The sequence below is a fragment of the Canis lupus genome, chromosome 10 (genome assembly GCF_048164855.1).
Source record: "Canis lupus baileyi chromosome 10, mCanLup2.hap1, whole genome shotgun sequence".
Lineage (NCBI taxonomy): Eukaryota > Metazoa > Chordata > Mammalia > Carnivora > Canidae > Canis > Canis lupus.
In genome coordinates this window covers 23,225,466-23,368,451 of record NC_132847.1, presented here as the reverse complement: position 1 = coordinate 23,368,451, position 142,986 = coordinate 23,225,466, and the positions used below count along the sequence as shown (strand labels likewise).

Here is a 142,986-nt window from a genome sequence, read left to right as displayed (position 1 = left end):
GATTCTGTTATCTATTTGGAAACTTCTGAGCTCCTGGAGAACCAAATCAAGTGCTTTAGTCCCTAGCAAGGGAAGGCAGGCTTAGAAGATTTACAACTCTGTGAACATCATTATTGATGTCTGTTGTGTTTTGCAAACAACTTTCCTGTGAAATAAGTACTTATGATGAGGCCACAGGCACTTTTTTTTTTTGATAAGTCACCCTGAAATAATGACTACTAGGACCCATAAATCCCCTCTGGTAATCAACAGGCCAGGAAGGTATCTGGCAATGATCCCACCCCACCCCCACTCTAGCTGCATGTGGGAACCCTGCCAAGGCCCTCAGCAACCTTCTGGTCATTTACCAAGAGCAGCTAAAGTGATCACTACCACTGTCACCACCACCACCACCACCACCGTAGCCACAGATGTAGAGCACTTTACAGCTGATGGAAGCATTCATAGGCCTTATCTCGCCTCAGGAGATGTGGGACCTGAGGTCCAGAGAGGTCAGCCAGGAGTGAGGGCAGGAACTAGGGTAGAACTTGGGCATCCTGACTTGCTCTTACTGTCTTTACTCTTTATACTGGGGTGGTTAAGTTTATGAGTCAGCTTGACTGGGCCATGGGTGTCCAGATATTGGGTCAAACATTACTGTGGGTTTCTGTGAGGGTATATTTAGATAAGAGAAACATTTAAATCGGTGGACTGAGTAAAGCAGAATGCCCTCCCTAATGTAGATGGGCCTCATCCAATCCTTTGCAGGTCTGATTGGAGCAAAGCCCAGCCCTCCAATGAGTAAGAGAATTCTCTGGCCTGATGACCTTTGAACTGGGACATCAGCTCTACAGATTTTGGATTTGCCAGACTCCATACTCATGTAAGCCAATTCCTTACCATAAATCTCCATATATATATCTATCATATATACATATACCTTCTATTGATTCTGTTTCTCTGGAGAATTCTAATATGACTACTTCCTCCTCATGGAGTGATATAACGTGCCCTGACTGCTGGTCCTTGAGCCGGAGCACAGGCCTGAGCTTGGGGATATGAAAAGGTTAAAACTGGTTGTGACAGTAAAGGTGTAAAAGAATTATTTTTAATTGTGACAGAATGCATATAACATAGAATTTACCATCTTGACCATTTCTGAGTGTACAGTTTATCAGTGCCAACTATGCTCACAGTATTGCATAAAGTTCTCATTAAAATTGGGCTAGATAGAACTTTTTAGTACCCAAAGATGAGATCATCCTTACCGCGAGCAGTGACCCTCACAACTTCTGGATTTGCCCGAGACGGCTCCGAGCGACAGGGAAGGAGAGCCAATAGAATGTGTTTGCAAGCAGGAGTGAGAGAAAAATTAAAAATCAAGCTACTGCCCATTTGTCTCTGTGGAGCAGGGGCCTTTCTTTAAGCCAGGATCAGAGCCAGTTGCAAGGCTGTGACAGCATCAAGGGGAGGAGGAGGCAGAAACAAAAGGGAAGCTTGGAGGAAGGGGGGAAGGGTGCATCTGAGCCGAATGTGGAAGAGTGGCAGGATTTGAACACTTGAAGATGGGTGGGGATGAGGGGGACTCAAGGCAGAGAGCTGTGTGACTGAGGGCCAGTATCAGCATGTACACCTGCGTCCCTGCAGTCATGTGTCCTTGGGCCACAACCCTTTCAGTGCCACGTTCCCACCAGGCTCTGCGCCCTGAGCCTGGGGCCCCTAGAGGCTCTGCCGTTCTGGAGGAGCCCCACCCCAACCCCAATTCCCCTCGAGCTTCTAATCCACAACCAAGAAGCAGCATTTTATAAATAGCCGTGTTGACAAAACTTAAATATAGCACCCCTGGGAACTTAATTACCCAGTGGCAGTGCTATAAGGACCATCCGGGCTGTGACTGGTGGTACTGGCGGTGCAGGGAGGGGCAGGGGGTCTGAAGTGTGGCCAGTCAGCCCTGCCTCCAGGTCCTCTGCCCCCCACAACCTGAGCATTTCTACCAGGACTGGCCTGAAGGGGTGGGGTGGGACCTCACTAGGAGCAGGCCTAGCTAGACACCCATCCCTCGTCTGATCAGAGAGACACCTTGGGGTTCTCTGTCCTGGCAGACTTCTTCTCAGAGACTGCAAGATAGCAGAGGCCACCACTGGGGCCATCTGGGGAGCAGCCAGCTTCCAGGCTTAGGCCTGGGACCTGCCCAGAGGACTCACCCGAGCAGCTCAGTCCCAGGAAGTGGACTGCATCTCAGGCCTGGGGGGTCTGGCTCCAGCCTGTTCGCAGAGCCCCTACTCCCTACTGTGCTTTCCACACTGTGGCCACAGGTGCCTTCTTCGGGGACCCCACAAGCAGCAAGCCCAGACTCCACACAGCACCCATCTCCCTGCCCAGAGCCCTCTCCTCTTCTTGCTTTCTCCATGTTCCAACATAAATTCTTTCCCTGAGCAGTGCTCCCTTGTCCTGGCTAAGGGTGCGACCCCTGATGTATGCTCGTGAGGCACTATGTTTGTCCTGGGTACCTAAGATTCCAGTAGTTACTAAGCACTCAGTGCACTGTTGGCTGAATATTTGCCACCTTTGTGAGACTGCAAGCTCGCAAGGATGTGGCTTGTTCCTCCCTGTACTCCCAGCTCCTAGCACGGGGCTTGGCACTCAAGGGGTATGCAGTGAATGTGCAATAAATGGCAGATAGAATATTTAGCAGAGCTCACACTTCTCTAGAACCAGAAGCAGCCACATCCCAACAGCTGAGACCTCTCTCCACCTCCCTGGAAACATCTGGTCACCTCAACAGCTGAGTCCAGCTGAAGTCAATGGGAGAGCCATCTGGATCTCCCTGAGGCCAGCAAGTACTGAAGACATAGATCTGGGAATGCTGGGGTGAGGTCTTGGCCAGCAAGGGGTGTGGTGGCAGCAGGGCAGTGGATGCATCATTGGTACATGCCATTGTGTGTGTCACCCAAGTGTTCCGGAGGGGACAGGGAGGTTGCCTGGTCAAGGCAGGCTGTGTATGGAGGTGGGGAGAGGGGAGGCTGTCTAGACTTCAGGAGGGGATGCTTGAAGCTCTGGGGTACATCAGGAGATGCAGAGTTGAGGCCACAGGGAAGACACAGAGATGGACTTGAGTTCTCACACGTGGAGCCTTTCCAGATAAGGCCAGGCTCTGCTGACCACACTGGCAGCTCCGTGACATGGTAATGTAGACCAGCTGCTGGAGAGGTGGACGTCTGGCACACCTGGGCAGGCCATGACCCAGCAAATCCTGGGGGCAAGGAAGAGGATTAGCCAGCAGGGAACAGTGGGTCCCCCCAGGGCCGGAAGTCTCCGCAGCTTACAGGGCTGCGATGTTGGAGAAGAGGAGGGCAGAGGGGAGAAGGACATGGGTGAGAGACACCCTGACCTCATGGCGACAGGGACAGGCCCTGGTCAGGGACACGCAGCCCCAGAACCACTCCTGGCGAGGCAGGACTCAGCCTGGTGCCAGGGCAGGGAGCCCCCTGGCCTAAACTTCACATTCATGATCACCTCTTCACATTTAGACTTCAGGAATTATTCCAAGTGAGGTTTTAATGTTAAAAGAAGTAATTTGTTAAATGTAAGCATTTAAAACATGCCAGAGGTTTTATAGCTGTATCTTGGCATGTCTTTGGTCTTTAATCTACCAAAGGCCTAGAAAAGTGGAAGTGGTCCAGACAGACCTGCTGGCTGTGGGCGGCCTGGCTGAGACACAGGGACACAGCCCTGGCTGGGGGAGCCCCAGACCCCGTCCTGCCCTGCACACAGTTACTTGGTGTCTCCCCTTTTGGATATAGCTCTACCCAGGCCACCAGCTTTCCCCTTGAGAGAACCCAGGATGTTTTCATTGCCTCTTATTCACCCCATTGGTGACAGAGGGGTTCCCACCCTACAACGATGGCCACACACACAGCATCTGATACTGGACAGCAATTTGTCATATAGACACAAAGCCTGGGGAAGGAAGACATAGCACACCATGCAGGGCCACATGGGGATTGAGTACATGGGGACATGAAAACAGAGTACACAACCAGAGTTTGAGAGAGGCAGGCTTTATAGTATCCAGAGGATGAGGTGGCCCCCTTCCTGGGGGAGGATGTGATTGTCTTGTATGTAGTAGTACGCCTGAATTCTAGCTCCTGCCTCGAGTGCATGGTGAGGGACACAGGCCAAGACTGAACAGACAGCAGTGTGTTCAGGGAGCTCAGTGGGAGCTTGGGAGGGGTTTGTGGGAGGCTGTGTGGGCCCAGGAGGTCACCCAAGAGTTCACCCAGGAAGACAAATGAAAGTTCTCCTCTTGCTGACATATTCCTGTGGTACTTCTTGAAGCTGCCCCTGCTGTGTTTAAACCAAGTCAGATTTGTTTCCAGAATGGGATGGCCGCATTTTTCTGGCCCGATGGAGAAAGCACATATGTTGGGGTATCCTTGGGTCAGGGGTCTTAAGGCTAGAAGCCCAGCCACTAGGAGGTCAGCTGACTCTGGTAGGTATAGACTCAGGCTCCTGAGAGGCAGGAAGCCCCACAGAGTGTTCTCTGTTCCCCTCTGCTTCTCCCGCCCTGAAGTTCTTGATCCAGGCTCACAGGATGGCCCTGGGGACCCGTGGGCCAGATGGAGACGTGTAACCCCAGGGTCACACATTCCATGTGTCCACCATTTTGCCTTGTGATCAGGATTGTTGTGTCCACTTTTGACTCTGACAAGTCAGCTCCTCCCAGTGGACCATCACTCCAGCAGTCTCCATACATCGCACCCCAGGCCTCCCTGCTCGTTCATGCCCTCTGCCAGATGCAAAGACTCACCCTTGCTTCCTGGAACTCACACTAACACTCTTCTGTCCTCCATAGACCTATAAATTCCTTATACTTTCCTGAATTGTGTGTGTGTGTGGTGTTTTTCCTGAATTGTGTTTAAAAACACATGATGCAGTTTCTTAGGATATGAATCTTGCTGAAAAAAACTTCACTGATTTTGCTCTCACTGAAAAACTTGAGGCACTTTTTTTTATTGTTATAAGTTTTATTTTGCAGAGATTGAGGTATCTTGACCATTTGCTCGAAACGGAAAAAGAAAATCCTAAAACTCATTGGCATTGCTTTTTCAACAGACCAGGGACTACTGGACTATGAGGTTATGGTCAAGTCTCCTATGGAGGCACTTCTTTTATTTTTTTTAAGATTTTGTTTATTTGAGAGAGAGAGACAGGAAGCATGAGAGAGAGGGAGGGAGAGAGAGAGAGAGCACAAGCAGGGAGGAGAGGGAGAAGGAGAGGGAAAGGCAGATTCCCCGCTGAGCACAGAGCCTGACACTGGACTAGAGGCTAATCCATATAATCTTGCATCCATTTCTTTTGGGGACTCTGGTCTATCCTCCAGGCATCTATGTCCACCACAGAATTTGGTTACTTGGAGTATGCCCAGTCTCAGTTCCAGTTCTACTTCCAGCAGAAAGGACAGCTGAGTGGTTTCCATCCCTCATTCTGACTCTCCAGCCCCCAACTCCTCAGATTGCTCCTGGAGCCTCCAGGGCAGGACCTTGGAGGGAGGGGCAAAGAGCAGGAGGCTCTGGGGTTGGGGCTGAGCCCTGGAGTGAGCCTGGGGTTGAAGGCTGGGCAGGGACTTGGTGGGATAGAATCCCTGGGCTGTGTACCTTAAGAGAACAAACAAGCTGCTTCCTTCAAAAAAAAAAGTCAGGGACACCTGGGTGGCTCAGCGGTTGAGCATCTGCCTTTGGCTCAGGGTGTGACCCTGGAGTCCTGGGATGGAGTCCCATGTCGGGCTCCCTGGATGGAGCCTGCTTCTCCCTCTGCCTGTGTCTCTGCCTCTCTCTCTCTTTCTCTCATTCTCTCCCCATGTGAATAGATAAATAAAACCTTTAAAAAACAAAAACAAAACAAAAGGCAGCTGCCCAACCGAATAAGCCATGGAGGTGCCTTGGGGCACTTCTAAACGTGGGAAGGGGCAGATTTGCAGGTTTCACAAGCAACAGAGACCAGTGTCCCAGGCCTAGATGGTCCGGAAGAACTGGGGGACCCCAGGGAGAATGGCTGATTGGTTTGGCAGAGGTCCACCCTCGATGCCAAATTGGAATGGCCAGGCAAGACTGAAATGATAGGATCCTTCTTGAATATTCTACTCTGTACAGGACCCCCACCCCCACCCCAAAGAATATTGCATGACTCTAGGAAGGGAAAGAGACCTTCCTAAAATCTAACAGATACTGGGTTTCCCATCAACTTAGGGGAGTGGCCTGTTCACTTTTTTTTAAAGAAGTAATTTGCCTTAGAAAATTTGGAAACTGTGGAAAAGTACAAAGACAACCAGCCTTACCCAGAACTGCAGCGCCTGGCGGTAAGTGCTGTTGCCATTTCGGCGCCGTTCCTCCCAGTCGTATTTCCTACCCTTTTAGATGTGGGTATGTCCAGTTCTCAGGACAGGGATTCCATGGGGAGAATTTCACTTGCTTCTTTTGATTTAACAGCTGCACGATACTCTACTCTGTGGATCTCTAATCATATAACCACTTCTCCTATTTTGGGTTTTTTGGGTTCTTTCCAGGTTTTTTGTTTTTGTTTTTTGTTTTTTTTTGCTATTATTAGTAATGCTGCAGTAAATATCCTGGCATGTAAATCTTTATGTATGTCATTGATCAATTGATTTGTCAAGTGTCACCCTGCAAAGACCCCTGCTTGGGAGTAAAGGAGGGTCTCCTGATCTAGAGGTCCAAAGCCAGAGGCACATGCCCATTTCCAGAAACCTTCCCCCTAACTTTTTTAAAAAAATTTTTAGCGGCCAAAAGGTCCTTTATTGGGGCTCATGTGGCAAGCAGGAATCCGTCTTGTCCTATAACCTCTCTTCATCCCACTTCAGTAACTCCTAGGTCACTAGACTGGAAGCTAGCTATGCCTAATCTGGGCAGAGCTCTGGAGACTTTGAAGGGAGAGGGGACAGGAGACAGAAATGGAGGGTGAATGGAAAACCATTCTGGTAGCATTCCCTAGCCTCTCCCACAGACTTGCAAGATAGACCATTTTCTTGCCTCCAGTTGACAGATGAGGAGACTGAGGCACGGATAGAGACAGATTAATTGCCCGAGGCCACTGAGTAGATGGCATTGCTGGAACCTAAAGACAAGACAAACCGAGTACCCCTCCCCCGTCCACCCATGCCGTGCAGAGAGGGGCTCTGATGTGAATGCAGATGGATGGTCTCTAGCGGGCGGCTCCCGCGCCCACCCAGCCCCGCCTCCTTCATTTTCTCCGCCTTGTTTCACACACCCCGTCTTTCCAGTGGGTGTTCAGAAAGCTCCCAATTCAGGACTGTTGCGCCTGACACTTCCTCTGCATTCGTTTAGCTCAAAGCTGCTGTCCACCTCCACCTACCACATCAGAAACTGTGAGGAGGAAACTTGAGAATGCCACTGGAGCAGGAACGTCACGCTTTCCAGTGGGGGACCTGCTGTGACTCACCATTGGGCTGTGGGCCTCTGGAAACATTCCTCGGGGTGAGGGGGTCAGTGTGGCCAGAGAAGCTTTGGGAGCCCAAGGCCCTGTCTGAGCCACTCCTGGAAGAGAGGACACCCTAGGCCTCCACGGCCTCCTCTGCGGATGCTCAGAGGGAAGAGATCCAGACTGCCTGCAGCCCCCGCAAGTCCTCAGGTGCCATCACACACCCTGGGCTCTCCCCAACCCCAGGATCCTGCCAAGCTCCAGGGCCACCTTTCCAGAATGTTCTTCCTGCCAAAGCCCAAGGCACTGATGAAGAAAAAGCAATGTGCATGGAGAATGTTGTGCTCCCCCCTCAAAGGATAAGTTAAAGTCCTAATCGCTGGTGCTTCAGAATGTGATGTTATTTGGAAATACTCAGCAGATGTAATTAGTTAAGATGGATTAAGGCGGGCCCTCAAGCCAAAGACTGTGTCCTTATAAGAAGGCTGTGTGGAGACACACAGAGAAAATGTCCGTGTGACAAGGGAGACCAGAGGATGGAGTGATGTAGCTGTGAACCAAGGGAATGCCAAGGATTTGTGGTAACGGTCAGAAGCTAGAGCGAGGGAGGAAGGATCCTCCCCTAAGGATTTTAGACTGAGTGAGACCCTGTCAACACCTCGATTTTGGACGTCTAACCTTCAGAAGAGAGAGAGAACAAACTCCTGTTGTTTTAAGCCATCCTATTCATGGTCATTGGTCATGGCAGCTCTAGGACACTGACTAGAGGGTGAGTTGGGGTGCTGGCCCCCCTGAAGCACTCCCATTCCTAGAGGCTGAGAAGGCATCCATAAGAGAGGAAGTAAGTGTTTTCAGAGCATGGCTCCTGAACTCGCCCTCTTGGCAAACTTACTGTTCTCTCCTGGGGCTCTCCCCAGCTCTTCAGAGTTTCTGACGCACCTGGGGCCTAGTGGTGCACATCTGACATCCAAGGACTGGTCTGGCAGGGAAGTTTTGTTTGTGAGGGGATCCATCCTGAGACTGGACTTTGTATGTCCAAACCTGAGACTATAAAGAAAGTTTCTTTAAATCACCTTAAAAAGTTTCTGACTAAAGGGGTGCCTGGGTGGCTCACTTGGTTAAGCATCTGATCTTGGTTTCCAATCAGGTCATGATCTCAGCATTGTGGGATCAAGCCCTGCCTTCGGCTCCCTGCTCAGCACAGAGTCCACTTAAGACCCTCTCTCTGCGTCTCCACCCACCCCTAAAATAAATAAATAAGTCTTTTTTTTTTTTTAAAAAGAAAGTTCCTGACTAGAATTTTAAGTCTTTTTTTATCAGTACAAGGGACCCTATATCGCTCTCTACTGTCCCTACCCCTCACCTTTTTGTCTTTTAGCCAGAAGGTAAAAGTAGTTAGCTCATGGTCACTGCTGCATGGAGGAGCTACCTGATTCTCCCATTGTCTCTCCTCACTCTCAACGGGAACTGCTGGCTGGGGAGGGAAGCCCTGGTCATTTGTACTGACGGGAAGCAAACCTGAGCCAAGAGCAGCCGTGCCCAGAATGAGCGTTAAGGCAAATGTGACGCGGGCAGAAGTTTCCCTTTCCTGAAGCCAGCCACCAACGTGGATGGTGTGACAGGGGGGGTAATAGCTCTCATCTTCCCCTCCTTTCTTTTGTGATTTGTCATTGCTTGAAGGTCCTTCATCCCCTCCCTCCTTAGAGTTCAGATGTTATTGGCACCGATCCCCCATTTACATACGTGGATGGTTGTTTATCACGTCTGGCTGCTCTGAACTCTAGGTTCCAGGAGGGCAGGCTGTCCCCAGGCCTAGAGCTTGTCCAGCACATAGAGGGTGCTCAGAAGAACTTTATTGAAACAATAAGTAAGTTAGAAGAAGAGTATTGTTTTACAGAGACACATACTAACTGTGAGCTCAAATCCATGTGGAAGGGGGACAGGGAGGGCACAAACCCTTTTCTTCAAATGAAAAGAACAATAACTGATACCGTATACTTATAGTGCCTTTAACTTCCTCAAAGCACTGTAATATGGTATATAATGTATATATAATATATATATAATGTGGGTAGAGAGGGTGTTATGATCACCGTGTCACTAATGGGCAAAGTGAAGTCTGTGTGGGGTGAAATGACTGGGTTGGGCAGGACGGGGCAGGAACCCAGCTCTCCCTCCTGGGAGTCTGTGCCTGGTAGCTGGGAGCCGTGAGGAGGGTTAAAACAGTACTTACTAATTTTGACATTGAAACAGAAAACAGCTGGCTCATCTAGTATTTTCTAAAATATGTCCTAAGAACGTGAGGCCCTCCAGAGGCTTTGTGAATCTGCAAACTCTGGTCGGATTCACAGAGGATGTAAGGGAGTATGTCACACACATCTCTTAGAAGCTCTGGTAAGTCCTGCGCTAAAGGGCCCATTTAACCTCCAACACTGTGTTTCCCTATGATTTTGGGCCGTAGAAGCCTCCCTCACTCCCTCTTCTTTCCTTTCCTTTCTAGTAGTAAATAACATCCTGCCGCGGATACCTTGTACACTGTCAATTCTTTGGTTTTTCCTTAGAAGAAGTGCCCTTTTCAGAGGATCACATGAAGGGGAGGAGGGCACGGGGCAGAAACCTCATGTCTAGAGCCCCAGACAAGGCCAGTCCTCCTGGGCTCTTGTACCTGGGGATCCTCTTGGGAAGGGCTGTCCTGGGGAGGGCGGGGACTTGGGGCGGAGCTGCGATCCTGGGCAGCAGAGGAAAGAGCGGACTCCTGTGGTGGCAGCTGCCTTCCTGAAGTCGAGTGGAGCAGTCTGTGGTTAATTATTTGCTTCTCCTGAGGAGCACTGCGTACCCCAACCTGTGGCTCCCTGGGCCTGATTGCATGACTCCTCTCCATGCAGATTCATCTCAAACTTGTTTGATGCTTCTCCAAAGAGCTCCATCTAGTTCCCACACCATTTCTGACAGGTGGCTAACACGGCTCTTTGAAGCCCCCAGAACACCAGGAAGTGTCTTCCGCAGAACCGACTTGGCTTTTATGTCACTTTTCTGTCTCCCTGTTGTGTATTTGCCAGGACCATAGACATTTGTATGAAAATGGAGTCCATGTTTGTAAGGACTCGTCTGCTCAGCCTGCAGGGCGAGGAGGCGCTGGGGGGCAATCTGCCCAGCCCAGCACCTACCCACATGGCTCTGTTCCTCCCTATGTGAGACTTCTCTGGGCTCTGAGAGAGGGGGACGCCATCCAGCCCGGATTTATGGCCTGAGTGGGCCTTCCTGGGCCACAGGAGCATCTGCTTCAACATGGAAACAACATCACTCCGTCTCCAAGCATATGTCCAGACTTGGGCCTCATGGGCTGTGGACTGCGGGCTGCATTGTAAAGTGCTTGGCTGGATGGTGGGGCCAGCCTGCGGGGCCAGGAAAGGCCAGTGGGGAGTCTGAGGGGTGAATGACTATCAACAGGCTGCTATGGTTAGAGAGAGCCACTGACAGCACATTAAGAGAGTATCAGGGCCTGGGTGGGGGCCAGCACATGACCTAGCCTGATGGAAGCAAACACCGAGCACATCTCTTCTGCCATCCTTGTGAGCCTGGAACGTTAGCATTTTCAAAGCACCTTCACCACCATTTGGTGTTTTCATGATGGATGTTATGGACCAAATGTTTATGTTTCCCCCAAACTCATATATTGAAGCCCTACTCCGCAATGCGATGGTATTTGGAGCTGGGGCCTTTGGGAGGTAATTAGGTTTAGATGAAGCCATGAGGGTGGGGCCCCCACAAGAAGATTGGTGCCCTTCTAAGAAGAGGAAGAGACAGCAGAGCTTCCTCGTCCACCATATGAGGACAGAGTGATAAGGAGGCCATCTGTAAACCAGGAAGCAGCCTTCACCAGACCCTGACCATGATGGCATCCTGATCTCAGACTTTTAGCCTCCAGAATGGTGAGAAATGTCTAGTACTTAAGCCACCCAGTCTGTGGTATTCTGGAACAGCAGTCTGAGCTGTCTGAAGTGACTGGGAAGTATAGCTGGCTGATGGAGAAGGTCTATCTGCTGCAGGTTCCACAGTCCTGGTTTTTCAGGGAGATGCAGCTCTGATGACATCACTTCTGTGCTGGATCCAGCCATGTCTGACAACCCTAGAGTTGTAGTTTCCTAGTTTTGCTTAAATCAGTTTGAACTGGATTCCTGTCCGTTCTGACCAAAACCAGAGTTCTGACCAAAGCAGTGGTGTACCCCTATTCTGATGCCATTCTCTTGGAGAACCAGCCCTCCCCTGACACTCTGAGGCTCCCCTTGCTGAACAAGTTGAACACCTGTTCCCTGTGGCGCTGCATCCTTTTTCCATAGGGAGATCTTACAATAATCACCCTCATGTGGCATATGGGGCTGAGGCGGGGTGGCTGAGGAGAAAGCCATGGAGAATCACTGAAGAGGATTTTTTGTTTGTTTGGTGGTTTATTATTTACTTTGGGTTTCTTTTTGTTATTTAAAAAATGTATTATTATTGTAGTATTTATTATTTACTTGTGTTTTTTCAATTCACAATGTTTATTATTTTTATTATTATTTGCTTTACTTATTTATTTATTTTTAGAAAGGCCGATTGACAGGACAATACTGATATTTTCCACCCCGAGGGTTGGGGCAGAGGTGAACTGGATGGGCTCCCAGGGCAGGTGAGCTCCTGAACTCAGGAATAGGCAGGGCGATGGATTCAAGAGAAGTAGAAATCTTCAAGAGTCATCACATATTGACTTGAAGGGTATGGCGGGGAGATGGAGTGGATAAGGACTCCTATTTTTTGGGGGTTTTGTTTTGGCTGCAGCATGTGGGTGGACAGTGGAGAGCCATTGAGTCAGAGCAAGCGTTGAAAGGGACCAGCCCCTGGGAGGGCCCAGTTCAGGCCCCAGGCCCTTGTGGCCCCCTCCCCTTGGTAATCCCTTGCTCTATCTACATGTTTACTTTTGAAGGACATTTTCTGTCTATGCTTTGAAGCCACTTAATCCATTAATTCTTCATTATTTATGTCCGGCTTCATTATGTTATAATCTTTACAGTTGTTAATTTGCATTTCATTTCCTGCAGTGACAGAAAACCCCAAAACTTTACCCATGAAAAATGTTATTGTTGTGAATATTAATACAAGTCACAAATGATCACCATCCAGAGCCCAGTGCATAGCAACGGCTCCCTTCTTTCCAAGGATGAGAAGATTGAGGTAATTACCAAAAGCAAGAGCTCTGCTTGCCCTGAGGGCTGAGCAAGGCAGAACCAGTCACGAGTCCTGCGATAATATTATAAGAGGGAGAGGGGCACCTGGGGGGGCTCAGTTGTGTCCCAGGTCATGATCCCAGGGTCTTGGGATTGAGTCCCGCATCGGCCTCCCTGCAGGGAGCCTGCTTCTCCCTCTGCCTATGTTTCTACCTCTCTCTTTGTGTCTCTCATGAATAAATAAAATCTTAAAAAAAAAAAAAAAGTGGGAGAAAAAACAGTACCTGAAGACAGCCACTGCCCACTCTTGCATCTAGCATCACTCCTGGCCCAGACTCCACAATGTCCACAGCTAAGCCTCTTGGAGGCTAAAGAGGCTAGATGGCTGTCTCCATGCCCCGAGGGGTAGGGGAGAGCTCGTGCCCGAGGGGACAGAGGAGGAGAAAAGCCAAGATGAGGTGAGGTGGCCCCGGGAGGGAAGGACAGGATGGGGTGGAGGGGAGCTGCTGCATGTGCTCTAGCTTTAAGCTCCTCAATACCTCCTTTCCTGGCCCAGGATGGGACTTGGGCTTCGTGCTTTTTAAGGAAAACCACACTGCAAGGAGGAATTTCTCTGCCTCGAGGCCAGAGATAACCAATACTCCTAAGCCCCTGAATGAGATGCCTGAACATGGAGATCTGGTAGGGAATAGCTGTCACTCCTAAAGGAGTTTTGTGGCCCTGTAAGAAGTATGGGAGCAAGCCAGGGGTGGTTGAGGCATAGCTCTGCCCACTGGGGCCCAGTTGTGTGCAGGAGGTTAAGGCTGTGAGTGAACCCCTACTGTGGGCCTGTGATCCTGGCTGTGCTCCAGAACGTATCTGGGTCCCAGCTCTAAACATTGACTGGCCTCTGCCTGCACCTGACTCCAGGATGAGCCCCAACTCTGGTTACAGACCTCTCTGGACACTACTTCTGATGAAGCCCTTATCCTGGCCCCTTTCTCCTGCTCCAGTTCTGATTCCAGACAGTCCCCAGTCCCACTCACTTTTCTCCAGTGTCACCTCAGCCTTGGAACGCATTGGTCTACACTGTCACTCACACCAAGCTCACAGGTTGGTTAGACAGAGGCACTAGCTGCTGGACATCCCACCTCTGGGATCCTTCTCCGCAGTGCTGCTAGCACCAACCCCTCTTCCTCCACAAAGCCTTCTCTTTCCAGTCCAGCTCTCACGGACTTATCCTGCCATGGGCAACCTGAGGGCTGGTTGAACTTCCTGGTTCTGTGCGGTTGTCTTGCTAATATTAATGGCAGGAGCCATTGCTACTAATTAGCAATGGCCTAATGACCTAATAGGCCCCAGCCACTGTGCTGAATTCTTCACAGGCCTCAGCCTCTAATCTTCTGGAAGAGCTCAGGAGATTGAGATTAGGTCATGCCCATTGTACAGAGGGGAAGACGGGCTCAGGGATGCAAAAGAAGTTGCTCAAAAATATGCAACAAGTAAACCACAAATCTAGGGTTTGAACCAGGTGCTCTTTTGCCTTCTTTTCTTTTAAAAAAAGTCCCCCTTCCCCACTCTTTTGGGGGAAGGTGTTAACCCCACAGAAAAGCTGGAAGAACTGGGTGTCCTCTTAACAGCTTGCCTTAACCCACTCCATTTCTCTCCCTTTATATACATACACCATTTGCTTTTGTCAAATCGTCCAGAAGTGGGCTGGGACATTTGTGACACTTGACTCCTTGGATGCATGCGTTTCTCAAAAACATGGATTTAATCCAGAGTCGAGCTGCGCATTTGGCTGCGAGATTTCTGTAGCCCTCCTCCATCGAGGGCGGTCAGAAGGTCAGCTCTCTGCAAAGTCTAGACTGATGTGGTCTGCATTAGGTCCCACATTCTGAATGTGTCCTACCTCCTCCTTCTAGCTAGATTCAAGTCAGATGTTTCCATCAAGAACACCAACCGTGTAGGTAAGTCCCTTTCACCACCCATGTGGGGCACGCAGGGGACAGAACCGCCTTGCGGAAGTGCAGCATCCGTGTTAGGGTGGTGGCTGCCCTGTCTCTGCTGTGCACTCACTGTTCTCTCCCTGGGTGAAGTGCTCCGGGCAGTCCTCTGGGGCTGTGTGACACCCGGTTCCCTGCCACAGCCTTAATCCCAATAGTTTTAGCTTCTTTTCCTGATTCTCAACTGACCCACCTTTCTTGTTCTGTTGTCTCCTCTACATTTATTAGTTGGCATTCTCTGATGAGAGATTTTTCATGTTTTCTTGTCTTTCTTCTTTCCCTGGCCCTGTCTTTTGGTGTATTACTGTGGACTCATGGATTCCCTCCCACCCCCATTAAATGTGCTAGAATCTCCACGATTATCATTCTTCTTTTTTTAGTAATCTCTATGCCCAACAGGGGGCTCAAAGTCCTGACCTCCAGATCAAAAGTTGCATGCTCTACCCACTGAGCCAGCCAAGTGCCCCATCATTATTCTTTCTGGTGCTAAATTTGGTCCAAATTTGGCCAGTGGGCTCCTTTTTAGATTGGTTCCTGTGCCTTTGAAAAATGATCCTGTTACATCTTTGATCAGTCCCTTGCTTTCTGGTCCAAGACCTTCCAGGTTCACTTTGTACTTTCCCTGCTCTAGAACTAGAATGAGCTGTTTTTCCAAGAAGTCCTAGTTTTTTCCCCCTTTGGTCTCCTCGCAGGCTTGACTTAGAGAATATACCTATTTCTTGTAGAATGGGCTTCTTGGAGAGATCTGTAATGTAGCAGTCACTATTTGAAGATGCTGTCTGTGGGGATGATGGTTGTGGCAAATGGAGGTGACATTTGGGCAGTAGCAAATCACCAATCAGAATGCTAAGGATGGGCTCAGGTGCCCACAAAGCCAAGGTACCAAGTGGGCTGAGCAGTGTACCCCAGAAGGTATGTCCCATGTTCATATTCTCTAATTTGTGAATGTGACCTTATTTGGGAAAAAGGGAACGTTGCAGATGTAACTAAGTTAAAGATTTTCTGAGGAGAGCATCTGGACTACCCAGATCCTAAATCCAGGGGCAAGAACCCTTATGAGAGAGAAGAAAGGCACATAGAGGAGAAGGCCATGTGAAGAGGGAGCCAGGGATTAGTAAGTGCAGCTGCATGCCCCAGAACAGCTGGAACCACCAGAGGCTGGAAGGGATAAGGAGTTCTCTTCTAGAGCCTTCAGAGGGAGTCTGGCCTTATCAACACCTTGATTTTGGACTTTGGGACTCCAGGATGATGAGAGAACAAATTTCCATTGTTTTAACCCATCTAGTTTGTGGTGATTTGGGAGGGCGAGCCAGGAAAGTCACACAAGCACCAAGGAAAGAATTTGCCCGAAAAAGCATCAAGGTAGTTGATATGGAAGAAATCAGAATGGTGTTAGACCACCTTACACTTCTTGTATAGTATTGTTTTTATCTGAAATTACTGCTGGGATCCTCTAAGGTCTTGACCCAGTCCTGTCCCCATGTTCCCGGTGGCTGGTGCTGTGGCCATAGCTCTGAGATGTTTGCCACGTTCTGCGGAATGGTAAACATGGCCCCCCAGATAGAGCGGTAGCCTGCCCTGAGCCCTGCACCCAGGGATTGGGGGCTGCCTCTATCAAAGGGCTGCCACCCTGGTCGGACGGCCCTCCCCAGTTCAGAAGGGTCTCTGGTGGCTGACTCACCTCCCATTTCCCTGGTCTGTGCATACAGGGCCACATAACTGGAGAGGCAACAGTGAAGGATTAGGGCCTGGGGGACATAACTAAGGTGATGCTAATGTGCTGGTCTGGAGCCACTGGGAGCAGCCCTCACAGCACAGGCTTGGGGTCCAGCCTGCAAAGCTAGGTGGGGGCTGGTGGACCAGAACGTGTCTGATGGAAAGCTGGTGTGGCAGGACATGGTGGTTCAGAGCACCTGATTTGATTTGATGAGGGGATCCTGCTGGAGGGTGTGGCACCAAAGGGTTGAAAGGACAGGCTTGTGGCTCGCCTACCCCAGTGACCGTAGTGTCTGACTCACTCCGGGGATGATGGATCCCATCACTCCTGTGAGCGCAGTGCTTCTTTCAGAATAGCTAAAGCTAATCTTGGGTCAGGCTGTGTGTGACCTCAGGCTCTGCTGACTCTTTGTTTCCATAGTGATTTGGGGTTTTTGAAAAGGTGGGTCCTCAAAGCTGAACTGGGGCAGGGCACCTATATTGGGCCTCGTGGTCTGGGCCATGGGCATGAGCGGACACCAGAGGAGAGTTTTCTGCAGAAGGCCCCCAGCCCCTCTCCCTGGGACATACAGAGCCCTGGCCTTTAGACTAGAGAAGGGCAGGGGGAAATGACCTTGCGCCCAAGCCCGGCCCTCCAGCTCCGACATAGCCACACTGCTATGACCCGCCTGATTTCCACTAACGGCCGAAGAGAACCATAAATTCCGATTAGGGAAAGACGTTGGTTGGCAATGACATACAAAAAAGTTTGTGATTAGTGAACTGTAAAAGCTAACATGACATGCTCATAATTGGGATGTATTTACTGCGTGAGAAATGCCGTGCTGCCATTGGGACAAAGTGACTTTGAGGGAACTTTCTAAAGGAGGCTGACACAACTTCTCTCTTTTGCTTACCAAACAGCAGTGGCTGTTATTGATGGCGCTTTTCACACGGCAGCTACAGAGAGCGAGAGAGGGGCTGTGATTTCTTGTCAGAACTGCTTTATGGTGTCGTATTTTCCGGGTGTTTAAGAAGCCCTGTTCATTGGCGGCATTATCCTGGGTGATTTATGGACCCTCAAAAAGCTTACTTCATTTCACTGTTTTAGACATTTTGCTTTTTTTTTTTTTTTCAACAAACCTTCCAATATAATCAATGGAGGTTTCTCCATCTGGCCTGGGAGGGGAGTGCCATGTGGGTTTATAGCAAAATCAATATGAGGATAAATGGACAGCAAAGAAAGTCCATTGTCAGGATAGAAAGAGGCTTGTAAGTCCCGTCTAAGTGGCAGAGCCATCGGCAGGGGCTGGTTCGAGGCTGGCCCTGCCAAATATGGCTACAGGGTGTTCTCCTCACTGACCAGCTTGGAAGGGTTAGGGACCATAGCCTGGTGCTGGGGAGAGGGCTCAGCCACACTGTAATTAAATAAGTTTGTTTATAAGCAGCCCCTCTGCAAGTCTCATTAATGTTTGATGCTGTTTGAATCTGTGTTTTCTAATTAAAGTAAAAAATGATTCCCAAACATATCAATGTTCGAACATTTGCTTTCCAGGGGCCGAGAAAGCAGATGAGCAGCTCACAGCTGGGTCTGATGTCTCCTGAAGGAGACCTTACCGCATCAGGGCCCCTGGAGGAGCTCTAGACGTGCTTGCTCACCCCCTGTCAATGCCAGGAAAGTCCCTGTATCTTCTCTGGAGTCGTGCAGGGGTACCACAGGCCACTGCTTCCAGGGCACCTAAGAGGTGGAGGACTGTTTGGGATACCTGGATGGGGCTGCTGTGAGTACATGAGGTCATATAAGACAAATAAGAGTTGGCTTTTATTAGAGAAGGAAAACTTACAGGCCTCTTGAGCCCTCTTGGAGGAACACAGTAAATATTGAATTAATGAGCAAACAAAGGAGAGTCAGACTGGAAATAAAATCCAGTTCCAGGCAGAGGGGATGCACATGTAAGGAATACCTCTCCCGCCTTGAGCAGCCTCGTGGGGCACATAGTTGCTCACTGTCCCACTGGCTGGACTTATATTCATTCACTCATGGATTCACTCACTGACCCCCTGGGATGGGCCAGGGCTTGTGCAGGGACCTGCAGGCACAGTGGTGCCTCGGACACGTAGGCTCTTGCTCTCTTGGAGCTCATAGTCTTGGGCAGGAGCAGGTCCTGAACAAGTGAGCACAGAAACATAGAACTACCAAAAAGAGACATCACGAAGAGCCCAGTTAGCTTCCCAGTCCTCTCGAGCACTGCTACCACCCTCTGGTCAGAGAGACCACTCCTATTCCTAGTGCTTGATGGATTTGGTTCTGGGCCCTGTCAGGCCATGCCTTCTCAGAAACTTGCTCATCTCTCCAGCCTTTTACTCACGAGGGAGAATTGTGCCCTTGCCAGAGCACGTTGCAGAAATTACCATGGTATGCTTATTTATTTTTAAACTTTATATTATAAAAATATATATACAGAAAAGTAGAGGGAATAGTATAACGGACATATATAGTATAGTGTGTGTTATAGTAGTATAACAGACACCCGTATGCCCACCACCTATCTTTAACTACTATTTACATTATGGCATTTTTGCATCTTCTCTTTCTTCTTTCTTTTTTTAAAAGATTTTATTTATTTATTCATGAGAGACACAGAGAGAGGCAGAGACACAGGCAGAGGGAGAAGCAGGCTCCCTGTGGGAAGCCCGATGTAGGACTCGATCCCAGGACTCCAGGATCATGACCTTTGCCAAAGGCAGACGCTCAACCACTGAGCCACCCAGGTGCCCCTTCTCTTTCTTATTTCTGAAGTATTTAAAAATAAAGACACTGTTACATTTCCCCCATAACTATTTCAATACGCACCTCTGGAAAAATAAGGTAATATGCATATGTAATCATAATGCCATTGTATCAGTTAGGGTTCTCCAGAGAAAAAGAACCAACAGGATGTATGTGGATACATAGAAAGAGATTTATTGTAAGGAATTGGCTCATGTAGTTATGGAGATTGAGAACCCCAAGATTTGTAGTTGGCAAATCCGGGAGAACTGATGGTATAGTTCCAGCCTAAAAGCCAGCAGGTTCCAGACCGAGGAGGAGCCAATATTTCAGTTCAATGTTCTAATCATGCAGGAAGCCTTCTGTCTTATTAGCAGGAGGGTTAGTCTTTTCAGTTTATTCAGTCCTTCAACTGACCAGACAAGGCCCACCCATGTGAGAGAGGGCAATCTGCTTTACTCTGTTCAACTGTGTGTGTGTGTTTTAAAGATTTTATTTATTTGTTCACGAGAGACACAGAGAGGGAGAGGCAGAGACATAGGCAGAGGGAGAAGGAGAAGCAGGCTCCCTGCAGGAGCCTGATGCGGGACTTGATCCCAGATCCCTGGGATCACATCCTGTACCAAAGGCAGATGCTCAACCACTGAGTCACCCAGGTGCCCTTACTCTATTCAAATGTTAATCTCATCCAAAGAACTGTCACAGACAGACTCAAAATACTATTTCAGCAAATGTCTGCCACGCATGTGGCCTTAAGTTGACACATGAAATTAACCATCACAGCCATTATTGTGCCTAAAAAAGTTAAGAGTCTCCTGATCCAATACCCTGTCTAAATTCAGATTTCCCCAAAATTCCTTCAGACTAGTATCCAATCAGAGATCAAGCATTGAACTTGATTGTCACTTGTGACCTTTTGAAAAGCCCAGTAGCCAGGGTCATTGACTCCTCCAGGTTTATGGGGGAAGATGTTGGATGTGGAATTTGGTGGTGGGTCTGAGAAGATAATTGTTTATTACTGAGAACAAGCACAAGTGAAGCATCATAACACTCAGGTCTGCATTCCCCGGTAATTTATGGGCCCCAGGCATGGAGCATTTATGTCTCTAAGTGCTTTACATCGTTAATTAGACACACCTGGGAACTCTAGCAAGGACAAGTCAGCACGACCACGGCTACCTCCAGCAAAGTTTGAGAAGCTGAGCTGTACAGGGAAGGTCACCAAGCAGGTGTGGGCCTGAGAGTGGAGCAGGGGCCCCAAGAAAAGAGTGTTGGACTCCTCTCTGAGAGTTGAAGCCAAAGCCCAGCAGCCAGCCTTGGTCCAGCATTCCCAGACCCAGGATGGATTTAGGCTCCCCCCTGGAGAGAAGGTTGGCAGGCTAGCAGCAGCGGGTATACACCCAGGGGTAGACATAGGTTCCCACTCCAGGTCAGGAGGGAAGACTCCTTCTTGGAGTGTGCTCCTGCGGGGCAAGAGGCCCTTTGGTTCTAGATGCCCTCAGGCCCCTCTCTGAAGAGCAGTTCTGAGTGCTTCTTCTTGGAATTCACAGCCAACTGCCTTTGCTCCCCCTGCCACATTATTTTTCAAAGCGATGACCCAATGAAGCAATTACTATTCCACTCGGGATGAAGATCTCTGCAGCCTGCAGCCAAGCATTGCCTCTGGAGCATCTGTTTCTTTCTCTCTTCCTCAGCCTCACCAAAGACCTCCTCCATTTGTGACTGCTCAGGTCTACAAAGGCTCCAACAATAAGACCAAGGCCCCTCTGAATGGACACTTCCTAAGAAAGGAGCTCCACGTTATCCAAGAGACTTTGTGAAGGAGTGTTTGGTTCCACTTGTGCTGTTTGCATTCTGGATGCTCTTCTCCCCTTGGAGAGCAAACTCAATTAAAATTTACATTTTATTGATAGACAAATTGTGACTACAGTCTAGAAAGTTTAATTGTGGAAGAACGGTTCCATGATGCTTGGCCAGGCACTGTTCACCTATGAAATGACTGTTTGCTGCACCATATTCTCCAGCACACGAAAAATCTGGAGCAGAAGGAAATAAAATGGAGGACTGCACAGGTTGCTTCTGCACAGGTTCTGTTTCTGCACAGTGTGTGGACGCTGTCACTGGAGGGGCAAGGGCCATCGTATGTTGGGGAGGTGGAGTCCCTGCCTGGAACTTTGGAGAATGGGGATGTCAGGCTTCCCCGCTGCAGGAAGAATATGGACCGCAGTTATGGGATCTTGTACCTGGAAGCAAGCAGGGTGGGCAGGGACCTTGATGCTCGACCTTTCTCACACGGCTTTTGGCTCTTTCCCTCATCTTTCTCCCAGAAGTGGACCTTTCAGGGGGCTCAGCTGGTTCTGGCTCCAACAGTCCCTCCTAGGCTCTCCACGTCTGGGTGGAGGAACTGGGAACAGCTATGCCAGCTGCACTGTTCTGTACAGCTTCTCCCAGGAAGGTCCAGGTCCAGAATGCTCTATGCTCTGTGACCTTGTGGCCTCAGTCATATCTAAATGCATGTGGATCAGCCAGGACATGGGGCAACAGAGTCCTTGCTCCCACTTGGCTGGGGTGTAGGTGCAGATATTCTTGAGCCTCAGAAGAGGTTCTGAATCTGTGTGCCTACCGGTCGCTTTGCTGGGGAAGGCGGTGTGTGAGGGACCACTCCCTGAGGCACTGCAGAACTCTTCCCAGCTGCCCTGCCTGGTGCTACCTGCCCCAGCTGCCTACCAAGTGGGATGCAATGGGCACCTAAACAAACTTACAGGCAACTCCAAACCGTTGCAGTTAGGATACTACCTAGCTTTCCCCTGAAGGGCTGGGCTTCGGAGCTGTCAAGACAATGAAGTGTTTTTGAATACCAGTGCTCGGGTGTTCCTGCAGGACTCAGAGCTGTGCTCTCCCAAATCAGAAGCATAGCATGCGACTGTCATCACGTTTTGTTATTCTCTGCCTGCATTTACATAACATTTCTGCAAAGTGCTTTATAATCATTTCATTAGTCATTCATTTGCTTAATTGCATAGCCCTCAATTCAGTTAGAAAATCTGATTTTAAATTCAAGTTTCTGCGACCACAAGTTTTAATTCAGAAAACTTTTTTTTTTTTTTTTTTTTTTTAAGAAGATGGAAACATTTCCAAATTTTGAGCCCCATCTTACCAGCAGTGACTGATTTTGGAGTACAGAGTGAGACATTTAAAAGTGGTGACAGTGGTCACTTGCTTCTAAGATCTAATTTAGAATGACTAAGGGGTACCTGGGTGGCTCAGTTGGTTAAGCATCTGCCTTTGGCTCAGGTCATATCCCAGGGTTCTGAGATTGAGCCCCATGTTGGGCTCCTGGCTCAGCAGGGAGTCTGCTTCTCCCTCTCCCTCTGCCCCTCCCCTTGCTTGTGCTCATGCTCTCTCTCTCTCTCTCTCTCTCTCTCTGTCAAATAAATAAATAAACTCTTAAAGAAAATGAAGAATGGCCCAGAAACCCTGCCCACCACCTTGAAACAGTGGGGATACCAGGTTGAACATGAATGTGGTAGGTCAGAAAGAGTTCTGTTGCTAAAGAAGACTCACAGGACCCCCAAGAATCTATGGCTTATTGCAGGGCCAGGATACAACACAGCAATAGCATTATAAAAAAGAAACCCCTCACTGCCAAAGGCTGCTTCACAGTGCCAGGCACCACTGTCTGGAGAGAGTCCAGGCCTGAGCTCCAGTTGTCCTCTTTGTGGAAGGCCGTTCTGGATACACTTTAGCTCTTGGACCAGGAATCTTCAACAAGGGCACAGAACACTTCTGAACTGGGAAGTCTGAAATGGAGACTTGGCCAGGGCCTCTCATGCCCAGGGCCTCTCATACCCAGTGGGCATTTTTTCTGGCTGCACTCCTGGCCTCATGGTAGAGACTTTGGTGGGGGGGGGGGGTCATGGAGAGCAGGTGCAAATCATCCGTCTTGGTGTTATCAATAAATGATGCTGTCAAGTGGAAACAAAGTACCCTTAAACTCTTATGACCCATGGTTGCAAAGCAACGCTATTAATCAGTGAGTTTTCTGTGCTGATCACGGGACCAGCGCCGTGTAGGTGTATTTCTTATTTCAGTAACTTTGCTCAGGCCAGTTCTAGGCCTGCTGGAAGCAACCCTCCCAGCAGCTCGGGGAGCATGGGTGACCAGGAGTGAAGAGGGCATAGGACTGATCCAGTGTGCTAGTGTGAGCCTGACTGTGGCCCCAGGCTGCAGACTCCCTGCCTTCCCATCCATTCTCCATTTGTTACCCAGACCTCGCGTCAGGGGTGCACATTTGGTTAAGTCCTTACTCGGTGGCCACCCTTTCAGCGAGCTCTTCTGTGCATGCCCTATTTTAAATTGCACCCCTCCCACATGCTCCCTATTCCACTTCCCGGCTGTATGTCTTTTCTTTTTTGTATAAGTAACATATCTTGCTTTTTGTCATCCATCCCAATAGAGTGTAGGCGCCATGAAGTGGGAGTTTATTATCTGCATATTCAGTGTCTCTGTCTGTGAGTCTGAGTGCCTGACATGCGCCAAGTCAGTGTCTCTGCTTGCTGCCTGAAACCCAGCTTCGTGCCTCTGGTTTTGGGTCCTCTGAAGCTGGTCCTCAAATCGCATTTTTGGTCTTTTTTTCCCATTGCTTCCTCCATCCCACCCAACACGTGCCTACCCTTTGCCAACTGCTTCCTGGTCCTTTTACACCCCTTCCTCGTTCACCTTGCACACGCTTTTCCCCTTCCTGGAATTCTCTCCCCTTGCCCTGACTCCCCATTACCTCTGGCACACCACCCCAAACCCACTCCCCCAGCTCCTGTCCATCCTTCAAGGCCCAGTTGGAATGTCACTTTCTCTCAAAGGCCCACCCTACCCTGCTTCCCCAGCACATGCCCTGTGTGCTAGCCCTGCAGCCCAGCCCTGCGGCCTGCTGTTCTGTCTGTGACCATCTGCCTAGTGGACTGAGGCATGGAGGGGGAAGGGATGAGATAGGTTTTACAGATACTGTGAAGGCCACCTCCATCAGGTGCGGGGCATTGGGCTGAGTGCTAGATGTAGATGAGCTCGTTTAATTTGCCCATCTCCCCAGGAGGCAGATATGAGACTATTCCCATTTTATGGAGGAACACACTGAGGCTCAGGGAGACCAAGAGCCTTACTGAGTATCACATAGCTGGTAAGTTGTGGGGCTGAAAGTCAGAGCCAGGTCTGACTCCAAAACACTGGATTCCTAACCACTCCTCTCCTGCACCTCATCCCCCTAGATTGTTTATGTTGTCCACTGCTGTGCTGTCGGGGGGAAACACTTCTGCACACCTCTGGTTTTTCACCTGACAGCTTCTGACCCTTCGCGCCACCCTTGCTGTACCTGGCTGACAGATTTGGGAGATGAAGTGGGCGTGCATGCCCTGCCCTGTCCCTTTTCTTGGCCCTGGGAGCCAGGCAGCCCCCGGACAGCCTGTGCTCCCATCTGTTCTCTGTGCTGTGTCTCCACCTGACTGGCTGGGAAAGCCAACCCCATTTTGAGGCAGAGATGAGAGAGCCACTTGCCTTCAGATACAAGTCATGGTCCCCAATTCAGCCTGTTTTAGAAATACAGTGACCTTTTGGTTTTCCTCTCAGTATCTCATTCATCAATTGGTTCAGGGTTCACATAGACAAGGGGGCAGTTATCTGCTGGGTCCTTAAACGTGGACACCATTAAGTATTTGCCGAATGAACTAAGGCAGGAGAAGAGCGTGTGGGGAGCAGAAGGCTCAGGAGGCGGGGGGCACTGGGCAGTGGGGAGGGTGCGTCAGCCTCTCTACAAACCTAAGGAGGGCCCTGGGACAAAGGAGACACTGCAGTAAGGTTCTGGGCTTTGCTCCTGGCCCCGAGGTGAGCCCATGCTGGGGCTCGGCGGGCGGCCATGGCAGCAGGTGGTCCTTTCAGGGCATCTTCCCACGGCTTTCTGAAGACAACCTCACGCCTCTCCCCTGGGCCTGGCGTCCGTCTGGTGAGAGTATTGCCTGTGGCCGTGGCCAGCCTGTGGCGACACGTGAGGCTGTGGCCTTGGGGGTAGGCCAAAGTGCTCTGGGCCCCGTGAGCCCGTGCTGTGCCTGCTCCAAACCCAGGCCTGGGCCTTGCTGCCTCCCGGCTGGCTCGCCGGCCCGGTGTTCCCGGCCACTCCAGCCTGTGGGGCAGCTTGGAACCCCCGTGCTAGCATCTTGCATTGTGGCCCCCTGGCCTAACCCGAGAGCAGGCTGTTTAGTCCACCTGCCTGGTGCCCATGACTGGGTTGAACTCAGAGGCTCGGAGCCTCACGGAGCCCAGAGCAGACAGCCCGAGCTGAGGATGCTTCCCTGTGCGGGCGGGCACTGCTGCTCAGAGCTGGGCACTGCAGGGCTGGGTGGCCACCTTCTCTGCCAGGTTTTCCTTCTGAGTCTGGGTGCTCTGCCCCTGGGCCTTTGCAAGTGGAAGAATGCAGAGGCTCGGGGCCCCCTCTGGCTCAGCTAGAGCCCCCAGAACCCCCCCTCCTCCCTCAAAGAATATCCTCCAACTTTTAGTAAGGCTAACGGTGTGCAAAGTGCTGTACTCGTGGCACCTGATTTCATCCCCATGTGCCCTCGTTCTCCCCGTAGGGCTGGGGCCTGAGGCCCACAGCTGGTGCTGCCCTCTGAAGCTCCCACTTCTCTCTCCCAGCCCAGAGGAGTCACAGGGTGCTGTGAACTCTGTGTGAGGACTGCTTCAGACCCACTTCACTTTCATGCTTAGCACCACTTGCAGTGAATCTACACCAGCCAAGGCAGGGGCATGGTGTGATCCAGTTTTCCAGGCTAGAATTCCCCTTGTAGAAAAAGTCAAAGCATTTTACTGACTTAACTTCTCATAGCTGTTTCACCTTTGGCATATCACTGAGTTCACCTGGCAACACCTTTAGCGGACATTGGTGCCTCTGTTTTTGTAGGTGAGGGATCCGAGACCCAGGAAGCATGCAGAACCCCTGGTGGGAGTGCAGTTTCCCAGGGCAGGGGCTTGTCCTGCCTTCTGCTGTGGGGTGATAATGCAGAGCCCAGGTGTGTCTGCCTGTGGAAAGTTGTGGCCACGGCTGGGCCTACTAGGTCTCTGTTCCTTTTTCTGAGTGATTGATGTCTGTCCCTTGTTGGATCCCTGATCTTTTATTTTTTAATTTTTATTTATTTATTTATTTTTGGATCCCTGATCTTTTAACTGTCACTCTGCACCTGTCCCTGTAGACTGCTGAGCTGGGAGAGGGGGCCAGAAGACATGGGTCCTAGCCCTTAGAGGGTACCTGGGATCTGTGGGGCAAACACTTGCTAGTGAAACAGAAAATCCTTAACATTTCAGTGGCTTAAGTGAGTAATGCCTTAAAGTTTAAAGTTTATTTCTTACCCATGCCTAGTCCAGTAGGGGAGTCCCTGGCCAGGCAGCTGATTCAGTGACTCAAGGATCCAGGCTCCCTCCCTGTCATGACCCGGCTGACTTCATTGACTCACAGTCACCAAGTAGCCATCTGCACTGCAGGCAAAAAGCAGCAGAGTGACTCTCCCATCGCTCAGGACTCAGATGCATGGCCACATCCAATCACAGGGGCAGCTGAGAAATGCCACTTTGCTGAAGGCTCAGGAGAGGTGGGGAGCACAAGTTTCGGCGAGCATATAGTGCTCTGCCAGAAGGCCTGGCTTGGCTCCATGGGAGCCACCTGCAGTCTCAGAATGCTCATGTGCTTTCCTATTGCTTCCCAGGGTGTCTTTCAGGCTGGGGGAGCCTCTGGCTGATTGCCTGGTGACTCTGCAGGATCAGGGACCCTGAACGGTAAAGGCTGGGGTTGGGCTGGGCCCTGAATGATGTACAAGTGGACTCAGGTGAGACCTAACACGCCTCATGACTCCAATACCTAATTAAATCCAGCCTGCCTGTTAGAGTTGTCAGAGGAGCAAGTAAAGGTGTCCAGAAAAGATGACAGGAGCAGGCAGTGGGAGGAGGAAAAGATGGCAGGTTATAGCTGGGCGTGGTCCACAGAAAGGCTGGGGGCACTCGGCCCCAAGGATGCCCAGGCAGCCCCTGTGCATGATTCGTTAGGCACGGCCCTGCCTGCCGTGGCCAGGCCATCCACCTTGAGCCTTCATCTATTCACTCCGTACTGTATACTGATCCTCCTGCAGGGTGGGGGGTGAGTGAGGGGGTGGTGGATCTTAACACATTAATAGCATTTGATCCAGCACCATTCTCCTCCAGTTAAAAATAAGGCTCATCAATTGAGGCCAGGCCCTAGGGGACAGCAGTGTTATAAGCTCCTCACCTGATGATGTTCAAACCTAGTTACAAAAATACACAGCACCTCTGTACCAGGGAGAGAGTGACCTACTTTAGACCTCCTGGACTGACACCAAATTGATGGGGACAACGTCTGGGCCCTCCTTCTGTTTTGAAATTCCTGATAACCCATTATCTCTGGCTAACTGCGCTTCTTAGCAGTTATCCAGAAGTCTCTAACCAGTGTGGATTTTTGTTTTGTTTAGTGCTGCAGCATGCCTAGATTTGGGTCCTCACAGCAAGAGGCTCTAGAGCACAGGGCCTCTGGGCATCTGAGCAGAATTATTGGGTTTCTACTAGTCTCCATCATCAGGGCGTTGGTCCCCTGGAGTGAGGAAGGAGATCTTCCCAGGCGTTGCATCTCCTCCCTTCCCTGTGCCCGGTGCTGGGGTCCCTGCAGGATGGGGCTCTAGCATCTGCAGGGAAGCTCTGAGACCTCCCTGCCTCACAGCCTCCCCTGGGTTCAGAGCCCGAGGACACCCAGAAATATCTGCTTGCTCTTTACACATTCCTTCACTAAGTGTTAAATATCTTTATGAACCTGTGTAGACAGGTACAGAGACAGCTAGTACACACATGACGGTGGTGCGTGCCAAGGAGGGGAGGAACATACCTGGTATGGTGTCGGGAGGGCCTACAGCAGGGAGGTTTGGCCTCATCTCTGAAGACAAGGGATAGCTTCTTGGAGGGAGTGATGAGGTTGCTGAGCTTAAAGATGAGGAGGAGGAGGCCAGGATGGGGGTAAGCATCAGGAAATGGGCTGGGCTGTGGAGCGGAGCACGGTAGTTCAGCTGGGAAATCCTGCTCTAGCCAGAGCTGCTGGTGGCTCTCCCCAGGCTGTGTAAGGACCCGGGCTCAGCAGTCCCTCTCCTGAGTCTTCTTCAGCCCCCTGCCTCCAGCAGCCTGGGCCCCACGGTGGGTGTGCAGTAAACTTTTGCTGGGTTGAATTCAAGAAGAATTCCTCTTCTTTTTTTTAAAGATTTTATTTATTTATTCATGAGACACACACACACACACACACACACAGAGAGAGAGAGAGAGAGAGAGAGAGAGGCAGAGACACAGGCAGAGGGAGAAGCAGGCTCCATGCAGGGAGCCGGACATGGGACTCGATCTCGGGTCTCCAGGATCACACCCCAGGCCAAAGGCAGGCGCTGAACCACTGGGCCACCCGGGCTGCCCAAGAATTCCTTTTCTTAGTGACTTCAAATTCTCAAAGTTTATGTTGCTTCTTTGAGGTGTAGCTCAGAAACACCTGTCTGGTTGAGGTTGGCAAAAGGGAGGCCAAATGCCCAGGTCTATCTCTACCCCCTGCATGAATTCCAAATACACTCTTCATACTAATAAGAACAAAAGACATATGTTTTCCTGCCCCCTCTCCCCCGAAGAAAAAACCCATGAGGAGGTTGTTTGCTTGCTTTGGGAATAGGGGTGCCATCCTATTGGCTTATGTAGAAGTCAGGTCTGAGAATTTGCATTTCTCCTTTCTGCTGGCTGCCTCCTGGTTGAATCGACTTCTTGCAGGTCAGTGTATGGTCAGGCAATGTCCTGTGGCCTTACTGTGGCCAGGTCTGGCCTGATGCGGTTTCAGAAGTTGGCTCGTGGGTGTTGCCTCTGGCAGAACCCTGGAGGGGGGTGGTCCTGGACGTTGTGGGTGGGGGGCAGTGACATTGGCCAAGACTGCACCAAGAACCCATGCGTCCCTCTCCAAGGCCAGCCATCAGAGCTGGAGGACCCGAAGTGCTGCTGCAGCACGGATGCCTGCTGCCCTCCCACTCCTCAGCCACCATGGCCCTCCTTAGCCAGGGAGGGGCCTGACCACGGCGCCGTCCAGGCATCCGACAGCTTCCCCACACTGGGGCTGGCCCCACCACCCCTCTTGTCATTTTCAAGGCTTCCCCCAGCCTGTTTGTGGAAACACCCAACCTTCCAAACTGGCCTTAGAGAGGTAGCCTCCCTCCCTGGAGGGAGAGGCCCTTCCAAATTCTGCCCTTGAAGGACCCTGGGACAACTTGGGACGGGGGCCTGCAGGGGTCTCTAGATGTCTAAGGGCCAACACCTGGCATTAGGGTGGTGGTTAGAGAGAGGGTTACTGATACCTACCATTTCCCTTTGGGGAACAATTGAGAGTATAGTTAGGTAAATGAATGAATTGCAGGACAGTGATTTTACCGCGTTCAATTGAAGAGCATCTTTCCAAAGAGCTTCCCCAGTTGGGCTCTCATTTACTTCCCTCTCAAATGATCCTATATGTCCTAGGATACTGTGGTGTTACTAGACACTCTGACATATAGGTATTCTGATAAGAGAAGCAGGCCGGAGAGGCTGCTTGATGAGCCCAAGTTTTCTTGTCCCTTCACGGCCGAGCTGGGAAACCCTGACGTGCTGCCCGCTGGTGCTCACATCCTCGGCTGCTGGTCTGGAGAAGCCCATCGAACATAGGGAGCTGCTTAGTCCCTTCCCTCCCTGCTCCTCATTATCAAAGTTGCAGAAGCGCTGCTCTGCTCCCTGCTCCAGTAGAACCACTTTAAGATCTCATCTGTGAGGCAGACTTTTTTTTTTTTAAGATTTTATTTATTGATTTGAGAGAGAGCGAGAGCCAGAGGAGGAGCAGAGGACTAGGGAGAGGGATAAGCAGACTCTGCATGGAGTGCAGGCTCAGTCTCACGACCCTGAGATCATGACATGAGCTGAAACCAATATTTGGACGCTCAACCAACTGGGCCACCCGGGTGCCCTGAGGCAGAATGACTTTTGAAGTTGTGTGGACTCTGTGAGCATGTGCAGACTTCCCTGGACAAGAGAAGGACTGGACTGCCTAGCAGTGAGTGTGATGGCCTCACAACCAGACACACCCCAGTGCTGATGAGGAGAAGCCCCTGTCAGGGCTCCTTGGTTCCATTGGCTCATGACCTGGGCAGGACTGAAGGGTCAGGGGGGCAGATGGAATGATCCTAGCCCAAAGTGGAAGGCAAGATTTGGGGACACCTGAAGAGAAGCAGGAACCCTGGAGGCTGAAGCAGACCCTTCCTCAAAGAGGAAAGGCAGGTCTCTTGGTGCAGACGCCTGGCAGTCCTGGCTGGCGTGCAGCCCGTCCCAGGAGGGCCCAAGGGAATGAAGCTCTCCCATCAGCGTGCTCAGGACAGTGCTCCTGCTCTCCAGCCTGCTCTGCCCAATGCATTATTAATGAGGCAGGCTTCATTTCCAGTTTTTGGGTGGCTAATTTGTTCCTACAATCATGATTTCAAATATCACATGAATAATTCAGAAAATTATTTTACTGTAGTTAGATAAGCCTGTTAGCTGTCACACATTGGAATAAATTAGTTTTTCCATCCCATGGGGCATGGAGAGGAGGTGCTGGCCATGCAGCAGGGGTCTAGCCCGGACTTGCACACTACTTAGCACTCGGCTTCTAGAGGCCAGGCAGGCCTTGGGGCTGAGCAGATACTAGGCATCATAATTTGTCACGGACAAGCGTGGTTACTTCTGAGTGAGAATGGGTCACTCACAGATGGCAATTAGTCCCCTGGACCTCCATTTGGATTAGAGATGTGCATGGTTGTTTAACAAGCCCTGGGTGGTACAGCTCTGGCCTCTCCGGCTCATAAATGCACAGCAGTGCCCATCTTCTATGTGTGAGGCCGCAGGTAGTCCGCACAGAAAAATCTCCCCACTCCCATTGCTCATAAGGCCGGACCAGATGGGAATTCACCTGAATTTTTTTTATTTGGATGAGGGGAATGGCCTGGCTCTGTCCCTTATTAAATGTGTTGTATTTGGGAATTTGCTTCTTTTCTCTGAGCCTTGGTTCCTTCATCTGTACATTGGGCACACTCTTCTGAGCATGCCTCAGCCCCTGGGTTTTTGTCAGAGATGAAAATGACACAATGGGTGTGCAAAAACTGCAAACTGCAGAAAGCAGCATGGATCTAAAGGTTACTCTGCACCTGCCTCCTTCAGGACAAGGGCTTCTCTGCATCCCTCCCCACTTACCTGAGAAAAGACAAGTCTAGCTTCTCTCTGACACCCATTCTGCTATTTGAGAACCTACCCAGTTCCCTGTCTATGGAGCCATCACCAGCCATAGGCCAGCACCTGTCTCTGACCTCTGGCCTAGCACCCCTGGTATGCCATTCTCAGCAATAGCTCTGGGTGGGACGATTTGTCTCCTGTGCCAGATGCAGCCAAGCTTCTGGCTCTGGGGACGGAACTGGCCCTGGTGTGACCATCTGTCTGAGACTCTCTGTTGGTGAAGGCAGAAGAGTAGGATGCTTTGGCCCCATTGGAGAGTGGCCTGAGCACTAGAGGCTGAAAAGAGAGGAAGGTGTGGCCTGCTGGCACTCCTGCTTGCCCCTGGGACAAGGCTGGCAACTGCAGGGGCTCACCAATGCCCTATGGAAGAATGACAAAATCCCTCAGTCCTGTTTGGGGAATTTGGGCTCCTTGCACACGTGGGTTCCAGCGAGAGTGTGGCTCAAGTGAGAGGGTCAGGGACAGCTGGCCCCAGGGCCTGGGTGGGGGAAATAGAGGTCAGTGGTTAGGGTGACCAGAGCAGCTGGCTGAGGTGAGGTTGTCTGGGGTTCCCTCGGGGGAGGGAGGGAGAGCAGCCAAGAAGAACAGGAGACAGGACAGGGGTCAGGGCTGCAGGGGCCACGTTGAGGAACAGGGAGAGTGAGGGCCGGTGGTGGTGGTGGGGAAGGGAGTGGTCAGGGTAGCATGGCCCAGAGGTTAATGTTGTAGGCTCTTGGGTCAGGACTGGTGCCACCGGGGACAAGTGCTATGGCCTTTCTAGACTTCCATTTTCTATAAGGTGGGGATGATAATGGCACCATCTCTGAGCATTGGATATTTGTTCCATGGGATAATGCCCTTAAAGCAGGTGGCACAGTGCCTGGCATATCAGGGTGCTCGATATGCCTTCACCTTGCCTTCACCTTCACTCAGCTCAGATGCCCCCAGGGGTGGGGAGACGCTGCATCCTAGGCTAAGCTAGCTGATTTAGGTCATCGACTAAAGCACCCAGTCCTGGATAAGCTGGAGGATGTCTTGGGGTGTCCTCCCTTTCAGGAGGCTCCAGGACACAGTGGGGAGATCAGACCAGCCCGGGGAAGGAGGGGTCTGCGCAGCTCTGCAGAAAGTTGGGGATGGCTCAGCTGAGATTCTGGAGGCATGCAGGGCTGCTGAACAAGCCATTTATCAAGATCTTGGCGACAGGTATTTAAAAGGAAAAACATTTGCATGTATATATTTTTTCAAAATGATTAATATTCAAATTAGTGCTGGAGATCCAAATTGCTAAAGTGTAAGTAGGCAGAAAACTTCTCTCACAGCTTATAGTTTTCCGTCCATTCCTCCATCCTCACTGCCCCCCCCCCCCCAGTTCCCAGAAATATCTCTGGGCTTCCACAGACTTGTCCTGGAGTGGCAGCAGCTCCCTGGCAACTCGCTTCCCAACTCTTACAGACCGAGCTGTGGGCAGCTGACCCTCCAGGTAGAAAGAGCAGCTTCCTAGTGACCGCCCAGAGCCCTTGAGATGCCCGCCTCCCTGCAGGCTGCCCCACCCCACTCAGGCGTCTCCTGCACACATCGCACTCCACAGGTGCCATCCTAAGGCACACCTGTAAACATCCCACTCCTTGTTCTAGCAACATCCATGTCATTCTGTTGCTTGTGGAACAAAGCCCGAATTCCTTTTTTTGGAAAATCATCACCAAGACCCAACCTAGTTTTACAGACCTCTACCCTCCCCAACCTCTGCTCGTCTGCCCCTGCCACCCACGGCGCCCTGGGCATGAGAGCACTATCTCACTCTGCACCTGTCGTTCGTGCCGTGGCGCGGGTGCAGGTGCTTTCACTGTGCTTGTGGCATCTGGAGAGCCCGCCTCCCCTCAGCCAGATGTAATCCCACTTTACAGTTTATGAGATGAACCGGGTGGAAGGTAGTGAGAGAAGCTCCTATTTCTCAGATTTAGAGCAGCTCTGACCGTGCATCCCAGCTTAGAAACTGTTCTTTATCCTGTAGGACACACATGGAGGAAGGAAGTTCGCTGCGGGCTTGGTTTGATAACCTACGACAGATCTTAGTTTCTTTTTTTTTTTTTTTTTTTTTTTTTTTTTTTTTCTCTTTGCATTATTTTTATTGGTGTTCAATTTACTAACATACAGAATAATACCCAGTGCCCGTCACCCATTCACTCCCACCCCCCGCCCTCCTCCCCTTCTACCACCCCTAGTTCGTTTCCCAGAGTTAGCAGTCTTTACGTTCTGTCTCCCTTTCTGATATTTCCCACACATTTCTTCTCCCTTCCCTTATATTCCCTTTCACTATTATTTATATTCCCCAAATGAATGAGAACATATAATGTTTGTCCTTCTCCGACTGACTTACTTCACTCAGCATAATACCCTCCAGTTCCATCCACGTTGAAGCAAATGGTGGGTATTTGTCATTTCTAATAGCTGAGTAATATTCCATTGTATACATAAACCACATCTTCTTTATCCATTCATCTTTCGTTGGACACCGAGGCTCCTTCCACAGTTTGGCTATAGTGGCCATTGCTGCTATAAACATCGGGGTGCAGGTGTCCCGGCGTTTCATTGCATTTGTATCTTTGGGGTAAATCCCCAACAGTGCAATTGCTGGGTCGTAGGGCAGGTCTATTTTTAACTGTTTGAGGAACCTCCACACAGTTTTCCAGAGTGGCTGCACCAGTTCACATTCCCACCAACAGTGTAAGAGGGTTCCCTTTTCTCCGCATCCTCTCCAACATTTGTTGTTTCCTGCCTTGTTAATGTTCCCCATTCTCACTGGTGTGAGGTGGTATCTCATTGTAGTTTTGATTTGTATTTCCCTGATGGCAAGTGATGCAGAGCATTTTCTCATATGCATGTTGGCCATGTCTATGTCTTCCTCTGTGAGATTTCTGTTCATGTCTTTGGCCCATTTCATGATTGGATTGTTTGTTTCTTTGGTGTTGAGTTTAATAAGTTCTTTATAGATCTTGGAAACTAGCCCTTTATCTGATATGTCATTTGCAAATATCTTCTCCCATTCTGTAGGTTGTCTTTGAGTTTTGTTGACTGTATCCTTTGCTGTGCAAAAGCTTCTTATCTTGATGAAGTCCCAATAGTTCATTTTTGCTTTTGTTTCTTTTGCCTTTGTGGATGTATCTTGCAAGAAGTTACTATGGCCGAGTTCAAAAAGGGTGTTGCCTGTGTTCTTCTCTAGGATTTTGATGGAATCTTGTCTCACATTTAGATCTTTCATCCATTTTGAGTTTATCTTTGTGTATGGTGCAAGAGAGTGGTCTAGTTTCATTCTTCTGCATGTGGATGTCCAATTTTCCCAGCACCATTTATTGAAGAGACTGTCTTTCTTCCAATGGATAGTCTTTCCTCCTTTATCGAATATTAGTTGCCCATAAAGTTCAGGGTCCACTTCTGGATTCTCTATTCTGTTCCACTGATCTATGTGTCTGTTTTTGTGCCAGTACCACACTGTCTTGATGACCACAGCTTTGTAGTACAACCTGAAATCTGGCATTGTGATGCCCCCAGATATGGTTTTCTTTTTTAAAATTCCCCTGGCTATTCGGGGTCTTTTCTGATTCCACACAAATCTTAAAATAATTTGTTCTAACTCTCTGAAGAAAGTCCATGGTATTTTGATAGGGATTGCATTAAACGTGTATATTGCCCTGGGTAACATTGACATTTTCACAATATTAATTCTGCCAATCCATGAGCATGGAATATTTTTCCATCTCTTTGTGTCTTCCTCAATTTCTTTCAGAAGTGTTCTATAGTTTTGAGGGTATAGATCCTTTACATCTTTGGTGAGGTTTATTCCTAGGTATCTTATGCTTTTGGGTGCAATTGTAAATGGGATTGACTCCTTAATTTCTCTTTCTTCAGACTCATTGTTAGTGTATAGAAATGCCACTGACTTCTGGGCATTGATTTTGTATCCTGCCACGCTACCGAATTGCTGTATAAGTTCTAGCAATCTTGGGGTGGAGACTTTTGGGTTTTCTATGTAGAGTATCATGTCATCGGCGAAGAGAGAGAGTTTGACTTCTTCTTTGCCAATTTGAATGCCTTTAATGTCTTTTTGTTGTCTGATTGCTGAGGCTAGGACTTCCAGTACTATGTTGAATAGCAGTGGTGAGAGTGGACATCCCTGTCTTGTTCCTGATCTTAGGGGAAAGGCTCCCAGTGCTTCCCCATTGAGAATGATATTTGCTGTGGGCTTTTCATAGATGGCTTTTAAGATGTCGAGGAATGTTCCCTCTATCCCTACACTCTGAAGAGTTTTAATCAGGAATGGATGCTGTATTTTGTCAAATGCTTTCTCTGCATCCAATGAGAGGATCATATGGTTCTTGGTTTTTCTCTTGCTGATATGATGAATCACATTGATTGTTTTACGGGTGTTGAACCAGCCTTGTGTCCCAGGGATAAATCCTACTTGGTCATGGTGAATAATTTTCTTAATGTACTGTTGGATCCTATTGGCCAGTATCTTGTTGAGAATTTTTGCATCCATGTTCATCAGGGATATTGGTCTGTAATTCTCCTTTTTGGCGGGGTCTTTGTCTGGCTTTGGAATTAAGGTGATGCTGGCTTCATAGAACGAATTTGGAAGTACTCCATCTCTTTCTATCTTTCCAAACAGCTTTAGGAGAATAGGTATGATTTCTTCTTTAAACGTTTGATAAAATTCTCCTGGGAAGCCATCTGGCCCTGGACTCTTGTGTCTTGGGAGGTTTTTGATGACTGCTTCAATTTCCTCCCTGGTTATTGGCCTGTTCAGGTTTTCTATTTCTTCCTGTTCCAGTTTTGGTAGTTTGTGGCTTTCCAGGAATGCGTCCATTTCTTCTAGATTGCCTAATTTATTGGCGTATAGCTGTTCATAATATGTTTTTAAAATCGTTTGTATTTCCTTGGTGTTGGTAGTGATCTCTCCTTTCTCATTCATGATTTTATTAATTTGAGTCTTCTCTCTCTTCTTTTTAATAAGGCTGGCTAATGGTTTATCTATCTTATTAATTCTTTCAAAGAACCAACTCCTGGTTCTGTTGATCTGTTCCACAGTTCTTCTGGTCTCGATTTCGTTGAGTTCTGCTCGAATCTTTATTAACTCCCTTCTTCTCTTGGGTGTAGGATCTATTTGCTGTTTTTTCTCTAGCTCCTTTATGTGTAAGGTTAGCTTTTGTATTTGAGTTCTTTCCAGTTTTTGAATGGATGCTTGTATTGCGATGTATTTCCCCCTTAGGACTGCTTTTGCTGCATCCCAAAGATTTTGAACAGTTGTATCTTCATTCTCATTAGTTTCCATGAATCTTTTTAATTCTTCCTTAATTTCCTGGTTGACCCTTTTATCTTTTAGCAGGATGGTCCTTAACCTCCATGTGTTTGAGGTCCTTCCAAACTTCTTGTTGTGATTTAGTTCTAATTTCAAGGCATTATGGTCCGAGAATATGCAGGGGACAATCCCAATCTTTTGGTATCGGTTCAGACCCGATTTGTGACCCAATATGTGGTCTATTCTGGAGAAAGTTCCATGTGCACTTGAGAAGAATGTGTATTCAGTTGAGTTTGGATGTAAAGTTCTGTAGATATCTGTGAAATCCATCTGGTCCAGTGTATCATTTAAAGCTCTCGTTTCTTTGGAGATGTTTTGCTTAGAAGACCTATCGAGTATAGAAAGAGCTAGATTGAAGTCACCAAGTATAAGTGTATTATTATCTAAGTATTTCTTCACTTTGCTTAATAATTGATTTATATATTTGGCAGCTCCCACATTCGGAGCATATATATTGAGGATTGTTAAGTCCTCTTGTTGAATAGATCCTTTAAGTATGATATAGTGTCCCTCTTCATCTCTCACTACAGTCTTTGGGGTAAATTTTAGTTTATCTGATATAAGGATGGCTACCCCTGCTTTCTTTTGAGGACCATTCGAATGGTAAATGGTTCTCCAACCTTTTATTTTCAGGCTGTAGGTGTCCTTCTGTCTAAAATGAGTCTCTTGTAGACAGCAAATAGATGGGTCCTGCTTTTTTATCCAGTCTGAAACCCTGCGCCTTTTGATGGGGTCATTAAGCCCGTTCACATTCAGAGTTACTATTGAGAGATATGAGTTTAGTGTCATCATGATATCTATTCAGTCTTTGTTTTTGTGGACTGTTCCACTGAACTTCTTCTTAAAGGGGAATTTTAAGAGGCCCCCTTAAAATTTCTTGCAGAGCTGGTTTGGAGGTCACATATTCTTTTAGTTGCTGCCTGTCTTGGAAGCTCTTTATCTCTCCTTCCATTTTGAATGAGAGCCTTGCTGGATAAAGTATTCTTGGCTGCATGTTCTTCTCATTTAGGACCCTGAATATATCCTGCCAGCCCTTTCTGGCCTGCCAGGTCTCTGTGGAGAGGTCTGCTGTTACCCTAATACTCCTCCCCATAAAAGTCAGGGATTTCTTGTCTCTTGCTGCTTTAAGGATCTTCTCCTTATCTTTGGAATTTGCAAGCTTCACAATTAAATGTCGAGGTGTTGAACGGTTTTTATTGATTTTAGGGGGGGATCTCTCTATTTCCTGGATCTGAATGCCTGTTTCCCTTCCCAGATTAGGAAAGTTTTCAGCTAGAATTTGTTCAAATACATATTCTGGCCCTCTGTCCCTTTCGGCGCCCTCGGGAACCCCAATTAAACGTAGGTTTTTCTTCCTCAGGCTGTCGTTTATTTCCCTTAATCTATCTTCATGGTCTTTTAATTGTTTGTCTCTTTTTTCCTCAGTTTCCCTCTTTGCTATCAACTTGTCTTCTATGTCACTCACTCGTTCTTCCACCTCGTTAACCCTCGTCGTTAGGACTTCTAGTTTGGATTGCATCTCATTCAATTGATTTTTAATTTCTGCCTGATTAGCTCTAAATTCTGCAGTCATGAAGTCTCTTGAGTCCTTTATACTTTTTTCTAGAGCCACCAGTAGCTGTATAATAGTGCTTCTGAATTGGCTTTCTGACATTGAATTGTAATCCAGATTTTGTAACTCTGTGGGAGAGAGGACTGTTTCTGATTCTTTCTTTTGAGGTGAGGTTTTCCTTCTAGTCATTTTGCTCAGTGCAGAGTGGCCAAAAGCAAGTTGTATTGGGAAAAAGAGAAAAAGAGAGGAGAGAAAGAAGGAAAGAAAAGAGAAAGAGAAAAAAAAAGAAAAAAAAAGGGGAAGAAAAAGAAAAAAAATGAAAAAAAAAAAAAAAAAAGAAAAAGAGAAAGAAAAAGAAAGGAGAAAAAAAGGGGGTGGGGGAAGGAAACAAATCAAAAAGCAAAACAAAACAAAAACAAAAACAAAAACAAAAACAAACAAACAAAAAAAGAACCACCGGGGAGTATCTTCTGATTCTGTGTACTTTAAGTCCCTTGGCTTCTCCTGGAAGTTGTCCGTCTAGCTGGTGTTCTGGGGGAGGGGCCTGTTGTGCTGATTTCCAGGTGTTAGCAGTTGGGGGAGCTGCTGTGCCCCCGCCTGGTGCAGGGCTCGGTGGGGGTTGTTTACCCCGTGAGGCCGCAGGAGGAACAGCCCCAGTGGCGGGGCAGCTCTGGAAACCTGGATTCAGCTCCGGCAGGAACTCCGTCTGCAGGGCCTGGAGGCTCCGGGGCGGGGCTGCTGATCTGCTCAGCTGGGGCAGGAGCGTCCTCGCTGTCCTGGGCCCTCCCGGCCTCTGCCTGTCCCGGGGGAGGCGGGATCCTGGGCTGTGTCCCGGCGCCCTGTGCTCCGGAGCCTGCGCTGGTGGATTCGCGCTCCCGGGCCGCGCAGCCCCCTCCGCGGAGCCGCCGCCCGAGCCCCTCCGAGCTGCTCCTGGAACCGCGCAGCCCCCTCCGCACGGAGCCTCTTCTTCTGCCCGAGCCCCTCCGAGCTGCTCCCGGGGCCGCGCAGCCCCCTCCGCAGAGCCGCCGCCCGAGCCCCTTCAGCTGCTCCGGGTCCCGCCGGGTCCCGCCGTGCGCGCTGCAGCCCTTAGGGAGCTCGGCGCACTCTCCTGGGTGCGCAGTTGCTGTTACTGTCCCCGGGAGCCCGAGGGCATCCCCGCCCTCCTGGGTCCTGCTCCAACTCCCCGCGAGCCCCTTTCCGCCGGGGAAGGTTGGTGCAGCTCCTGCTCCTCCGGGACGGGGCTCTCCTGTCCTGGGGACACTCGCCCCGGCCTCAGCCCGGCTCCTCGCGGGGCCCCTCCCCCTTGGAGGCCTTTGTTTCTTTATTTCTTTTTCCCCGTCCTCCTACCTTGATAGAAGCGCGAACTCTTCTCACTGTAGCATTCCAGCTGGTCTCTCTTTAAATCTCAGGCCGAATTCATAGATTTTCAGGATAATTTGAAGGTTTTCTAGGTGGTTTGGTGGAGACAGGTGATTTGGAGACCCTACTCTTCCGCCATCTTGCTCCTCCCCCCCAGATCTTAGTTTCCACCTATGACTGCTTTTGTCTGAGGAGGGCCCACTGAGTGTGGGCCCCATGAATCGGCTTCTGGCAGACTAGTGCTACCAGATGTTGCAAGCTCCACCCACTGGCAGTCACGTGAGTCCTTATTCTTGGCTTGTCTTTCCCTTTAGGCACCGAGCGTTCCCCCCAGGGCAGGGTTACCTGTCAATTTCCATGTCCCAGCACTTAGCATCCATACACCCATACACCCATACACCCATCCATCCATCCATCCATCCATCCATGAATCCAAGTGATATTTATTAAGCCCTTAATGAGTTTTAAGCCCTTTGCTAGGTGCTGGGAGTAGAGCAGCTATCAACCCAAATCCATTTCTTGCCCTCAAAAAGCTCCTTGTTGAGTGGCAGAGGCAGAAAGACAAGCAAGCAATAATCATACAGGGATTGTGAAAGCCACAGGAGGTGTAGATCCAGCTAGGATGGGGAAGAGGCAGAAAGGAAGGGTCAGAGAAAACTTCTAGAAGCCAGGATGTCTAGGCCAGAAGAATGGGGGTTCAAGAGAGGGGGCTCTGGGGTCAGGTGGCTCTGGATTTAAGTCCCAGTTCTTCAAGGTGAGGGACTCTTGACCAGTAAACTAACCTTTCTGAGCCTCGGTCTCCTAATCTATGAAATACAGTTTCTAAGCCAAATCCTCTTCTTCTCCCCTTCCTCCCTCATCAATTCCCAGCTAGAGAACTCAGCCTATGTAGGGTGAGGCCTACAGGGGACTTTCTCCTGCAGAGAACTACAAATTGAAAGAGAAAGACTGGTGTCAGGAGGAGAGGGAGAGGAGATCGGAGGCCTATAGAATCTGGATGGGAGAATGTTTAGGGGTGGGCACAACCGCAGGTAGGCAGGATGCTGATAGAGTGAAAGGCGGGAAAGAAGATTTTTAAGAATTTTTGCTTTGTTTTGTGAAGAATTCTCCCTTTGGAGATAAGGGTCTAGCTTGCTTTACAATTATATTTAATTTTTGGACTGGTGATTTTTTGGAAAGCAAAGTTATACCCAGACTGGCTTATGAGGCAGGCCGACTTTACATGGCTTACCTTCTAGTATACCCAGCCTGAGAGGTGGGGTATATTCATGGTCACACACATGTTCAGCCAATACTCACACCTGAGCACTCCAAACCATGTCATTTCCCCTAGAGTATGTTGAACTGTGGATGAAGTTCCATTGACCACATTCCCAATTATAGCACAAGGGGGTTAGAAATACAAAAAAGTAATCTTGGGGTGTTCCACTGAATGGTATTTTAGAAAGTTGTCTTTTTTAAAAACAGATTTTTATTTATTCATTTGACAGAGAGAGAGAATGCACAAGCAGGGGGAACAGGCTTCCCATTGAGCAGGGAGCCTGATGCAGGGCTCCATGTGGAGTTCGAGGTGGGACTCGATATGAGGCTCCTTCCCAGGACCCTGGGATCATGACCTGACTGGAAGGCAAGTGCTTAACCGACTGAGCCGTCCAGGCACCCCTAAAAAAGTTGCCTTAGGGATGCCTAAATCAACAAGAAAACCCAGAACAAAAAATGGAATAATTAAAAAAAAGCACAAACTGTCAAAACTTATGGCTGTTTCCAAAAACAGTACATTCAGAAAAATTGTATAATTCTAAATCCCTGCATCTCCAGGAAAGATTATAAAGAAAAACAAAAACCACACACATGGTGAACTGCTTCTCCACATTACAGATATCCAAGATGTAAGAAAGAAGCCAAGACAGTTCAGAAAGCAAGCAATACTAACCTGATAAACAAGACCTAAGAAATGAGTACTGATGGATAGAACCAGTAATTAGGCTTTTGAGAAAATCCATAAAGCCATTAGTCCAACTAATCAAAGAAAGAACAAATACATAAACAAATGAAACCAGAAATGAAACATAAGATGTAGCAAATAATATAAAAGAAATTTGTAAGATTTGGGGAGAGTATGGATTTTATGTATATGAATAAACAGGTATGGATATAGGTGTATATCTGCAAAAAGTTCAAGATATGGCACCTAATGCCACCAGCACACTTGCAAAGAAAATGTGTCTTCTTTGTCACTGAGTTCTGTTATGAGCTGAACTGGGTTCCCTACCCTAACCTTCATGTCCTACCCCCCCCCCCTTGCCCCAATATACTGAAGCCCTAACCCTGGTATGTGTGAATTATGACTGTATTTGGAGATAAGACCTTTGTTAATACAATCAAGGGAAAATGAGGTCGTTAGGGTGGCGTTAATCCAATATGAGTGATGGCCTTATAAGAAGAGGGGAAATATGAACAGAGGCATGCAGTGAAAGCACCCTGTGATGACCGGGGCAGAGACTAGAGGGGATGCACGTGCCAGCCAAGGAACACAGGATTGACAGCCCCATCAGAGGCTAGGGACAGGTAAGGATGGGTTCCACCCAGAGTCTCAGAGGGAACATGGCCCTGCTTTCAGACTTGTGGCCTTCAGAATTATGAGCAAATACATTTCTGTTGGAAGCGACTCAATTAAAATTTGTGGTTATGTTGTTAGGAACCCAGTCGTAGGAACCCAGCACAGTCTCCCTCCACCTGTCAGCTATTGGGTCAAGTTTGTCACGTTTCTCAGGTCTCTCATTCATTAGCTTTCTTGATCTGTCACTTAGAGAGGAGAATGTACAGTCGGGGGGATTTCTGTCCACTTCCTCGCATCTATTCTGTGGCCGTGGTGTCTGAGCCGCATACCTGTGTTGGATGGTCATTGTTGATTCATTGATAAAAAATATACTCTTGTAACTTTGTGTATCTCATAATAGTCTTTGCTACCAAATCTACTTTATCTGTTATAATGGAACTGTTGCTTGTTATTTTTATTTTTTGCATAGACTCTATAGATCAGGGCAACATTTTGGCATTCACTGCTTAGGGTTAGGGTTTGGTGAGGGTTTTGTTAGAATTTCTTTTGGTAGAACTACATGTCTATTTTGTTTTAGACTTCATTCATGAACTTTCTCAAGGGTGGCTTATCCTGCAGGTATTACTTGCGGGCACAGGATAGGCACTGGAAACACAGACATGATCCTGCATCCTTGGCTTTGCTCTCCCAGACCTCAGAGTCCAAGGAGATTCTTCCAGTGGTGGCTCTTCTTTTAGCAGAAAGGTCAGCTCAGTTGCATTTCATGTTAGAACTGATACAGGGATGGAATATTCTGGCACTGCCCATAGAGAGAGAGCCAGTAGTGGAGAAAAGCGGGACGGAAAAACACGAGAGGAGGAGAAAGGAAGAGGGACAAGAGAAAGGAAGAGCAAAGGAGGACCCGGGGCCTTTGAGGATATTTAGAGAAGTGTTTCTTCCTTCTAGCCGGAGGCTTTGCAGGTGGTGTCTCTGCCCCTGTTCTGTGCATCAGGAGTAATTTGACTGAGGTGGGATGAGTGCTGTGGGAGAGCTTGCATTCCTCTTTCCAGCATCTTCCTGTCTGAAGTCTGCTCCTATCTGTTCTGGTGTCTCTGCCCTTGGGGAGCCTAAAAGCTGCTCATTGTGAGTGAACTCCACAGTGAACTGCATCTCTGAACCTTCCCCACCTATCATAACCTGGAATTCCCTGGAAAATCGGGCTCCTTTGGAGTAAGGCGCCTGATTTCAAGAGACAGGGCCTGGTGATCTGATGTCTCTCATACCCATGCCTCTAAGAAGCTGTGGACTCTAACGGGAGAGAGAGAGAGCCCCACATCTCTTCAGGACCATCCGGTTCAGCTGGCATGGCCTGAGCTGCTTGTGACAGGGGCCTGGACAGAAAGGTCCTCTTCTGCGAACCAGGCACTGCACATTCTGCTGTCACTTTGATTTCCAGCTCCCGTCTAGTTGTTAGAGTGAATGCATCCATCACCCCTACAGCTTCTACCCTGGAGCTTTCACAATTTAAGAGGTCTTCACTAAAATATGCTCTATTAATAGAAGCCATGGGGTCCAAGTCCTTGCTTGGCCTTCTCTGGACTGGAATTTCTAACTTAGCCAAATATATTTATCCTGATCTTCATGGGCCATGAGGGGGTGGCCCTAAGAGCCCATAAACCAAACAACATGGGAAAAGGTTGAGCAGCTTGGAAATAAATCACCAAATTGGTGGCTCTGTGCTCTGGCCCTGAGGCCTGGGGACTTGGTGTGGCTCCCCTTGCATGAGTGTTTGAAGCCTGACCTGGCCAGCTCCCTGCAGAAGATGGTGGTGGGTCCAAGTTCTGGGCATGTTCTGGAAGGAGCACTGTGTGAATGGATCCTTTGGTACCAGAAAACATGGATAAAGCAGCAGCCTTCAGCACGTGAGATACATTCTTGCCCCAGGGCATGATGTTCACCCCCAAAGCAGCATGCAGCAAGCTCCACCAGCATCTCCATTCTAGCCCTGGGTTTGTCATTGGGGACAATGGAAAGGCAGAGAGCTTTCCACACAACATCTCATGGAAGACTCACAGCCACTTTACAAGCCAAATGTTGTTATTCTCATTCCCAAGATCTCATAGGGAGAAGAAGCAGAACTGGGATTTGAACCCAGGAGTCTTTGATTCCAGAGTCTGTGCTTTTAAGCATCCACTGTCCTTCATTCTGTGACTGGGGCATGGTTGGAAGGGAGGGCAAGTCTTAAATCCTTTCTGGAGTTTATATTCTTTGAGTCTCTTCTCTACAGCAGCCAGACCTATTCAGAAGGAAGAAGATGTCCATCAAGTTCATCTGGCTGTCAAGGTCAATAGTCTGGTGAATGAACAGCTTATTGGCCAGAGGTGGGGGCTGGCTCAGTGACCCTATCCCCTTCCGGCTCTGCTGTGAGCATCCCCACCCCAATAGTCTACCAGCCCTTGAATCTTAGTCCTTGCCATCCTCAGGGGCCAAACAGATTTTCCGAAGCCAGGAGGGGGTCCAGTTTGCCTGTAGTCTGACCCCCTGAGTGTCCTCTACACACAGTCCCAGAGGGCAAGTGTAAGAGTTGGCTTCCCTGACCCTTCCACGAGGCTCCTCCCCTTGCTCAGCCCACTGCGTCATGGTCCAGGACTCTTGCCACAGATTATCCAGAACAGTCACTGACCCTACCACCCCAGACATTGAAGAGTGGCTTTGGGATACACCCAGGATATCCATTGCTATTTTCTACAGCTGGTGAACACCCATGTACGTTTCCATTCATTGAATCACTGGACACTGATCAGGGCCAGAGAGACACAGAAACCAGAATGCAAGGTCAATGTTATCTCAGGTAGTTCAAAGTTGGAGAGATGCTGTCTGTGACAGCTCTGAAACTCTGGGAAAACTCTGGAAAGCTTAGAACCTCGTAGAGAATGAAAAGGGATTCCTGTGATTTAATCCGAGGCTGTCTGTGTCGGTTTCTAAACCTTCATTATTCCACTTTGACATCTCTCAGTCTCCCAAAGGACAAGGATATGACAAACACAAACTTTGGGTATTTGGGATCCCCTCATCATACTCTTCATCATGAGTGTGATACCCAGAGATTTAGAACTCTCAAATGCATTGAGTACACCTGCCCCACTGTGTCCCTAAGAGACCTCGAACCTCTGTGTGAATGTGGGGAGATGAGAAGAGGATTTGGAGGAGGCTGATGGCTGGTCCCTGAGCTCCTCAGAGAAGGTCACCTAAGAAATCTGAGCTGGGCACCCCATCTTGCTACCTGCCCCTCCCCAGCCCCAAATACAGCCCCTGAGCCTGCCTGCATGGGGAGGGGCCTGTCCCACCTCTGTTGCTGCTGCTTCCTCCACAGACTCACACATCTGCAGTCTACACCCAGCAGGGCCTGGAATGTTTGCAGTTTTGGAAATAGTCAGAATGCGCTAAAAATGCAGTGACAACAGCCGTCTTGGAGGGATATTTTTAAGGGTGATAGGATCTGAGAGTCATTAGTGCCAGAAATGTGGGTCTCATCTTATTTTTAAAAACCAAGTGCCACATCTCCAGATGCTCCAGCCTACACCTCAGGCCACGTCTTCAAACAGCCACACCCCTGGTGTCTGTTGAGTGCTGGGGACACGGTCAGACATCTTCCTCATGGGATGTCCCGGTGAGGTTTCAAGTCTTCATTATTCCAACTGGAACAGAGAATGTAGTGTGAAGAGGCAGGGCTTCCCATCTCAGCCACTTCTTCCAGCTTGGGTGCATTTCACATGAGGCTTCCTCTAGGGAATGGTGATATTTGGGGGCCCTTTGAGCATGAAGACCACACCTGGCAGAGGGAGTCCCACAGGAAGCAGGTATGTCTGACCCCTGCAGTCAGTGCCCAGGGCCTAGGCCACAAGGCACCGAGCTCTATCAGTACACACTGCCTCAGCGACACTTCCACCTTTGCTCTGCTGCGAGCCCCCTGTAATCCACCAGCACTTGAACCCCAGTCCCTGGGGTTGAGAGACTGAACAGGGGTTCCAAAGGCCAGGAGGGGGTCCAGTTTGCTGTAGTCTGGCCCCCTAAGTATCCTTCCACACAGTCCCAGAGGGCAGGTGTGGGAGTGAGCCTTCCCCAGCCCTTCCGCTTCCAGGTTCCAGAGGACTGAGCCCTCTTCCTTGCACTGATGCATAGGAAAAAGCAAGGAGTTTGGAGCTGCAGAGAAAAGGCTTGCTGACTTCTGGTCAGAACTGCTTCTCAGATGACTATTTCCTCTAGATCAGTATTGTCTTAACACAGATCTCATGTGAGACATACAGGTAATTTAAATATTTCTGGTTGTCCCACTAAAAAAGTAGAAAGAAACAGGTAACATTAATTTGAATAATACGTTTTATTTAACCCCATCTATCCAAATGCTGTCATTTCAATATGTACCTAGTGCACACAACTGGTAATGTGAAGCCTGCATTTTTTTTTTTTGTACAAAGCTTTTGAAATCTGCCATGTATTTTATACTTACACACATGGATTTGATCTAGTCATATTTGAAGTGCTCAGTAGCCAAATGGGTGTCTAGTGGTTACCATATTGGACAGCACAGGTCTAGAGCCTCTTCTTCCAGGTGGGCATATAGGAGGGCAGCAGGACAGATGGAAATAGTCTCCGGATCTGGAGGGGAAGATAACCCATCATTCCTAGTTGCCTTTTCCTAGGGGATACAGGACAGCAGGAGGTGGGGAGGGGGGAATGTTGGTGCTAGTCCTCCGCACACACTGTTTTCTCCCTAGATGGCCATGCTCCCTAGATGGCCATGTGGGTGTGGCCACAGAGCCAGGTCCTGGGGCTCCAGTGGTTCCTTGCACAGTCTGGAAAGGGTTCAGAGGCAGCCTTACTGAGCGTATGGGTCCCGTGAACAGAGAGCTGCCCTTGTGCCCCTCTTTTCTCTCCCACAATACTGTTTCTCTGTGAGACCAGGAGCAAAGTCATTCACTCTTCAACAAATACTTCAAAGCATTTGCTGCATTGCATATGAGGCCCTGCTCTAGGATCTGGGAATAAATAGAACAGTTAAAAAAAAAAAGACAAAATTCTTGCTTTTATGGATTTTACTTTTTAGTTGGGGAGAAGGTGCAGAGAGAAAGAGAGAGACCATAAAGAAATTTTATCAGTGGCAATGAATATTGTCTTAGGCTGTTTGGGCCCCTGTAACAAAATATCATAGGCTGGGTGCCATATAAACAACAGAAATTTATTTCTCACAGTTCTGGAGGCTGGAAAGATTAAGGTGCTAACTGATTCAATGTCTGCTGAGGCTGACCAGCTTCTCACTGTAACCTCATGGGGTGGAAGGGGCGAGGGAGCTTTCTGAAGGGAGCCAGGGACAGAAGCAACCTCATGGAAGTCTGGGGAGAGCCTTCCAGGCAGAGGCAAAAGCACTTGTGGAGGTCCCCCTGCAGCAGAAGTGTACCTGGTGCCTGGTGCTAACCCTAACCCTAAACCTGGTGTCTGTTGTGTGTGAAGAGCAGCAGGAGGCCAGTGAGCACAGAGGAGAGTGGGAGGAGGTGAGGTCAGACCAGTAGAGCAGGGCCCACAGCATGCCCTTTGTAAGCATGTTGTTTTTACTCTGGACCGGCTTAAAGGCTCCTGCATGCTTTTTTGTTGTTGTTGTTGTTGTTGTTGTTTCGTTTTTTGACATTAAAGCAGCTATTTTATTTTGAATAAGTGGCATAAGCAATTCTGAGTATCCCTCCACTCATATGAAAGCTCGTACCCGACAGTACTCCTTGCTTAGTTTTTGGAGAAAAGTAATCTTTTCTTTGGCCGGTCCTGTCATCTGCTATGACACCTTCTAAAGGCGGGCATGGCATCAACGGACATCTGGTTACAGTCAAAGAACCAGGTCCACACAGCAGTCTGGCACTTACATTTGGGGTGGTGACTATCATTTGGATTAAAGTTGAATGCATGCGCTAACAGGGCTGCTGACCGCTGATCTTGAATTAGGTAAAATGAATGTGATTTGTCCACATTCCTACAGTTGTGTCCATTTAAAAATCACCTTTATAAAAAAGCTCCTTTCATTAAAACATACTCTGATCAAATAATCATGCAAAGGAAAGCACCCTTAGCCCCCGAGTCTATGATATAAAGGCAGGGAGAAAGGACAGGTTCTCTGCTGTGATCGCATTCAGGACATTCACAAGGGCAAAGGGTGAGCGAGTTCCTGGGAGTGATGCTAAGTGGTCACAGCGAACATTCCACGTGCTGCCCCTGAACCTTCAAATGATCAGCTGGCCGATTGTACGCTGTCCTCCCCGCTCTCCCATGAACGGCCGCATGGCCTTCACGTAGTTCTTTTCCTCCAGCGTGAAACAGTGATAAATCCCTGCAGGAAGAGTTATCATGTCTCCTTTTTCATGAAAATGTGGACACACTCATCCTCTTTATCTCTCACATCAAGGCACTCACTGTCGTCCAAGACGGAGTAACGGATCTCATCATCCAGGTGCAAATGCTCCTCACAGAACATCTTAATCTTCATAATTTAGTTGTTTATCTTTGCATGTGGTTATTATGTCCATCCAGGAGGAGTCTCTCTCTTTCAGATCTTTTCTCATTCTGGATCATTCTCATATTTCTCAGCATCGAGCTTCGAGCGGGCACAGCTGTCCCCTGAGCCCCACCTCCACGACAACCTCTTCCTCCTCCCTCGACTCCGGCCACATTCTTCTTCCTCTTTATCAGGCTCTTCTGCCTCCTCCTCCTCCTTCTGTTTCTCCTCCCTCTTGTCCTGGCCGCAGGCTACGCTTAAGTGGGTTTGGGAGCAGCCTGTTGCGGGAGTTTGTGTGCAGGTGGCACATGGTGGCCCCAAGGTGCATGGGCCAAGTTGTGTGGGTAAGGAGGGTTGAGGACACCTGACTGCCTGTGTCAGGGAACCCTTGGTACTAAGTCTACCTTGAGGGCCTTCTGTGAGCTGAGGGACCATCTTGGAGGAAGGCCTGTGACTGTGACCTTCACAGCGCTCCTTTTGTTGGGCTGGGTGGTTAAGCAACGTCATTAAGATGAATGTGTGTTTTGGTAAAGGGTGTAAATATATGAATAGTGTCCTCTCCAGCCCCATACATCACCCAGTGTTTATTCAGTGCCTGGTGCATAAGCTAGAAGGCATGCATTGCTATTTGGGGCTGTGAGTTTTAAAGTACATTAAAGGAGTTTACTGAAAACTCTTGGCAAACAGATAAAATACAATTACTCTAATTCCCAAGGCATTGCAGACAGAATGTCCTGAAAACCTGCAGTGTAATAATTCACAGGGAGCCGTGGCAGGCAGCCTGTGAGGCATCAGAAGCGCTGCTTTTGTAAACTTCAGAGGCGGCCAAGAGCTGTCCCTTGGGAGACCCTCGACCTGTGTTTTATTAACCTCCCTGTTTCTGGCTGAGAAGCTGCAGGGAGAATCTAGCTGGCAGGGCTGGCTGCCACCCTCAGGAGCTCTACAAGGGCCACCATCGAGGGGGGGAAGGGATGGGACCCCTGTTTTCTCTGGCTGCACCCTGCCTGTCCATGTGAGCTTCAGCCTCAGGCTCTGCTAGCTGTCCTATCGCACATTGGGGGGGGGGGGGGTGGGATTCTCCCCATGAAGCAGTCAGGACTCTCAGGCCTTTCCTGGGAAATGGAGGCTTTTGGTGGGACAGCTGAAGAAGGGTCTTAGTGATTAGATGTGCCATCTTTCCAGAGAATTTGAGGTTGACTTCTAAGACGCAAGGGACCCAAGGACAATTCCTGATGCAGAGGTAGAGATGCCATCCTGTGGAGCTTGGGCAAGATTGCACGGGTGCTCTGCTCTGCCTTGCTTTTCTCTACTTGCCAGGGCAATGGGAGATGCCCCCAGAGTTTGTAGACTATAGGTGCCTCTGATCAAGGAGTCATCCTGTACCTGTGCCCAGGATGAATGCCAGTGCTGGTCTCTGGAGCCTAGGGAGAGCCTGGACCCTACTGCACAGGAGAGCTGGTGGGCAGGGGGTGACTTAGCTTCCAGGCATCTCCCTGGTGAGAGGTGGACAACAGAGAAGGGTCAGAACTTTGGGAGCTAGGACCCCAGTTTCTTGGAGAGGGGGCAAAGGATGGGCCTTCCTTGAGCAGGGCTCCTCCCTGGCTCCCAGACTTAAAGCAAGGAGCTGCTCACTACTCAAAAGCTGGGCCTGAGTCTGCTCTGCTGAAGACCATGGGCAGGCTCAGAGCATTGGTGCAGGGTGAGCAGGGGTGTCTGGGAGGTGGTCCATAGAGAGGTAGAGGCAATTGGAGGGCAGTCAGGAGGCAGCTTGCACCGCGGGGAAAGGCCTCTGCGTTGCTCCGTGATCGTGGTCAAGTTCTCAGAGCAGAATAGACCCTTGTGGGAGAAGGGCCTTCCACGAACATTGATTAAACATTGCACTGAAGAGACATCACAATAGCTAAAGCCTAGATAATTGCTTGAGCTGAAATGTTGGAGCACCTGAGGAAGAGTCAGGTAGGATGCAAGTTTAGAGGAGGTGATTTCTGGAACATACCCTCTACCTGAATCAGTAGTTCACTGGGAGACTGCCCTCTCACTTGGTAATAATGGTAATAATGAACACCTCCCCAGTGAGCAACAGCTGGGATTTACAGAGCACATGCTTCCAGGAGGCTCCAAGACCTGGTGAAGGCCCAGAGAGAGCCGGGGACCTGTGGCTATCTCGTCATGCCTCATACACTGTCTCTCGGGAGATGGCCCCAGAGCCTCCAGCCAGAGTCTGGCATTGGGGTCTCTAAACTTGGCCGGTTGTTTTCTTTATCCTTAAGGCTGCCCATGAGGCTTCCGGCCCCTAAGGAGTATTACCTGGTCCTGTCTAATTAGGTATCCGGCTCAGAGCCCAGGCAGGGCCCTGCTGGGTGTGGGAGTTGGGAACACCCCATGCGGCCCACACGGGCCTAACTGGGTCCTTATTCCAGGCCTGGAAACGGACGGCTTCGGCTGAGATTCACTTGCTCTGGTGGAACAGTATGCGGAGTCTCTCGTGGGAGATACAGAAATTAGACCCGCTTAACTCGACTGACCATAGCCTCCGTTTGAAAGCCTCCTTTCTCACCGCCAGCGAGACTCGGTAAGTGGTCGTGTTTAAAATAGTTGTTCGATGGGGCTACTTATTAATCTAGCATTAGTTACGGTAGTTAGGCTTTTAGAGATAATGAAATGTAAATGCTCCTCCAGAACAGGCCCTGTTCTCTCAAACCAAACACATTTGTGAAGAAAAATGGTTGTAGTAAGATGATGGAGAATATTAATTGTGTCGATTTACATACTGTACAGATGGCCATGCAGATGCTGAGTCCGGTCAGGAGCCAGCTCAGGCCAGCAGGAAAGGGGCCCCCGGGGCTTGCTTTACTCTTCCCTTTGGGGAGACCACTTTCACTTGTTGCTGAAGGCTTCCCGCTGGGGTTTTACAGACAAAGATTGTTGAAGAAGCCTGTCAAAGGCCACAGGGGGTCAGAGGCAGAGCTGGGCCTCGGGCCTGGGAAGCCTGACTCTGAGCTCTGGGGTTCTTGACCAGCTGCCCCCCGGTGGGCTCCCCGGCTGCCCAGTCCAACCGGCTCTCCGTGGGGGTCTCAGCAAGTCTCGCCACATCCATCCTGACCACTTCCCTTCTCCGCAATCTGCTCCTACCTAAAGGCAGAGACAGCCAGCAATGATTATTCTTTAATCAAGTGTTAATTATTGAGTGCCTCTGCACGCCAGGCACCACGCCAGGCTTCGAGGTTGCTCTCATTTGTGGAGCCGACATCTAAGCAGTCAGCAAATATCCACCAAGCAGACACGCCGTGACCAACTGTGAGACCGGCTATGCAGGCGAAGCCCAGAAGGGGATGGGAGGTAGAAAATGATGATTATGGTGACAGCTGACACTGATTTTTTTACTATGCACTCCACACGCTTCAAAACACTTTAAGCGAATGACGTCCTTTGATTCGCCTAACAATTCCGTGGATTAGCTCCATTTCACAGATGAGGAAGTGGAGGCACAGAGAGGTTAGGTAATTTGGCCGCTGTCACAAAGCTAGTCAGTGGCAGACCTGGGATTTGAATTGGGGATTCGGACTCCAGATTCTCTGCTAACTAACTGTGCTGATTGCGTCTTAAAAGTGAGAGTAAATTTGGATTACACAGGAAGTAGGGAAGACCTCTCAGAGGAAACCAAATTTAAACTGGCCCAGAAAGGTGAACTGGCCAGGTGGAGAGCCAGAGAGTGGCAAAGCCCTGGGAGAGGGAAGAGCCTCAGCCTTCTGGGAGCTGCTGGCATCCTGGGGCGAGGGGGGGATTGCTAGCCAGCCAGGGGCGGTTCAGTGACAAGGCCTCTGGGGCTGGTGAGCTGGGACTTCTGATCCTGAGAACCACAGGAATCCAGGGTTTCAAGCAGGGGAGTGGCAAGCATCAACCTTTCTTTCCCTAAATAATTGCGCTGGGATGGGCCGAGGCCCTTCTTCCCCTGGGTGGCAGGTCGCTCGGTAAGCTGGAATTTGGTTCATGAGTAGAGCATCTAAGTCAAGGGCAGACTGGGTGCAGAACAGGCATCTGTCAGCTTGGACAGGGTCCATTTCCAGACTTTGGAAATGCAGGGGAGAGCAGGATGTGTCCCACTCAAGGTAGCACAGCTGTGAGTGTGGCAGACGGCTGGGAGGGCTGTGTGTGTGACACCTTCTGAGACAGGACAGTTGGTGAGTGTGCTAGGCACCAGCATGCACATTTATGGGGAACTGCAGCCGGCTCTGTAGCTTATTTGAAAGAAACACATTGCTTATCGTTGACCTATGGTTTATGAGTCCCAGGACCCCTGCCCCTTAGAGGGAAATGATTCTATTTGTATCATGGAAGGGTCTTTACTGTGAAAAATGAAAAGGCTGCAATGCGTATCTCGGTGGCTGCCATGAACTAAACACAGGTGGAGATGGGAGTTGAGGAAGCATCCCTAAGGTGGCCTCTGTGGTGGGGATATTTCCATCATTACATCATTTTATCAAGCCCAAGGAGAAGGCCAGGGTCTGAGACAGTGACCAGAGTGGGCAGAGAGCCGGGAATGTACAACACACTTAGAAAAATTGGAAATACATCTGGGGCCTAGTTGAAGAGGTAAGAGGATGCAGACTCACCAGTGATAAGAAGATAGAAGTCTGGGAGTGCTTCCTGGAGGAGGCAGGGCTTGAGCTGGACTCTGTGACTCTCAGGACAGTGATTCTGTAAGCCCTGAAACCCTGAGCAGAGGCCTGGCCCTGGGGAAACATCCTATTTGTGCAATATCCTCATGCTGTTCCAAAAGCCAAGTTCAGATGATAGCTCTCCAGACTAAGTCCAGAGTCCTCACTCTGCCTACCAAGGTTTGGGGCAGCAACCCCCACTTGTAGGCTCTGGAGTTCCTACACAGATGGAGAGACTCAGGGGCAGGGGTCTGTGGAGGAGTAGACCAGAGATGAGCTGTGTCTGTGTGGCTCTTCACACAGAGGGAAACATGGTCAACTGTCTCGTCAAGAGTAGGGGCAATGAGGGAGCTTAGGGGGTCTTAAAGACTCCCCCAGCCACCCCTTGGCTCTGTCACTGTTCTGAGTCTGCTCTGAAGCCATTGTTGGGTGGGGGGGGTGGTTCACCAACACCGGCCCTCTTTTCTGTTCTCACATCCAAGGACACAGACCGGCAGTTTTTGAGCCACCAAAGGCTGCTCTTGACCTGGAACAACCTATATTCTTTGTTCAGATCCCAGCTAACTTATAACACCTTTTCCTGGCACTTCCCCCTCCACTCACTCTGAGCTCCACAAGTACAGGGAGTCCTGGTCTCATTCCCTTATCTGCTTGTAGCTTGCAGAACAGGGTCTGGCATGTAGTAGGTGCTTCGGGAATATTTGTGGAATGAGTTAAATGAAGCTTTCTTATTCCTCCAGCCTTGGGGCTCCCAGGACATTTTTATGACTCTCAGTTGGCATTTATTGAGTTCATTCCTATGAATGATGTTTAGAGTTGCAATGGAGACAGGCCTAGGCAAACTGGGACAGCTGGTCACCTGGCTAGCTAGCATGGTGCCTGGACTAGTTGGTTCCTGATATGTGGTGGCAGTTGTGTCTTGCATGTGGGAAGAGGACAGGTAAAGGTGGCGCGTGCAGGGATTTTGTTCAGGATGAGCTGGAGTTGGATGGGAGAGGACTGAGGAATTGGAGCCTTCGTCTCTGGGTAATAGGGAGCACAGTAGGTCTCTGAGAGCTGCAGAGTTTCTTCTGGGGAGGCCTGGGGATTTCTGTGCTGGAATCCCTGTGCGCTCCCTCTAGGCCGGCTCTTGGGACTTCTCCCACAACCTGCTGCATGCAGAGTGGGTCTCCTGCCCCTGGGTCGCAGCCAGCACCTGCTGGGCCCAGAGAGCTGCTTTCTGAAACCAAGTGCCGAAAAAGCCTGGCTTGCCCAGACACCGTTCCCCCATTTGAATATTCTGAATGGAGCTGATTGCCTAAATTGAAGGTATTATGCTGTAATGATTGTTATAATTAAAACTATTATCATCTGAAAGAGACTAGAACATGGGAAACCACTGCAAAGACTTTTAAAGCTTTTAAAGCATGTTTTTGGACCAGATAAAAAGCGCCTTTGTGTGGAGTGTTTCGAAGGGAGGGAGTCTGTGAGTGGGCACCTGTGGGCTCTGCAGGGCAGCTCTGGCTGCAGCCCGGACGGGAAGCCCGGTCCTCAGTGAGGTGGCGCGGGGAGCAACCGGGACATTCGGTCAGAGGGTGGCAGCTGCCATGCTGTCCCAGACTCCAGACGCAGCCCTTGGGCCTGCAGGCAGAGGACGAGTTGGCTCGCAGGCTCGGGCCAGGCTGGAACCTGGCAGAGGAGCCCTCTCGGGAAGACGGGGCCGTTGATGCCTCGCATTTCTCCATGCTGGGGAAGGACCGGCCAGCCCCGGTGGGAGAAAGGGGACCGTGTCTAGGCTGGGGGACAATGAGATCTTGGGGGCCTCCAGATGGCAGGAGGAGGGGACTGTGTGATGGCAGGACCTGGGCCCCCAGCAGGCTGTGGGCTTGGCAGTCTGGACCCCCCTGTACTCACAAGTGGGCTCTTGGACCCAACCCAGTGAGCAGGGAACTGGAGACACAGCCTGAGAGCAGGTGGGACTGGCACAGTGGGCAACCCCCTCTTCTGAGTCTGGTGTCCTTCCCTCTTCCCCCCCTCCCCCTCCCACAGTACAGGTATAGAGACTGAGGCTCGGAGAGGCAGGTCTGGGTGAGGGTCACCCAGCTCAGGAGTGGCAGGGCCAGGCTCTGGGCTCCAATCCAGGGTGCTGTTCCTTTTGCCTTGGGCCTCTCTGTGGTCAGCTTGGTCAGCTCTTCCTTGGGTTGCTCCTGTGTGTCTGGAGTCATGTCTTGCTGGGCCACTTTGTTACATTTTGTCCCTTCTTGGTTTGTTTTATTTATTTATTTATTTATTTATTTATTTATTTATTCATTCATTCATTTATTTATTTATTTATTTTAAATTTAAAAAAAAAATTTTTTTATTTATGATAGGCACACAGTGAGAGAGAGAGAGAGAGAGAGAGAGAGAGAGAGGCAGAGACACAGGCAGAGGGAGAAGCAGGCTCCATGCACCGGGAGCCCAACGTGGGACTCCCGGGTCTCCAGGATCGCGCCCTGGGCCAAAGGCAGGCGCTAAACCGCTGCGCCACCCAGGGATCCCCCTTCTTGGTTTTAATTCTTTTTTTCCTTTTCCTTCTTCCAAAAACAATTACACAATGAGTACATGAATTGATTCCTTGTTAAGCAAACAGTATGGATGATAATAGTGAACACACAGCACTGATCTTAGACGTGTGTGGATGTGTTTGTGTATATGTGTATATATTACTAATCCTCATGCAAAGCAATGACATAAGTCTTACTATCCTTGGTTTACGGAAGATAAGACGGAGGGCTGGGGTACGGGGGCTCCACAGCTGGACTTAGAACCAGGCAGGCTGGTCCAGAGCCTGCATAGTCGTCTCCTGTGCTTGTGGAGAAAGTAAAAGTCCCCCTGAGGACACTTCCCTCCCACTTGTGGAGTAAAGACCACAGTTACTCTGTGGTGTCTTCTTTCAGACCATCCTCGTGAATTTACACACACAGAATTTTGGTGTGTGTTTCTGAACATCAATAGTATCATTTGGTTTTTATTGTTTGCAAATTGCTTCCACCACTGAACAATACACCTTGGAGATATTTTCATGCCAACATGTGGCAACACTTTACCCTTTTAAGATGTTGCAGTGTCTTCCCTAGTTTATTATTATCAAACGCATTCCAGTGTCATAGACTAATGTTGGTGTCTCCCCAAAATTCATATGATGAAATCTAGTCCCCAAGGTGATGGCATTAGCAGGCAGGGCCTTTGGGAGATGATTAGGTCTTGAAGGTGGGGCCCTCATGAATGGGATTAGTGCCTTTATAAATGAGACCCAGAGAGCTCCCCTGGCCCTTCCACTAAGGTGGCCCATGTCCTTACTATCTATGAAACAGGAAGAAAGTCCTTGCCAGACACCAAACCTGCGGGTACCTTGATCTTGGACTTCCAGCCTCTAAAATGTGAGAGAAAAATAAATAAAAAAATAAAAAAAATAAGAGAGAAATGTCTCTTGTTTATAAGCCACATAGTCTGATAATTAATTCTGTTATAGCAGCTTGAACAGAAAAAGGCCTGATTTCAAATTTTTAAAAAATAATATTAATATAATTAGTAACTATGAAGATGTAAATTAACAAAAAGGAGATCTAGTTTTGTCACCTGGCCACTTGGCAAACATGAGAAAGATTACTATCATCAAGTGTAAGCCAGAGTAAGGGATAATTGCCCACTGCTAGTGGCAGTGCACCCTGGGTGGCCTTCTCTGAGGGCAATTGGTCAGTATCTATTAAAATTTAAACTGGTACATTTTGTCCTGGCCTCCTAGCTTCTAGATCTTTAATCTGGAGACACATGTACATACATGGCCAAGAAGGCATGCCCAGTGATGTCTATGTAGCACTGCTGGTGCTAGTGTAACACGCTGAAAACCACCTGTCCTCAGCTGGCACATAGCCTCCCAGAAGTGGGTACAGACCTGCTCAGATGCCAGGAGACAAGCAGACAATTTTTTTTTAACTTTTTTTTTTTTTTTTTTTTTTTAGAGAGAGAGCAAGTGAGGGGTGGGCAGGAGAAGAGGGAGAGAGAAATCTAAAGGGCTTCATCCAGCATTGAGCCCAACTTGGGGCTCAATCTCATGACCCTGAGATCATGGCATGAGCCAAAATCAAGAGTTGAATGCTTATCTGACTGAGCCATCCAGTAGTCCATGGCTTTTTACACTTTCTAAAATCTAGGTTTGGTGTACAAGGTTCAGAACCCAAATAGAAGTCCTGAGCTTATCAAGAATGATGGCAATGCCCTGCCCCCCTGTTCTTTGCACTTGGCTCCCAGGCTTTAGTGGTCACCCAAGTTTTTCTTCTATTGTTTTGTATTTTCTCCATATTACTATGCTAGTTGATTTAACTGTGCTTTCTTGATTTTCTAAAAAAAATTTTTTTAGATATGATCCATTGACTTTCTTTTGTGGAAGGGGCAATTTATAATTTCTGTAAGCTGTGCAGCACCCTCCCTTGCTCCCCGCCTGCCCCCCCTCCCCACCCCAGCTTCCCCTTCTCCTCTATCCCTCTGAGAATGTCAAATTTTCATTTTGGGTGAAATCAGTATTCATGTTTACATTATTATGACTGTGTAGCTACAGTTCACAGGGAGCCATATGTAGTATGAAGATGGTAGTTTCTTGTGCAACTTTGCATTTTTTTAGGATGACTGTTTCCCTTTCCCTCTTTGTTTTGTTTATATGAACCAATTACAGATGATTTTCCAAACTCCATGACAGAAATGAACATCTTGGAAATTTCCAACCTATACAGTGGTTGACTTGTTTTATTTTTGCGTGTATTTTTCAGACAGCCCTTCTGAGCCTCCAGCCTGCAGGTCTTGTCCAGACTGTTCTCTGCATATAGCATCCAGATTCACACACCATCTCCTACTTTTAGAGATCCCTTGCACCAGGATCCCACTTCATCCACTTTCTTGGGTTCTTCTCTGCTTTTCTTCAGTAACCTCTGGAGAAAGGGTGACTAGGAGGTAAGTTTTTGAAGACTTTGCTTATCTGACCATGTCTTGATTTTAGCCTCATATTTGATTGATATTGTGGCTGACTCTGGATTGGAAATCATTTCCCCTCAGAATTTTGAAAACATCGTTCCATTGTCTTCTGGCTTCCATTGTTGTTGAGACAGCAGATAGCACTCAGATCCACAGGTTTGTTTGTGACCTGCTTATTTATTTTGGAAGTTGTTAGTATTTCTCTCCATTTCTTTGTTCTACGGGTCATGATGATGTTTCTTGGAATGGTTTAAAAATTTTTTTTAAAGTTAATTTTTTAAGTTTAATTCATGGTGTCACATACTCGGAGGATCTGTTAAGTCTTGCAATCCATTCCTTCAGTTCTAGAGTAGTATCTTGTATTGTTTTTTGATAATTGAATTTTCTATTACCTTTATTTTGTTTTTCGGTAACTCTTGCTAGTTGGATGATAAACCTATTAGATTAATCCTTGAATTTTCTTATCTTATTTTCTACTTTCTTTTTTTTTAAATTTAGTTAACATATAATGTATTATTAGTTTCAGAGGTAGAATTTAGTGACTCATCAGTTGCATAAAACACCAAGTGTTCATTACATCACCTGCCCTCCTCAATGCCCATCATTCAATTACCCCATCCTCATACCCCTCCAGTAACCCTTAGTTTGTTCCCTAGAGTTAAGAGTTTCTTATGGTTTGCTTCCCTCTCTGTTTTTATATTATTTTATTTCTATTGTTTTTTTGAAAATTTTAAAAAGTAATTGCTACACTCTACGTGGGGCTTGAACCCACAACCCTGAAGTCAAGTCATATGCTTTACTGACTGAGCCATCCATGTGCTCCTGTCTTTCTGTTTTTTTAATGGAGATTTTTTCCCCTATTTTTCAAATATTCTATTGGTGAAAACGATTTCTGCTATCCTATTTTGATTTCAAAGAATTTTTTTCTGAATGCTCATTTTATGGCCCTCTTGTTCTCATTTTATGAAATGCAGTATCTTCTAATTTTTGTATGGGTATGAAAATACATACATTGTGTATATATTTTTCTTTTCTTTCCTGCCATCTCTTTGTTTTGTTTTTGTTTTTTGAAATTCTTTTATTTCCTGTTTGCTCTGATGTGACTTTCAGTTAGATAGTTTTCTGCAATGCCTTGTGCTCTTTGGCTCTCCACACATATCTAAGAGTGAGCCACCACCAGATAACCCCTGGTAGCACTTTGTGCCTGGGGGAGGCTTGATGACCAGTGGGCCTCAGTATAGGGTGACAGAGTGGGTTAACTGGGCTATTTCCTTTTTTTTTTCTCCTCATCTCCTTTTTTAAAAATTTGAAATCAGGCCTTTTTCTTTTTCTTTCTTTTTTCTTTCTTTCTTTTCTTTTCTTTTCTTTTCTTTTCTTTTCTCTTTCTTTCTTTCTTTCTTTCTTTCTTTCTTTCTTTCTTTCTTTCTTTCTTTCTTTCTTTCTTTCTTTCTTTCTTCTTTCTTTTCTCTCTTTCAGTTCAATTTGCCAACATATAGCATAACACCTAATGCTCATCCCATCAAGTGCCCCCTTCAGTGCCCATCACCCAGTTACCCCATCCCCCTGCCCACCTCCCTTTCCACCACCCCTTGTTCGTTTCTCAGTTAGGAGTATCTCATGTTCTGTCTCCCTCTCTGATATTTCCCACTCATTTTCTCTCCTTTCCCCTTTAATCCCTTTCACTATTTTTTTTATATTCCCCGAATGAATGAGACCATATAATGTTTGTCCTTCTCCGATCGACTTACTTCACTCAGCAGAATACCCTCCAGTTCCATCCACGTTGAAGCAAATGGTGGGTATTCATCTCTTCTGATGGCTGAGTAATATTCCATTGTATACATAAACCACATCTTCTTTATCCATTCATCTGTTGATGGACACCGAGGCTCCTTCCACAGTTTGGCCACTGTGGACATTGCTGCTATAAACATCGGGGTGCAGGTGTCCTGCCATTTCACTGCATCTGTATCTTTGGGGTAAATCCCCAGCAGTGCAATTGCTGGGTCTTAGGGCAGGTCTATTTTTAACTCTTTGAGGAACCTCCACACAATTTTCCAGAGTGGCTGCACCAGTTCACATTCCCACCAACAGTGTATGAGGGTTCCCTTTTCTCCACATCCTCTCCAACATTGGTTGTTTCCTGCCTTGTTAATTTTCCCCATTTTCACTGGTGTGAGGTGGTATCTCATCGTGGTTTTGATTTGTATTTCCCTGATGGCCAGTGATGCGGAGCATTTTCTCATGTGCTTGTTGGCCACGTGTATGTCTTCTTTACTGAAATTTTGGTTCATGTCTTTTGCCCATTTCATGATTGGATTGTTTGTTTCTTGGCTGTTGAGTTTAATACGTTCTTTATAGATCTTGGATATTAGCCCTTTATCTGCTAGGTCATTTTCAAATATCTTCTCCCATTCTGTAGGTTGTCTTTTAGTTTTGTTGACTGTTTCTTTTGCTGTGCAGAAGCTTTTTGTCTTGATTAACTCCCAATAACTAATTTTTGCTTTTGTTTCCCTTGCCTTCATAGATGTATCTTGCAAGAAGTTGCTGTGGCCAAGTTCAAAAAGGGTGTTGCCTGTGTTCTCCTCTAGGATTTTGGTGGATTCTTGTCTCACATTTAGATCTTTCATCCATTTTGAGTTTATCTTTGTGTATGGTGTAAGAGAATGGTCTAGTTTCATTCTTCTGCATGTGGATGTCCAATTTTCCCAGCACCATTTATTGAAGACACTGTCCTTTTTCCAGTGGATAGTCTTTCCTGCTTTGTTGAATATTAGTTGACTGTAGAGTTGAGGGCCCATTTATGGATTCTCTATTCTGTTCCATTGATCTATGTGTCTGTTTTTGTGAACTTGGCTATTTCCATATGGGATTCCCTAATAACAATATCTTTAGGTCTTTTCTCTTGGGGTGGCCATTTTCTCAAAAGAGAAATCCTCCTATTAGCTAGCTGCCTGAAGGAGGTGTATAGGTTTGTCTGAGAACTTCTAGAAGTGTTCAGTGGGAGAAGGTGGCATACATCTTTACCATTCAGTGTATAGACATCTGTATTCCCTGTTTTTAATATGGTCCCTCATCCCCATGCTCAGCTGTGTCTGCCATACCTGAGTCCAGAATCTCTTTGACCCCAAATCTCATTGAGTTGAGCAAGTTGACACCCTCCAACCCCCAATCTTGCTAGGAGGCGGGAGTAGGATTCCTAGGTCTTATGCTGATTTTCCAAGAGTCCTCCAGCATTTAGCCCCGCCTATGCCTCAGAGGTATTTGGTGCTGCTTGAATCCCTAGGCCTTTTCTGTGTTCTGAATGGGTGTCTCTTATAATCTTGGCCTCTGTTCTCCAGCTCTAAATAACCTCCCAAATTCCCACTGCCAGATCTCATCACTTTAGGGGTTAGGATTTCAACACATGAATGGGGACACAAGCATTCAGATAATAGCAAATTGTTTGAATACTTGTTACACCACTTTGCAAATCAAAAACACTTAAAAGGTATCCAATAAAAAGTCTCCCTGTAACTCCTCCTCTATCTGCTCAATAGTAGGACTTTATTCTTCCAGAATATTTTTAAAAAATATTTTATTTTTTTAAAAAAGATTTTATTTATTTATTCATGAGAGATACAGAGACACAGGCAGAGAGAGAAGCAGGCCCCATGCAGGGAGCCCGACGTGGGACTCCCAGGTCTCCAGGATCACACCCCAGGCTAAAGGCGGCACTAAACCACTAAACCACCAGGGCTGCCCCAAGATTTGATTTGATTTGATTTGATTTGATTTGATTTGATTTGATTTTATTTTATTTTATTTTATTTTATTTTATTTTATTTATTTTATTTTATTTTTTATTTTTTTTTTTATTCATGATGGGCACACAGTGAGAGAGAGAGAGGCAGAGACACAGGCAGAGGGAGAAGCAGGCTCCATGCACCGGGAGCCTGATGTGGGATTCGATCCCGGATCTCCGGGATCGCGCCCTGGGCCAAAGGCAGGTGCCAAACCGCTGCGCCACCCAGGGATCCCAGATTTCATTTTTTTAAAGTAATCTTTACACCCCCCATGTGGGACTTAAAATGAGAATTCTGAGATGGAGAGTCACACGCTCCACCAACTAAGCCAGCCAGGTGCCCTCTTCTAGAATCTTTTTATATAATGCATATTAAAGCAAATATGAATGTGTGGTTTATCTACCCCATGCCCACTTTTTTTTTTTTTTTTAACAAATGATGGCATACGTTAAGCATTTTTGGATACTGCTTTTTTTCCTTCACCTATCAAAATATTTTGATATACGAAGTACATCCATAATATTTTATAGTTGTATCATATTATGTTATATGCCTGTAATCTAATATGTTGAACCAATTGTCTCTTGATGGACAGTTTGGTTGTTTCTCATATTTGCTAACATAATACATTCTACAAATTTGTTAGGATGAATTCCCAGAATTGGAACTGCTGAGGAAAAGGGACATGTCTTTGTGACCTTGACAGATGCTGCCAGTTGCCCTCCCTGGGGGTTTGTACCAGTTTCTCCCACCAGCAACGCATAAAGGGCCCGTTTTCCATACACTGACAGAGTATGTTCTCAACTTTTTGGATTCTTGCCAATCTCATAGGTGAAAAATGGTCCTTGTCTCTCTATTTAAGAGCTAAGAAATCATTCCCAGGGGCTTCTCCAGCAGGCTTGTTCTCCTGAGCAATGTCTCCTTGATCAGAATTTTGTAATATGCCTCTTCCTAAGCTTGTCATTGGCAAAAGGAATGAAAGGACTAATTGGTTTAAGGTTAATCCAGATTAACATCCTGTGGTGGGACTGGGATAGGGGCCAGCCTTCCCGCTGCCTGGGAGCCTGGATTACACCTGCTTCTGTTAGCAAGGTGGATGGGACTGATGCTATTAGAAGGCACCCAGCAGTGTCTGGGGCCATGTCCCTGGTGCACCCTCCTGCTAGAGGGCTTGCCTGACACCTGTGCCTCCAAGGTCAGGCAAGGCTGCTTCTAGGAGTCCTCATTTTCATGTGCTCATTGTTGCTTGGCTGCCTGGGGTGGGAGGATGCTCTGTGCTTGTGGAAAGGGCCTGATCTCTGATCAGATCCAGTATACTGGTTGCATAAGCCAGGCTAGAGAAGCATCTAGGCTCTAGCATTGAAAGCCCTGGGTTCAAATGTCCCTCTACAATGTACTAGCCATGTGACCACTTAGCCTCTCTGAGCTTCAATTTTGTCTGTTATAAAACTGGGCCTGGAACTTCTATGATAGTGGCCCTAGGGTGGTAAAGAAGTATGAATATCATGTGCCCAGCCCAAAGCCTGGCCCACGGGGAGTATTCAGCAGAGGACTGTCCTTATTCAGGTCTCCTGTCTCCTAGAAGGCAGGAAAGAATATCACACCAGTTGTGGCCTTGGATCTTGAGCTTGGTTGTCCCTCTGTCCCCAGGCTCAGCACACAGCTAGAGCCTCAAAAAAGGTGCTCAATCTATGCTTGTTGAAGGAATCTGAGAACAGCAATAAATTAGTACAGAAGCCATCACTACATATCCTAATAGTATTTGGCCTTCTCAGCCATGTTGAGGCAAAATTTCCCTTGATAGGATCTGTATTGAATCATTTACACACGCCGTGCTGCCTGATGACGTGCACTGTTTATCTACAGCATCAGCTTCATATTGATTTATCAATGCCCATTTTGCATGAGGATCAATGGCTTAATTGCATCTCGGCAGACATGGGGATACAATCCGTGTGCCATTTGGAGCACAACCCCGAGTCGAGAGCCTGCTGAAGCTTCTGTTTGCTCCTTGTGAGTTTGCCTACACGTGGTGCTGCTCTAGTGGACAGTCCCCGAGGCCTGAGTGACCAGCCGTCATCGCTGCTGGCAGAGGTCAGGGAGACCAGGTGGGGTGTGTGTGAAGGTATCCAACTGGATGAAGAGGATTCACTCTTATGGGAAGGGCAGTGGGTGGGAGATGCCTGCAGCTGGTGTGGGCTCTGCTCCCATGACCCTTCCTGGGATGTGTGTTACCCCTTTTAGCCCCTCTGCTCATTTCTCCTGTAGACGGAGCACCTCAGAGCAAGGGTATGTTCTGGTTGGTCTGTCTCCCCAGGATCTGCCGCACACGTATAGGGCTCGAGGAAGTCTGGCTGAGGGCTTGAGGGTAAAGTGCACCTTTCCCTGGGTCTCCCTGCTGCGCTTCCAGGTGGTGTGGGGGCTGATGAGCGCAGGTGGCGGGGCTCGGGCAGTAGGTGGCGCTCCGTCTAAGTCTGCGATCCGGGTCTGGGAGGAAAGGCGGTCAGAGCTTCGGAATTCACCCGACTTTAAAATTAAACAGAAAATGATGATTAAGCATTTTAAACTTTTTTTAACTCTTGAAGTGATATTGAAAAGCTTTGTGTTATGAATGTCATGGAATTGCAATCAATCAACTAAGATAATGTCCACTTATTAAGCCCCTACTAAGTGCCAGATATGGTATTAGCATATTAATCCTGAAGGGAGTACTCTTCCTTGTGTAACATGTCCCCCTGACTAATCTATCTGTATTACTTACCTTTTAGAGGAATACATTGATGAATTGCTCTATTAAAAGAGAATAAAGGTATTTAAAGTCTTTAATGGGAGAGGAATCGCAAAGGAGTTTTTAAGGCTTAGAATTGTGTAGAACGTCAGCACATTATGTTAATTTTTTTCCAGAGGCTGAACAGCATAGAGGAGGGGGAAAAATCAACTTGTTATCATCTTGTTGCACAACCTGGGTAATCTTTGTCTCATCAATGCTAACAAATATACCACTAATAGCAGTTTGTGTTTGTAACAGTGAGATATGCTTCTCTGGAAAATATTATCAGCACTTAAATTATCTTACAGATCACACTCTGGCTTAACAGAGGGTCTTAGTGAAAATATGATAGCAGGTTGCAGCCAATGGGCTCTCTATTTTTGGGTGGGACTGTGGGCTGCTAAAGTCCCAGGCATCTCCTCTCCACCTGGGGGAACCTGGGGGAGCTGACGGGGTCTGTGTGAGTGGAAGTGGTGTCACCTTCTGTGGGACAGGCAGAGTGAGGGGTGGCTGTCAGCAAACTCCCGGCTTGGTCCTGCTCGATGTGTCTGTGTCTGGTCCCTGCTCTTGCCTCAATACCAGCGCAGTGCCTGGCACACCTACGGGCCTCAGCAATCCTGGAGGACCCAAGTGTTTAAAACTACAGAAGATGTGGGCAGAGAGGTGTGACTAGACAAGGTGCCATTCAGGGGCCCAGTCGGCACTTTTCTGTGTGCCTGGGCTACCTCTTGAAGCCACGGGCCGGAAGGAGCCCAGGTTCAGGCACATCTGAGGGCAGGAGAGCTCTGTGGTCTGAGGAAGCTGGTGACTGCAGTTGGTATGGTGGGGCAGGACATGAAGAGGAGGAGGACAGGCTTTCTGGCAGGAGGAGGAGGGCATAAGCAAGACTCTGAGCAACCATGAGGTTGGGGGTGTCTGGGCCAAGGGGCAGGGCAGGGCAGGGTGGGGAGGCACCTGGCTCCATGTGTCCCCAGGCTTCTAAACCCTAGGGGCACCTAGCCCAAGACCCACTTGCCATTCTTTTTGTCCTTGGAGAAGGAGTGGGGCTTTTCTGTGCCCACAGATCCTATTCCAGTTCCGAAAGAGTCATTCTCCATCTGCAGCATGAGGGGCAATATCAGGGAAATTTCAGGAACCTGCGGCCCCCCAGACGGTGATTCTGTGAGCCTGTTTTCCCTGCAGTGCTCACCTGGTCTGTGGGGGTGCTGGTCAGGCAGGGTGCTGCCCCCAGAAGCTCACAGTCCCGTGAGGAAATAATCAGCACATGGGGTATCATGGTTCACACCAGAGCCTTGGTGTCAGCATCTGTGTCCCCTGGCCAAGTGTAGAGCCTGGGCCACAGCCAGTCCTGGTCTTGGTCTGAAGAGTCCAGGGGACATTCCTGACCAAGGTTGGGGGCTGCAGCAGGGCCGTTTCATGCTTCAGGTATGAAGAGGCTGGTAAATAGGAGGGCATTGTGGGTGGATGCAGTGGCAAGTGCTCAAGGCTCAGAGGTCCTGGGTGCCCAGGCTGTCCAAAGTATGGGCTGCAGGAGAGGGGGCAGTGCCTTTGAGGCCAGATCACGAGGGCCTGGTTGCCACAGTGAGGTGCCTACAAGTGTTCGTCCTCTGCTTTCCTGCTTGGGGACCTAAGCAGGCTGTGCCCAAGTGGGGTGGGATCCTAAGGGCAGAACTACAGAGACCCCCAAGGCCACAGCGACCCCTCTCCTGGCTGGCTGGGTGGGCCTAAGAACTGTTTAGGGGGCAAGGGGCTCCTGTCTGCAGCTCAAAGCCAGGAAGAGGCCTGGCCTCTTGGCTTGCAGGCAGCAAAAGTGACTCCAAACCTATTCTGGAAGGAAGAACAATCCATGGTCTAATGTGAGTCTCCTGCAGGGCCAGGGGCTGCTTGTTGGCCCATTGTGCCCCTTGGTCTGGGCTGGCGCTGAGGCTGCTGGGGAGGAGGCTAGAATGTGGCAGCCTCTAGGCCCAGGCAGCCCTACACTGTGCTGCGGCTTCATAGATGTGCTGCATCTGCATGAGGGCTCTTACTCAGCTTCCACAGACATCCCGGAGTCGGCCACAGGAGATGTCATGAGCTCCAGGGCTGGTCGGGGTTAGGCCCTGAGAAAGGGTCCTTTGGGTGGCAGGAGGCTCCAGGCCCTGCCCAGCCCCCCTGTGTGCAGCGTCAGGTGTTCTGAGGGCAGAGGTGGGAAGGCAATGATGGAGCTCTGTTCTTGGCTTACAATGATGAGCCTGAATGCCCTGCATCTGTCCTGTGCCACCGGAGGTGGTTTTCCTCTGGGCACTGCAGTCAGAGGAATACCCAGGATGGGATGATGCCTTCAGGGAGAGGCCTGAGAAAAACAACCATTTACTATGCAAGGGAACAGGGGAGGGGCCCCAGATGAGCAAAGGGGAGAGAGCAATGGTTAGTGCTTAGCCTGAGAACAGAACTGGGAACAGCCATTTTTGTCTGAGTGACAGCATCTGAAAGTCCCCATGGGGGTACCCCAGGCCCTTCTGCTCTGGCTCTGGCCATTCTGCCCTCCTCCCCTCGCCCCCAGGTCTTCCACTGCCTCCACTCCCCTTCCCTGGCACCAAGCCCTTTGTCAGGAAATCTGTCCTGGCTCTCCAGAGCAGAGGGGCTCCGCCAGTGCCTTCTGGACTCCGGGCTCACCTTGTTCCCTGCATAGGAGGCTCTTTGCACCTGTCTCTCTGCTTCTTGCTGGTTGGGTCTCTGGGGGTTGGGACCCCACCTAAATGGGCAGTGTGGTCGCATCTTGATTCTTACCTTGGTTGCATCTGCAAAGACCTGATTTCTAAACAAGATGACATTCTGAGGTTCTGGGTAGTTGTGAATTTTGGGAGGACCCATTCAACCCATTGCAAAGAGGGGCCCTTGTTTGTTTATATTTTTCTTATTTTTAAAAGATTTTTATTCATTTATGCATGAGAGACACAGTGAGGGGCAGAGACACAGGCAGAGTGGGAAGCATGCTCCCTACAGGGAGCCCAATGAGGGACTCAATCCCAGGACCCCCGGATCACGCCCTGAGCCAAAGTCAGACAGATGCTCAACCACTGAGCCGCCCAGGTGCCCCCGTTTATATTTCTAAGTCTCTTTCTGAGGTGGTAATTATCCTATGAGCCCAGTTACCAGTGTTTTCAGAACCAGGCAGGGGAAAGGGGCTGGGATCACTTGGTAGGTAGGCTCCTACTTCATTTATTTTCATTATGGGCCTTCCACTCAACTAGGGGGCACAGAGAGAAGACCTTCAACCTGCCAGCTTTCTGCACAGTGTGCCGTGCAGTCCCTGGCTGTGTAAGCCACGCAAGGGTGGTGGTGTGGATCTTGTTGTTTTTATATAGATTTTCAGGCAGTCCTCCTGGTTTGAGTGCCACCTTCACTCCTACTCTCAGCAGTGCCTGGACCCTCAAACTCCAGGACCTATGTAGCGTTGAGGATGTGCAAATCCACTGCTTTAGGCTTTCCCTGCTGCTGGCTTAGACCTGGTTTTCTCTGGTCCTCTGTGTCACTTACCATCTGGTTTCCAGCTTCCCAAATTTTGATGCTATTTGTCTTCTATTTGGTTTATACCTTTGTGGGTATTATCCCTTTACTGTCACTCTATTAAAATCCATCAGTGGACTCTGATCACATTTAGAAGGATGCTTAGAGTCTGCCCATGGCCAGCTTCCCAGCCTGGGCTTCCTTATACATCAGACACCAGCCCTTCCGTGTTCTGAGTTCAATCTTCAGAACAACCATCCTAGAGCTCTCGCCCCTTTGTCTTTTTATCACACTCATGGACAGGAACAGGCTTCCGTGCAGGGCTCTCTGTTCAGCTGAGGAAAGCAGATACACGGCCATGAGCTCCTTTTGATGTTTCCTCTCCTCTTCTCCTACTTCTGCTAATTTCTTTTCTTTTCTCCCCTTTTCTCTTGGAGTCTGACCAACAGAGCCTGGAGCTTTCTGGAAGGTTTCCTGGGGAGACTGGGGGATGGAGCCCTCCTCACTGAGGCTTTAAAAGGAGGCCACACAACGTCTTTGAGTTCAGGTTTCTATTACGCGTGTAGAATGTAGAAGCTGGTGATCATCTATGAAAATTCAATAAACCTTGAAAACAGCATCAGAGTTGATATCTGTAATTTAAAATAATGGATACTAAGAAATTGTTTCTCATTTATCTCTACTGCTGAGATTGTGGCATGAAAGAGACTTCATTAGGCGTAGGTTTTTTTTTTTTTTTTTTTTTTGAAGAAAAAATAGTGTCATTTATCTCCATCAATGATGGATGCAGGAGGTAGCTGATGAGGCTGATAAAACCCAATCAACAAAAGCCTTGGTTCTTTCGCAGTTTGGGATAACAGAATGGAGCCACAAAAATCACAGTGGGAGAGGCATGGAAACTTAAAGTCTTGTTCTGATGTAAAAGTACCACTTTGATTTGTTAGGCAGCACACCTGGCCCGAAGCATTGTTCAGAAATTAGGGGAGGAGGAGGGGGTTGAAACATGATTTAGCCTCAGGTTGCATGTGGTCAGAACCTCTTCTTCCTCCAATGTTCCTCTTTACATTCCAGGAGCATTGAGCTGAAGCTGGAGTGCCTATGAAGGTACCAATGCTCAGCTCCCAGGGTGGGCTGTGATTGGCTGGAGAGATGCCTGAAGGGTGTGTGTAGGTATGTGCGTGTGTCTATGCATGTGTGTGCGAGCATGTGTCTGTGTCATGTGCAGGCTTCTCCCTAATGAGTCAGGAGGCAGCATTTCTCTTTTTGTAATATTTCCACTCCGAAATAAAAAATCTCAGAGTCCAGTTCCTGCAAGTGACCAACTGGCGAGAGGAAGACCATGCGTGTGAGGGGGATTGATCAATTCCCCTTTTAGGAAAAAGAGTACTCAACATGCCAACTTAAACTCTTTCACAGTCCCTGCTCGGCTGGAGGTGGAGGGCAAGGCCTGAAACTGAGTCCAAACCCACAGGGGCCCTGGAAGGGGAGGTTCCACTGAAGCCACCAAGTCTGGATTGTGTGATGGTTTGAGCAGATGCTGCTTTTGTGCTGAGTGCCAGGCATGGTGCTTCCCAGAGCCATGTGGGTGTGACAGTGATGCCAGATGATCCGGGGCACCTGTAACCCTGCGGGCACCCAACTAGCAGAGCTTCACAGAGCGGTATCCTACCTTGTGACCTCTTGCCCTCCTCCACGTTTCACTCCCACCTCCCCTTCTGTCTGGGGGCACACGCTGCTTGTACTTCTGATGTATTTTAGATGCAGGGCACGTGTGTGAGCCTCTCTTCCCCTATGTGCACATGCGCACCTGTGTGCATGCACACACATACCCACCCCCCTTCTTGAAAGAGGAAGCCTACATCCAGCTACAGAGCCAGGGACATCCTACTGTTAGGACACGGATCAAAGAATGCTAATTGATCAAATATTAAATGCCATTTAAACGCTGCACTGAATAATTTACCTTTTCTCATGTGAGCAACTTTGCAGCAACTGAAATAGGAAGCGGGAGTTTTCATGCTGATAACGGTGTTAGCAGGGGAGGGGAGGAGATGTTTGTTTTCCCGAAGTGTTGTGAAATGTGTGAGAACCAAAGTTTTCACTTATTAAATTCAGCCCTGTAGGAATATGGTGTCAAGGTTTTCCATCTCGACGTGATTTTTAAAGAATCAGGTGATGGGGATATGGAGGGTATGGAGAGGAGGAGGTGGTGAAATCCTTGCTAGGAGTGACCACTGATGCGGCCAGGGACGCTCTGCCTGGAGATGAGGAGTGCAGAGAATAAGGGGAACCCCACTGCCGTAGGTTGGAGTATAGACCCCCAAGATATCCTCGTTCTCATCCTAGGGGGGCTGGAGCACATTCTCCCACCCAGCAAGGAACATTGCGGAAGTGATTCAGGTCGTTCAAGGCAGGGAAGTTGAAGTGTATTATCCAGGTGGACCCAAGGAAATCACGAAGGTCCCTTAAGAGACAGCGGGGGGTTCAGAGTCAGAGAAGGAGGCATGCTAGTAGAAGCAGGGTTTGGGGTGATGCCACCATGAGCCAAGGAATATAGGCAGCCTCCAGGAGCTGGAGAGGGCAAGGAATGGTTGTCTAGGGCCTCCAGAAGGAGCACAGTTCTGCTAACACTTAGCTCTTAGCCTTGTGTAATCCGTTTTGCTCTTCTGACTTGCCGAAGTATAAGGTAATAAACTTGCGTTGTTTGAAGCCACTAAATTGATGGTAATTTGTTACAGCAGCAACGGGAAACTAATACATATATACCTTTGACTGTCTCCCTGCATCTTGCTGTGTCTCAAAAATAACACCCCACATCTAGTCCTTTGGGGGCAGATATTTGTTACTATAATTACTGTTGGTAGCATCTGGAAGCACTTACTACGCGCCATGCTCTGTAGCAAGAGCTCTTCTTGCATTAGCCTATTTAGTCATCATGTCAAGCCCATGGTCAGAAACCATTGCCATCCACACCATTTTAGTTATCCACTGCTACCCAACAAATTACAGTTCAAAGCCCAAACATTTATTATCTCCCAGTTTCTGTGAGTCAGGATTCTGGGAAAAGCTTAGCTTGTTGTTCTGGCTCAGGATCTGTCATGAAACTCTCGTCACCTGCTGTCAAGGTGTCCACTGGGCTCTGGTCATTGCAAGGCTTGACTGGGGGGCGAATCCATATCCCAGCTCACTCATGTGATGATTGGCGGCCCCCAGGCTCTCTATTGTTGGCTGGAGGCTCCAGTTCATTCTCCACATTCTCCAGTAGCCCTCTGTGAGGGTTGTTCACAGCATGGCAGCTTCTTTCTCCCCAGAGTAAGGGATGAGAGAATGGGACGGAGGGAGAGAAAAGGTGGGGTGGGGGAGGCAGAGAGGTGAGTGAGAACCCAAGATGGAAGCCTTGGTCTTTCTCTCACTTAGTCTCAGAAGGGACATTCTATCACTTCCACTGTATTCTGTTCATTCGAAGCCAGGAATGAGATCAGCCACACTCAAGGAGAGGGGATCTCACAGGGGTGTGAAATCAAGAGATAGAGATCATTGGCAACCCTTTTAGAAACTGCCTACCATCCCCACTTTGCAGATGGGATAACTAAAGTCCAGAGAGGTTAAGCTTGTAGAAGCTAGAGCTGGGATTGGAATCCAGCTCTGAGCTCAGAGCCCATGTTCTTAACCTTCAAGCTGTCATGTTTCTCAGCAGCCGGAGTGTGTAACTATTCCTTCCTGTGTTATTAAACACTCCTGCCACCTTCACATCTCATATTAAGGTCTCTCCTTAGGGTGCCCTTGGCCCTCAAGGATACCTGAGACCTAGCATGGACCACCATGTACTGCCGTGTTTGGTTTATTGTCTGTCTGTCCTGCTGGATGAGATGGGGAGCCGAGTGCCAGGTGGATGCCTCTTTGAATGAATGGAGAATGAAAAGCAGGAAGGTTCAAAGAAAGAAAGGAGTCCTGGCAACATGGGGCCACCGAGTGAAGGGTTTGCTGTGATGGGGGGACTGCGCATGGACCTCTGTTTCTGTTTGGTGAGCTCTCTGTGTGAGCTTCCCCTGGGGCCACAGAAGCTTGCCTCTCCACCAGCCCTTCGTCTGTCTGGTACCACGTCTGTGGATGCCTCAGCGGGGTGGGAGGAGGGGGCAGTGTTGTGGGGCTAGTGAGCCATGAAGGGCTTGTCCTGGGGAGGAAGAGGATACAAGGCCCTGTGGTGGTGTTTGTTAGACATCTCAGGTATGTCCTTCCCATTTCCTTTTGGGAGGACAAGAGAGAGGAACAAAGGGAACAAAGCTCAGGGATCTCTAGAAGGTCACATCTTCCCACAGTAGGGAGGGGACTTCTTCCTCATTGATTCAGCACCGATGCCTTGATGCCTTCTTCCTTAATGTCATTTGTTGGGAACTTTTAGGCCAGTGGTTATCAAAGTGTGGTCTCTGGACCAGCAGCAACATTAGTTGGAACTTGTCAGAAATGAAAATTCTCAGCCCTCCCATCCCATACCTTCTGGATCAGAAACTTTGGGGATGGGGCTGAGCATTCTGTGACTTAGCAAGCCCTCTTGGTGATACTGATGCGTGATAAAATGGGAGACACGTGCTCTAGGCCCTTAAAAACCCTTTCATAGCTTTTGTATTTCTTAAAATAGAAATTACCCTAAGTGCAAATCTTCACTATATGAAGGTATTGGAAAACCCAGGAAAACAATGGGACGTCTAAAATTACCCAGAGATTAGTATTAACTTACTGGTGTGTGTCACTTCATCGTTACAGGATTAGGTGCATACTGATAAATGCACCATTTAATAAAGTTGAGATTTTACTATAAATATTGCTTTGTATACTGCTTTTTAAACAATTCTCCATGTCCTCAACACGTGTCCATGGCATCACTCCTTCACAGCTGCATACTGTTCCATTGTGGGAATGTACCATCACTAATCCGTCCCTGGGACTGACGCATCCGCTGACGTTCGCTGTGAACTCTGCTCAGATATAGCCACCGTGTAAACAGATGGTGGGCAAAATCAGTGAATTTCTTCATGTCTCTGTCCCTCGGAGGCTGGGAGCAGTGGGGAAGCTCGTGAGAATACAAGGATGGAGGCCTGGACACAACCATGGCAGTGAAGAGAAAGGGACAGATGAAAGGACAGATGCCACGATTTCAGCGAGTGCCCAGAGCGGGTTTTGGGGAAGAGGGAGGCAGAAATTCAGAGTCTGTGTGAGCCAGAACGCACTGTGATAGGAACACATCTGATGCTAGTTTTGCTTGGGGAATAAGCCCTCCCAAAACAAAGCCTCTCTTTATATGCACAGAAAAATGTGTGGAAGGCCATAAACCAAAATGTTAATGTAATTTCTGAGTGGTGATGTTATGAGATATTTTCATTTTCTTCTTATTGCTTATCTATATTTTCTGAATTTTCCATAATGAGCATCCATTACTCTTGTAATAAAAACAATGAAAAGAAGACAAGAGGAGTCGGGAGGAACAGTTAGTTGACTGGGGCAGAAGATGCTGGAAGGTTCTTTTTGGTTGTGCTGGGTGATGGCTCCATGGGTGCTTAGAAGGGGAAGCAGGTCAGGATTGAAGGAGTGAGTTTGTGAATTTTTTCTAAGTGCCCAGGATGTCAAGGGCCTGACAGGGCATTCTAAGGCTGGGATAGGGCCATTGACCTCCTGTTAGTGGATCAAAAGACCCTGACTGGCTCAGAGAAAGTTCTGGCAGGGAGGGGCTCTGTGGCCAGTGCAGTGAACTCCCAAGCCTGGCATGAGCATGTGTGTGCGTGTGCATGTGTGTGCGTGTGTGTGCACGGAGGAGGGCATGGAGACCAGCCCTGATTGGGTCTCTGCTGATCCTGGGGAGGGCCTTGGTGGTCAGGAAGGCATCTGAGCCCGGAATCCTCTTCCAGGTGAGGCTGATCAGGAGGGAGTCAGGACTATTAGCCTCTCCCTCGCTTGGGCCTTGACTCCTCACAATGCCCTGTGGAAGGAGCCCCGAGAGACAGCACTCAAACGAGTTTCAGTGACATCTCATCAGATGCCGAAGGGGCTGTGCTGGTTTTTTTTTTTTTTTTTTTATTCATTACTTAAAAAAATTTTTTTTTTTTTTTTAGTTCATTACTTCCAATTATGAAAGGGGTTTTGTGGGTTTTTGTCTTCAACCTAATTGAACCATTTGCCCCCCTTGTCTCCTCCGTGCAAAGCATCTTCACCCTTCGGTGCAGAAAACACTAGAGAAACCTTTTTTCATTTGAAGGAAACATTTCTCCTTGAAGGGCACGGGGGAATCGAAGAACACTGCTGGGCTTGGTTGGGGCGGGTGGGGGTGGAGTGGGCCGAAGCTGAGGCTGCAAAGGCTAACATTCCTGGGGTCCCTTGAGATCTGATGCCAAATCCTAGAATGCCCGAGTCCTTCAAGGAGAATGCACGGGCTGCTTTGTTTGCCTGGGACCTGGAGGCTGCTCCACAGGGAAAGCTTTAGCAGGTTGATGGAGGGCCCGCTGGCTGGAGGGACGAGGGATTAGTTCTGAGACAGCAGATCTCTCCCTCTCTTCCCTCCCATCCTCCTGATAAGATTTCTGGGTTGGAAAAAAAAGTGATGATGGCTGGAGCTCATCCTTGACAGAGGCTTGGGGTTTGACCTTTCCAAAGGTTGCAGTACCAGTAGTGGCTGAGGGGCTGGGACGTGAGGGGCGGGGTGCTAGGAGACTTGGTGGGCTTCTGACACGGGCAGCTCAGCCTGCACTCGGGTCCCCCGTTTGCTTTGGGGTGTTCTTCCTACAGCAGTTCTGCGCAAGTCTGATTTCAGAAGCCATGCAATCCAGTGAGTGGCGAGCAGTGGGTCTGGGGAGTAGGGTGCCAGCTTCGCGAGGCCAGTGCTCCCAGGACCTGGGAGGCCGCGGTTCCTGCCCTGAGTGGGGGACCCCTCTGCTCTCTCCTTCGGCTGCAATGAGCTGGTGTGGGGACTTGTGTGACATCTCCCCAGACCAGAGCTCAAGTGGAGGTGGCCAGGCTAGGAGAAGGGAAGCTTGGAGAGTGTCTTGACCAAGTGGGTTTGGGGTCTTTGATTACTTTGTTCACTGACTTGTTTGGATGTGAAGGAAGATGGGGAGAAGGGGCGTAGGAGGAACAGTCTGCTATTCTGGTGTGGCTGAGGGAGACAAGGTGGGGATTGCTCTGGGGTCCTGTCTCTGTCTGATTACAGAAGGTGGCTCTTAGGCTCTGCTCATGGAACCTGACCTTGGCTCCCTGTGACCTGTCTCCCTACCCCTGTCACATGTCCCTGGTGCCTTTTACCACCGAGGCACCATGAGATTTGCTGTGGGGTTGCACACATGAAGAGACTGTCCCTAATGGCCAGGAGTGGGCTGGTTAGCAAAGAAGATGTCCATGACTACCTAGGCTGCTAGCAGAGGGTAAGGAGGGCCTTAGGAGAGGTGCTTCAGGGTGGGCAGGAACTTTGAGTCAGGGAAGGCTTGAAGGCTGAGGAAGCACTTCTGGGTTCTATAGGATTTGACAGGGAGACCTTCTGAAAGTGTTCCAGGTTGGGGACTAGCAAGGGAGAAGACTTGGAGGTGGTAAGGGGAGCAGGAGTGGGGAGAGATTCAGGGCTGGAGCCAGGGGGAGTGAAGGGCAGAGATAAAGCTGGGGCATCAGAGGAGTCCCCTGAGAGGATAATGGGGAACCTTGAGTGCTATTCTAGCAAGTTTGGTCATCGGACCGAGGAAGAGGAGACCCTTGGGAGGTTTGTGAGTTTGTGAGTGCCTTTATTAGGGGTAGCTCCAAGATATAGCTCATTTGATAGACTGGCTACTGGGTCTGGGGCTGGTAGTGGGGTGAGGGAAGGAGCAGAAAGAGGTGCTTTGGCAGTAGCTTGGGGAATGGGTGCCCATTCCTGAGCATTGCTATGGAAGGCATGGCCAGTGATAAGTCACCTATATATGTCCCTAGTGCCCTGTCTTGTCTGGGCCTTAGCTTGAGAACTGGGGGGTCCTAGTCCTTAATGCCATTGTTAACTCTGTGCTGAGGGATTAGAGCCTCACCCCCCAGCCACAGCTGACACTGCTGGCTCCTCTCCTGTCTTGCAGGACAAGGAGCCTCCTGATTCCTTATCCTTGCCCGGATAGTGCTCAGCCTGGGCCCAGCCTGGAACTGTAAAGCCACCCCCTGCCAACCCATCCCTGTGCTCTGCTACCCCTGCCCACGGCCCCGAGTGTCAGGTGTCAACACCCCAAGAAAACGTCTGATGCTCTAAAGACCCTGCCAGAGAGAGGGTGAGCCCAAGCATGGCAGGGTGGTGGGGATGGGGGAGCCCAGGGCTGGCACTTGAGATGTGTCATTGTTTTATTAAAGTTTAAAATTTAATAAAACAAAATTTACGGGAGATGTTCCAGCTCCACATATATCATTTGGCTTCTCGCTGATGCAGCATGTTGGGCGCACAGCTGTGCTTCCCCATCTCTGGACATCAGAAACGGAAGACTTAGTGGTTACAGACGCCTCGTGGGGATAGGGGCTGGCTGGTGGCGAGGCTCACACTTGCTCTGGAGTGGGACAGAGTTGGGTGGAGGTCAGGCGGGCCAGGGGCACACCTTTGGTGCTATTGCTGAAGACCTCAGGCCTCCACTGGTGCACCTAATGTCTCTGTCTTCGCTGCAGCAGCTTGTCCTTGACCAGGTGTGGAGGACACACTTACAGCCTTTGAAGACTCACACGAAGGGAGTATAGCAGAGGAACCAAGGGATAGGTTGCAGAGCCGACGGCAGGATCGCAGCTCTGCTGGTTACTTGTGGTACTTGTTTCTGAGTATGGAGTTGGTACTCAGTAAATGCTAAATAAGTGGTCATTTCTTTTTCTTTTTATTCTCGACTAGATGCTGCTGGGCCTCAGGTCACAGCCCCACAGAGCCTTCATTGAAAAAGAGGAGGCAGGTTCATGGACACTGGAAATACTTAGAGGTATGCTAAGTACTGAGTGGAACTCGGTGTGTGTCTATGTAATCTGGGGAGGCTTCTAGGAGATTTTTTGACTTGGTCTTTTAGGGGACCAGGGAGGATTTCACTGGAAAGATCAAGAGAAACCTGACAAACACCATCTTAGCCAGGTGACCAAGGTCACCATCACTGGCGATGAAGCATGTTGACGGTGTGTACCCTGCCTGTGAGAAGCACCCTTTACCTCCCTCAAACCCACCGCTTCTGTCTGATCATGAGAAGAACTTCGGATATGTTCCTGTAGTGAGGCATCCTACAAAATCCCTGACTAATACCCCTCAAACCTGTGAAGGCTGCCAACAACCAGGAAATCCAAAGAAACTCTTAGCTGAGAGACTAAGGAAGTGGCTAAATGTCATGAGATATCTGGGTTGTGATTCTGGAATGGGAGAAGGACATCAGATGAAAACTAATAAAATCTGAGTAAAGTATGGACCTCAGTTAAGGAACAAAGGACCTAAGTTCATTTTCTCTGAAACAGAGCATCAAGGAAAAGCTGAGTGTATTCTTTTTTGGATTGCGGGGGAAGATGGGGGTGATGGGCAGTAGGGGGTATTCTTGGAGATTGAGCTTTAGCTAAGGGCTGGAGTTCCAGGCCTCACTGATGCTAATGCCAACGACGAGGACATTGACAATAGTAATATTAGCAACAGTGACTAACAAACCAGATGTTGGCTGACTAAGGCAGATGTCTATTGGCTTGGGCTCTGGCCTCCTTGGCTTACCTCTTAGAGCATGTTTCTCAGGCTGACAGCCCATCAGTAAGGCTTACTGACAGCTTACCCAGCACTGGGCAGGGCTCCTGACCTGCTGGAGGTCACAGCATGGTGGGGAGACAGGCTTCCGCACAGGTTGGGATGAGTGTTGTGGAAGGGAGCACCACCTTAGCCTTAGTGGGAGGATGGCAGAAGGGGAACCCCTCAGCTGGATGCTGAGGCTGAGAGTCATGAGCATGTGCACCGGCCTTCAGGAGAGGGTGACACTGAGGGTTGGCTGGGGGGCACCTGCGTAGAGGCCTCCCCTCCTTGGATGCAGTCATACCCCTGGAACTGAGCCTAGCTCCTCAAAGCAGCTGGGTGGCAACAGTTTTTTTAAAAATCAGAGAAACGATTACAGTTTGGCCCAGATTCCCAATGCAGAGGGCACAGCAAGGCATTTGCATGAAGGCCTTGGAGGGTCTGGAGCTCTCTGCTGTCATTTGTGGCTCTCCTTTTAATCACTATTTATTTTTAAATATCTGTCTAATGTATAATACAAGCTTAGGCTCTTGAGGCCTTCGTCTCCTCTTTCAGCTCTGTTTCTGAAATCCCATTTATGGAGGACAAATAGCTTTTGGGTACAAGAGTCTTTGCCTCTTCAAAGAGGCAGTTAGTGGGCTGTTCTCTCCTGACTGTCTATCTGCGGTTAGGGCAACAAAGTGAGATTATTTTAATTCCATTTAAACTCTCTGGAGGTCTGGCTGTCGAGGGAGGCAGCTGCTGTCTTTGTTGGCTTGTTTTCCTCCTAAGCGGTGTGTTTCTTAGGGTTGGGGCAGGGAGGGTAAGGAGATGGCACCAGCAGGGGGTCTGTCTCTGCCTCTTGGCCCCCATCAAGGGAGCTGGGCCTAGCATTTCTCTGAACTTCAAAGAATCTCTCAGCAGGATCTTTGTGGTAATGACTCAGGAGGTTATGTTTACAGAGTTTGAGTATTTGTGTATGTGAGTGCCCCAGGCCATGTGCTTGGCTGGATTTGTTAAAAAGCACACTCATTCTGTGGGTCACACTTAGTGGAGTACCAACTGGACCAGTCATTGGCCATACAGTGGGGTAGTAAATCCTAGGATGGGGGAAATATGGGGTATAGGTTGAGCTCTGAGGAGAGGTACCTGACCAGGTCAGGGAAGGCTCCCTGGAGGAAGTGGTACCTAGACTGAGCTCTGAAGGATGAGTCGAGGTTGTCTTGCTGATACTTTCTTCCTCCAGCAGAGAAGCATGGGGCATAAAGTCTGTCATGGGCTGATCTGCTACCTTGAGAGAAATGTTCTAAGGTGGGGATGTGCCCAGACCCATGCTGCTCAAAGAACTGTGAAGGGACAGTGAGGGGCTGCTGGCCTCAGAGTCTGCCTGGTGATGGGGTTGTCTCAGGCTGGTGGGGTGGGGGGTGACAGTGATCCTTATACTTAGATCCTTGGGACTAATTAGGAGACAAAATAGTTTGGGAACAAATGGTAGGTATCTCCCAGCAAGGAGGACTCAACCAAAAGGTGATATAGGGGGGCCTTCAGGGACCTCAAACTGTCTCTCCTGTGAGAACCCTCATCGGGGGATCATTGGCTGTGATGACGGGTCTCAGATTTGTAGCCAGGAGTGGGCTTGCTTCCTGGCTGGGGTTCGGAGGACTTCTGGGCACTTTCTCAGATGTGGAGATTGTGAAGCTCTGTGGGGTATGACGAGATAGTCCCTTGGCTTGGTGTCTGGAAGCCCCTGAGACACTGGTAGCAGGTTCACTGGCCCCTGGGAGAGCCAGGCCCTTGAGCCATGCGTGCAGCTGGGCCAGGCACTATGCCCTTTAGTGCCCCAAAGGGGGAGCCAGGGCCAAGCGGTTGGCCCACATGGTTCTGTTAGCGTGGCAGCTAACAAGTATTGGAAAGCTCAGGTCCTGGCTTAGGGATTTGTTGGGTTATATTGTCAGGTCTCTTAGCTTGGCTTTGCCTGTTTCTTCTTTAGTTTTAAAATCTTAAAATGTTGGTAACTGAGAGCGTATGTGCCATTCAGTGGTTTGCCAGGCGTAGGCTGGTATTTCAAATTTTGTGCCCCCAATGTACCCTGAACTCTGCAAAGTATCCCCCCATCCCCATCTCTCCCAGGTCCCTATTGGGCCTCAGAGATTCAGGATACAGAATAACCACCAGGGCCTGCCTTGCTGGTGACTTCTCAAAGCACTGGAAAAAGTCAGAGCAAAGGATGTGAAGATGAACCTAGCAGCAAGCACCTCAGAATAGCTCCTATGACAGCTTGGGATGGGTGGGCAGCACTAATTTTATCTGCCAGCATTTCCTCGATTCACATTGACAGCAAAAGGCCAGATCCTTCCTTCCTGGTGGTTTTGGAGTGGAGGTAGAGCTGCTACCTGCCTATCCAGCCCCCAGGCCACTCTGTGTGAGGGTAGAGATGCCCCTGTTAGAGCCCCTTGGAGGGCTCATGCCCTACCCTGGGTTGCTGGGCATTATTGCATGAAGATTCTCACCAGTTTTATGTTTTGCAGGGAAGTGAAAAGCTTCAGATCATCTTTTAGATGTTGTTGGCAAGCAGTAGAGCTGAGGTTCCTAGTCTGGACTTTCACTGCATTTAGCAAGTGTTTGATATTTCGCCACTGCAGTTGGACTAGATGTTGGGGAGAGGGTGGGCTGTGGTGCAGTGGGTGGTGGGAGGGGAAAGATCTCGAGAGAAGACCACAGCCCCGCTGGACAGGAGTGTGGTAATGACACTGACACCAACATTAGGGTCTGGAGCAGGTTGCAGAAAGGCTGACCCTGTGGGTCGTGCTCGCTGGAGCAAGCATCCCAGTCTGAATTTGGGGCCTCCAGCCAGTGTGGGACTGGGGGGTGTCCCAAACCCAGGCAGACTCCTCCCTGGTGGACTTGGCCACTGACAGCTGCCATGACCAGTAGACAAGAATTGATTAGCCAGAAAGTGCTGGAGGAAATCCACATTTTTCTTCTTAGTGATCAGGTCTTGCTCTCACTTATATTTTCTGTAAGATGAGCATCCAATGGGAAGAGAAATATGGTGGCACTCAAGCCTGTTTCCTCAGCCCAGGCATTAATAATTCACCCCCCTTTTTCTGTGTCTACACAGAGCTTCACCATATGACCTTGGTCATTCTTTAAAGGTGGCTTGGTCTTTCCTTTTGGGGATGGTGTTGAAGACCTCATTCTGTCTCTCCTTGATGGGGGAGGGACAGCCCTCCCCTAAATGTCATGACTCGGTGTCCTCAAGCAGGAAGGGTCTTTTTGGTCACCCTCCTGCCTTTGCCTTCCCTTGTAACATTTGGGCCCATGGGGTTGGCAATCCCTGGCCCCATGGATGTGCAGGGCCAGGCTGTCTGATGACCTTTTACGTTTTATAAACGAGGAGGCTGAGGCTCAGAGAAGAAAAGGAACTTGCCAGAGGTCACCCAGCCGGTGGGTGATGGAAGAGGGTGTTGAGCTCAAGGGTGTGATTCCAGAGGCTGCACTCTTAACCATTGTGCTATGCAGAACCCTTTAGGAGCTCAGAGGGAGGCAGGCAGCCCAGCCAAGGGGAAGGAGAGAAAGAGGCATCACCGGAAGCCTCCTTGCGCTCTGTTCTGGTTATCAATAACAAACCACCCACACTCCATGCTGTAAAACTACAGTCATCTTCTATTATCATCTTTCCTGGTTCTTGGGGGTGGACTGGGCTCATTTGTGGGTTCTTGTTCTGGGCCTCCCGTGTGGTTGGTTGCCTATGGCAGGTGGTGGCTGGTGGGGAGTCAATGCCTGGAAGGCTGCCTCACTTACCTGGCTGGTGTTGGAGGTTTTCCTACCAGCCAGGACGTCAGTGGAGACAGTGGCCTGTCTCCACAACCAGGGCTGTCCCACGCTTGGCAGCTGCATGGAGAGAAGGGTGGACCCGAGAAAGTCAGGTCGAGATGCATTGTCTTTTCTGATTTAGCCTGGGGAGCAAGTGAGCATCACTTCTGCTGGACTGTCTTCACTGGGTGTGAGTCGCTAAGACCAGGGAGGGGGGTATGTGTTCCCGCCTCTTCATGGTTGGGGGTGTGGGGGGTATTGAAGAATTTGCAGAGGGTTTCCCGTAAACCCAGGATGAGACCATGACTGGAAGGATCAGTAAGAAGGTGAGCAGAACAGGAGGGAAAGAGGGAAGGTGTCCCTGGCTGAGGGCAACATGAGAGCAAAGGTTTGGGAGGGATATGGGAGGGTGGAGGGGTGGAGAAGCCCCGGAGGGTGGACGCATCTGTGCAGGGGCGCTGGGAGGCTACAGCAGCAGAGTGGGTGTTAGCTGGAAGGGGGGGCCGCTCACGGCTGGCTGTTGTGGTTCAGTGCTCATGGGTCTATTTCCATATAGACCTCACCCTTAAAACAGAGCCGGTTTGGTGAATTCCTACCTGGGCCTTGAAAACACCGGGAGGCAGAGCAGGGCCCATTCCTTAGGCCTCAGGGCCCCTGGGCAGCAGCTCCAGGCTGGGAGGTTCACAGAGGCAGATCCCCTGCTGAGTCCCTGCGTTGGTGGTGCCTTGGGGGTCTGCGTGTGCTTTGCTCCCCCACTTCTGGTGTGGTCCTCCCTCCCACCCCTAGCTGGGTGTCCAGAACCAGTATGAGGGAATAGCCCAGTGGGCAATGGGGTTTGCTTTAACTGGGGGAGGGCAGATGAAAGGGAGGGGAGCTTCTGAGAAGCTGAAAATCACACCCTCTGGGTTGGCTGTGAATCCCTGCCGTTCAGACAAGAGTCTGCTCTGCACTGTGCTCACCCGTGAGGGGCTGCTCCTGTGCTCCTCCCTCCCTTGCACGTTTCTCAGTGCCAGAGCCAGATGCTTACGGACCTGCTTCTCCATTTGGCCAGGAGTGGAGGCTTGGGCTTAGGGAAGAGCTAGCAGCCCTCCAGGGCATGTAGGAGAAGGGGAGTGGGTACCGACCCATTGTCTATACACAGAGGCAGGTGTGTGTGTGTGTGGGGGGACTGCACCGCCTGGTGTAATGCCCTCTCCTTGTGTGTAAGTGGAATTTGTAAACATGCTGGACAGCACTCCAGTGATGATGTTACATGGTGTGATTCTCTGAAGCAGCAGACTGGAGACAGTGTTTCCTATGGGCTCTGAAGGGGTAAGCTGCCCTTTGGTGGAGAGGGCCAGGTGGCTAGGACCTGAAGGCAACCCTGGCACATGATCCCTAGTTGATAGCCAGGAAGGAAATGGGGATGTCAGTCCCGATGTGCAAGGCACTGAGTTCTGCCAACAACCTGGATGAGTTTGGAAATGGATTTTCCCCCAGTCAGGCCTCCAGCTAGGATACATCCCAGCTGACAGGTTGATCTTGGCCTCTTGAGATGCTAAGCTGAGATTTCAGACTCTCAGAAGTTCCTAGACTTCTGACCTCCAGAAGTGTGAGGTCATTGGTAGGTATTGTTTAACTGCCAAGTCTGTGGTCCTTTGTTACCCATTAGCAGAAAACAAATACAGCAGGCAAAGCTCATGTCTGGGTTGTGGGTGGCATCTGGGCCCTGGGCAGTGAGGGTTTGCAGGGAGGGGCTGTGGCTCAGGTGTGAGGTGCACTGTGGCCACGGTAGCTGGGTTCCGGTGGCCAGTTCTGGACCACTAGGCCTCATGGATCACTTCCCGCAGAGCCCCCAGTCACATGACAATCCACTTTTTATGGCCTGGTATAGCCACATTTTATTGTCGAATTAGTAGGAATAACAGCAGCATTTTAGTGGCTGATTGGGAGCCGTATATTAGCCATCGTATTAATAAGTGCACAGTGACAGGAGACCAGAGAGAGTGAGGAAATGAGACATGGTATTTATCCCCAGTGAAAAATCTTTTTTATTATTAAAGACACTGGGTTAACTGAGGATAGATTTAATGCCTGCCAGTAATTTTATTGGATAATCAGCAACCCAGGGTCCCCACCGCAGCCTGAGCTCTGGAACCCTCATCTAGGGCCATTGGATTCTTTGGAGGAACCATAGGGCTGGGAAGTGGCAAATGTGGGCACTTGCCTGGGATTTCCTCCTGGGTCTGGAGGGGGGCAGGCAGAACCTTCTCCAGGAGCATCTAGCACTAATCCTGAGGTTCCCATGTGAGACAGGGCAAGTCCCTCATCTATTTGGAGATGAGCAACATCAGGTCAGTGCAAGTTCTGCGGGCTCTGAAGAGAGGGGTCGCAGAGAGGCATCAGAACAGGTGCAGGCCTACCCTTGACACCAAGGGGAGCCGCCTGGCAGAGGACCATGCAACTGGAGGGTCTCATGTTCTGGGGACAGCCAGCTTCCGTATGTCACCTTGTTTCTCTGGTGGCTAGCTATGTCTGGTGCTCATGGCCCAGCCCTGGAGAGGATAGGTGTGCCTGGCTCTGGCTGGAGGAGACTCATAGCCAAGGCCCCGGGAGGGAGGAGCTTGGGCTGTGGCCATTCCAGTGTCTATTTCGGTAGAGCCTGCATTCTGGAAAGAGGACTGCACTGAAGAACCCTGCAAGCTCTAGGCCTTGGAACACCAGAGAGGAGGGGTAGGGGATAGAGTATGGGGCAGGAGGGAGAGGCGCAGCATCTGGAGCTGCCAGTAGCTGGAGTCCCAGCCAGGTCTGCTTCCTATAAATACCTAAGCTCCCTCACTGCTTCTCTATGGCTCTCCTCTGAGGATGCGGCCTTTCTGTCCTCTAGGGCTTCTCAGGTACCCTCATCTGACCCTCTCTTTGTACCTTCTACCATCCACCCTTGCTCCTGCCATAGACTCTGGGAGGTAGAAGACACCTGGTGGCAGCTGAGGGGCTCTTGTGGCACAGGGAGTACGGCATAAGAGAAAGAACATGAGCTTTGGTGCACAAATGCTGTCGGTTTGTACCCCACCCTGTGCTGTGCTGGCTGGGTGACATTGACCCCAGGGGCAGTGATTCACCCTGAGTCTTACTATCCTCTGCTGCCAGAGACCACCACCACCTCTATCTCTCAGGGAGTGGTTGTGAGTATGAAAACAGAGAATGAACATCTGTTAAGGGCTTTGTAGACTCTCTGGCACATAGTAGATGCTCAGTATCAAGAATGTTATTTCTAGAAGGACTTAGACTCTTGTATTCTCAGGGGGAACTTCCTGGCCCATATTGAGGTTAGTTTGCTAACTTGTTCATTCTTCAAGTGTGTGGTTCTGGGGGTGGGTGATACAATGTGTGGCAGGTAGCAGGTGCTCTGTGAGTATTTATTGAGCGGATGGCTATAGAGATTATAGACCAAGTTCCCCCTCTTGGGGAATTCAGTCTGCGGGGGTGTGGTGGTACTTGTGAGTGGAGATATTCTCTGGTTTTCCTCAAGCTGGTTGATCTCACTTTGGTGTCCAGTGCCAAGGAAGCCTTGATGATGTCTCTATTGCTGTGAGCCAGAGAAATTGCCTCGTTCCTGTGTAGCCTGACATTCTTTTGACAAGAGATCTCAGGGAGAGGTGACTGTGACTGTATCCTGTTTGGAAGTGCAGACCTCAGCCCAGTGGCGGGGGTAGGTGGAAGCTTCAGACACAGACAGCATTGGCTTTGCCTCCTGTGGGTACTAGGAGCTCTCCACTCCCACTGCCACCCAACCATGCAGTTTCCCTGCTTCTGTCAAGCCCAGAACAGATATGAAACAGCACAGCCAGTGCTCAGTTGGGAGTGGAGAGGTGAGCAGTCATCCCTGGGAAATCCTCCTGTGCTGCTCTGGTGGTCTTACACAGGGTTTCTGGGGGTGGCCGGGTTGGGGGGCTTCCAAGAAGGATAGGATCTGGTTCACTTCCCCTGGTGCTTCAGTTCCTTTTGGAGTTCAGATCCTTGCCTCTGGATTGTGTCCCCCGATCTCAAATCCTGTGTAGACGGCTGGCCTGGCAGTGTTCTGGCTTGAATAGCCAGCCTTGGAAGTAGTCCATAAAACAAAGATTGGCCTGCTGCCTGCTGCCCTAAAATTCAAGAGAGCAGATCGAAAAGTGAATGCCTGTAGCTTGCTGGGCCTGTGAGCACGTGGAGGGCGTCTCAAGGGTCCAGGAGCTGGCAGCCTCTGGGGGCCTTCACTTTCAAAGGTTAACAGTGCAGAGACCAGCAAATGTCCAGGACCCTGTGATGGTTTAGCAGTTCTAGAGCCGAGGACTGGAAAATTTGTGTGATTGTTTATTGCCTCCATTTTTTATTATCAGCAAAACTTTAATTACAGCTCTCACTAAACCTACTACCTTCTGCCAGCGTTTACAAGGCAATAAATTTCCCCTTCTCTCCTAACACAATCTGAACCTCCAATAGGGAAGTGCATATGCACTGGAAGATATTGATTCCCCAAAGAAATTATAACAGCATTTGTTCTCAAGTAAACACACAGAGAGACTATTATAACACTGGGGAAGAGTCGATTGTCTTTGCTTTATTAAACAACTCAGCTCTCGATTGGAAGCACATCTAAATTATCAAGAGATTGGGAGAACAGATAGACAGTGATGCCTGGAATGAACCTTCGAGTGGGAGGACTCTACTGCAGAGGTGAGCAGGCTTTGTCTCTTTCTCCTTCCTCCCTCATCAAACCCATTTGCTCCTCCCCCCCTTTGCCTCTGCAGTCCTTTAGCCCTGAAGGGGCATTGATCGTGGCTCTCAGCTAGGGAGTGGGCAGCTCACTACAAGCTGGCAGAAATGAAGCTTGCACAAGGCCTGCCAACTGGCTAATGGCCCCATGTGTATTGGCAGACAGTAAACATGAGCCTTTTAAAAACTTCTTGTTGTGTTACTGGCAGGTGGAAAAGGTTGATGCATTCATCAGCCTAATTTGGAAAATGGTACACGGCCCATCTTCTTGCTTCCCAACACCCAGAAATGCATCCCACTGAGCAAAAGAGTGATCAGCCATGACCTCGTTCCCACTGGGCAATTTGAGACAGAATATTTTATTATAAACAACTTGGTTCTATGGTCCCACAAGAGCAGAGATGAGACCAGAAGTCTGCAGATGTTTTATACAATGTTGATATGTTCTACATAATGTTTATGGCGGTGTTAATTGGCATCTTGCTAATAAAAAGATAACTTCCCTCAAATCCATTTTCCATGATTAAACAAATTCATGAAATGAAGGTGAAACAAATATCTTTGCTGCAGGACTTTTCAGAGGCTGTATGTTAATACACATTAAGACCCTGGAAGCAGGGGGAATAATTTGTACATACAGTTCTTTGTATTTTTTTAAACAGAATTCGTATTATGTAGGATGAGAGTTTTTACAGAGTAGTCTCTGGGAAGTACTGAGCTGAGGAAATAATGCAAAGGTAGGATAGGTCATGGAGAAGTGGTTTGGATTTTCTTTTCTGTTGTTGGGTTGGAGAAATGAGCCTTCGGAGTGAGTCTGAGTGGGTAGCAGCAGAGTCAGACTAGGTCAGTTAGAATGGCCAAAGTCTTGCCAAAATGGTGCGTGCACTCTCCCAGGGCCTCTGAGATTTGCTCAGTACTGATGTGAAAAGTGCTCCCTCTCTGGAAGATGGCAGACCTCAGCCCAGTGGCGGGGGTAGAAATGATAGATAATACAGAAAAGGACCAAAGGAAAAGCTCCAAAGCAGGGATGTCTTTCACCGAAGCACAGTCATGGCAGTCTTATCTTAATTAAAGATTACTCTAAGTTAATAGAGGAGGGAATTTCTCTGTTTAGAAATGATTTTCTAGCTTCTTTTAGACCAACCCGCTATCAAGAACAGTTGGGAAGTTGTGGTAGGTTATATTTTCCAGATGGCCATGTCCACGTCTCTTCCATACTACATGCTCATGCTTCTTGTGTCTTCTTATGACATGGCATTGACACTCTTGCATTGAGAGGTAGAGTTTATATCCCTTCCCCTTAAATGTGATTGGACCTTTGTAATATCCTGGGTCAAGAGCATGTGGTAGAAGGGAAGCTGCATGACTTCTGAGACTATGTCATAAAAGCTTACACCTGCCTCTCCTTTTCTGTCCTGGGATACATGCTTTGGGAACCCTGAGCTGACTCGCAAGAAGTCTAATCTGAAGCCTCCATGCTGTAGCAGTCACATGGCAAGATTACGTGAGATAATGAGAGATGCCTCAGGGGCCGCATGTCCAACTGCTTTAGTCTTTCCAAACAAGATACCACACATCTGAGTGATGGAGCCTTTGAGATGACCCTAGCCAAAGCTGCCATGTCACTGCAGCCTTATCAGAGACCCCAGGCCAGAATCTCTCAGTTGAAATGTTTCTGAATTCCTGACCATAGTAACTGAAAGATATAAGTGATTGCTCTGGTTTGAAACCACTGAGTTTTGGGGAAATTTGTTTATGCAGTCATAATTACTAGAATATAGTTCCATAGAATTCATACAACATGTGGAAAGATTTGGAAAGCTATAAGAACAACAAAAGCTTGGGATCCCTGGGTGGCGCAGCGGTTTGGCGCCTGCCTTCAGCCCAGGGCATGATCCCAGAGACCCGGGATCGAATCCCACGTCGGGCTCCCGGTGCATGGAGCCTGCTTCTCCCTCTGCCTGTGTCTCTGCCTCTCTCTCTCTCTCTGTGTGTGACTATCATAAATAAATAAAAATTAAAAAAAAAAAAGATTTAAAGAACAACAAAAGCTTGGCTTAAGAGGGGCCTATATTCTGGAAAGAAGGGAAACCCAAAGAGGAGAGCCAGATCTTTGGTGCCACTTTTACTCTCAGGTTGGTTGCCCCCTGAGAGGCAGCACAGGTGGTGGTTACTAAATGGTTGAGAAAGCTGAGTGTAGCTTTTAGCATTTTAATGGGTTTGTGGGGGAAGATTGGGGTTCAGGTCTTGCCAATTAAGAAGGGCCCTGGTAAGCTCCCCAGACTTTCAGCTACGACTTCTAATAGTGTAGTTGAACCTGAAATAGACTAACCTTCAGACAAGCTGAGGCCTGACTTTTATTCCATTTACAAATTTTTAATTTTTTATTATTTTTTAAAGATTTATATGGGGGTGGGGAGAGCGCACAAGACAGCGTTCATGTGTGCATAAGCATGAGGAGGGGCAGAAGGAAAGGGAGATGGCACCAACTAGGGAGCAGAGGCAGTGCTCAACCCTGAATTCATGGCCTGAGCCAAAGTCAGGACTTAATTGACTGAACCACCCTGGTGCCCCTGAAACCTGCCTTTTAAATCAGCTTAGCCACTGACTGGGTTAAGGTCATCTGTCCCTACTGAGTTTGTCATCCGAAGCAAAAATGAATCTTCTTTTGAGCAAGGCAACATGATCTGGAAACTCATATTATCTCTACACTATCTGGAATTCACCAAAAAATAACTCGGCATATATAAGACAAGAACTGACTAAAAACTGAGGGAAAATGTAGGATAGAATAGACTGGAAAGGAGTCTGGCAACTGAAATGATCAGATGTGGACTTTAAACTACCTGTGATTAATACACTCAGGAATTTGAATGACCACGTAGAGAATTCCTCCCAAGAATTGGAAACTGTAAAATAATCACATAAATTTGGGAACTGTGAAACCAATAACTGAGACTTCAACAGAGGGATTTAAGTGAATATTAGATACAGTGGTAGAGCAGATTGGTGAACTGGAAGAAAGATGGGTAGAAAATTTCCAGTTTGAATGATGGGAAAAAATGATAGAAAATACAGAAAAGACTCTAGGAGATATGGGACATGATGAAATGGTCTGACATTTGTAATTGGAGTCCCAGAAAGAGGAGTGCGGGGGTGGGGGGCACAATATTTGAAAAGATAATGGCCAAGAATTTGTCCACACTGACAAAAATATCAAGCCACAGACTCAAGAAGCATTATGAATCCTAGATAGAGTAAATTAAAAGGCGTCTATGTAGGCACATCACAGTGAAACTACCAGAAATGAAAAAGGAAATCTTGAAGTATTCAGAGGGACAAAGGACAAAGTACCTTCTAAGTGCAACACTGAACCTGATACTGGTTTCCAAGGAAAGAATGGAAACTTGAAGGCAGTAAAATATTATTCATGGTGAAAGGAAATTACCTCTGTGTAGTCAGCTCGGGCTGCTATAATAAAATACTGCAGACAGGGTGGCTTAAACAACAGACATTTATTTCTCACAGTTCTGGTGACTGGGAAGTCCAAGATCCAAATGCTGGTAAATTTGGTTTCTGGTTAGGACTTTTCATAGCTTGCAGATGGCTACCTTCTTGCTGTGTCCTACCATGGTGGAAAGAGAAGGAGTCCTGGTGTTTTTTCCTTCCCTTAGAAAGACATTAATTATGGGACATCTGGGTGGCTCAGCAGTTGAGCGTCTGCCTTTGGCTCAGGTCATGATCCCAGGATCCTGGGATTGAGTCTCTCATTGGGTTCCCTGCAGAGAGCCTGAGCCTGCTTCTCCCTTTGCTTATGTCTTTGCCTCTCTTTGTGTCTCTCATGAATAAATAAATAAAATCTTTAAAAAAAGACAGGCACTAATTATGTCATGGGGGCCATGACCTCATCTAAACCTAATGGTCTCCCTAAGATCCCACCTCCAGATATCATCACACTGGATATTTATATCACACTGTAGGTATTAATATCACATGTATTAAAAATGTGTCCCTGGTCATCATGGAGTCCTGGGCTCCAGATGTTCCCACCTGCTTCATCCAGGCAATGTCTTCTTGCAGAGAGTGATGCTATGGACCATGGCGGTGGTTATTTCTTTTTTGAAGGTCAGGGGCTGGTTTAGGTGATTTTATTTAGTACTGAGAGCAAATCTGCCTGAACCATCTGGATCCTTCTCAACTCATTTCTTTATTTTTTTAAACGTTGTTTTTTAAAATTACTTTTACATAAATAATTTATGTTAGAGAAAAATCAGAAAAAAGTGATAAGCAAGAAGAAAAAGGATCACTCATAATCCTTCCCTTAGAGATAATTTTTATTGTATTTCCTTCTAGTCTTTTCCCTATTTTTCCAAACAAGCTCTAACTATGTATTATTTGGTGGCTCACTTTTAAAAAACTTTCAGTTGTATCAAAAATACATTTTAAAGTCAATAGACATAGATTATATGTTTTAATTTTTAGTGCAATTTAATGTTTTTCCCCCTAATTCCACAATAATATGGAAAATACAAAAAAAGGATAATTAGGAAAATGAAAGTCTCTAGAGATTACTACTACTTCTGGTGAAAATTTCCAGTGTGTTTTCCATGTATGGATATAATTTTTACCTTTCTCCCCCTAAATAGAATTAGGCTCATATTCTGCAAGGTAGCATTACTTTTCATGGCTTAATTATCAAAAGAAACTTTAACTTGAAAAAAGTATTCCATTGTATCAGTGTGCCATCTGTTATTTATACAGTTCCTTACTTTTGGTCATTTACTTGTTTCTAATTTTTTCTTTTTTGCTATTGGAAACAATCCTACATTAATCAGTTGTGTCATTGATATCTTGTGATACTTACCCAGTTTTTTCCTAGAAAAAAAAATTTCACTTGCTTGGTCCAAGAGCATGCCCATATTTGTGTTTTTCAATTTACATTGCCACATTGTCTTTCAGGAAAGCCATGCCACCTGACAGGTCTACCCACACCGGTCTCTTTACTCCCTCCCTATTCTTACCACTATGGACCATGATTCTCCTTACGAGTCTTTATAAAGTTAGTAGATGGCATATGGTATATTGATCTTTAAATCTGTATACTTTGATCTCTAGTGATATTGAACATTTTCTTATATATTCATTGTCTGTTGGTGTTTTTTTTTTTTTTTTTGCTAATTTCTTGGACATTGTAGACCAATTTTGTGGGCTTTAATATAGGGATATTTGACTTCTTTAGGTGAAGGCTGTTATCAAAATTCTAGATTGGGTTTTGTGCACAGTTCTTTTCTATTTTGTTTGTTAGATCCAAAAGGTTTTGTTTTAAATTATGCTTGAAATTACATCTAGTTTTATAATATCTGAATTGAAAGAGCTCATAGAGGACATTTATTCCATGTGCCAGTTTTATCGATGGAAAAACTGGGACCCAGAGAGGACAAAAGACATGCTCATAGTCACATGGCATACCTCTCTGTCTCTATCTGCTGCTTTCTTTCTCAATCATGTATTATTAAAATTTGATGCTTGGAATGATTCATTTTGTCTGGAAACATCTGCTATTCCCCACCTGTCACTTGGTCTATAGATGGAAATATTGGGTATGAGGCTAAGATTCTCAAACTGTCAATCTCACTGAACAGGACAGAATAGGAGAAAGTCTAGTTTGAAATTGAATCTCCTTGAAAACAAAGTGACTCTAAAAATCCATTGTGATTCTAAATAGACTTGGGAGATGTCAAGTTTCAGCATATTTGGGATTTGCTTTAATGAACAGATTAAAATCATTTATGCATAGTTTATAATTTTAATGAAAATAAGTACTATAAAGTATGTTTAAAGTATATTTGAAAAGTCATTTTTCTTAGTAATACTTTCATATTGTCTACTTAATCAATTAGGAAAATACTTTGTAGATAGTTTCAGAAAGGATGGGTTAGGTTTGCTGCAGTAACAAATACCCAGCAATATCAATGGCTAAAACAATAGGAGTATATTTCTTGTTCACTCTGTATGTCTAGAGGAAACTGATCATAGGCACTCATAGGCTTGGGCTGATAGAGGCTCCATCTCCACACATTTCTATGTTCGTCTTGGGACGAGAAGTGGGTACAGCAAATCACTTGCTGATTTTTGCAAGGCAGGGTTTGGCCAACCATGGCCTCTAGGTCACGCCTGTTTTTATACATTCTGCAGTGTAGGAATATATTTTATATTTTCAAATGGTTAAAAAATCAGAATAGTATTTTATGATATACACAAATTATATGAAATCCAAATTTCATTGTCCATAAATAAAGTTTTATTGGAACATAGCCACACCCATTTGATTACATAGCAATGGCTGCTTTCCTGGTACAACAGCAGATGTGAGTAGTTTTGACAGTTACCAGATGATCCACAAAGCCTAAACTCTATACTACATGGCTTTTTGTGGGAGAAGTTTGCTAACCGTTGTTTTAAAGCCTCTACCCAAAATTCATGCTATTCATGCTCATGTTTCATTGGCCCAAACACATCCCATGGCCTTGCCTGACTTCAGAAGAGATGAAGAGTTGCATGTAAGGAGGAGAACTGGAAATATTTGGTGAAAGGCACCAACAACTACCCCACAGACAGAGGGAAGGTAAGCTTCTCCCTGGCATCGTGCTGAGATTTTACCAATTCTTAATTAATTGAATCTGAACTAGAGATAATTTACTCCAAATGTCTGTCAAAAGCCTGAATTGCCTGTGTTTGTGCAGGCCTAGCCCTCCCTCAGAATGACTGCAATTGATCTGTGATTATTCTCATAACTGCAATTTACAGCTTGATAACAACAGCTAGAGAAATTTATAAGCAACCCAATGAGCACTTTTAAGAAAAAAATCAATTCCAGTTCTCCGGAGTACAAGGGGACATTTAATACTGTAAATTGTCTGAGCTCAGCTAGAAAGGGAAAAAAAGAAAAGCATTTATTTTCTTATTCACCGCCTCCTTTAGAGTTAGTGTTTTTGACCCTTATCTGGGAATGTGATTTTCCCAAACAATGCAGGAGGGGAACTGTACGGGCAGGCACTTCTTCCTGAGACAGCATGAGCCCACTCCACCAGCTTCAGATAAGCCCCCGTTAAGTCTGTAAATTCTAAGTAAACTGTTAAGTAAATGAGAAATGTGGGTAATTTCCAAAAGCGATCTCTGAGCTGCTGGATTTAGATATCTCCTTCCCTGCCATGAGATGCGGACACATGGTTAGTGCTTCTCCCTGGAGTTCCATGGTCACTGACACAGGTGTATTTCCACCGTAAGCAAGCAGCTGGGGTGTGCCCTCCCCAGGCCACTTTCTGCCTCTCAGACACGACAGACAGTGAGTCCGAGCACCCTGCCTGGTGGTGCCAGAGCAGCTGAGACCACTGAGTCAGCCTCTCTCATTCTGGCTGCCTGAGAATATTTTCTCCGTGTCCTCCCTCCTACAAATGACAATTCCTTTCTTTTTAAAAATCTCCTCAAAGCTCTTGTGCTTTTGCAAACCACAATTATTCGTAATGAATCATCCCCAGAGGGCACGTCTTCATGAAGTCTTGCCTACTTCCTTATGGTTGTGGCAACTGAGTAATCAGAGGATATAAGAGCCCTTCTTTCCCTGCCATAAAATACGTTTATAGAGATATAATTAGCAATGGTATTATCTTCATTTGGACTTAGCCATGCTAAATGTCCTACAAGAGTTGTTTACGAGGTGATATGAATGGTAATGGTATTAATAACACTATTAGCCAGAAGTATCAATATTTCCCACCACTTACTGCCTCCTAATGAGGTTGCGTGTGGAGTTCTGGGACAGGAATGAGCTAGTAGATTTATAGAAAGTTGTAAGGAAGCACTTAAGAGTCATTAAAAGGAATTTGGTGACTTCAAAGTGTAGGGCCCTTGTCCCTCTTTGAGTTAGGAGCGTGGGGCAGGTCTCCGTGTGCACAGATCCCGGTGGCCCTGGACCCACAGATGCTCTGTGCTACCTCTAGGTCTTTGCTGGTACCTTCTCCTGTCTGTGATTCCTGCCCACTGGCTCATCCAGACGCACCCATCACCCATCCACAGGGCCTGGTTCTTTTGCTACCTCCTCCGGAAGCACTCAGAGCACTTCTGGGGCACTTCAGGATTTTTCTGCCCTCTCTCATGTGCTATCTTGTCTTTCCAGCAAGACTGTGGGGTCTTTGAGATGGGGGCCCTGTTTTTCATTTCTGTATCTTTTACAGGACCGGGGGAGAAACAGCCTCCTCTGAGGTCCCAGCCCCATTAATGTTCAGCACTCTGATGGGTCCTGACACCTCCTAGATGTCCCTGCAGTTGTAAGGGTGGAGGTGGGGGGGCCCTCCGGTGACATGTAGACTAGCTGGCCATTTTACAGTGGGGAGACTGAGGCTCAGACAGGTGATCAGTTTTGCCGGGGTCCCACATGGGGGAGGGGCATTGTGGGGAGGAGTTTCAGTTCCCAGGCCCAGCTTTTGAATGGGTGGATGGGAGTGGAGAGGTGTCCCCGAAGAGGACCTTCCAGGCCAGGGGTGGCTCAGCCAGGTCCCAGCACCCCAAATGTTCACCCATATGAGAAGGACTCCTGCAGAGGGTGGCAGAGCAATGCAGAGGACAGCGTGCTGGGACTAGAGGCAGGAGGCCAGCATTAGGTGCTCGCTCTGACTCTTTCAAGCCTCAGTTTCCTCTTCAGGGAAGTAGGGACGATTTTCTGTCTGCTGGTCTCCCTCTTGTTCATTGGGATTGCATGGTAGGCTTGGTGAGAGGTTGCTTTGTGCTTCTGTGCTCCCCTCCATCCCTGATGAGGATGGTGACAGAGGTAGGACGTGAGAGCAGAGAGCAGGGTCCCCTTCCCAAGGTCCTGTCCATTTGGTGGAGCAGAGTGTCACATGGCCAACTCATCTGAGACTGACTCTGACCTACCCTCCTGATTCACGGTCAAGAAGCCTGCTGAGTCTAACTCATCACCATGCTGCTTCGGCTCCCCACCCCTGGCCCCCAAGCCTTGACCCCAATGTAGTCATGTAGGCCCGACCACAAGATGAATACTGTCAGCTGCTATGACCATCTCATCAGCCCTTCTGTCCCACAGAAGTGGGTGGACGCTTTTGATCTTACCACTGGTGCCGCCTTTTGGGGGCTGTCATGCCAGGAAATTCTTTGGAAGATGTCTGAGGGCAGAGCTGGGCTAAGCCTTTGTTTCCATCCAGGCAACCTGGGCCAAGACCAGTGTGTCCTCTGCCCCTCAGAGAGGGTGCCAGTCTTATCCAAGGCCTCCCCGAGAGCCTTGAATCAGGGTGGATTCCTGGACTTCAGACCCAGAGGTTCTTCTTATTACAAAGATGAATGATGCCAGTGACAGAGGGACCATGGCTGTGAAGGGGGCGGAAAGATGATGGGGCCCCTCCAGAGCAGACTCTGGGACAGGGTGTCTGGAAAGGCCTTCTTCCTCCAGTCTGGCAGCACAGCCCTGGAATGGCTTCTTAGGGGAGACCAGACTTTGTGCAAAGAGTAACCATGAGGATCTTCCATCATTCCCCAAGGCTGGACCTTGGGAAGCAGCAGTTTGGGCTCCTTTCTACTACTCCGGGGTCAGCAGGGACAGCAGAACCACTAGACCCTGTCTCCACCTCCTTTGACAGCACCAAAGAGTATCCGTCAGCTTGTGAACTCCTGAGCATTGGCAACTGTGTCAGATCCCTCCCCAGACTCACCTTGGTGACACGGTAGGTGCCAGGTCAACGAAAGAGTGAGGGTGGCACTCAGAAGAGGGGATTACGGTTTGGTCTTTTGTACCATCAACAACCAAGCAATGCTTGAGTCTTTTCTCAGCGCAAAGTAAAAATTCCCTTGGAGTCTCACCTGAGGGGATTGCACCTTTCTGAGGTCCCAGGTGGGCGGTTTGTGAGGGGAGCGGGCTTGAGAAGCTCTTCTGCTCTCCACTCTCCCTTTGCTGTCAGGGCAGCCTGTCCCTTGTATATGGCTCCTCTTAGCCCGCTCAGATCCTATTATGCCAACATAAATTGAGTTACAGCATCAAAAGCTCTTTGTTTAGTGAACCAAGCACTTTGTATTAGTTACTACATTTGTCTTGTTATTTTGCGTCATCTTTGCTGGAAGCCTGCATGAGTGTCCTCGAGGAGAAAACTGTACAGACTAAGTGATTTGTGAAATCTATTTGGTTCTTTTGGTTATTCTTAAATGGGATAAACAGCAGCGCTGGGGCTCCAGTGTTTGCAGGGGGGGTAGAACTGAGTGTCCAGTGGTTGGTGTGGGGAGGACCATGGTGCCCACGGTCCCCCCATACACAGTTGGCTGAGTTTCCCCTATAATATAATTAGGCATCATCTGTTACAAACAGTTCGCTCCTGTGGAATGGATGCGGTGATATGAGAGTTATTAAAATTGCCAATTCTTCGCATTTGTGCAGTTTAAGGAATAGCAGTTTTTCACATTGTAAAAATAATATGATGCACATTACAGAAAATTTGGAAAATGGAGACAAAGCACAAGGAAAAACAAATCCCAAATCCCAACACAGGGGGTGAGGCACTAACATTTCAGGGTGTAGCCTTCGAGAGATGCTGTCAGGTGTGTGTGTGTGCACGGGCAGGGGTGAGTGTGAATCTGCACCCGGTGCCCACTGGGGGTTCCCTATGGGACAGGGATTGGGACTGACTAGCCCCCTGCTTCCCTTGATGGCTATCACCCTGGAAGTGCCATGCTGTTCCGAGCCTCTTGGCAGCTCCCCGCTGTCCAGGGTGTTGGGATGGACACTGGTGTGCCCCCGTGTGGCCGACCTCTCAGGCTTTGAGGTGAATTGTGATCCTTGAGACCTGCAGGACCCTTGGTTGTGTCTGTGTCCTGCTCTGCCCTTTGCCACCCCTGGATCACTGAGGATGACCTCCTCCTGCGGGAGGATGGCTCCAGGGAGGTGTGTGACCAGCCTTGCATGCAGGGTTCAGAATTTGGGGTGGGGTGGGATAGGAGAAACCCAGGGCTTTGTAGGTCTGTTCATCTCGTGGAAGATAATAATGCCAGAGAAGGTCTATAAACTCATTTATCTTCCTCCTGGCTTTAAGAAAAACCTGACTTTTGTTTTACTAGCCACTCGCAAGTGATGCTCAAGAATCTCTGTCTCCGTGCTGATATATAAGAGCGTATTTGCTCAGTGTCCACTTTCCATTTTCCTAGAGAAATCAATCCTCCTTGTCAGAAACACATAGTTCTGAGACTCTACCTGTGTCAATATGAGCTGTGCTCAGGGACAGCATGAGGGAGGCAGGTGCTTGTGGAGGAGGGCACCACACTCCCTGCTCAATATTCTTTGACCTCTGAGCTCACCCTGACTTTGCTCAGTCGATTGTCCCCCCTGCCGTCAGGAAGGCCTGCCCTTGAACATGGCTGAGCGATTCATTACCTGTCAGAGGCAGCCAGGTGTGTGCACACATGGCTGCGCTGGGGGCTTGTTTAGTTGGCTTAGTAATTAAAAGCAAACAAAGCTGGGATGGAGACCTATTGGTGTTGCTGGGGGCTCTGAGGCAGAAACATACGGGCGGGCAGCCAGGTTCCGGAGCCCAGCAAGATGAGGTGTCAGGAGAGGTGACAGAGTGCTGGGACCTCGGAGTGGGGGAGCAAATGGCTCCATTGTGGGCCATCTTGCAGGACACATGAAGCTCTCCATCCCCATCTGGGCCTGGAGTGGGACTGTCCCTGGGCATGCAGTCAGGCCTTCTGTGGTGAGAGAGAAGGAGGGCAAGGCCTGTTCTCAGATCACTGCCCTGCTGGGCCCTTTATTGAACTCAAACTGGGTGTTGGTGACATCTTAAGAAAGGATTGAATTTTGGTTATTAAGTAGATGGCAGAGGTGGGATTCAAACTCTGAGCTTTGTGATCCCAACGCCAGTCTCTTGTTGGTTTTTCCATGGGTGAGCTGTGTTGTGGGTTGAATGGGTGCCCCCCCCCCCAAAGTTATGCCCACATACCTGGAACCTGTTTGGAAAAAGTGTCTTTGCAGATGTAATTAATGAAGGATCTTGAGATGGGGTGACTATTCTACATTACTCCAGTGAGCTCTAATGTCAGTGACAAGTGTCCTTCTAAGAGAAAGGCTGAGGGAGAGTTGGGACAGATGAAGAAGACACAGACGAGAGAAGAGGAGGCAGTGTGACCATAGAGGCAGAGACAGAAGTGATGTGGCCCAAGTCAGGGAACACGGAGCCACCAGAGGCCAGAAGGGGCAAAGAGCAGATTCTCCCTTAGAGCCCCATGGGGAGTAAGGCCCCGCCGGGTAACAGACTTCTGGGGCCCGGTGCTGAGAGACTGCACTCCTGTTGTTGGAACCCACTCAGTTTGTGCCAATTGGTTATGGCAGTTCCAGGACCCTCATACAGGTGGCTCGGTTCATGTTAGAAGCTGGAGTTTTTCAGCTCCTTTGTAATCCTAAAGGCATCTTTTTTTGGATATCACAGGCAGTCCTGTCCAGGGTGTGGCCTAGATGTGGAATCATGTCTCCAGGCCTCTGAGGACATCCGTGACAGCACGAACTGCCACAGTTTCAGTGTCCTTCTCGTGTACCCTGGAGTCCCTAGCCCCACAGCACAGCGAAAGCTGACCTGATGTTGCATATATGTTTTATGAATGGATTTTGCTCAGCTCTGGGGTTGCTTATTTCTTGCCCACAGGCAACAGCAGGAACTTGGTGCTGTTTGGGCCTTTTGCCCCAGAGAGGCCCACTCCCCCTCGAGCTCCACTGGCAGGTGACCTCACAGGGAGGTTATAAATAGCAGCCAGGGATGGCTTCTGAGTGCCTCCAAGTGGAAGCACAATCACTTGCTGACAGTTTGGTGCAGGGGGAGACAGCGGGATGCTGGGGGCCGTCGCTTCTCCTCTGCTCTGACGGTAATCAGAAGAGGCAGATGTCTCCGACAGCTGGGGCTAATGGGCTGTCAGACAGGGCCGGACCAGCCTGGGACATCCTTCGTGCTCCTTGGCCCTGGTCCAGGCCAGACTGAGGGAAATCAGGCATGGGCCCGCCGAGGGAGGCTGAGGACCTGCTTGCAGAGGCTGTGCCCCTTCTGCTGTCTGCTGAAGCCTCTCTGGGAGTTGGGGGGGGGGGTCTGCTCCATCCATCCTCGACAGTTTTATTTTTCATCTGTGGGAAATGGTCATTTGAATTATTGATGAGAGATTAAAACTAAGCTAATTCAGTTCAATTTCTCCAATAGGCAAAACTATTTATAATTAACCTAGAAGCAAAGGTCAGTGCAGTAGTAAATGGCTGTGGTGGCAGGAGGAATTCAAATGAGAATCTAGTTTGTGCTAAGGTGGAATTTCTGCAGGGACCAGCTTGAGAAGTGCTTTGAAATGAATTCATGATTCAAGACCAAAGAGTGGTACCACCTGAGAGACCTTCTTCTCAGCCTTGGGACATTTTGAGCAAAGGATGCTCTGGGCTTGTTTCTTCAATATGTAGCCCGGAAAAGGGAGCAGAGCTAGTGGCCTCTGGGACATGTGACTTCCAAAGCAGCACAGAAGCGGGGAAATTGGGAGACCTGAGGTCTGGTTTGGCTGCCTCTGAGTCCCTGCGTGCGTTCATCCTCTCTGTCCATGAAATGAGAAGGTGGGACTAGCACACTGGGCCCCTCTGTCTCGCCCTCCACTGACTCTTGCCCTGTAGTTGTAATGAGTGATTCTAGGGCTGACAGGGGAGGGCTGACTGATGGGTGGACTGCTCCTCTGTTCTCAGACACTCAGTGTCCCTTGAAGTTGGGGATTTGTCTTTGGTGTGGGTCCTGGACTGATGTACCACTGCAGCCTCGACAGGTAAAAGGACTCTGCAGTCTGTAAGGGAGTACAGTGGTTAGTTCGTCTATGCCTGGGCTCACCCAGTCCCTTGCCTCCAGTGTCTCCCTGCATGCTTTAGGTGGGAGAAGCTGAGCTTGGCTAGTTTGGCAGTGAGCATCTGGGTGAGGGGCTGGCATACAAGCGGGGACTTCCAGCATGTCCTAGAGAGGCACAGGGCCTTTTGTGCCTCAAGTCTTTGACTTCTTCTCTGATGGAGCTGAGCCAAGTATCACCTCTTGTTTAATGCTGGGAATTATTATTATTATTTTTTTAAGAGCGATCACATGTGTGAGCAGTGTTGGGCAAGGAAGGGCAGAAGGAGAAGGAGAGAGAGAATCTCCAGCAGATTCCATGCCCAGCATGGAGCTCCACATGGGGCTCTATCTCAGGACCCTGAGATCATGACCTGAAATCAAAAGTCAGACGCTTAACCGATTGAGCCACACTGGTACCCCTAGTATTGGGAAAATGTATTTGAATACTTATCACCAAACTCTGGGAGTGACTTTCAAACATCCATCTAGCAGCAAAACCATTACAAAATGAAACCTTATGAGGAAATGTAATAAGTCAGACAAGAAAAGGGGTCTCCCCCTGCTTGGCAGTGGGGACGCTGTGGACCTACCCTGGAGGCGCTTCCTACCCCAGGGGCAGGCTGCCCTCTGAGGGACCAGGAGGACTTCTCCCACCCCAATCCAGGAGAGGCATGCTGACCTTGGTCAGAACCCCCCCCCCCCAAAGATAAGATCAGCCTCCTCACTTTGTAGCAGATGGGTCTGAGACCCAGAGGGGGTATGTGGACTGGCCTGCAGGTGCCGTGGGCTGCTGGCCAAGCAGGGCTCTCCTGGCTTCCAGCTTGGTGGAGGGAAGTAGGGAGCTGTCTTCTGACTCCACACCACCTCTCTGGTTGCTGTTCTCAGCCCTAGTGGGATTTGGGTCTGATTCCCGACAACCCAGTCTCCGGTAAGGTCTCCCAATGGTGCCAACATTTGGCCTTTCTCTGGAAGGGTTAAGTATGTGCTTTTTTCTTTTCTTTTTCTGGCTTCTTTTTAGGTGGACTTCAAATTTGTAGGCCCCAAGAAAGGGTGCTAATGTGCTAATGTAAGCTGAAGGAATGCAGCACTATTTCTTAAAGATGGGATCCACATTCTTTTTGAAATAACGCCTTCCCGAGGCAGCATGTCTGTGTTTCTTCGGCGGTCCTTGGGGCGCAGATGCCTGCAGCCCCCCTGCTTTGTGGTGGCCCCGTGGGTTTCACACATCTCCTTCCTCATCTCCTGAGACTCCTGCAGTTTTAAAGTCAGCTCTCACCTCTCCTCATGAGGAAATAACGCTGCAGCTGTTTGTGACCTCCGATTTTAATTGGATCTGAGAGCGGTTTTTGAACGAATGAATGAAGTTCCTGGGCTCTAAGAACAAGCTCTGTTAGTAATGAGCTGAAACTATTACATTAATTTCCTAAGGACCTCGTCCTTCCTCTGCTCAGATTGTTGCAGACACTGGTCAATGCTGCATATAAATTGAGGTCTCAAAAGGCTAAATTAACAATTAATCGGCAGCATCTCTCAGCCCCTCAAAATGGAAATAGTCCCTCAATTATAAGAGGAAATCTACCTTCAGGGACCTCTTGTTATTGAAGATGTGTACCCTGGACACACCGGGGGAGGCTGCACTGACCTCTTGTTTATAAGGGTCTAAAGGGGCGAGGAGTGTTCATACATCAAAGACATCGTTCTTAGCGTTTTGTCACATCAGCTTTTGCGTCTCTTTGTGTTAACGCCGAGTCTGGGTGGAAATTCGTCTCTGTCACTTGAGGGCACCAGAAAAGTGTACGGGCGGCCCCCACGGTCACTTGCCTTCACTCTCTCCTTCACCATGCCGCTCAGACTCCTGACGCCCTGCCTTTTGTGATCCTCCCCCTGCACCACACCCCCCCACCCCCAGATTCCTGGCTGGTCTCCTTGCCTCCAGAATCTTGCTCCCCATGCTTTGTTGGTACGTGGCCTGTAATGATCTTGAGCCAGAGTCCTCAGTGGCTCCCCACTGCCCCAGGGAAGAGGAAGGAGCTTTTCCCTGTGGCTTCCACACCCCATCTGATGCCACCTTGCACTTCCCCCACAGGACCCTCACCCCTCTCCCCATAGGTGCTCAGCTGCCCTCTTGGGCTGGCTCTTCATAGCACCCACACCCCCACCCCTTGGCTAGTTCCTGCTGCAGAGCTTTTGCTCCCACTGTTCTGTGGTGGCCCATATTATTTATTGTACAAACTAGGGTCATTTTGACGATGAAAGGTGACACTAACTAATTATGCCAGGACAATGGACATAAGTTGGATGGTCCAAGGAAACCAGGACAGGCTGTCACCTGAGCTGTGTCTTCCCCTTCTTCTTTTCACTTTTCATCTCCTTTTCTTCTACCTCCTCCCACTAAGATAAGCTCAGGTCTTCTTCCGTCCTTGATGGCTCATTTTAAGGAAGCTTCTCTTGGTAGTTTGAGTTTCCAGGTCGTAAATGTGAGGCTACATGCCAGAGGCCCTTTGTTCTCCTCAGCACTGCACATATTGTCTGAGTATCTCCCAGGAGGTGAGTGGTGGGACCCAGATTAGGAGCATGGATTTTGCAGCAGGAAGGGTCCTCTCCTGTTAGTACCAAGGGCTGAGCCACAGGTATGAGCACAGAATGTTATTCAGTTAGGTGTGTTTATACACATATGTATCGTGGTCATTTGTCATTCTTTTTGGCTTTCTAGTATCTGAACCTCCCTATTCTTAGGGGCATTTCCAACTTTTAAGGCAGAGACTCTCTTACTATATGCAGTTGAAGAGGGGCTCCTGGGTGGCTCAGTGGTTGAGCATCTGCCTTTGGCTCGGGGCATGATCCCAGGGTCCTGAGATCGAGTCCTGCATCAGGACTCTCTCTGCCTCTCTCTCTCTCTGTGGGCCTCATGAATAAATAAATAAAATCTTTATATACAGTTGAAGATGCCAGGTACTCACTTTTTGGTTTTCCTTGCAACCAGGGTGCAGGAAGAGACCATCTGGATGGACTCGAGTCTGGTAAGAGTGCCAGCCATGACAGGGAGCAATGGTCTTGATAGTGGCAGCCCCTCATACTGGGCATTGGTGGCAGCTCCAGCAAGGTGATTGCATCTGGCACTGAGTCACTGGTGGTGGATTTTGGGGACGAGTTGTGGAGCAGATGTGAAGATCTGTTCCTGGTAGTGTTCTCCAAGGCTGGTTCTCTGGTCTTCCCAAAGATGGTGGGAGCTGTTTAGCATTCTTTATTATAAAAAATGTTAACCATAAACAAAGTTAGAAAATAATCACATAATAAGCCTGAGCCTCTACCTACCCACTGGGTAGATTCAACAATTATTAAATTTTGTTCCTCCCCTCTTTTTTTTCTATTGCTCCTCCCCACTTTCTGTATCTCTTTCTACCTAAAGAATTTTAGTATCTCATTCCTAATACTTCAGCATGAATTTACAAAAGTTAAGACTTAAAAAAATATAACTTGGGAGATGCCTGGGTGGCTCAGTGGTTGAGCGTCTGCCTTTAGCTCAGGGCGTGATCCCTACTCAGAGGATCGAGTCCCACATCAGGCTCCCTGTGGAGAGCCTGCTTCTCCCTCTGCCTGTGTCTCTGCCTCTCTCTGTGTGTCTCTCATGAATAAATATATAAAATATTTTAGAAAATCTTAAAAAATGCATATAACTTGGCAATTTTCATCTTCCCTTAGCAAGATTAACGGTAATTCCTTAATCCCACCTCCTTTCCAGTCTGTATTCCTCTGATTGTCTCAAGATGCCTTTTTATAGTTGTGTTTAAGTCTGGATCCACCCAGTGTCCACACTGCACCTATAGTTTTTCTGTCTCAGAGGTCTCTTTCACTGTAGAATCATGTCATGTTGCTGACTTGTTTTGCCAAAGAAACCAGGCCGGTTGACCTGTAGAAGTTCTCACCTCGGATTCGTTTGATTACTTCCTGGTCATGGTATCTCTACTCGTTCCTCTGTCCCTGGCCCTTCCTGTAAAGAAGAAATTGTTCTAGAGACTTGGTTAAATTAAAGTTTAACTGTTTTGGGAGGAATATCTGATAGTGATGCTGTGTCATGGGGTTTGTGTCCCTACTTTTAGGGCTACTGGCTTGATCGGTGAGTTCAGTTAGTGGCAGCCTGAACCCTTTGTTACCAAATTAGATCTCCTTAAAATAGCAAGTAGTCTGTGGACACTAATTTGGCACCCTCTGAATATACCTTTTACTTTTTCAACTATTTTAGTACCCGTAGATCATCATTGTCTCTGCAGTGTTTTAAAAGAATTTCTGCTTAAATCCATGAGAATGATCTGCTTGCAGATAAATAATAACTCTGATTAGTAATTAATTTTTTTGTAGTTGAAAAAAATTATAACAATTGCTGGTTGCTTTACATGAAAGTATGCTATACAACCCGGGGAAGATTCTGAAAAAATAGAAATACTTCAGTGCCTTCTTGGCACATCTTCAGCTGTTACAAATCACTGGTTGGTCATACTGGACTTGGGGAGAATAACTCACTACGGTCTTGTATTTGTTGTGGCAGCACGTGCTGCTATAAAAAAATGAACTCCCAAATGTCAATGGCTTCATGCAGCAGAAGCTTTGTTGTTGGTGGTGTTCCTGGTTAGTAGGCAGCTTCCCTGCACCCGGAGACTCAGGGCCCCAGGTCCTGCTCATCTGGACTCCTCTGTTCCTGATGACTGTGTTATTTTTGGTGTCCAGCTGGAAAGAAGAGAGACTGGAGAATGCACACCTTTTTCTTACCTCTAAGGGAAGGATACTCATAGTTAGTTATTCCATTTGTGAGAATTGGTAAATGGGGGCAGTGCTAGAGATGAGCAAGGCTGGGAATGGATTCCTCCGTGGGGTGGCCACTTCCCCGGGACACTGCTGCACATTTGCATGGATGGTTTTACCCCTGCTTTTTCTTGGTTTCCTTTTTCATGGTTGGAGCCTGGCTTTCATATCTGCAACCACAGATGGAGGATCAGGGTTCTCACATCCCTGTACGCTGTCCTGTTATAGCCTTGGAGTGGGGACTTCTCATTCTGCCCATTGTCACTCATCTCGTCCACTGTCTGATTCTTCCCTTGGTGTCCCTGTATCCTAGGCAGGGTGTCTTTCCAGCTCAGGCATGGCAAAGAACCAGATGAAAAAGAGATTGTAACCTTTTCTGTGAATGCCAAGATGTCACTGCATCCCTCAGGAAATTCTGTTTCTATTCAGAAGATAGTTCTTCATAGAGAGGCTTTCTCCCTTTAATTAGTATTTTCACAAACTCCTCCCCCCCTTCGTGAATTCTCCAAAGTTTGACAATAGCCTATAACATAGTTGATATTCAACTTTTAGACAGAAGCATTAAAACAAGTTTTCAGGGATGCCTGGGTGGCTCAGTGGTTGAGCGTCTGCCTTCGGCTCAGGGTGTGATCCTGGGATTCCAGGATCGAGTCCTACATCGGGCTCCCCGCAGGGGACCTGCTTCTTCCTCTGCCTGTGTCTCTGCCTTTCTCTCTGTGTTTCTCATGAATAAATAAATAAAATCTTAAAAAAAAAATCAAACAAGTTTTCAGAAAACAAAGCTTTCAGATAAAACCAGTGGCTTCTCTTCTAAGCTTCCTGCAGATCTTAAACTTCACCAATTCCTGCCCTATTCTGAATATAGCACCTTTTTGTTGGAACACACTATATATTTGTAAAACACATTGCTTTGTTCTCTAACAAGTTGAGAAATCCCTGCTGAGCAAGAAGGAGATATGATGTGTCTTGGTTTTTCCTCATCCCCAGCCCAGGGATGACCACAGAGTTGGTGGATACTCTTTGGTTGCCTTGAGAAGTTGATCATGAAGGCTGAACATTCGACTCATAAAAGCTCAGGCTGTATGTGCTTTTTGGTTTTATGGAGTGTTGTGGTGTTGAGGACCTCTGGCATATTGTGGTCCCTGTGAATTCACTCTCCTTCCTCTGTTGTGCAGAGGCTGACAGACTGTGTAATGTGAACATCTCACACACTGGGAATCGTTGAAACTGAAAGACCCGTCATGTTCCATAGGGAACCAATGTCCATCAAGTGGGGTAGGAAATGAAGAGCTAACGCCAGTACTAGTACCAGACAACCTGAGGTCCTGAGGGTGCTTCCTGCCCAAGGGGAAGAGAATCAAGGTGGTCGCAACCCGGAGGAATGCTCGCCAGTGTCTGATGGCACCATAATCACATAAACAATGACAAGTTCCATAAACATCACAAATGGAGGAATTTGCCTTGAAGTTCCTTCTGGGATCTAATTTAAGGAACATTCTGGTGAAGCCGAGGTCACGAGGGAGGCGGAAATGAGTGCAGAGAAATGCAGTGTGACAGGTGGGCTGTCCTGGTGGGCAGCTCTGTGGGGAAAGGCTCCTGGGGAGGGAACGCTCAGTGGGAAGTGACCCCGGAGGAGCGACAGCCTCAGCAACTGCCAGCCTTTAGGCAGGCTGACACCACTCACGCTGCTGCAGGATGGGAGCTGTGTGGAGCTGGGAAGAGGACGTGGAGTGAGAAGATTGGGGTTTGGGTCTTCCACTGTGTGTGGCCTTGAGTAAGTTATCATGCCCATGAGTTGACTTTTCCCCATTGGAAAGTGGAGCCGGAAGCTGATGTGGGCTGGGGCCGCTGGGAGCACTAGCTGCAGCCCGTCTCCGAGGGCAGGAGGGGTGGCTGTAATGCTTAGTTGATTAACAAGGAGGTGCTGGCCAGAGGAAGTTTATACTGGGTCCTCCAGTCTGAATATTCTTCTTTGAGGCTTTATTTAGGGTTTTAGTTTCTGAAAAACAGAACTGGGATCCCTGGGTGGCGCAGCGGTTTGGTGCCTGCCTTTGGCCCAGGGCGCGATCCTGGAGACCCGGGATCGAATCCCACGTCGGGCTCCTGGTGCATGGAGCCTGCTTCTCCCTCTGCCTGTGTCTCTGCCTCTCTCTCTCTCTCTCTCTCTCTCTCTCTCGCTGTGACTATCATAAAAAAAAAAAAAAAAACAACAGAACTTATTTTTTCTTTCTTCATTGTGAGGTGGGAATTTGATGTTGGAAAACAGAGGACGTCTCGTCTAGAACAATGCGCGTGGGCAGCCCAATTTCATCTTGATCTTTGGCTGTACCAAGGATTTCTCTGGTCCTCCAAACCTCCTGCTCCTCCAACCCTGCCTGCTGTGAGTTTAGCAGGGAAAGAGCACAAAAGACACAGACATGTAAATTAGAGCCTGCAGATCCAGGGGCCCCTCTGAGCTGCTCTTCAGTCTGTGGAGAGAGGGCGAGGGTGGGACACCTGGTGTGCGTCCCAGGAGGCCAGACAGAGCATCCTGCCAGCTCAGCAGTGACACTGCTGAGCAGACAGTGAAGAAGCGGGGTTCCAGTAGAGAGCCCCAGGCATCCCTTGAGCCTGTTGCCTGAAGGCTGTCGGGGGCAAGATGTCTCCCCAAGGACCCCCCACCCACAAGTTATTTATGTTCCCGCCCAACTGGTGGGAGACAGAGTGTGCGCATGTTTATTTTCGAAGAGAAGTTGACTTCAGTCTCTTGTTCTAGGTGGTTCTTACTTTAGCTGACCCCTGTGGTGTCTCTCCTCAGGGCTGCAGGGAGGTGTTCACTGAGTGTGAAACAGGGAAGCAGCAGGTAGAGAACGAAGCATAGAGAAAGGCTGGAGGAAACTGCGTGTGAAGGGTGGGCAGATCTACTTGCTTCAAGAAATCCTGTTGACCTTCCTGGAAATTGTGTTTTGTCTTCAGAAACATCTTTTCTTGGAATTTGTTGCGAGGGAAGGGCTGGGTGGGGGGAGTGAGCCCCCTTCTAAGCGGAGGTCGAATTCCTCCTTCCAGAAAAGGAGTCTGGAGAGAGTGGGCTTTTGGTGTGGGGCAGAAGAAGGAATGAGGAGGAATGCAGAGCTGCTCTTTAGGGCAGATGACACTCCAAGCCTGCCCTAGAATCAGTGGAAATCATTTGCAGACCTCTGTGGCTTGGAAGACAACGCAGCTATCCCGGTACGCTATGTGAGTGGGCCAAGGGAGCTGAATTTAATTTTATGTGTGCCGGGAGATTCTGGGCAGCGTGTCTCCGTGGTGCAGAATCATTATTTACAATGAAGCACTTACACAGAAGTAGTAAAGTTAATGGAGGTTTCAGAGGAATTAGCCCTGTCGCATTCCCCAGTGACACTGCCGGCTCCCCTCTCCGATGGCTGGATCTGCTGTGTGCAGAGCTAGTGGAGTTTGCGTGTGGGGTGGTGGTGGATGAAACTGGGAGCACCCCAAAATGGAGAGCTCCCAGCTTGCACACACTGGCCTGTGGCCCCGCTCTGCCACAGGGCGTCCTCCCTGGCCACCAGCCCCGTGCGGACTTGCTGGGGGTTCCTGGTGGAGTGCATGCTATTGATGCCACTTCCTGTGGTCGCTCTGGCTGCTGCTGTGGAGGGTGAGATGTGAGGCAGCCCCACACTCCCATTCCCCGCAGGAGTGACCACGTCACACGTGGGGATGGTGACTCATTCCAACTGGCCACATGCCATGAGGTCCTTGGGTGGAAGCTCCTAGGGCAATGTTGCCAAGTCTACACCTGGTTCCTGGTGTACCCAGTGTTAGGATCCTGGCAGATGTGGATTGGAATCTAAATTCTGCTGCATGACCTTGAGCATGTTGTGTGGCCTCTCAAGTTTCATTTCCTTTATCTCTAAAACAGGGACAGTAATGATGCCAGTGCCCAGAGTCGCTGGGACGATTATGACAGAGGTTGGAAACCACTTGGTCCTGTGCTGTGGGGGACAAGTGTACTGTGGAACTCATGCTACTTCTCCACTTTCGTCTCACAGCTCGGTCCCAGCATCTCTCTGTATTCTTAGACCCAGAGCCTGTGGATGGTTTCCCTGGCTTCCTTGCCAGGTGGCCTCCTCCCGGGTTTTGTCCACAGGAGGCTCAGAAGGCAGGAAGGCCAGGGAAGCCCTAGTTTTCCTTACTCTCTTTCTCCTTCTCCCAGTGGTGTCTCCAAGGCAGGGCAGCTCCTGTGGTGGCCTTCCTCTGTGCTCCCAGCTCCCGGGGCTGCAGCCTCTCCTCTCAGCTCCAGGGAATATCATCTCCTCCCTTTGTGACCCCCAGTCCCTGGGAGCTATTGGTTTCTTGCATGTCCTACTCTCTAGGTCATCTCACCTTCTTCTGGCTGTCCCAGCACCTGTGTGAGTGATTCATGGTGTTAAATCTCCTCTCTGTGAAGGACCTGACATGGTTTCTCAGTCCCTGACTGGACTCTGATCAATACAGCAGAACTCCCATTAGTTATGACAAGAGCAAGGCCTTGGAATCAGACAAGGCCAGGTTCAAACATGGCGGCTCCACCCCTTCCCAAGATGCGACCTGCACCTTCACGTGTGCCTCTGTAGAATGGAGATGATAATAGACCAAAGTTTGTGGGGTTATTGGGAAGATTTAATGAGAGAATAATATGAAGTACAAGCTCCACATAGTGTGGTAGTGGATGGCAACACGACAAGAGGCTATGTTTCTAGAGGTGTTTGTTGCTTCCTCTGGCTGGCCCAGGGAGTGCTGGAGATGGTGCTGGAAAGCATGTAAGGTGGTGGGCTTGGGCCTGGGTATCTGTGGCCACCAGGGAGCTTCATGGAGCCTAGAGGACTCTGTGGACAGGGACTGCTGGAGCATCTTTGAGTCCTCTCCCAGTTTAGCTTAGAGCTTCAGCTAAGCACCAAGCCACGCTCTCCCTGAGGCCACCTGAGGGGGAGGACACCACAAATGCTGTGGCCTTTTCTCAGAGTCTCTGGGGTTCATAAGTGAGGATGGGTCAGTGCCTCAGTCTGGGACATCGCTAGTTGCATGGCTTTTAAAGTCTACTTAGTCATTCATTTTACATAATTATCCAGTGACCTGACACCAGCCTATAATGTTATTTTCTGCTCAGAATGATACCCATGGGGTTTGGAGAGCTGGAATATTTTATCTGCTACTCAGTGGCCAACCTTCCTAACACTTTTGCTCACTCAGACCCTCCAGAGGGGAGCGGTGGCACTGGCCCCACCCTGGGCTTATCTGAGAATTGCACGGCCCGGGAGCCAATCAATGGGCCATCCTTCAGGCTCCGGTGGAGTGCTGGGTCAGCATCCCCTTTGTAAATGGCTTTTCCTGGGCTTTTTATCTCTAGGAGGGGGGGGGGGGGTGTCATGATGGGCAGGCAAAGAGACTTGGCAAACCGTGGATCTGAATCAGCAGAGCTGAGACAACTTGCATCCTAAGCAGTAACGTGGCCCATCTGACGTACAATTTGTTGGGCTCTGCCTCTCCCCAGGGTGGTCCCCAAGAGCTGGAACAGGGACCATGTGTTTAGAAGAGTTCCAGAGGCCCAGAGTGCAGGGTCCTCCCCTACCATCCGCCATTCCCACTGGGGGCCCAACTGCCTGGAGAATGCCTCTCCTTCACCCGGGCCGGTACCCATTTCTGCCCTCAGCCTTTGCCGTGCCACCCACTTGGCTGAGGATGCTCTGTCCTTTCCATGAATGCGACGACTCTAGGGATCTTTCCCTGTTTAGAGGCCCACTGACTTCCCTCATCCCTGCCTCTTCTGAATTGTGTAACAAACCCCTCATTAGGTTTTGCCGGACATGATTTTCCAGGTCTTTGCAAATGTCAGGCTGGAGTCTTGATTGGCTTCTGTGATGCTTGGGATTGCATGATCAGCCCCATAGGGGTGTGGATTTCCTTTCTGGAGCCTTGGGTACCATTCTGGGTACTCTTTCCAGAGAGGAGTTTTCAGGGCATTGCAGTGAGGGACAGTCAGCTAGGCTTCCCCCACCTGGCGGTAGCGGAGGAGCAAAGACCACAGATTTCCTCATATGACTTCGGGCCACGAGTACCTGAGAGAATATTTAAAAATACAATTCCTGGCTCTCACCCCTAAACATTCTGTTTTAGTAAATCTGGAGGCAGGACCTAGGAATGGATGCTTTCAAGTCAGATTGCCAGGTAATCCTTTTTTTTTTTTTTAAGATTTTATTTATTTATTCATGAGAGACACACAGAGGCAGAGACACAGGGAGAGAGAGAAGCAGGCTCCATGCAGAGAGCCTGACGTGGGACTCGATCTCAGGACCCTGGGGTCACAACCTGAGCCCAAGGCAGATGCTCAACCACTGAGCCACCCAGACAGCCCAAGATTGCCAGAGAATTCTGATGTCTTGCAGAGTGGAAATCCTGGCATAGGACAACACACGGGCTGGCCAGTCAGCCTTACAATTATGCCATAATCTGCATTTTGGGGGGACAGTCTTATTTCAAGGATTCTGTTCCATTGTTCCCATAGGCCACTGAAATAGCCCAGAAACCCCCAGGTTTTGTTAGCCAAGGTGAATGTCTCAGGCCACTTCTCCAACATGAATAAGGCAGTAGACATCCTCTAGGCTTTAAGTCCTGAGTTTGGAAATTGGAAACCGGCACCTCCCCACAGGAACAATTTAATCACGAAGCACTTGGTTTTTAGTTCTCTTGGAATCTAAGATTTAGCAAAAAGTAATTCAAGAATCCCCTCTGCATGATTCACTCAGTGCTGGAACAGTCCCAGCAGGAGCAGCCCACAGTTCCAGTATGTCAGTGACCCCATGAGTGGCCTGACTTGCTAGACCTTTCTGTGTTCCTGGAGTTGATATACTTCTCTCTGTCCCTTTCAGCCACCGGTCTTTTGTTAGTTTTCCTGAGCAGCAGTTTTCAACCCTGGCTGCACATTGGCACCACATATGGCTTTCCAGGCCTCTTGCTCTGAGATTCTGATTTAGATGGACTGGGTGAGACCCTGGCCTTGGCTGGAATTGATAGGCAGCTGGAATTGAGAAGCACTTGGAACAAGCCATGTTCTCATATGCATCCATGAAGGAGATAAATAAGAGTGAGATTTTTTTAAAGAAAGATTTTATTTATTTTTCCATTAGGGACACACAGAGAGAGGCAAAGATATAGGCAGAGGGAGAAGCAGGCTCCCTGCAGGGAGCCTGATGTGGGACTCGATCCCGAGACTTTAGGATCATGCCCTGGGCCAAAGGCAGGTGCTCAACCACTGAGCCACCCAGCTGGCCCCAGAGTGAAATTTAAGAAAACATCATCCCTTAAACGTGGTGCCGAACTTGCCTTACTAAACTAGTTATTCCTCATCACTGATGTACCTTGTTTGGCTTCCCAGATAATTTGAAACTGTCTGTCTCATTGTCACACTTTGTATTTCACAATGACACTGACAGTGGACATGCCCCTGGCCCCTGCTTACTGACTGCCCTCACTTCTGCTGTTGACCTAGTTACCTGGGTGACTGCTTTCTCCTGCCTCTACTTTGCACTATCTGAGCTCCTTCTGGGGCCTAATTTGTTTGATGATGGGAAGCTTCACTTTCTGCCCCTTGAAATTGTCTGAGTGTTCCCTCCCTAGGCCACCACGAAGAGAAGAAAGGGGGAGGGAGGTCTGTAGTCTTCCTGTCTGTGGCTCACGGTCCCCTTCCCAAAATGATATATCTCCTGGGGTGGCTTGTGTCACTGTCCTCATGAGGGCTCTTGGCATGGAATAAAGATCATCTGCTGGGGCACCTGGGTGGCTCAGTCAGTTAAGTGTCTGCCTTCGGTTCAGGTCATGATCTCAGGGTCCTGGGATTGAGCCCTGCATTGGGCTCCCTGCTCAGTGAGGAGCCTGCTTCTCCCTCTCCTTCTCTGCTCTCTCTTGCTCTCACTACCCAACCCCCCAAATAAATAAAATCTTAAAAAATATATCATCTATTAATTCTCCCTCCACCAATCCCTGCCCAATTTGGCTTCCAAAAGAGGGGCATGTTCTTTAGGCTGAACGCTGAGAAGATTTTGCCTTTGTAATTGAGTGTGGCTTCTTCACATTCCCTGAGGGGAGGATGGATGCACGTCTTGTCTGGGTTTCCATTTGCTGCTTTCCCACCCTCCGCCTCATGCTGAGACCTAGCTGGCCCCAGGAGACACTCACTGTATTAAATCCAGTTGAATTTCTTGCTCTCCCTCCACTGGGCTCACTCTCAGGGACAAGCAGAAGGAATATTAGTGTCAGGCTGTGTGTTCTCACTTCAGCAGGCTGCCTGTGTCCTTGTTGGTGACAGCCCCTGATTTCATAGACCCTGTGGTGTGGTGTTCACCCCAGGACAAAAAGCTTGTGGGGTAGGAGGTTTGGAAAAGCCAGGGATAGGTTTGTGTGCAGGAAGGTGTGTGATTCTGGCACACGCTCAGATTTCCAAATAAGCCTCTTCTCTCTTTGCCATGGAATTACCTTCTCCCTTTGCAGCTGGTTTATAGGACTCATTAATTCTGCTATTAGAAACAGATCCCCATTAAAGGCAGTTAATAAACGTGTGATAGTCTCTTGGTGGACCTAGAGTCAGAAAGACAGGAGCCTGAAAATCACAATGCCAGAGGGGAAGCACTGCTTCTGTTTTTTGGCAGGGGAGGGCCAGCTCCTACACGTGCTGCAAATTTAAGGCCATGCAAAGGATTGTGCCACAGAAATTTAGGGAAAAGAAAAAAAAATCTGTGCAGACTCTGTTTTAATCAAATTCAGAAAAATCTTCATCATGTGAAAAGATTCAACACATGAGAACAAAATGCATTCCATGTTTGACATAATGCTTTTCTCATCTACCACCACTGAAGCTCAGTTATTCTAGACCTACACTGTCCAATATAGTGGCCACCAGCTGTTGGGCGCTGGAAATTTGGCCAGTCCAAATTGAGATGTTCTATAAGTGCAAATAGGCACTTGAGTTTGAAGAAAGTAGATGAATTAGTCACTTTTTTACATTAAGTAAAATGATAATATTTTTATATATTGGGTTAAATAAGCTGTGTGTGTTTGTGTGTATTTCTTTCTTTCCCTTACGGGGATAGAGAACAGGGAGAGGGGCAGAGGGAGAGGGAGAGAGAATCCTTGAGCAGACTCCCTGCTGAGTGCAGAGGCCCACACAGGGCTTGATCTCATGACCCTGAGATCATGACCTGAGCCGAAATCGACAGTCTGACACATATCCAACTGAGCCACCCAAGTGTCCCTAAATAAGCTATATTATTAAAATAAATTTCACATTAAAAAAATCTTTTAAAAATCTGGTCCCTAGACAATTCACAGTTATGTCTGTGGCTCCCATTTGTGGCTTACATTATGTTGCTGTTGGACAGCATGGAGGTCAGCTGCCCCCCTCTTAGACAGGAGGCTGATGACTTCTCCCACAGCTAAGGATGTTTCTGTGCTTGAGATGCTCTCTGGCTGTCTTGGCCTCTCCTTTGCTCATAAAGAGTCTGCTCCTCTTGGAAAGCCAGTCACCAGGTTGATGAGATGGCCCATGGGGAAGCATCTCCCGTGAAATTGCTTCTGGAAGTCCCTAGCTCACCTTGTGCTTTCCCTTTGTTCAGACCAGAGGTAGAACCTTGCAGAATCCAGCCTACCACTCATGTCACAGAGTTTAGGCAATGTCCAATGGAACTTTATGAAGCACCTCCTAAAGTGCAGGGCGTTGTCCTAGGTACTGGGTTGCAGCAGTGGACACAGTAGATAAGCCTCTGCACTCCTGAAGCTTATGCTCCAGTGGTGGGAGCAGATAATCAACAAGGACCTAGGTAAATGAATACAATGCCTTTAGGGAGTGATAGTGGCATGGATGTAGAATCAAGCAGGGACATTGAGTCAAAAAGTGAAGTGGAGGATGTGGGGAGCTACTTTACATTGGGCGATCTGAGAAGGTGACATCAGCGTTGAGATTTGAATGAGACTGAATGATGAGAAGGAGCCCATCATGTGCAGATGTGAAGGTGGAAAGCTCAGCTAGTGGAAAGGCCCCAAGGCTAGACTTAACTTGGTATGTTTGAGGAGTCTAACCAGGAGTGGTGTGGTAGGAACTGTTGCTGGACAAGCATCAGGGACAGATCACATGGGGCCTGTGGCCCCATTAAGGTATTTTGAGTTTAGTGTAAGAGATTCTGGGAGCCCCTGGAGGGTTTTGAGTAGGGAGTGAAACCATCACTCAGGCTCCTCTTGAGGATGGACAACAGATAAGCCTGGAAGCAAGAAGAACAGTGGACATGATGTTTCCAGGCAAGACATGCTAGCAAGTGAGCCAAAATGATGCCATGGAGGTAGAAAACAGTGATTGGATTCATGAGATAGAGCTGTCTCGAGTGGCTATTTGGCTCTGGAAGGTGACAGAGAGAGACATCATGGGTGACCCCTGGATTTTTATTCTGAGCAGCTGGCTAGATGGATGGTGGTATCCTTTACTCAGGTGAGGAGCCTGAATTTTGCAAAAAGTGGCAAATTAAGAGAGGATCAAGAATGCAAGTTTGGACAAGTCAAGCTAAAGATTCCTTTAGATGTTCTATGTGGACACACTGAGGAGGGTCTTGGGTCTATGCCCCTGGGGAGAGCTCAGGGGAAGTTCTGGGCCTGTGATGTGAACATGGAGCCATGGGTACCTATGTGGCATTTAAAGGCACAGATTTGGACAGGATCCCCAGGGTGCTGGGCTAGCTAGGGAATGGGAGGGTTCTGAGAATGCCAGGCCTTATGGCTCTCCTGCATGTAGAGGGGGAGCAGAGGAACAGATGCAAGCAAAGGGGAAGATAAATTCAACTGAGGGTGCAGAAGCCAAACCTCCAATGTCGGGAGCTCCCGAGCCTAGCTCTGGTTGGGCTCCAGGTGTGAGGTCTTAGTTTCCGGCCTTTGATGAGTGTGTTTAAGGAGCTTCCAGGGAGGCCTCAGGCTTGAGTAGGGAAGAGGCCGTGGCTCTGGGGATGCCCAAGGCAGCTCTCCTGCTATCTCTGGGTCCCAGGGTGCACCTGGCATGCCATGGGAGCAGTTCTTTTTTTTTGTTTAATTTTTTTTATTGGAGTTCAATTTGCCAACAGATAGCATAACACCTAATGCTCATCCCATCAAGTGCCCCCTTCAGTGCCCATCACCCAGTTACCCCATCCCCCTGCCCACCTCCCTTTCCACCACCCCTTGTTCGTTTCTCAGTTAGGAGTATCTCATGTTCTGTCTCCCTCTCTGATATTTCCCACTCATTTTCTCTCCTTTCCCCTTTAATCCCTTTCACTATTTTTTATATTCCCTGAATGAATGAGACCATATAATGTTTGTCCTTCTCCGATCGACTTACTTCACTCAGCAGAATACCCTCCAGTTCCATCCACGTTGAAGCAAATGGTGGGTATTCATCTCTTCTGATGGCTGAGTAATATTCCATTGTATACATAAACCACATCTTCTTTATCCATTCATCTGTTGATGGACACCGAGGCTCCTTCCACAGTTTGGCCACTGTGGACATTGCTGCCATAAACATTGGGGTGCAGGTGTCCTGCCGTTTCACTGCATCTGTATCTTTAGGGTAAATCCCCAACAGTGCAATTGCTGGGTCGTAGGGCAGATCTATTTTTAACTCTTTGCGGAGCCTCCACACAGTTTTCCAGAGTGGCTGCACCAGTTCACATTCCCACCAACAGTGCAAGAGGGTTCTGACATGGGAGCAGTTCTTGTTTGGGATAGGATTTTGGCTAGATCTCTTCTTATGAGAGCAATAGAGGAAAGCTTCATGGAAGAGGCAAGCCCTGAATAAGCCTTGAAGGGCAGGGGGAATTAAGATGGAAGAGGGTAGGAAACCAAAATTAGAGGCAGGAGTGAAATTAGAGGCAGGAGTGTGTGTATGTGGGTGAGTGGGTTGGAGGGACTTCTGAAGAGGTCTAGTTTAGGTAAATGTGATAAGTTGGTAAGTACCTGTATCAGAACTCAGTAACATTCTTTCCTTCCCAAAGTAATGGTTTTATGTGGGGTTTAAGGGAAACATGGCATGGAAACCTGCATGGAAATAGTGTGGCACTTTTGAGGAGTGGAGTGATGACATAAAGGTGGTGTTTGAGGCTGATTAATCTGGCACAGGGCAATGGGGAAGACAAATTAATTTTTGAAATGTAAGTTTTGTAGCCACTATGTCCAGGAGAGATCTGTAGGGCTGGAGACAGGGCATTGAGCAGCTTCTACCAGACGACGAGAGGATGTGACAGCTATGAGGTTCTGGATCACCCTCTAGGTATCCTGCATGAGAGGGGCAATCCCAAGAATTGTAGTCCTAGGATGCAGATCCTCAGAAACCGGAAGCCCTGCATGGGCAGCTCTATGCAGAGGAAGGCCTCAGGTGGGATTCCCAAGCTCTTTTTGCTCTCAAGAATTGCCCAAGTCTGTGGAGGAAAAGTGGCCACCTAGCACACAGCACCCCTTAGGTTGAAGCACTTGTCCCAACTGTGAGTGCATTGAAACTTTGTGTATTTATAAAATGTCTGTGTCACCAGCCCAGCCAGACTGCCATGAGGGCAGGCCCAGCCTGCCTTTGTGCATCGTGGTGTGCCCAGCCCCTAGCCCTGTGCCTGGGAGGTAGCACATGTTCATTTAATGTGTATGGGCTGAGTGGAAACCAGTGGCATTCTCTAAGTCTAGACTGACGGGCTTGGGAGGGACTTCACACAGGGAAGCGAGCCCTACCTTCCATTTTCCAGGTAGCCCCCATGTGGGAAGGAGGGGAGAGAAGATGGTAAAGCTTCTTTTGCTTACCTTTTAACCATCACAGAATCCCCGACTCCCTGCTGTGCTGCCACCTGGTCTCATCTGGCCACTTGACAGTTTGGGATTCATTTTATACAGTTTTTAAATAAAAATGTTTTGGCATCACCCTGATGGAGGGGACATTGTTTCTTTGAGCTTCTGAAACCCCAGATCTTGTGGGGACCAGCTCTACTGAAGGCAGAATGCAGACCCAGGAGGGGCTGCTGGAACATACCAGACAGCCCTCAAGGTTAGCGAGAAACACCCCTGCGTTCCCTCCCCTCATCCTGCAAACACGGTCAGCAGCACCATGTTACCCTTCAAGGTTGTTTTACATACAGTTAAGAAATGTCCTTCTTGCCACTGAGCTTTGTACTCGTGTTGACACCACCCATTCAAATCGACCACTTTCAAAGTTAGCAGACTGAGGTACAAGTTACTATGCATCCTGCAGTCCCAGTTTCCTGGTGGTTTCACTGAATTCACTTTATCCATTCTGTTTTCCAGGTGCTGTTAGGTTTCATGTGCGTGGGTGGGGGTGCTAAGGAGTGAAGGGGGCATGCCTGTCCTGAAGCTCTGGGCTCTCTACCTTCTCCTCCTGTGCCCAATGCAGCAGCACAGAGGGGGCAGCTGGGTGAGATCCAGCTTTTTCCTTGACATCTTCTTTCAATGACTTCAGAAGAAGCATGAGGGAAAAAAAAATTCCAGAAGGCTCTATTTCACCATCAGGCTTTCAAAGTCATTGTGAAGGATACCAGCCAAGATAGCATACTTAACTTTTCTCTTTAGTTTTTTTTGATTTATTATTTTTTTTAATACTGCAGAGTTAACACTGAGGTCTCTTAACATCTGGTCTTCCAGCTGCTGGTATCCTCCATGGTTCCCAGCCCCACACTGGCTCTCAAGCCTGGATGGATTTGAGGGCAAGATGATGAGAGTCACGTCTGTTGGCCGTTAATTGGCTTGTATCATCAGGACTGGAGACTGTATTCACCACACGTGCCCTGGACTGAGTGACATGGCTTTAGTCCATTTGAGCCTGTTCTATCGTGGAGATGTCCCTTGCTTCTGTCCAGCCTCCCTGCATCCCATCCTATGGGTTCCAAGAACCTCAGCACCCTGGCTATTTAGGGGAGCCACATGTTGTGTCATTGGAAATGTGCTAAGTCTTAAAGATGGCAGAATGTTGTGTTCTAGTTTGGAGTGGAAAGATTTATAGAAGTTTAAAATCTGAGGGAAAAGTTAAATATTTGAATGTGTTAAAAAATAACATCTCAGCTGAGGATTTCATGTTTTATGCCTTAAAAATGAAGTTCAGTGGGTAAGTGGCAAGGATATATTTGAGGCTATGTGGCGGGGAAACCCCTCCTTTCAAGGAGTTCATAGTGTCTGGTGGGTGGAGAAGCAGGGGTGGGGAAATCAGAGGTGAGAAGACAGTATCTGAAGAAGGCGAGTGCAGGAAGTCTGGGGGTGGAGCTGGGGGTGGGCAGGATTCGGGGTGGAGATTGAGAAGTTTCTCCCAGAAGGTGCCATCTGGAGCACGACAAAAAGACACCATCTTACCATCGAGGGACAAGATGGGTTCATACACGAGCAGATACTGTTGTCATGTGTGACCAGGGTGTCCCTTAGTTTTGTCTGGATTTTGTGGTGAGAGGATATGGCCTTCTATCCATGGAAGCTTCTGGTGTTCTTTCCCTCTGTACCTGTTTACCGAAGCCCTCTGGTTTCCACTGTGTTGTTTCAACTGCTCATGGGTCTGTAGCTCTTTTCTGGTGACAGAGCATTCTCAGTGGCTCTCGGGGGCAACAGTCAGCGGGTGGAAAGAAAGGGAACAGAATTCCAAGGGAAAGAGGCGGCATGACCAGCTTCTGTAAATTTTGAGCATTCTCGTGTTGCGTTAAGCGTCTGTTTGCAGAACATCATCTTTGATTATTGCAGTCGTCCTCCATTTAAAGTGCGAGGAGCCCTCTTGACCCCCAGACAAGCCAGTCATAAAAGAATGTTTTTAAGGAAAACTCTCTGAAGTAGAATTCTATTTACAGAAGTGTAGTTTGAACACAGTCTCTATCTGTACAGCAGGGGAGGTGAGTGGCACTCATGGGGTCATGCTTGCATTTGGAACGCAGCAGCTTCCTCTAAAAGGCACAGTGTGTTTTAGCTACAGTAATAAATATTAGCCCCATCTTGCTGTTGGGAGGCCAAGGAACAGAGAGGGGAGATGTGCACATTCTTTCCAGCCTCCTCTCCTGACCCACCAGACTGCTTGATGTTAAGAGGCTGTTTAACAACAGAAGGAATCCTGTTCTTGTTGCTAGGTTGATGGGATTGTTCATGAATATCCATGACACTTATGCATATTCATGAAACCGAGAGTGTGATTGACAGCCCACACACCTGAACCGTTTCCTGGAGCACCCTCAAAGGGCCTTTCTGTCCTGAGCCTGGGCATCTGCTCCCACCTGAATGGGTTCCATAAGGACTAGGCTGCTTCAGGTAACATCTGCCTAGAAGACCACCTGGGGTACTTGTCTTCCTGTTTATGCTCAGTGGATGCCTTCCTTCACCAGGTTGTTCCAAGTCCTGCTTTGGGAAAATAATCATTTCTCCCTGTGACTCCCCAGCTGTGGGCCTTATACCTGGTAATGGTAGCTGATACTCCTGGTGTGGCCAACCCAGCAGCCCCCCAGGAGCCAGTTTCTCTCTGGGTCAGAAGAGAGGAGGAGGCAAGAAGGCTGATGCTCTGCGGGTGGGCACCCGTGGTTTCCTCACTAGGTGGTTCATCTAATAAGGGATCCAAGGACAGCTGTATGCCTTCCTGGTACCCCCAGGTTTTGGGCTCCAGGTAATGCTATTTGCTTTTCCTCCATGCAGCTCTGAGGCTTGAGAATGATGGCAGAGTCTAGAAGCTACTCAGTGGCCCAGATCCTGCCCCTAGTCCCCAGCTGGAGGTGACAGCTGGATGTAGGTGTTGAAAACATGGAACTCCTGTTCTCCTCCCCGAGTGCTGGCTTCCCCTGCAGCTCCTGTTCCCTGTTTCCCCTGGTTTGAAACCTCAGCATTTTCTGAGTGGGCCCTGAATCTCCTCCATGTCCTGGAGTGCGCAGGGTGACTGGTTTCTTTTCTTTTTTTTTTTTTTTTAATAATAAATTTAATTTATTGGTGTTCAATTTACCAACATACAGAATAACACCCAGTGCTCATCCTGTCAAGTGCCCCCCTCAGTGCCCGTCACCCATTCACCCCCACCCCCCGCCCTCCTCCCCTTCCATCACCCCTAGTTTTTTTTCCCAGAGTTAGGAGTCTTTATGTTCTGGGGTGACTGGTTTCTACACACACCACAGAATGTGTGGAGTACTGCCACTTGGTCTATTAATCAGGGTTCTCCAGAGAAACAGAAAACACACACACACACACACACACACACACACACACAGTATGACCTTCCTGAGAAAGTTCCTAGATAAATACAGGAGGAACATAGGCTATCTGGAATACCTGCGTGGCTATCAGAAGGAATTAGGAAAGTTGGCCCAGCAGGAAGGCATGTTTGAAAAGCCTGCTAAGACATCAGATAAAGAGGCTTAACATCTGCAAACAGCACAGCAAGTCTTCCATTGTAGTAGGTCCCACTGCCAGTGACTTAAAAATCTTGATCTCTGTTTGACAGAAGACTGCTTTCCTTGTTAGCAGGGATTCTAATCCTCATTGTTGTGCATGGAAATAAATTAGTTTTGCAATAAAAAAAGATTATATGTTATCTAGAGGCAGAATATAGATATTTGCTCTTATTTATGGATGGTAGACAGATTTTATTTATTCAAGGGGCTCTTACAATAGAGTTCTGTGTTTGAGAAGAGAGCTTGACTCCCTAGATGTTTAAGGAACTGGCTCACGTGATTGTGGAAGCTGGCAAATCCAAAATCTGCAGGGTAGAGTCCGAGTCCAAATGCCACTGCTGGCAGAACCGGCTCTTCTCAGGGGAGCTCAGTCTTTTTCTGTTCAGGTCTTTAACTGATTGGGTGAAGCCCACCCACATCATAGAGAATAATCTGCTTTACTGGAAGTCCCCTCATTGATTAATTGATTAAAAAAATATTTTTAAAGTAATCTCTACATTCAATGTGGAGCTTGAATTTACAGCGCCTGGATCAGGGGCAACACGCTTTATGGACTGAGCCAGTCGGCGCCCCAACTGCTCCCTGGTTTCTTTTTTCTTTCTTTCTTTTTTTTTTTTTTAAAGATTTTATTTATTTATTCATGAGAAAGAGAGAGAGAGACAGCGAGAGAGAGAGAGAGAGAGAGAGAGAGAGAGAGAGGCAGAGACATAGGCAGAGGGAGAAGCAGGTTCCATGCAGGCAGTCCGACATGGGACTCGATCCCGGGTCTCCAGGATCACGTCCTGGGCTGAGGGCGGTGCTAAACCGCTGGGCCACCGGGGCTGCCCTGCTCCCTGGTTTCAATGTTCATCTCATCTAAAAAAAAAAAAAATACCTTCATAGAAACCCATAGGATAGTGTTTAACCAAATATCTGGGTACTGTGGTCTAGCCAAGTCACATAAAATTAACCATCACACTTGACTTTCCTGGCACCTGATGTCAGAGATGTGTTCTGACTCTGGTGCGTTCCTCTGTGCTGCTCCTAACGGAGTTTGACAGGTTTTTCCAGAACTATAGCCTCTTGGCATAAATCTTTTAAGTTGTGTTTCATCCTGGAAGAAAAACCTTCCATGATTGGAGCTCCAGTTTTAACCAGGGTTCGTGGCAAAGGTGATGCTCCCTCACCTTGTTTTCTTTGTGTATGACACCTTCTTGGGGGCCAGGATCTTGGCTGATGCATCCTCACGCCTTCAGTAGCCAGCCCCAGACCTGGTGCAAAGGAAGAGCTTAGTAAATCCTCTGAGCTAACTCTGGAAGGAGCAGAAGTTCTCTTCGTGGTCCTGGGGGATTCAGGTGACCAGGCCTCTGGGCAGTGAGCCATGCCTGCTGCTGCCATCAGGACACCAGTCCCTGTCCTACATGGCCACCCTTAGCAGACCACTTGTGGGTTTTGTGATCTCATTGCCTGGGCTGCCTGCCTCTGATTTGATCAGTTTCCTCAGGATCAGGGGCAGTTTCCTTCCTTTCCAGCTAGCCTCAGCCCTGGGACCAGGCCCCTGAACATGGAGCTCAGGAAAGGTTTACTCCTGTGGTTCATCAGAGAGCCAGTCTGGGCTGCATTAATAGGAAAAACATTAGAGGGGACCGAGAGAGTGAATTAGTCGCAGAGCTTTCTGAGGGGTAGAAGAATAAATAATCAGGATAAAATATACTGTGATAAGGAAGCCTGTCCTTTTGTTTACTGACATGCATCTCTGCTTCAAGCTATTTTAAAAATGACTATTTCATTGATAAAATGAATGTGTGGAGGTGATAAAAGAATGAATGGAAATTTACCTGGGAACGTCTCTGTAATTGAGTGCCTATCTGAGGGATGAATAGAGGAAGCAAATTATCCATGATGGGCCAACTCTCTGCTTTTCTAGGACTGCGCATTCTATTTTTCCTGCTCAATAGAGGACATTGTCTCCTCCACCAAATTAGCCAAACATAGATAATGTTGTCAAAGAATGGCTCCATTAGATTTCACAGACGCCTGACACCAATACAAAAGCCTCTACCCTCACCGCATTTCAACTTCAGTTTTTTCCTACATGACTCAAAAAAATAAATTTGTTTTGTGGGGCAGAGATGATGAGTTTGACAGGTTTTTAGAACAGAAGATAAAAGAGGAGTTAGCAATATTGGTTAAGGGGATTCCAGCAAATTCCATTAGGCTGTATATCATGAGGAAGATAGAACTGGTGGGAGCACTGCTCAGAGGGACATTTCTATCCCATCCAGAGAGGCCAGGTTTCTGCCCCCCACCCCCAGCAAGGAGTGAGTGGTGTACATCCAGAGAATTTATCCCCATTTAGAAGGAAAGAACAGCTGGAACTCCAGAAAGTGCTCCTGAGCCTAGGAAATGGATGTTATAGCTCTTGTGTTCAGAGTTTCCTGATTCTGGGGTACAGATACACAAGGCCTGCTGAGGGAGGTTTATCTCTGGGGATTGGGGTGAGGCATAGGGACTGGACACCACTGAGATTTCTCTTCTATATTACTGCGGCATGGCCAGGTCTTACACTCGGACTGTAATCTTAGACACTTGATGTAGAGTTGGAAGAGTCAAGTTCATGCATAGATACAAGAGTCAATCTTGGGGGCTTCTGAGGGTAAGAGCTTTATTCATCTAGACTCAAACCCACTAGTCAAAGGGGATGTTTACTAACTCAGGTAGCTGAGAAATTCAGGGGTGTCTGCTTTCAGGCAAGGCTGGATTGAGCAACACAAAAAATGCCCTTTCTCTCACTGTCTCCTCTTGGCCCTGCTCACCCTGTTCATCCGTGTTTGGGTCCCATTTTCTCTTAATGCTAGCAGGCTGCCTCATACAGAAAGAGGAGGATGACTGCTAGCAGCTCCAGGCTTACATGACTCTAGATTGGCAAGTCAGAGAAAAGCAAGCTTCTCCATATGTGAGCATATAGACACAGAAATGGTTGGCCTTGCTCGTCAAGTGTCCACATGGACCAATGACTATGTCTGGGGAGATGTGATACTGTAATTATTTCAGTTTGGCACACTTCTGTGGCCAGAGCCTGGGGCTGGGGGCACTATGATGGACAGCCCCACAGAACCATATGGAGAGCAGGGTGGATGGTTCCCCAAAGGAATCACAGTTGCAGCAAGAGCAGCCTATTTTCAGAACTTAAAAAAAACAGGAAGAGGCCTCAGCTAGAAGGATGGTGACCCTAGGCAGAGAAGAAATGCCGTGTGAGAGCCCTCGGCTTGGTCAACCTCATCTCCCATGTAGCCCAGGCATCCATCTGGGCCCTCCCTCAGCTCTGTGAAGGCTGACCGAAGTCCAGCAGGCATAACTGAGGTAGGAGCAGCTAGACATTTCCCTGGAGCATGGCAAACCTTCTCATTCCCCTCAATTATGTTCCATTTGCCATAAACTTATTTTTAAATGCCATATTCCATCTCTCCCAGCATCCTGTGTTTGAGAATAATGAGACTTCTCAGCTGTATGGGTTTTATGGTGAAACATACCCCATTTGAGAGGGTTCCAAATTCTCTCTCCTTTTTCTTTCCTTCTTGATTCCTTGGCTCCTGGCAACCCCCTACTTAGGATTTGCAGAATTATGGATTTATTCTTTCAGTATTTACTGAGAACCTATGGTGGGAAAGGCCCTGAGATCAGCCTCAAACAAAATAAACCCAGCCTCAAAAACCAGCAGGAAAGTTAGATAGTCAATAAAAACAAAACCATTACCCTGTTGGTTGAATGGATACATGCCCCAAAGGGGCAACACCGGGTGTTCAGACCACTGACGACTGAGCTGGCTCATAGGGCAGGGAGGCTTCCTTGAGAGATACTTTGAGCTGAGAGCTAATGGGTGGCTGAATTTGGGGTTTTGATGAGGCAGAAGGGTGGGGAAGGGGGGAGCATGTTTGGACGCCAGGGCTCTGTGCAGGGAGATAGGGGCTGCTGCCTGGATGGGGCTAGGTGAGAAGCCTGGATGTGGTTTGGTGGGAAAGCTGTCAGCCTTGTGGATGGACTTGGAGGGGCTGTGGTGGTGAGGAGAACAAGGTGGTTCTAAGGCTTCAGCCCCAGTGATGGTGGTGCCTTTTGCTGGGATCCAGAAGGCTGAGAAAAGCCTATCTGGAGGAAACATGCACAGGTGCACACATTGTATCTTGGACATTCTGAGTTTGAGGAGAAGCAGCTGGGTATATGGGAGTTCTGGGGACACAAATGTGGGAGCTCTCAGCCCAGAGGTGGTGAGGGAAGCTGTGACAGGAGGCACCTGTGTGTGGAGGTTGGAGAGACCAGGCCTGGGGTCCCAGGAACTGAAGCATTTGGAGGTCAGGGAGAGGAGGGGCAGCCAGCAAACGGATAAACCCGACTGGGCGACTGGGCGAAGGTGACATCCTGCCTGTGATAAATCATGCCAGCACTTCCCTGGGCTGCAGATTGTGCCCTCAGAGCCCCCCCTGCACCCCCCCGCCCCCCAGGCACCAGGGGCCTGTCGCTGGGTGATGGATGAAGGCCTCTCCCACCCACCCACCTTCCGCTGGTGCCAGCTTCCTGCCACCACCGGGTAGTCCCTTGGGAAGAGAGAAAATAGCTAAGTAGACTTGTAGTGACAGCCTTATTAAAAGTGACTTTTTAGAACTTCTTACAATTGTTGATTAAAAGGCCCTTTGCTCCAAAGGCTCTATTTGTGGTGGAAGAAGGAAAGACATTTTAGAAGAAATTTCTATGGAGGTAGGATGTTCTGGCAAATTGGCTAGGTGACATTTGCTGTTACAGGCTTGTATTTCAAAAGCCACTAAAAGCCCCTCCAGAAAGTACTGGAAAGTCATCATTTTGAGAAAGGGAAATACTTGTGGGGGAAGGAGAAAGTGCCAGCTGTGGAGCATGTAGTGGGCAGTGGTGGGGGAAGCAGGGGGCCCAGGTCACCCACACCCTGCGGCAGGGCTACTCAGGCAGCTCCCCCCGCCCCCTGCGCACTCCTGCCCGCCCTCGCTGCCACTGCTCCATCTGACATGACTGCTTCTCAAAACCATCCTTTCCAAAGTTAACCCATTTCGTGGACTCCTTTCTCCAGATCTTCCTGGCCCCTCATAGCCCTCGCTCCCTCCGGTGGCCCATGACCTCTGCATGACTGCCACAGGTTTGTGGCTGGGCACCCTCCTGCCTCTCTCCCATGTGTGCTTCTGGCTTTCCCCTGGCATGCTGTGACAGTGCTGAGAGGGAAGGCCCTCGCGGTGTGGGGGTCGGAGGAACTCCACAGGACATCAGCGGGCTCTTTTTCTCCTGGCTAAGTGGGCAGGCCGCTGTCAGGTCGCTGGTACTCGGCACACGTTGTGTCTCTGTCCTGGGCTTGTTACTCCCGAGTGGGGCTGCGCCAGCACATGCAGGCAGGGGGAGATGAATAGCGTGTGTGCGTGTGTGTGCGTGTTATCTGTGGTTGTCCAGGTCAGGGAACCCAGCCAGGCTGGCCAGGGGAGGACTGCCCAGCACAACCACCTGGGATTGAGATGAGACCGCTCAGAGATCATTCAGCTGGGGCTGGGCAGGAGGGGAGACTCTGTGCCCCGCCGCCCCCCCCCCCCACCCCAGCCACGGAACTAGGTGTCTCTGGGTCCCACCGGGATCCCGGGACCTGCCTCACAGCCCTGTGCTCGGGGTGGATTTGCAGACAGGTGGGCTTCTGGGAAGGCAGAGCCACTCACTTGCCAGGAACTGAAGAGAGGTACAGGGAGGCCATGCCTGTGGACACAAGTGTCCGGTGCTGGAATTTCCCTGAGTCCCAGCCTTGGAGCCCAGTGGAATGCTTTTGAGGCTTCGTGAATTCTTCTCTGCTGAAGATAGCTTGAGTGGTATTGGATACCACTGCCAATTTCCAGAGTTTCAGACTAGAGACATCCTCAGAGGCGGCTGAAGCCCAGAGTTTGTGAAAGAGCAAGAGGACCTGGTATTGAAATTGTGGGACTGGGGCCCAGGGGTGTCTGGGTAAGTTGCAGTGTCACAAGACTTGTGGTCATTTAGTCCTACAATGTCCCTCTGAGCAGAAGAGGAATAAGTGGGCCAGGTGAGGCTATGGCCACTTGGATTCTCTCCCTCCCTCTCTCCCTCCCTCCCTCCACCTCTTTCTCCCTCTCCTTCCCATCCGTCCATCCATTCTAGGCCTCTAGGCTGGGGACACAATGGCTAAGGCCCACGACCTTTGGTGCGGGGAGGCGGGTAGGAACCAGACAGCTGTGTTGTCTGTGTGAAGGGTGTCATTTTTGGAGAGCATGGGGCCATGGGAGCACAGTGATCTGGAGCAACAAGAGGCTTCCTGGGACCTCGATCATCCCTGGACCTTCCCTGGTAGGGCAGGCTTTGGTGAGGGTGGTTGTGTACGTGCACAGTGAGCAAAGCTTGCCGGGGAGAGGAGGGGGAGACCTGATTCCTGACCCTGGTGTGTATAGTTGTCTTGCTTCCCCTATGTAAAGGCAGGTTTGTAAGTTTTCTCTCTAAACCAGCCTTGCTGTAGAGCTGACATGAAGCTGTGTCCAGGAACCACATACACGAGAATGGTTCATCGTTCACAATAACGAAATCTGGTATTTTTAGACACTTGCCTCGGCAGACCCCTCCTCCCAGAACTGGCTCCCCTTTGCGTGCGCGCGCGTTCTCTCTCTCAGCTCCTCTGGGAAGTGAGGCAGCTGGCTTAGCTGAACTTCAAAGATGATGACATTCTGAACCTCTAGAAAACATTTTTTGGAATCTCAAAGTGCATGAATTAAAATGTTATTTTTACTTTTTTTCAGCCTGTTGAGGAGAAGCCTGTGAAGGGGCACATCAGCCCAGAAGGAGAAAGCATGTGGAGCAGCCGTGTGGGGCCCAAGCCTATGAGCCTACGTTTCCATATGAAGGAAGTGCTCTTGGACTATGCAGTCCTTGGGTGAAGAGCAGGTGACAGGGAAAAGTCTGTCACGTCTGGGCTTCTGTGAGTGTGCACTGGATTCCAGGAGCTGTTTCCAGAGCTTTCCTGGTTGTTTGTGGGAAGACTGGTTGACCTGAGGGTGTATCTGGGAGGGAAACGCTGTCCAGCAAGGGCAGTGGTGGGCTTCTGGGTCAGAGCGAAGGAGCTGGGGCTGAGCTAGGGGACATAGCTGGGGGAGATGGACATGAAGTGCCCCCCACCCGGGGACAGACAAGGTTGAGACCAACCCATAAGAAAGATGGAAGGGAGGAGGGCTCATGAGGAGGATGAGGAGTCCTGGACTCAACACAGTCTGGTCTTCATTGGAGGTAGGGATGGGCACTGGTAGTTTTGAAGCTTCTTGGTTTGTTAATCTGATAGCATGGATTTGTTTCTCTGTGGTTACAAAGCAGACTTGTGTGCTTATCTGAGAGACAGCCGTGTCAGGCACACTTTGGAAAGCAGTTGGGGTGGAGAAGCACTGGTAGGCAGAGTAGGAGGAGAGCAGGGAGTAAACAGGTGCACAGGGTGGCACCTGGAGGGACCCGGGGGTGTCAGCATCTTCAGTGCTTGGGAGCCTCCCTGAGTCCCCAGAGAAGACTCCAGAGGATGCCCCTGTCCCCCCATGACATACCTACATTCATGAGTCCCACGTCCACATGAATAGGAGGCTTCGGCATTGCATGTCTCTTTCCAGTGGTGTTTCTGGGTGGGGAATTTGGCCTCCTAGAAGAGGGGACATGTTTCTAGGACCTCGTAGAGACTTGGCTCCTAGGAATGTCTATATATCTCTCCTGAGCTTCCCCTAGATAGCATTTCACTCTGTTCAGAAGATCCTGTTGGGTGTAATCCTGGGAGATGCTCTGTTAAAGCTGCCTGTGGCCCTCTGAGTGAAGCTGGAAAGCACCATATATCCTATGCTCCCTTCTTGGAGATTCTTAATGACCATCAGCATGTCACAGGCTCTGAGAAGTCCTTCTGTAAAAGACATCTGTTAAATTTTCTTTATCCCTCTGTTTCCCAAACATATTTGACCACAGATCTCTTTGGATACAGAAAGCCTGCAAAAACCCTGTGCCAGGCTCTTCCACTCACATATACATCTTGGGTACTTGATTACTCCATATTCTCATGCCAACTATGCTATGGACTCACAAGCTCTGGATTTCCTCCCACTGTGGAAATTAGGGCATTTGTCACCAGGCCTGCAGTGGCCTCCCTTGAGCTTGGGGTAGGCCTGTGGGAGCCAGAGCATAGACACATCTGTTCAGGCAGCACACTTCAGCAAGCGCCCCCTGCCAGCCTGAGCATGCAGGCCGGTTCCTTCCTGGTTCAGCCTGAGCAGCTGGCTCAATGGCCAGTCTGTATGTTCACCTGCATGGCCAAATGAAGCTCACCTGGGTCTAGGAAGCTCCACGAAGGACAGGATGTGAGCAGAAACATTCCATCTGTTGAATCTTCTCTCCCCTGCAGCAGCACAGGCCCCAGGCTGCTCTGAATGCCTTGTTTTGCATATCGTGATGAAATATTTAAGGAAGTTCTTCTCGTTTTGAAAACCTTTTTGTCAAGGCACCAGGGGCAGCCTGAACATGTGATAGAAATCCCTGAAGCCTGGAGAGAAGGAAAGAGGGATGCAGAGAGGAAGGAGAAACCACTTGAGAGGTTGGGGCTTCCTTGAGAAGGATCAGGAATGGCTGAGGGGTGGCCATCTTCACCTATCTTCTCCCTGGTGTCTGTGCAAGGTGTGTGCCACTGACCTGGAGCCTTAGAGGACTTGATTCTGGTGAGTGTTGGCATGGTGTCCTAGATTGGGAGGCTTGTAGTATGTCCTTGAGAAGTATTTGTTTCTCTCAGAGACTGGGTTTCTCCAGTGATAAGACTACATGGTAGACCAGATGCTCTCTGGGGTTTTTCAAGGTTTAGTTAATAGGACTCTACTTGGAAGCTGGTTTGTCTGTCATGTTGTTTTGTTGCCAATGCTTCCTCCATTCCCAGTGAGATAAATTGAACCCAGTGGCTATCCTGGAAGGGAAGACTGTATCTAGAAGGCCCACCCAACTGTAGCCTGCTGTGGTTTATACAGACCTGGCTTTCCTGCCCACAGAGATGTTGCTGGAGCTGGGGCAGCCGTATCTAAGGGCCAGTGTGGTACTGGCCTTACTGACCTGTCATATTTCTGAGCCGACCTCCTGGGGAGAGAGCTCCATGATTTGACTTCTTTTGGGTATCATCAGTGTTATATCTGCATCCCCCTCTGTGTCAGGGATAGGCTCTGGTCTGGGCACAGCCATAGCAGCAGCCTGTTGGCACTCCTGATACAAAGTGGCAGCTTGTTTAAGGCCTTACCTGGCCCTCTGTCCTGGCTCTTTACTGCCCTGGCCCCTGACTAGGGCAGAGTTGATTTGACCTAAGTCAGAGGTGACCCTGGAATGGTCAGAGCATCTGCAGGGCCTGAATCTCTGCCTCTCTGGTGATACAGCCTCCATGTTCAAGGGCACGTGCCTGCCCAGCTCCCAGGGAAAGAGTGAGCAGCTCCCCCTCGGATGATTGATTAGCATCCTACATTTCCCTTTGCCAAGGAGCCTCAGAAGCACACAGGCAGATGGCTTCTCCGGGAATTCCTCTGGGGAACTGAGCTTCTACAAATCCACATGTGGAAATCCAATATTCAAACGTGAAAAGAAATTGGGAAAGAAAATATGCTCTCCCTCTCTCTCAGTTAAAACCTGGATATAGGGCTGGAGAGGTCAGAAACAGCTTCTACTCTCCCATGGCTCCCCTCCTTGTCAGAGGAAGAAGAACAGACCTGGGCTGCTTCTAACTCAGCCTGGCAAAGAGGCCTCCAAAGGGCTACTGCTGGGAGACGTGACTCTGAGGAAGTAAGCTTCAATTCAATTGAGCAGGTTTTGCTTAAGCAACGACTGGCCTAGGCTGGGGTTTGACATGGTGTGGGATCAGATCCCATAGTGTATGGCCTAAAAAGCACAGACTCTTGGCTCAGAACCAAGGTTCTAGTTCTGGCTCTGCCATGGTCCAGCTGTAAGACCTTGATCCAGAGGTGTAGGCTGTCTGAGCCCCAGTTCTAAATCTGTAAAATGGGGATTGTAGTACCTGTCTCATAGGGCTGTTGAAAGGATCAAATGAGTGTGTGCATATAATACTTGTAGCACAGGGCCTGGCTTGGATCATAGTGTACTTTCAATAACCACACAACCTCCAGCCCCCGGTAGGCACAGGGGATGTGCCCCGTGTTAGTGGTGACACAACAGAGGCTGAAGTTATATGCATTTTTCTAAAATCACTTGGGTTGTTATTGATAAAGCAGAATTGACATTGGGGTCTGCAATATTGTAGGAGGACATATGTGTGAGACAGGGGTGCTTGCCCTGGTGTCAGGTGGTCTGGGATGAGAAGAGCCTGCTCACGGTAGGATGTGTGCTCTGTAGTCACTGCTCCTTGGCAGAGGTTGAGCCATAAAGAACACATTTTTTATTTTAAACATTTTCTTCCTGCTCAAGAAAAATGTTTATAGGATTCTAAGGCATTAGAAAAGCTACCCAGATCCATTGCCCTAAGTGGGCAAAGGCAGTTCCTCTGTGGACGAAGAATTTGGGGTCTCTTTCCCCAGAGCCCTGACCTTCCCCATCCTGCCCCACACCCGTGTTTCATGGCACTGCTTGCTCTCTGGCATTTGGCTTCTCTCAATCCTTTCCCTGAAGTTTGGTCCCATTAATGTTTATGAGCAAATAAAACTTTGATTGCTGCTTTGGGCCGTGAGATCACTGCTGACTTGGGGAGGGACACCTAATTTAACATAATCCTATTTCTTCGACTTTCCATGACTTCCACTATATTCTCCTCTGGGAAAATGAGCAAAAGGAGTGGAAATGTGATTAAAACAGAGCTTCACCTTCCTCTCCTGGCCTTGGTGTTGTCAATCCCTTGCTGGGGGTGGGACAAGAGGCAGGTGGAGTGTTGGAAACACAGATGTTGTTATATGTTGATTCCCATGTGGATGTGGACATGTAGGGATGAGCAGCCCTTGGGGGCTCATGAGCTCTGGGGTGCCATGAGTGGTGTGTCAGTTGGTTTCCCACAGAATGAGGGCTGGTGGATATATTTGGTCATATGCATGAGGATGCCCATTCCTTCTTTGGAACAAGAAATGAACAACTAACTCATTACTTCAAGAGTAAAATCAAGTCAAACTGGTGTGTGGGACTGTGGGGGCCCTCATGTTTGTGCCATATGTATCATTTTTATTTTCCTAAATAAGCAGAGTCCTATATAGGCTTCTTTTCAGTGGGTTTGGAGAAGCAGTCTTGTGGGGGGGCACCTGGGCGAGGGGAGCTGAGGGAGGGCAGGGCTACACAGCAGCTGCAGGAGGTGAGAGGCTGTACTTGACTCCATTATAGAGTCACATCTCGAGGACGGGCAGCAGATTCCTTCAGGGGCTGTTGACAGGGCTGTGCGCCAGGCTGGAAGAAGGTAATTATATCATTACTTGTCACTCTTGTCTCAAGGGGCCAAATTAGCTGACTCTCCAAAACGAGGGTTTACTCTTGACTTTTTAATTTACGAGCTGATGCAGAGGCATACTAGTTCACTCTTTAGTTTTTTAGGAACGGCTCAGGTGTGCTTGGCCTGGTAGGTGGGATTGAGGGGAGCAAACACGGTTCTGACATTAAAGGTCTCACAGAGCAGCAGGGAGTATGGAACAGACCACCACCCATGCTGATGCTCAGTAGGATGGGAGAATAGGTGGAAGAAGGGGATGGATGAGAAGGGCAGCCCCCCCCCCCCCATCGGATGCCAAGGCTCCTCTGGGGAGGGGGAGGGAGGATGGCGCTTGGAGGACAAATTGCATTTCCACAGGTAGAGAGGAAAGGGAATGGGCAAGGCTTCACGGAGGGGTCAATCCAAAACATAGATGTGTAGACAGAGAGACAGGGGCTATTTGCCAAGGGGTTCTATAGAAGGGAGTCCTGAGAAAGTAGCTGGAAGGGGTGAGACCCTAATGCTGTTTGAAGATGCTTTGTGGTTAATTGTGGAAGAAATGTATATGAGCCTTCCTTTGTCTGACACATTTCCTGAGTGACTACTACATGCTATACACTCTGCTAGGGGCTAGGTATGCAGCTGTAAACAGGTGAATATCACTCTCTTGTGAGGTTATAGTCTAGCAGGAGAAGATAGTAAACAAATAGATGTAACACATAAGTAATGTATATGGTATGTTAGGAAGAGCTCAGTGTAAGGGGAAAAGAATGAGGAGCACCACGTAGAGGAATGGGACCACCAGGGGGTGTCTCTGTGTGTTTGGGTGGAGATTGCACTTTTGACCAGGGTAACAGAGTAGGCCTCCTGGATAGGATGACATTTGAGCATTTTGAGGTGGATTTAAGGAATTAGCCAGATGAATACTTGGGGGAAGAGCATTTCAGGCCGAGCAAATATCAGGTACATAAGGACCTGATGCAGGAGTGTGCCTGGTATCCTCAAGGAGCAGCTGGAGGCCTGTGTGGCTGCAGCAGGGTGAGCAAGGAGGCAGTGGTAGGAGACAAGGTCAAAGAGCCACAGAGCTCCACCCTCAGCAATGTGGGGGCCTCTGGAAGATTTGGAATGGAAGAGAGACGGTGATCTGACTTCTGTTTTAAAAATAGCATTCTGTGTGCTCTGTGTAAACCTGACCATTTTAGGAGCAAGGCTGGAGGCAGAGAGGCCAGTTGGGAGGCTGCTATGGCCTCCAGGTGAGAGGTGATGGTGGGCTGGGCTGGAGACGTGTCGTAGAGGTGGTGAATAGTGGTTCAGTCCAGGACATAGATTTCTTAACAGGCTAAGTATGCATGTGGGAGATGGGGGAGTCTAAGATGTCCCACGGTTTCAGCTCGGCAGCTGGGCCTGGCCAAGCTTCGGGTGGATCAGAGCCCGCCCGTGTAGACTTAATGAGCCCGAGCTATCTCTTTGCTGTCTGCATGGAGATGTGTGTGTTGGGGGGTAGCTGACTTTCCTTATCTGGAGTTTTGGAGAGGGCTTGGGGCTGGAGATGTGGATATATAGGGGCCGTTGGCCTTTCGATGGTATTAAGGCCATGAGAAGGGGTGAGACCACCCAGGGGGGTGTTAGAGGCTGGCGTGTTCCTGAGTTTGAAGTACCAGGTATTCCATTAGGCACTTCCAGCATCCCTCTCTGTCTCCACCACAACCTAGTGAGGTAGAAGCTATTAGTTTCCCCACTGTACAGAAGAGGAATCTGAGGGTCAGGGGGTTAAATGAATGACCCAAGATGATACACCTTTAATAGGTCAGAGTAGAATGTACATACATCTGTCTGATTCCAAGTTCTTTCTATTGTTTTTTAAAAATTTATTTATTTATTCATGAGAGACACAGAGACAGGCAGAGACACAGGCAGAGGGAGAAGCAGGCTCCCTGTGGGGACTTGATCCCAGGACTCTGGGATCATGACCTGAGACGGAAGGCAGACGCTCAACCACTGAGCCACGCAAGTGTCCCCTGATTCCAAGTTCCTTAATTATTGCACTTATCAACCCTCTAAAGACCAGGTATGGAGAAGTTCTCCATCACCTGAGGGCACCTGGAAGTGGGGCCTGGAGTTTTTGAATGGGAGACAACCAAGTTGTGGTGAACCCAGTGTTGTGAACTGAGTGTTTGCATCCCCCCCCCAAATTCCTGTTTTGGGGCCCTAGCGTCCATCATGGCTGTATTTAGAGATGCGACCTCCAAAAAAGTAACTGAGGTTAGATGAGGTCATGAGGGTGAGGACCTGTCTAATAAGGTCAGTGTCTCATACAAGTGACACCAGAAAGCTCATGCACTGTCTCTCTGTGTACGCGCCCTGAGAATAGGTCATGTGAGCACCCAGTGAGAAGGAGGCCATCAGCAAGCCGGGAGGAGAGTTTTCACCAAGAGACCCAGTTGGCTAGAACCTTGATTTTGGCCTTCTAGCCTCCAGAACTGGGAGAAATAAATGTCTGTTGGTTCAGCCACCCTGTCTGTGGTATTCTGTTATGACAGTCTGAACAGTCTGAACAGACTAATAGATCCAGACTCTTTGGTATGCTGGCTTTTTCCAGAGCTGTGTGTTCTTGCCAGGCTGCAGGGTCCAGCAGTTTGGTAACTGGTTTCTTAAGGACTTATTCTCAACCCCCTCTTCACCCACTAAACAATTCAGTGGATTTGAATGAACTAGAAGAGTCACTGAACAAATTATCTAGTGATTATCTGCCTTGTGGAGTCCAGAGAGAATTGTTAGAAGAAAATTGGTAAATTCTTTTCATTCTTAATAAAACCTAACATTATCTTGCTAATGCCTGATATTAAGAGTTCAAAGTCATCTCTATACCATTGATCTTCAAAGGAAGAAATTTCCTAATTTATCTGACAAGGCCTGGAAAATATGGGTGAAGCTCCTTTCAGATGGGAATTTTATTTTATTTTATTTTTAAAAAATCTTTTAAGCAGTTTTTGGTACAGAAAGTGCTATAGTTTTTTTTTTTTTTTTTTTTCATTTGAAAACACCAGAGTGTGGGGGAGAGATGCAAACAAATAATAAAAAAGATACTTTTGTAACATTATTTTCACTGTTTGGAAGAAAGAGTCATTCCAATAGTATTGAAATGTCCAAAGATGAAATGATTTCATTTTCTTCTCTAAAGGCTATAAAACTGGGGCACCTGGGTGGCTCAGTGGTTGGGCGTCTGCCTTTGGCTCAGGGCATGATCTTGGAGTCCTGGGATCCAGTCCCACGTTGGGCTCCCTGCATGGAGCCTGATTTTCCCTCTGCCTGTGTCTCTGCCTCTCTCTCTCTCTGTCTGATGAATAAATAAATAAAATCTTTAAAAAAAAAAGGCTATAAAACTGACCTGTACCTCTGAAACCAATAATACGTTATGTTAATTAATTGAATTTAAATAAAATCAATAAAACCCAAGACCCATCTATATGCTGCCTACAAGAGATTCATTTTAGATCTAAAAACACCTGCAGATTGAAAATGAGAGAATGGAGAGCCATGTATCACACAAAGGAAAGTCAAAAGAAAGCTGGAGTAGCAATACTTATATCGGACAAAATAGACTTTAAAACAAAGACTGTTAAGAAGAGACAAAGGAAAAAAAAGAGACAAAGGAGGATACTCTTAATAAAGGGGACGATGCAACAACAACAAAAATATATTTTTAACATAAAAAAAATAAGGGCTATAAAAGACTCTGCCTATTGATTCCATCTTTGTGTCCAGTGAACCCGTGTTACTCTACAGTGGCCTAGGGGTTCGGTATTGCAGAAAGATCAGCCCAGGTTTCTGGGCACATGGCCTAAACAGGAGGGGGGAGCATCTCCCCCTGCAGAAATATCATGGGCAAGAAGGTAGGTCCTTCAGCCAGGAGGAGCGGCTTTCCGCACAAGAGCTGAGGGCAGCAGAGCCCTCAGTGTCCCACTTCTGCTTCCCTTCCACTTTCAGAAGACAGGGAAAAAAGTCAAAATGACAACGCCTGTGAAGAAGGTGCAATGTATGTTTAGAAATACTGTTGGAGGGAACTATCTTAGGAGTAAGAAAAGCCTTGCCAGCTTTTACTACAGATGGGAGAAGAGAGCCATCAAGGAGATGCCACCACGAGCCAAATACACTTCCCTTTTCTGGAACTTCAGTAGCATAAGCATAAGGAGGCCAGTTTCAATTCCTTTGCCCAACAGGCTAGGCTTGTAGATTAGGCATTTTTGGCTCCATGTGGACCAATAAAGCACAGGACTGCAATCCAGGGCCCAATTCCCTAGAAAGTACCCCCTCGCCCCCCAATGCCAACAAATGGTTAGATCCTGTAACTGGGAAATCTCATAATTTTTCAGATGAGAATTTAGAACATTGAATAAATGTGCAACATGGCTGACTCCCCACCACCCTTGCCGCCTCCCCACTCTTGGCTTCCACTGAATTTGTGTGTTCAGTTGCAGCTCGGACCTCCCTGAGCGTTTCAGGGCCACTGAGCGGCAGGGCCCCTTCTGCGGGAGGCTGGCATCCTTGCTTCCTTCCTTGGTCCGAAGGGCACTCTGGTTTCGTGCTGCTTGATTGAGCTAGTTTTAAGGAAGGTGCAGAGAGGCACTCTCAGTGTGGTCAGCATCTTGGGAAGCGGATGTTTCTGGGATCTTAATGTTTTCTCTCTTTTTCCTGAGAAAACCTTTTCTCGATAAAAATGAGTTGTCAGCTGCTCTTGAGGCCCTATAAATTGATTTTGACTCTGTCCATTACAGGTAGCTTCTGTGTGAAGAACCCGTATAAATCTTACTCAGTCAGGGAGTGTTTAAAATGGCAAATTTCAGAGTAAAGGTTTAACAAAAACCATAAATAAAACTTCAGAAGTAATGGAAGTGTTTATTAGTATCTGTGGAATTCCACGCTGGAACAATGAAGGCGGTTCAGGTGCCAAGAGACTGACTGAGGTACTGTGTTTGCTGCGCACAAGAGAATATCCATCTTTATTTGGCCTCTGCTCACAGGCCGGACTTGGAGAAGCCTGGCTGTGAGCAGTGCTCCGTGGCTAGGCTCGTGAGGGGTGTTTATCACTGTCAGGGGCAGTGGCAAGTCTGGACGTGGCAGGCTGCCAGGAGGAGAGAAACTTGCTAAGGACCAGTGCCTCGAATCCGCCAAGCTTCCAGGCCTCCTGAGTGCCTTGCACGGTGGGAGGTACTAATATCATGGTGATCTCATAATCCCTGCAACAAAGCCAAGGGACAGTTGGAGCAACGTGTCTGCACTCTGTTCCCAGCTAAGGAAACTGAAGCCAACAGTGGTTTGTGACTTGCCTAAGTCCTACAAGAAGGTGTTACTAGAAGCTAGAGTATAGCCAGTGGTTCACAGGATCTTGTAGTGGTACCTGCTACGTTTCCTTCCTCCCCATTTAACTCCACCTCTCCAAATAGTTGTTGAATCTGGGCCTCAGCTGGGTGCCAGGTTGTGGCAAGATGCATCAGCGTGCAAGGGTTTTTTTTTTTATTTTTTTTTTTACTTGCCCTCCTCCCGTATGCTCTCCATTCCCTCTGCTGGGACCTGCACACATAGAAGGATTGTAGAACAAAGCCACAGTAATTATCACTTATTCATTAGCTCATCCATTCATCGGCTCATTCACCCATTGCCTCATCTACCCGCTCATCCGTTCACTTGATGAACACCAGCTATGTTCCAGGTTCTATTTAGGTGCTTAGTAAGTCATAAATGGGCAAATGTTTGGTGCAAGAGAAGGGTTTGAAGGTTGGCCCAGCTGGGGTGAGATTGGTGGGTATGTAGGAAGCTTCCCAGAGAATTTAGGCTGAGCTGGATCCTCAAGGAAGGCAGGGTTTGAGAGGATGGGCAGCTTCTGGGCAGGAGGGACAGAGCAAGCCAAGGCCTGGGGTATGAGTGTGGGCGGTTGTGTAGACTTGGTCAGGGAAGTAGACAGCAGGCGGGCTGCTCTGGGCAGTATCACCTGTGGGCTGGGGTGAGCTCGGTCCTCCTCTAGAGCTTGTTGCTCTGGCCAATGGACTCCAGCCTGGGGCCTTTTGGCTGCACCTAGGAGCTGAAATATGGGTCTCCAGTGCTGAGTGTGGAGCCAGCTTTCTTTCCTTCTAGTTCTTTCTCTTCTCCCACCCCATCTCTGGGGTCAGTGCAAGTACCCACTCCAACAGAAGACTGCTGCATGGCAAGGCTCTCATACATCTCTCAGCAATCCTTTGTTCTCCACCAGGCAAATTTGGTTCAGACCGTGACCCATGTCCATGTTTGTCTGTTGTCCAGCTGTCCGTCTTATTTTCTCCAGGTGGCCTGGGTCCTCTAAGGGCGGTCTCTGCTAACCCCAAAGAGCCCTGCACAGGCCTGGCCACACACTGAGTGTTGCCAGGTGAAACACAAGATACCCAGTTATATTTGAATTTCAAATACACAAGAAATCATATTTTAGTGTAAGTAGGCCCTACATATTGTATAGGAGATGACATGCAATGTTTGGGACATAATTATACCAAGGAATTATTTATGATTTTCTTGAAATTCACATTTAACTGAGTGTCTATTTTTTTTTAAACAAAATCTGACAACCTGACCCTAAAAGGCTTACTGGTTGGTTATAGAAACTGAAAGATTTCTAGGTTCATGGAACATGCACATTGTTAGGAATGAGATGCACCTAGAGGTATAGAAGGGAGCAGAGGTTAGAACAAGTTACTTATCTCGCTAAGCCTCAGTTTTCTTATCTGTGAAGTGGAATTTTCCTAGTCCCTACCTCATGAGTGAGGAATAAATGAGATCATGCCTGGCAGGTGCTAGCACATGCCTGGTGCTTGAAAGTCTTGACAGAGTGACGGGAGCCGTTACTATTGTTTTTGTGATTTTTCTTTTCTTCTTCTTCTTCTTTTTTTTTTTTTGCTGTTGTTGCTACCTCTCAAGGCCACGCTGGTGCTCTGTAGCTATGCCCAGAAAGTCTTCTGCTCCTTCAACTCCTGCCTCCCTTCCTCGAGGCTGGTGTCTCTGGGAGCCCCTCTGCCTCCTCCCATCCCCTCAGCGTGTTTCCTGAGCGAAGCAGTCAGGCGCCTCATCCCTGCTGGAGAAAGTCGTGCCTCCACCTAATGCGGCTAAATTTCTGTCCATGGATGCGGCAGTGGACTTTGTAATGGGACATAGATCATTACAGATGGGACTCAGGTTTTACAAAATATTTTAGGAGGTAGATAAATTAGATCATGAAAAGTGCATAAGGGACATCAATTATGCAGGAGTCAGAAGAATGATTATAAAGTGATCTGGCCTTAGTTTTGGTCCATGAAACATTGAATGGTGGCCATTAAAGTAGAAAACATTCCTTGCTTCCAGCTTCAGAGAAGTGGGCTGGTGGGGACGTGGCCTGGCCCAAAGGAACTTGTAGAGCACATGGAGACCTCCTCTGCTTGACTAAGCTGTAAAAGGCCACCTGAGTGGAAGAGAAAACTGGCCCTGGGCTTGCTTATGTGGAGGAGTTCTGGGGCTGTGGGAGCACGGGGGGCCTGCTGAGGGCCCGGCTAAGAGGCTCTCCTGGCTTAATTCAGCACAGAAAGTGCACACTAGAATATCGTGGGAGAGTTCGACACTTTGACTCCTAGGTGCCCAAAAGTCCTCCAAAGGTGTCATGCTTATCCTTCCTCTTGCCTGTAGCAGCAGACTGGACCCTCAGCAGAGTGCCATCGCTGAATTCTACCTGGAGCTGGTCTCTTTGCTTTAGGCCCACCTGTCCCTTGGAGTACAGCTCTTGATAACCATAAGAAGAACAAGGCAAAATGGCAGTGGTTGGGGTACATGCAGCCCTCAGCAACGTACCCTCAGTGGGAGAGTGGAGCGTGGTTCATTGAGCGAGTATGTAGCAGAGTGGAGTGCTCTGTGAGGGGGGGGCAGAGTGGAAGGTGGGTGACACTTGTGCTGCCCTCTTGTGCTCCTCAGTGACAGTCTGTTTCTGTTGGAGCTCACAGGTGCAAGAAAGTGTTCTCATCAGCCCCCTGACCCTGTTCCCTGGGGGGCCCCTAGTCCTTCCTCTCTGAAGTCAACATTTCACTGAGTCCTGCTTATTTCTGCCTCAATCCTGGGCAATAACACAAACCTTTTTTTGGAGCACAGGAAGTGGTGTTAGGCATTCCTCATTACCACTCCAGGCTTGGAAGATAGCAGCCCTGTGCTGCCACTTGCGGGTTGGGTGACCTTGAATAAATCACTTACACCATCTCAGTCTCAGTATTCTCAACTGCAGATACAATGGTGCCCATGGCGTATAGTTCATACAAACTGAATTCTCGGCTGGGTGCTCTTCAAGTAATGGTGTGTTCTCTTGGGTGTGGGACCTTTGCTCCTGCTTGGCCTTTTAGAGGTTGGAGTTGGATGGTGGGCACTCGGTCCTCCGGGCCTCACTCAGTCTATGCATCCTTACAGTACACTCAGTATGTGATCAGATTTGCCATAAATAACAGCTTTGCAGATGCTAAGGCCGTTTCTCACCCAGGTATACCTTATCCATCTACTTTAAACTTGTGTCCCTGGGTCGTTCACTATTATTATTAAGGACAATAGCTAGCACTTGTCTAAAGCTTCTTTGCACCAGGCTAAATGCTCTGTATGCATTTGTTCATCTAACCTCAGAACTCGGTCAATAAAGCAGCGGGTCTAGAAGTGTTACGTGATATGCCCAAGGTCACAGAACTAGCCCATGATGGAAGCAGGATTTGAACCAGGCATTCCCATTGGAGGGCAGAGAATAACAGGCAGACCTGCCTGGGAGGAGACTTCCTAAGTCCCGCCTGTAAGCGCACCATTCTAGAAGGGGGCAGATTGTGGTGGTGGGGCCAGGAAGGAGTTTCTCCTGTTCTCTCCAAACCTGGAAGAAGGAGCCCCATGAAGGCAAATTCATTTTCTCTTGGACCCCAGCATCAGTCAAGCTGCCGCAGCTTGTCTTAGAACTAAAGACCAGTCTGGAGAGAGAAATGCTTCCCCAAACCACTGAAGGACGCTGGTGTGTAGAACAGGACAGGTAGCCCGGCACACAGATGAGAGAAAGGGCCAGGGCTGGCTCAGCCATTCTGTGCACTGTCGTCTGAAAAAGAATTTTGGACTTTGCTCCTTAGGCATTTTGCACGGTGAAAAGAAACTTTAAGAGACATTGCAAGGAATCCTGATGAGACGAGAGATGCCACCACATTGAAGGAAGCAAGAAGAGGTACGAGGGGGTGTGTCTGTGGGGCTGGGGCGCGTTGTTTATAGATTTCTAGACAGATGATGCTAACTTACTGCCTTCAAGGGGGAGAAGTGTCTTTGATGATGGTGCTGGATAGTAGGTGTAAACCCGGACTATCCTTGCACACGGTTGTAGATGATCGCTATTTATTAAAGCAGCCCTCTGGACTCCGATGAATAGGATCCCTTTTGTCTGGTTTGAGTTGTGTGCACACTTGGAAATCACGTGGCAGTTTACTTAACTATCCTGAGCTGGGCCCTTAAAAGATATAGGGGGTATCTTGGCAGAGGAAAGCTGAGCTTCTTGAAAAGCTAAAGGGCTGTGGAGCTTGAGCATTTAGGAGTTTCTGTACTTGGGTTCTTCCACCCGAAGGGAGTTGCTAGAGGTTTGGAGACCACTGCTCCTGTAAACTTTGTACTCCTCTGTGTGGGTGGGCGGTGGTGGCGGTGGCGGTGGTGGCACCAGTGATGCAAAACA

General features: G+C 48.6%; 2 long non-coding RNA genes across 2 annotated transcripts; both read left to right on the top strand.

The window, feature by feature from the left end:
• Positions 1-6,235: 6,235 nt before the first annotated feature.
• On the top strand, positions 6,236-7,847 carry LOC140640882 (uncharacterized). The gene is made up of 2 exons (XR_012037491.1): positions 6,236-6,337; positions 7,341-7,847. It is a non-coding gene; the product is annotated as an uncharacterized lncRNA (long non-coding RNA).
• A 43,335-nt stretch (positions 7,848-51,182) lies between these two features.
• LOC140641342 (uncharacterized) lies at positions 51,183-142,493 on the top strand. Its single transcript, XR_012037875.1, has 5 exons — positions 51,183-51,334; positions 58,208-58,388; positions 77,320-77,404; positions 128,608-128,786; positions 142,400-142,493. It is a non-coding gene; the product is annotated as an uncharacterized lncRNA (long non-coding RNA).
• Positions 142,494-142,986: the final 493 nt, after the last annotated feature.